Raw genomic sequence first — 104,946 nt, forward strand, 5'->3', positions numbered from 1 at the left:
ATAATATGGCCATAAAAGCATGTAAGACAGGCCTCTAAAGACTTAGTGGTCATCAGGTGATCCTTGTAAAGCCACTAACGTTCCAAGGTACGTATCCAAGTGACTCCAAAAAGAGACCATTTATTATTAAAGTCCAAAAATTCTTGCCACATATTGATAAAAGGAAAATGCTTGGTGCACATAATTGTGTATAAAAACATATACATAATGATATGTGGTGAGTTTTAATTGAAATGGGACCCCTACGTTTACATTAACAACCCCAATTAAAACCCACCACATTACTTGCCACATCATTATGTACAAAAAATTATGTACACAATTATGTGCATCTAGCACTACTCTGGATAAAAACCACAAAATTACTGTCCTTGTGAATACCAACCCTAAAACATGGTAGGTAAACACAATATGGCAGCTAAACACAATAAAAGAATTCCATGACACTAGGGGCATCAAACATTAGTAATTCAGCCCGTAACAAAGGAGAAACAAGTTTGTACTAGTCTAGATGACCTGTGAACTCAGCACAAGCTATAAAATCATGTAAGTATCAACAAAAATATGCTTAATATCATAAATCTGGCGAACAATCCTTCCGAGAAAAACCATAATGGCAATCTAATATGCATTGCCACATGATTGAACAAAAATATGTCATCACCTGCCAATATTGTCTTAAACACCAAGCCAATATTTATTATATATGTTGTAGTTCATTAAATTAAAAGTAGATAAAAAAATTACAAATTAAATAAAGAGATCATGTAAAAATAAATTTAATACACATTTCTTTTTTTCTATAATTTTAAAAACTAAAAAAATCTTAAAATAATATATTATATTTATAATAAATAATCTTTTTGTCTTGTCCCTTTCCGGGGTTATGCGGACATGTTAGTTGATTCCTGGTGACCATAGAATTTTCCTACGGCCTTTAAAACGCGGATTTCCCCGCATGTTCCAAAAATGAAAACCGACCAGTTTTGTGTAGTCATTAGTCAATTTATATCGACCAAAAAGAGGAAAATTAATAATTTCATTTGCATGTGCACGTAGTTTATACCCTTTCTGATTTGTTGTCTATAAGAGGAGCAATGAGCTTGTTGCATGAGCATCAACAGCCCTAAATATTATCTTCACACACAGAAAAACATGGGCAGCCTCTCGACCCAAAAATTTAACCCCTTGAACCTAGACTTTTTTTCCAGTGAATCAAACAAAGTGATCGAGTTCATCACAGCTTACTACAAGAATGTCGAGAAATACCCGGTTCGAAGCCAAGTTGAACCTGGTTTTCTTCTCAATATGTATCCGAAAAAAGCTCCCTCTCAGCCAGTTTCACTTGATACTATTCTCCAGGAGCTTGAAGCTGACATTATTCCAGGCATGACCCATTGGCAAAGCCCCAACTTTTACGCGTATTTCCGCACAACTACAAGTAATGCTGCTTTTCAGGGAGAGATGCTCTGCAATGCTCTCAACGTCGCCGGATTCAACTGGATATGTTCTCCGGCAGCCACTGAGCTTGAAATGATTGTCATGGATTGGCTAGGCAAAATGCTTAGCCTCCCTCAGTCATTTCTTTTCGCGGGGAATGGTGGTGGAGTTTTACAAGGAAGTACTTCTGAAGCACTAATATGTGTACTTTCTGCTGCAAGAGACAGAGCTTTGAAACAATATGGTGAAGATAGTATCACAAAGCTAGTTGTTTATGCCTCTGATCAAACACATTTTGTTGTCAAGAAGGCAGCTAAATTAGTAGGGATTCCTACTAAGAATTTTCGTGTCATACCAACATCTATAGCTACTTGCTTTGCACTAAAACCAAATGATATTAAGATGGCTATTGAACGTGACTTGGAGTCCGGTTTAGTTCCATTGTTTGTTTGTGCAACGGTTGGAGCCACGCCTTCCGGCTCCGTAGACCCTGTGGAGGGACTTGGATTATTGGCCAAAAATTATGGCTTGTGGCTTCATATTGAAGCTGCATATGCTGGAAGTGCTTTCATTTGTCCTGAGCTTACGCATTATCTTAGAGGCATAGAGCATGCTCATTCTATAAGCATAAATCTCCACAAATGGTTATTAACAAACATGGACTGTAGTTGCCTCTGGGTGAAAAGTCCAGATGTTCTGTTGGAGTCTTTGTCCATGACTGACGAGATTCTGAGAAATGAGGCTAGTGAATCCAAGAAGGTTGTGGACTTCATGGACTGGCAGATCGCCACAAGCAAGCGATTCAGGGCTCTGAAGCTGTGGTTTGTGCTGCGTCGATATGGTGTGGATAATCTGATGGCACATATCAGAAGTGACATTGAATTGGCCAAGCATTTTGAGGCATTGGTTAATTCTGACAAGAGGTTTGAGGTGGTGGTGCCTGTCAATTTTTCGCTTGTTTGCTTTCGACTAAAACCGAATGAGGAAGGAGAGGAGAGCTTGAAGGTCTTGATGAACTGGAATCTGATGGAGGCAGTGAATTCAAGTGGAAGAGCTTACATGACTCATGCCGTGTTGGGTGATATATTTGTTATACGCTGTGCTATTGGGACTTCATTAACTGAGGAAAGGCATGTTAATGAATTGTGGAAATTGATTCTCGAAAAAACTGAGGTCATCTTGAAGCGAGACCAGTGATGGGAGATTTTAGCTAGTAGATGTATATTGAGCCACGTAGAAATAACAGCCTGGATGGATTCAAAATAATGACTTATTATTAGAAGGATTTTAATATCATGAGTTGTTGGAATTATGTTTAGATAATTTTATATCAGAATTTATATTCATTAAATTGTAATAATAAAAACAAGATTGATAGTTTTTCTATTTGAATGATAAAAACTTTCTTCATATAAATTTATAAAAAAATGAATAAGCTATTTAAAGATTGATAGTTTTTTTATTTGAACTCTTTTGTACTTTTAGGTTGCTCTCGGAACTACTGAGAAGTAGATATTTTTTGAGTTTAAAGTCTGAATATTATTATGAACCTGGACTTATTTTAAGTTTGCTTTAAGCTCTTTTCAGCATCACAGATGAAAACATCGCTGTACATAGCATCATGAATATCGGTGATATATCTATATATATATATATATGGATCTTTGGGACAATATATGTTTATATTAAATTATGAGCATATTAAGAGTAACGGATAGTGAACTTTATACCTCCACGAAATTAGAGCTCATACCATATTGAGAATCAGTTGATGTAAACCTATGCCATATTTCAACAAACACAAAAGAAAAGAGTTTGTTTGCATACACCAATTGGACTTTTAGCATGAGTCAAAATGAATCAACAGTGTCAATTAACAGTGTAGTTAGTTCATGCATAAAATAATAAAATTAAATAGCTAGAAAAAAAATGAAAATGAAAGAAATGATAAATACATAAATATAACAAAAAAAATGAAAAAAAAATGATCAACTGCGTGTCAGTGTGTCACCCATATCCATCTCGAGGAGTTGGTGGGTGAATCTATACTTTCCCTCCTAATACTTAAAGCGTCGTTTAAAAAATGACTGTAGAGTGTAGCACAAATAACAAACTACAATGTCGGTTAAACAAAGCCGCAGCATAAACATCAACAATAGTGTCCGTTAAACATAATCACGGGCGAACCCAGGATTTAATTTTCACCCGGTCTAGAGTAATTTTTTTTTAACGCAATTCAATATATATATAAGTAGAATATTCTAAAAACATAGAATGACAGTCATGTGTTATTTCATTTTCTGATGTTTGTGTATGTTTTCTCTACCACAATTTTTCTGATGTTTTTTTATTTTGCTTTTTTATACCTTTGCTGCTCCTATTTTTCCTAGAGGTTGAGGCTAGGCTTTTGAAGGTGGGAAGGGAACGGAAATTTTAAGGAAATTGGTGATTCATTTCAATATATCATCCTTATTCTATCAACATTAAGCAGAAAAAATGATCTTTATCAACCAGCAATAGTAGAAGAAACCTGAGCTCTTCTAAATTATCTCATAATTAAATTTAAGCTCAGAAATCATATAATAGAACCATGACACAAGCACCAACTAAGATACAAGAACCAACATATATAACTACTAAACAAAAATTACATACAACACAAAGTAAAGCAAAATTGATTAAGTAAAAAAAAAAAAGAAACTATATGAAGAAGCAGAGAATTGAGTTGAACAAGAAATACCCATTGGTAGAGTAATAAAGCAAACACTCAATCTATAACTGCAACATTAAACACTAAATATAAAACACCGAGATACCAGTGTACAGAGCACACGTAAATCACATCTCGAAGCACATATTAAAATATTAAATAGTTAGATAAGAAGAAAACATACATAATTGACACAAGTTCGTCCAGTAAAAGTATAGAAGAGCTGTGCAGTTTAAATGTAATTTGTTTTAATCCTACGAGCAGAGCGTCATTAATTATGTAAAAGAAACATAATAAAGGCCTAATGGATGAGATAAGCACAAGAATACATACTAATAGACCTACTAAATTTTCATGCGCCCATATTGAGGTACTCCAATGAATATAATCATAACAAAACGGTTAATCTTCTGCGACTCAGTAAATTTTGTTTCACTTAATCCCCTTTCACGGCCATAGTGTTGGTTAAAACAAAACCGTGACATAAATTAAAGATCACTGTACAACGTCAAGTTTTGAAGAATTGAAGCTCTATTATAAGGGGTTAGTGTTCCTGAAACCGATGCAAAAGGGAACTTATAGCATCGGCTATATTTAAAACCGACGCCAAATGTCTTACAGAAATGAATTTAAGCGTCGGCTAATGCTTACAACCGACGCACTTTGAGGCATTAGTTAAATCCGACAACGGGTTTCAGGTGAAAAATTGCTGGAAGCAGTGAATTCAAGTGGAAGAGCTAGCTTACAAGACTCATGCCTTGTTGGGAGTATATTTGCTATACGTTGTGCCATTGGAACTTCATTAACTGAGGAGAGGCATGTTAATGAACTGTGGAATTTGATTCAGAAAAAGCTCAAGCCATTTTGAAAGTGAAATTACTAGTCGAAAATTGACCAGTACAAATAAAGTTGATGGTCATTTGTGCTCCCTAAAGTTTTCAAAGAAGAAAAAGAGAGGTATATATAACTGCAACTTCAAAATTGTGTCTCGAACATATGTCATAAATTATTTAATATCTCGACGCAAACGAGAAGACAAGTGAATGGTATTCTAGTGCAGCATAGAATTAGTACCACAAAATATATGAGTCACCAAAGACAAAGATATAAATGAAATTTTGCTACTCATGCAAATGTTTCTTGGGCTTGAGACAGATGCCTGGAATTAAATGTTAAATCAAAGTGGCCGATAAAAAGTCGCATGAAGTATAAAGAAGCCCCGCTACAAGAAATTAGACCCAGCGACAGTGGTTCTGATAATATGATTTTAGTTTTGTTCATGATTAAAGTATATTTTATCAAACATAATTTTATATATTATTTTGGTTTATAAGATTTTAAATAAGGATCAATCATCTTTTTTCCGAATTTTTTGAAATATTTTCTTTACAAAATTTTGGAAAAATTTTACCAAAAAATTCAAGAAAATTTTCTCCGGAACTTCCTGGAAAAATTTCTTGATAAATTATATCCTGCAATCATAGCTTCGTTTCTTAATTTACTTACTTTTATTTAAAAAATCACTGACTAATTTTTTTTTACCTATTTACTAATTATATTTTAAGTTGACTAAAATATGTTTGTTAATCTGAATTTTAGGAATTAAAAAGCCTACCGAATTAAATAAACGAGTTAAAAATGGTTTATGATATTAATCGGGTAGAATGTAAATTGTTAACATGAAAGGCATTAAGTGAAGGACTTCGTGTCAAAAGTCAAAAGTAATTTAATGACAGTAAGAATTTTAATATGTTTAATATTTTGATGACAGTAAGATTTTCAATATGCTTAGGGGAATAAAAAATTACCCAACCCAATTAGTTCGGTTTATAAAAAATTAACGCATTGACTAAAAGAAATATACATAATTACCCACCCTTGCTAATTATAATTAATTGGGTTGGGTTTGTTCGGTTTGGGTCGGGTTTTCACAAGCAAAATTAAAAATTTGCTCGTATCAATGATGCAATTTGCTCCTGTACTTGCACGTACTTCATAATACATACTAATAAAATATTGTCCAAATACTATTACTTAATATTACAAACATCCATTCCAATTACCAATCAACATAGCTTTCGATTATGTTCAGTTATCAGAAGTTCATAAAACTGCTTCAGAATTATGTCCAAAATAACTAAAAACTGTTGCAATATTGTGCATAAAATGTTGTATAAATATGTTGAAACTGTTATAAAAAACTGCACATAAAAGACACAAGATAACTCAAAACTTCTCAAAAATTGCTCCAGAATTCTGTCCAAAATAAATCAAAGCTGTTGCAAATTTGGGCAGAAAATTCCATGTAAATGTGCTGAAAGCTACAATAAAAAACTGCAAAAAAATGGCCTAAAATTGCTTAATTATGTGTAAATGTGCCGTGTGAATAATATATTTGTTTAATTGTTTGTATAAACGCGTTGGGTTGGGTTCGTTAAGGGTTATAATATGATAAATCCTGACCCAACCAAATTTATTCGGATATTTTGAAAATTAACTTATTTAATTATCAGTTTCGAATGGTTCGATTTAATCGGTTGAAAAGAGGGTTGGTTTGGGTTTTGCGGTTTGGGTTGGTTTGTTCACCCCTTAGCAAAAAGTCTCAAAATTAGGGACAGATATTCGCCGAAAATACCTGTAACCGTATTAGCTACGGAAATAAGTAGCCATTCGGTCATTAATGTTAGCGACAAACAAACAATAACTAATCCGTCGGTCGCTAATAAAAGCGACCATCGGTTAGAAATTTGATCGCTGCCACGTGGAATTCGACCGTCTTGTGCTGACTCAGCCTAAAGACAAGGTCGGTCGTTAAAAGCTGTCACTACGTAGTCGGCCGCAAAAGGCCGTCGGTGGAGTGCATGTCAGCGACCAGATTATATGCGACAGTTTTCGGTCACCGGATTTCGTCGCTGAAGACTATCAGCGACTAACCGCGGTCGTCGATAGTCGGTCGCTAATAAAACTTTTTCTTGTCTCATTTATTATATATGATAACAATAACTAGTGTGTCTATATATATATATATATATATATATATATATATATAGAGAGAGAGAGAGAGAGAGTGTGTGTTAAGTTCTATGAAGATCACCTTTTTTGGAGACCGTGGAGACCACTTATGTTCTGCAAGTAAAATATTGCATAAAAATATTGCAAAACTCATAATTTTGCAATACAGGTTGTACAAAGATCCTTATATCATTTAAAATCTTGAATATCATGTATGTTTTGCATGTAGAATATTACAAAATATTTTATCCTGCGGAATATGTTTAGTTTGCAGAACATTCGTTCAATTTGCAGAACATACACATTCTACTTATTAAACATATATGTTCTTCAATAATTTTGATGAATTCGTGATATTTGTAGTACATACTTCACAAAATAATGTGTTTTGATTTGCAAAATCATGAGTTTTGCAATGTTTTTATGCAATATATTTATTTGCAGAACATAATGGTCTCCACGGTCTCAAAAAAAGTGGTCTGCATATAACTTTTCTTTTGACTGTACGGATTATATATAAAATGAAAATGTTCCATTCACGTCAATGTCCACACAGTTAAGTCCTCTGGTTATTTTATCACCCATCATCCTGTCTCATCATCAGATTTTCATTTAAACTCTAATTTGACACTACTAATCCTACTCCTTAGAAATAGAGTATGTACAATTTTCTCCTAAATTTGGATTTACTAATAATAGCAGAGCATCCCTTTTTGGCTCTATAATGATCTCACATTAATATCCAGTAACCACTAACGACTTTTTTCAAAAAAAAATTGAATGCTCAGCGACTTCCAGTCAGTGCTTATACACATTATATTACATATAGTAGCTAGGTAATTCTAATTCATATAAAATCGTTACACCACAACATTTTAATGTAGGAGTGTAAAGTTGAACTTGTAATCTGTAACATATATAGTTAGCAGGTATTCAGTTGTTGGTGGCTGTCACAGCTGTGCAATGGTGACCGTTCTCATTTAACTGTAGTGCAAGAGATAAGTAGTGTAATTTAATGCATCACCCTATCCGATTCAATCCTTGACTACAAGTGTTATTTATACTAGCAATAATTCTTTATATTTGCAATATTTTTCCATAATTTTCAAACAGCATGTAATGCGGTAGGTGTCACAATTTATGATAGTTATATCCTCAACCTTTAACCGCATCATCACTTCATCAGCCGCCAAATCAGTCAGCATAACCTTGAATCTTGGTTTACGTTAAGGAAAATGCTAGGGACCCCAAATATTTATCCCAAAAATTTTTCCCAAATGATGTGGCGAAATCTCATTGATTGCATTCATTCCCATAAGAATGAGGCCCCCCTGCAGATTCATCAATCACCCAATCAAATTTCGCCACTTGTTAGCCACGTCATTTGGTAACAATTTTTGGGAAAAAAATTTGGGGTCTCTAGCATTATACAATGTGATAGTACTTTTTGAGTTATTTATGAAATAATGATCGTTTGATTATATCAAGTTACTCGTTTGCATCACTTATTTAAAATAAAATTATGTTTTATTGATTATAAAATTTTAATAATGCAAAAAAAATTAATTATCGTAATTTTTCTTAAATAAGTATATTTCCATTTTTCAAATACATCAATTTTTCTAATTAAACATACAGTGATCCTCGTCATTCAATGAATTTAACATCTATTTTTGTAAATTCTTTAGTTTAACTATTAATTTTTATTATCCTATTATTTTATCTGTTTTGTACAAGTTAAAGTCACGTACCAATCAAGTTCATTTCATATAATTTCACAAAAAATGTTTATTTTTACACAACTTCACAAAAATTTACCGATATATAACTTAATTTGAAATAAGACCAAAATTTTTGAGAACAATTTGATACCTGAGAGCAAGTCCAATGTTGATGTTAAAATAGATGTAGTTATTTTCATAATTTAAAATCAAAAAATGATTTTTGATGCTAAAATAGAACTTATGATCCAATGGTAAATGTAAAATAGAACCAAACATATCTAAATAAAGCTATATTCACATAATCTTAAAAGTACATAACTATATTTGTCACTATTACTTTATTAATGTATTTTGTCACTTGCATGCTTATGTGGCAATTATAGCACCATCTATACTTGCTTCTATATTTAGAACCAAGTATAGCATTTTGCTATTTTACATTCAAGTTTAGCATCCCATTGAAGTTGAGTTTTGTGCTTGAGTGCTATATTATAGCAATAGCACCTATTTTAACATCTCCGTTGGACTTGCTCTAAGAATGAAATAAGTGATATAATTGATAATTAATTTGATATTTTGTTTTCCATTCGGATAGTAGCAACAATGATGGTTCATCAAGTTTATCAATTTTTCTATGAAAATGTAATAATAATAACTTTTTAGTTAGACACATATTTTTATTGATTTCGATCTAATTAATAATAAATTTTTTATATAGAAATATATATATAAAAAATTGTTATTAATTATTATGTGATCACTGACACAAGCTAGATAGATACGAAAGGACGGATAAATTAAGATTGCCTTTTTTTTTTACTTATTTCTTGACAAGTATGAAAAAAAAAGCCTTGATTAGCTTGCTTCATATTTTCCCGACGCCCTAATAATGGAGAGAGTGGGCGGACAGTCGAGGTTGAAGGCAATTATACATGTCGAACACAAGAAAGAGTCGTCGTTTATATAATAGAGATGCTGATGTGGTTCAAGTTGATGAAGATCTCAACATATTTGAGTCATATTAAGCTGGATTTTGATCATGGGGATGGCTGATGATTTGGCTAGCTAGGGGACGGGTAGTTAATATAGATCTATGGAACAGTGTTATTTAGGTGTATAACATTTAATTCGTGACCCTAAAATATTTAACGAGGCAAATAGCCATACATTTTGTTTCGGTGAGGTGGGGCGTCGTGGAGTCTTTGATAGTTTGATGTTTGTACCAGCATTCTAGGCCGCCGGCTGCTTATTGTCTACTATATGCTGAGAAAATTTTAGTACTCCGTTTTAAAATTATGTGTTTTAAAAGAAAATTATTTTAAGAAAATTGTCCATATTTTATGTATTGCAGTTTCTTATTTATATTTTCAAGATTAATTTTCTAACAAATATTGATCATTTACATTTTTAAGTTTAATTATATTTTACATTTTATATTTGGTCAATATATTAATATGATTATCAATCGATTAAATTCTTTTGAAATTATTATATTTTTTTAATATACAATTTTTTAAATATAGACATTTAAATTTAAACAGAGTTAAACAAATTATCTTAAGCATCTGGATTCTGGTACTCTTCATATGTTGCATCATGGATATATTTTATTGATGATGTACTATTATATTTATATTATTAAAACAATTTAAAGAAAAAAAGGTTACTGTATCTTGAACATCCATTAGTTTTAGGTTTTCTTATTATTAAAAATAATTGAAGATTTCCTGGTAGAAATTAATTTTATTACAGATTTTTGATGTCCTAAAGACCATACTAAGGGGTCGTTTGAATGAGTTTAAAATAAGTTTTTCTTGCTTAAAATAAATAAGTAAAATAGAAGTTAAAAGTAAGATAAGATTTATAAGTGGTTAAAGTGTTTGGGAAATAAGTAGAAACTCTGAAAACAAAAGCTAGCATTCCTAGCTTTTTATGTGGGTGTTTGGCTGAACAGCTTATGGGCTTAAAAGCTCTGAAAGTCCAATTCTGCTTAATACTGTCCGTTTGGCTACGTTTTAGAAGCGCTCAATTCAACATCCAGAAGTTAAAAAAAAAAAGCTATAGAAGCTAGCTTTTCTTGAGTGGTTCAACTTTGTATAATTATCACTCAGCTACCTTTATTCATGACAATATATATCCTGCATTTTTATTGATTTATTCATAACTAGTATTAAATAAATGATATAACTTTTACTTGTTTTATCTATTTTTATTAATTTTTTCTTTTAATGTAGAGTTTCTAAAATTTAGAATCTGTACAATATTTCTTGTATTAATAACAAAAGGTCTTGTGTTATTATATCATTTATATTTAAATAAAACAAATTATGTTACAAAATTACAAAATTATACTAACTTATAAGTTAGTTATCCAAACACTTAAATAACTTATAAATCACGATTTCCAAACACTTATAACAGCTTATAAGTCCAAACTAATTTTTCACTTCTCATCCACTTCTTTACTTTAAGCAATAGGTCACTTCTTTTAAGCTCAGTCAAACGGCCCCTATAAGTGCTTCTTGACTTTTTACACAAATAGTACGAATAAGTGCTTCTAACTTATAAATCGAGAAGCTCGATTTAAAAGTGGCTGCCAAACACCCACTAAGTTTCCGCGTCTATAAAAATTTTTGGAAGCTTTCTTGTAGAAATTAGTTTTCTTATAAATTTAATGTTTACATTGCACACTTTTCCTTACAGGGGTTAATTAATACTCCCTCCGTCCCTATTTATCCGTTCATTTTGGAAGTAAAAACTTGTCCCTATTTATCTGTCCATTTATATAATCAAAGCAAAATTTTTCATTTAATAACCTGAAAAGTCTTTGACTTTATTCTTCAAGCTATAAATATCATGACTATTATTCACTGATTCATCATATTTGTATTGGATAATGGAGTAATCCCACTAGTATTTTCCTACAATTAAGGCATTAAATAAGGGTAATGATAGAAGTTTCCTATCAAACTTAAATTTTCTTAATATGCGTGAAAATGTTAAAAGTGGACAGATAAATAGAGACGGAGGTAGTAGATTGTTTCATTAGACCCCACAAAATCTGTTAGCTGAGACTTCCAGAACTAATTAGGTGTCCCTTTGAACAAACGAAACTAGGTTATTTTTTCTGATAATATTTTTTAGCACAATATTAATATTATCCTCCGACTTCCGGTAAGTTTATATATCCAGATCCTCGCATTCATTTTCGTACCTTTTCAGGTTTCCTTCGTTTCCTCACGCATATTTCTCGATTTGTCGTTACCTTAATATATGTGTTAAAAGATCAAATATCAGTTAAAAAGTAAAATAGGATAGAGGAATATTATTTTCCTTGCTCCTCATTTTCCTCTATGCACTCTAAGAGCATCTCCAACGGTATTGGCTAAAGTGGTTGACCAAATTGGACTTGTAAGACATTATCAAGAATTTGTTGAACATGTAAGACATTTTGCTTCGATGGTATTAGTTATATTGATTTGCTATATTTTAAAATTAGTATGTTATTAATATTTTACTTCGATGGTATTGCTAATATTGATTTGCTATATTTTAAAATTAGTATGTTTTTTTTTTGATAAAAAAATTAGTATGTTTTTTTTTTGATAAAAAAATTAGTATGTTATTAATATTTTGATTGTTATAAATATAATATATCACTTGAATATGATAATAAATGATGTAGAATATTCTTATAGATTGTCTGCTGGTCTTTAGAGGTTCGACAAATATAATATCAGGAGGGAATGAATGCCCCATTGGAGTTGATGCTTTTTTTACACAAATTCTATATTTTTTATTTATTGTATGTATTTGTGATTTTTAACTAATGGTTTTAGATGGTCTAACCGAACGCTCCTATCACATATGTGATGGAATGATAGAACTTCTTACAATTTCTTTTATAAGACATCGAAATTCTTTGTTAAGAATTTCAAAGGAGATGCTCAAAATAAATTTACTCATTAATATTACTAACGGGCATCTACTAGTAAAATTTAGCTGAACATTAAATTTAGGCATCCATAATATTTCTTCTTTCTGCCTATAATCTGTCAAACTACTTACAAAGTCCGATCTAAACAGTAACAAAATTTTGTGTCGGGTGTTACACATCCAAAATTAATAAAATTGTCCACCTCATGCTCCAACACTTAAAATTATTGAATTTACTCGGCCGTAGACTAGAAAAGTATTGATAGTGAATGTGATGTCCAGATAGCTAGATACCTGCAGGTACGCACCCATAACTATATGTTTGTTATATTATACATAGTAATATAATGTGTTAGAGTTAGATTTCATGAATTTCATATTTTAAATATAAGTATTGAAGTATCACTATAATTTGAGAAATTCTATCTAGTATCATCGTCTTGACTTTTCCATTTGATATTACATGACATTTTGGACTTTCATGCGACAGCACTAAACTGTTAAATTATTATACTGTTAATGTCCTCCCGTCAGACAAACGTTACTAAGCCGTTTAATTTTTTTAAAAAAAAATACTAAAATAACACGTAATACATATTTAAACATATAAACAAAAACAAAATAAGTTTAAAAAACATAAAACCCAGCGTTGAGTTGAAGGCCTCCTCCAACTGAACTAGGGTTTAAGCATGAGAATTTGGAAATCTGTTGAATCTACTGCAATTTATTGGAATCATCTCGTCTTCCAATCTCGACATTCAACTGTGTAAAAGGTATATATGTTTTTTAATCCATTCCCAATAGTCCAATAACGTATGTAGACAAATGCATATATGCTAACTATTTGATATAAAAATGTGATGATCGGTGTGTTTGTATGCATTGAAACTTCTAAATATCAATATATGTGTTATGTTTGTGTATATATCGGTGTGTCTGTGATATGTTTGTCGTGTATTTGTGTTTGTGTGATTCAATGTATGTGCGTGTGTGTGTATTTACAGATGGGCGTTGTTGAGTAAGTGTTGAGGTAATTTCATTGGAGGGGTACAAACATTGACATTAGGGTTGATCCAGATAAGGCATCAATGTTGGATGTTGTATTAGATTATGAGGAAGATTGCAAGAAACAAGGTATCAAAATGCATTAGGATGGAAAGATGATGAGCTCTGTCCTAAAATAATGAAAGCACTTAAAGATATCAGCAGGGACACCATCAGTTGCAAGGCCTATATGTCAAAGCCTGGAGAATATGAAATTCATGAGGAAAAATCTCATTTTCTCTTATCTTTCAATAATAAGATATGCTCATGTGGTGCTTGACAGATTTCAGGTATACCTTGTAGGCATGCCATAAGAGCTATGGTGCATGCAAAAATTGACCCTCACACTGTGGTTTCAGCTTGGTATTTTATGAGGACATACAAACAGTCCTATAGCTTTCACGGTAACCCTATACCAGACAAGGAGCAGTGGCATGCATATACTGACTTGTTTACCATCATGCCACCAACACTAAAGAGGGGAGTAGGAAGACCTTCTAGAAGCAGGAGAAGGGAAGAAGGGGAAGAAAAAAAGAGCAAAAGGACTCAAACGGTGAAATGCAAAAAATGTGAATGTCTTGGCCACAATTCAAGGACTTGCAAGGGGGGTCTTACTGAAAAAGAAAAGAGAGCTGTAGGAGGTGAGTCAGTGCTGGTTAGACATCCTAGGGTCAGGGATCAATCCATTGCTGCCAAAGCAGCTAAGGCAGCAGCTACGACATCTCAGCCAACTAAATTCAATGATTCCCAATTTTCGATGTCTAAATCACAATCTCAAGTCTAAGTTTCTATGTTACTGAATTATTTTGTAGATTTGTTTTGGTTGAATTGTTTTGAAACATGTTTGCTGGTGAAATGTATGACGACACTACTTAGAATGCCCTGTTGGTGATTTTTTGGAGGGAGATGTTTTTTTTTTAAAGTTTAACTGTGCAACTAACGTTTGTTTGACTGAGTGCTATGTTAACATTGTTGTCAATAGTTCATTGATGCCGCATGGAAGTCAAAAATGTCATGTGGTATCAAATGGAAAAGCGAAGAGTACAATGATACTAAATGGAATTTCCCTATAATTTTTCATTTTAACTATAAATAATATTTTTGACCATCAAATTTTATATATAATTTATTATCTGTAGATAATCTTAAATATTATTATCAATTAATCATCAACATCCTTCAACAATAGAAATTACTACAAATTTTGGATGCTTATTCATTATATTGTAAAATATAGCTTATTGTGATTTATAAAAATAATTGAGGTACATGTTGACAGAACATAATCATTATTTTGTTCTATGTTAAATATATTGTAAATCAAAAAAATTAAAATTTTAACCACTAGATTATATTTTATCTAGTTGTGAAAAGTATGAAATACACGGATTATAAATGTGAACTTCAGTAATTGATCAATTTATTATAAACTCCATTTTACGGTATGTATGCCATATTATTATTTATGACGAGTTGTTTGATTTGTAAGATGTAATAAAATTGAGACATTGGTATCATATACTATTTGGTTGTACCGCAATGAAGATCAATTTGTACACTTTGTTAATAAATTCTTTCACAATGTCGTTATTTCATGAACCGGATATGTCTCCCTGTAAAAGTTGGCATTCGTCAATAAAGAGTTTGGCTAACTTAACAATACCAAATTCTGTGTTGGTCTATATAAAGACAAGCCATGCAACAAAGCTAATATCACCCTTATCACTTCAAGATCAAATACCTCCTGCTTCTCGAAAAAAAAATAAAAATCTCTTATAATCATCTCGAGATCTTGGATAACATGGGTAGGCTTCCGGCTCTATCTTTCGATCCTTTGAACATCAAAGATTTCGCCAGTGAATCAAACAAAGTGATAGAGTTTATCACAAACTACTACAAAACTGTTCACAAGTACCCTGTCCGAAGCCAAGTTGAGCCAGGTTATCTGCAGGATTTGTACCCGAAAACAGCTCCGTTTCAACCAACTTCACTTGAAACTATTCTCCAGGAAATCCAAACTGACATTATTCCAGGCATTACTCACTGGCAAAGTCCAAATTTTTTTGCCTACTTCCCTGCTACTATAAGTAATGCTGCATTTCACGGAGAAATGCTCTGCAATGCTCTGAACATCGTCGGATTCAACTGGATCTGCTCACCAGCAGCCACTGAGCTTGAGATGATTGTCATGGATTGGCTTGGCAAGATGTTTAATCTGCCACAGTCATTTCTTTTCGAGGGCAAAGGCGGGGGAGTCTTACAAGGAAGTACTTCTGAGGCTCTAGTTTGTTTACTTGCTGCTGCGAGAGACAGAGCATTGAAACAATATGGTGAAGAGAGTATAACAAAGCTGGTTGTCTATGCCTCTGATCAGACACATTTTGTTGTCAAAAAGGCCGCTAAATTAGTTGGGATTCCTCCTAAGAATTTTCGTGTCATACCAACATCGTTGGCTACGTGCTTTGCACTGAAACCAAATGATGTTAAGATGGCTATAGAGCGCGATTTGGAATCAGGTTTAGTGCCATTGTTTCTTTGTGCAACGGTTGGAGCCACGTCTTCCAGCTCGGTAGACCCTGTTGAGGGACTTGGCTTGTTAGCCCAAAAATATGGCTTGTGGCTTCATGTGGAAGCTGCATATGCTGGAAGTGCCTTTGTTTGTCCTGAGCTCAGGCATTATCTTAAGGGTATAGAGCATGCTGATTCTATAAGCATGAATCTACACAAATGGCTATTAACAAACTTGGATTGTAGTTGCATGTGGCTGAAAAAGCCTAGTGTTTTGTTGGACTCTTTATCTATGACTGCTGATTATATGAGAAATGAGGCTAGTGAGTCCAAGCAGGTTGTGGACTTCATGGACTGGCAAATTGCCTCAGGCAGGCGATTCAGGGCGCTGAAGCTCTGGCTTGTGCTGCGTAGATACGGGGTCAAAAATCTAATGACACATATTAGAAGTGATGTGGACTTGGCCAAGCATTTTGAGGCCCTTGTCAAGTCAGACAAGAGGTTCGAGGTGGTGGTGCCTGTTAATTTTTCGCTTGTGTGCTTTCGACTAAAACCAAATGAGGAAACAGAGGAGAGCTTGAAGATCTTGAACTGGAAATTGATGGAAGCAGTGAATTCAAGTGGAAGAGCTTACATGACTCATGCAGTGTTGGGTGATATATTTGTTATACGTTGTGCCCTTGGAACTTCATCAACTGAGGAAAAGCATGTTAATGAGTTGTGGAATCTGATCCAGGAGAAAACTCGCCATATTTTGAAAGAAAAATGTTGGAATGAGCTCCAATTTCCCATCTAATACATCATCTTGCCATGTCTATATGTAAGTTTGTGATTAAATACGTTTTTCATTTTTTCTTCCGTTCCATTCTTGCTCATTTGAGTTCAAAATCGTCGACTCTGAGAAGGAATGTTCCATTCTTGTTCCTACCGTTTTCCGCAAATCTTATAATAAAGATTTTGCTACCAGTCAATATTCCCACTATAAGTCCTTTTCTCCTTGTCTATTTTTCATTCCATCCATATTCTTCTTCCCCAACCAAACAGGTAACCATTTTCTATATAATTCTAAAGTGTGTAGTACAGTTAAATGTGTGAATTCTCCTCTACATAAACTTGAGCTGTCTTTTCAGTTTTTACTGCATATTCTATATAGTTTTTATTGTTATTTTAAAAATAACAATTTTAACTAAGCGGTCAAAAGACTTAGAAGTATGTGCCAAAAAATTAAGCGACTTATATTTTAAAACGGAGGGAGTAGTTCACTGCCATATATGGTCTGTTTTGCAGCAATAAATCAGAAGAGACACAAGGCGTGCAAGATGTATCTTGGTTGTTGTATAGTTTGATGGGAGCCTGCTCTCATTCAATTTTCAGTTTTAATGTAATTATACACATATTTATATATTGATATTTTAGGAGATGATATGGTTGGCAGATATTTCACATTCAATGTTTCTGTTATTAATGTTTCTATTATACGAGAATAGTATTTTAAATGCAAGTGAGTTGCCCTAATATTTCTCAATATTCTACTTTCTGAAAAGACTAATTAAGTAAATCCAAACATATTGTTTTTGCACTCCTTATGAATTATGATATGAATTTAACACACACAAAAAAAAAGTTTTGATATGAAATTGAACTATCTTTATATAATAAACAAAATAGCGTAGTTCGAAATTAGTTAAAGATACGTGATCCTGTGAATTATCTCTCACACTGATGTTTAGTAATTACAAGATTGAAATTGGAGTTTGGACTAAAAAACTAATTTTAAAAAATTTAATACTTTTTTAATTAAAGTTTTGCCAAATGTCTACCTAAAAAATTGAAAATTGACTAAATAGTTATTTATTAAACAATTTCATAATCAAACAGCTAATTTAATACGTTAAAAATTAACGACTGATCGCTAATTGTTAATACGGTCGGATGGATATCTATAGGAGATAAAATTTCAAGAATTAAGTCAAAACCACTATAAGAAATAAGAGATAGAATCGAATGTTTTGACCATCGAATTAAATTTGTAAAATACAAGAACTATGATATACTTTAAGTCCTTGTAGTTTGTTTTTATCTAAGACCTGGTGATGACTGAGAAGCAAGCAAGAAATGTTCCTAGCTACCTGTCCACTCTCCACACTTGCTAGTTGTTAAAGAATCTCTCATCTGCATATCTTTTCCATATTTGTGCGTAACTTTCCTTTAATTCTCTTGCGAATTCAACAAGGTGTTACTAATTAAGTCAATGTTTAGTAGAATTGATCCGTTCAAAAAATAAATAAATGAAATTATCTGATTCTAATATATATTTGCTAGACTCCTATCATGCAGAACCTTCTGCATTAAGTTTTTCAGAAAAGTCTACAAACTCGAAGTTATTGGATCCATCAATGTCTGATGTTCGCCTGCTGAGAGGTCCATAGACTTAAATGTATTACATTCATATCATTCAGATGTATCAGCATATCAACTGCAGTCATTAGGTTCTGCAGTAACTTCAATATACTCAGAACTATCAGGTATTCAGATTCCAGGAACTTTGTACAATTTACGAGCTGTTTTGATCATTCTATATCTGATGTGCGTTCAGCAGAAAGGTCTATAAAGATTAACCAGTTGCATTTCTTCCATTTTAATCAATCAGCATCACAGCTGCACAATGCAGGTTTAGCAGAAGCTTCTGCAGATTAAGACATTTTTTATTCTGCTTATTTAGCACAAATTGGAAGTTTTGATGTATCAATCTCCGACGTGCGTTCAGCAGAAAGGTCTCTAGAGGCTAGAGCTACAGCAATTTACCTAATCAATTTATTTTCATATAAATCGGTAGCATCAAGCAACCAGCATGTTCATTAGGAAGTTTATTTGCAAGCCTTAGCTTCGAAAACTGCTGCAACCATTATAAAAGCTGTGGTGATTGTTGTAACAGTTTCTTTAGATTTAAGTTATAGCTTTTCATGTTCTGAGAACTACCTTTTTTTTGTATGTGATTTTGTTTCTAAAAGAGAGAACAATATTTGTTGGAAAATTTATTAAGAACATCTTAGGTGATGATTGTACAACCTATAAGAGTGATCAAGAATATATTTAATTACTGAACAAGATCCAGTCATCTATAATAATAAATACCCAGACCGAGTTGTCACCAGACATAGATAGGATCTGAAAAGGTACCCGCGAATAACAATGTCTACACCCTGCTGTTCATGTCAACGCCTAACTAACTTCAAGGTTGTTTATCATTTGTTTGACAGCCGGCCTCTCTCAATTTATAATCACTAATCTGTATATTTCTAATTCTGCAACTGCTTTTCTGTCGTTGGTTATCAATTTTCTTTAAAGGTTGCAAGTATACCATCTCAGATTGTCACAGGACTTCAGATAACTGTAGTGACTGTGGAATTTAGCAGATTTCTGTTAAAAATCTATAGTTTTCAGCACATGGTATTTTATAGCAAGTAGATAATCATATTTTTTCCTTTTTTAACTTGAAATCATCAAAAGCAGATGTTTTTAATAAATTACTTCCCCTGTTGCTACTACAAGGAGAGAACATAAGATCCGTCTACAACGGAGCACACTTGCCTAAATACCAATTAGTCAGAATTGCGTTTAATTAGGAATATGATTTTCTTCTTATTGTGATATCTTTAAGTGACAAAATTTTATTACACTCTAATTTTTGCTTCATTATAACTTTTCGTAGTCATCTAAGCTCGATTCAAAACCTAAATCAACTGTTGGCACTGCAAAGTACATTGCTCCAGAGACTCTTTTACATAGAGAATATGATGGGCTGGTAAATCATGAACTACACGTGCTGGAACACATTATTCTACATTTTGCTGAAAATTTAGGACTTAAAAGATGGGATTTGTCATAAAAAATGACAGCCGGATATGTGGATCAAAAATTTTGATCCAGCATTATTTTACTGGCCGAGTTCTATTGTGTTTTTTCCCCACAATCGTATACTGGTTGCTCAACACGAGATCCCTGAGTCTCTTGAAATCTCTGAAGACTGTAGGCATCTGCTTTCTCACATATTTGTTGCTTCCGCAAACATGGTACTTGCACTAGTTGATAGCTAATTGTATGATTTGCCTCTTTAAATACCGACTTTGGGGTTTGTCAGTAGATGGTTTTAATACAATTATTTAGCATACTATGGCATATAATTTCCAGAGACAAAACAGTATCTTCAACTATCTGCCTGACTGCCTCACTTAAAAATCCAAGTCACTTTTTCTGCAGAATCTTGTCTTTTTGATATCTTAGCATTCAATTTTTCGTACCACATATTAAATATAATCTATCTTCAGAGGATCACAATCCAGGAAATCAAGAAACACCCCTGGTTTTGGAAGAACTTAATCAGAAGCTGCTCAAAGCATTTACTAAAAAAAAAAAAACACTCCGCATTTTCAACAGAGTTTGGAGAGCATTATGGAATTTGTGGGAGAAGCCAGGCAGCCAGCAATGAATCATCCTCCAGTGGATGATTATAAGAGCGATGATGATGAAGAAGAGAATGTGGATGACACCGAAGAAGAGAATAGGGAAGTCGAGTGGAGGAAGAATGGTAGTATGATAAGCAAGAGTGGAGGTACATGGAGATAGGTAAAAATATATAATTATCATATGGCTATCAAAAAAATTTAATACATGTGTGCATAATTCTTAAGTGTTTAACATGTTTATTTTTGTAGGAAGTGGTTCAGAAGACACATACAAGAAAGCTCTCAGAAGAAAGAACAGAAGGAACACTAGAATTCACGAGTCTGCCTAGTATGGAAATTGCGGTATCATTATTTCATTAGTTTTCTACGCATTATAGTCTTCATTTCATGTAATTGATAGAGAGTGTATTTATTGACATTGAAATTCTGATGTTCAGCCTCGATATGCCGACCTTCTTGACCAATATCGCGACTATTTAACTGAATTTGGTAATCATGAAAAAATGGCAGAGTCAAGAGAATGGTGGCTTCAAGCAACAGTCCTTGTGGGTGATGAGCTGGATAAAAATCGTCGTACTGGTTTTTTTAACTGAATTAAAAATATCTCTGTGTATGTTTATTTGTATTTATGTACTCATTGATCAACATTTTTGCAGTATAAACTTTCTCCTCATTCATAATAAACATACTAATTGTAGAATCTTACATCTCTCATATCCTAAGCACCAACACCAACAACCTTGTAACCAGAAAAATAACGATCCACGGATGCAGAAAACAGATTACAATGTTCATAGTTTAGAATCAAAAAGACTTGAAAAGTTCTAGATCTACTTCACATGATTTTTCATTACAACCTCTGAATAATATCCGCAACCTCTTGACATTACCATGCCCTTATTATTTTGAGATAGTAGGATGATACCTTGAGCTATTTTTATCGATGGACAGTGCCCTCAACCATCTTATAATTTACACGCCGTTGGTATTTGGTAATGTTCACTGTTCAACCCTATATACCAGAAGTTAATCACAAATATTTTATCGGAATTTGAAGGAAAGAAAATTATGATGACATAATGAAAGAACCCTGGCAGAGCAATGTCAAAGTTATGCAGTAGCATCTTTAAATCTTTAAAACAAAGGTGATTGCTTAATTCACAAGATCTGAGTTGCTATAGTCTTGGAGGTTCTAAATACGCAAACAAAACATCAAGAAGACAACACCCCATCATTGCAATTCCAAGAGAGAAATTAAACTAGGTAAAGATCACTACATTCACTGATATTCAAACTCATTTCAGCCTTTTATTCTATTAAAGAGTTAAAGAAACTGATCTCAGCGCGAAAATCTGACAAGAACACAACTCGCCACAATGTCAAAGCCTATGTACCTTCATTGATAATTTGTTATGCAGATTATTCTAACTGTTGTTTCTCCTCATTTCCCTCACTGAAGCACAATTTTATCAGTTGACTTATGACAAAGTCAACGCCTACCTAATTTCATTGTAATTAATATTTTCTGACAGCCGCCTGCATCCATTTATCATTACCTGCACATTCTTTTTTCTTTATTTTATTCATACATGCAACTGGATAACAGTTTTTTTCAGATTTCAAATACTTCATTTCAGATTCAGGATGTGAAGAAGTCAAAGGGCAATGGACAAGTATGAAGTTCTGAAGATTATTGGATTTGGGAGTTATGGTTTGACCAAGCTTATGAGGAACAAGATAACTAAAGAACTGGTTGCTGTGAAATTTATAGAAAGAGACAAGGTTGGTTACTTTCTTATGAGTTGAAACTTGTCAGAGTGATTGAGTTTTCGCTGGTCTAATCTCAGTTATTTGTTCTTTACTTGCAGATAAATGAGGATATTGAGCGAGAGATCATAAATCATAGGTCACTCGCGCACCCAAATATAGTGAATTTAATGGAGGCATGTATCTTTTGTCATAAACATAACTCTCTATGGTACCGTTTGCAGTGACTGCCCTGGCTAATATTAAATAGTCAGCGGAAAATCTATGATGAAATATGTCAGGCGTCAGCCCTGTAATTTTCAGAATTCTGATATCGACATTGCTCATGTTTGTTGGTAGAAAGTTTTACTGTATTCACTCTAGGCTTTGTTTTTTGATTAGAAGGTTCTGAGTACACCCACCCACATTGTGATTGTGATGGAATATGGTGCTGGAGGAGCGCTCTATGACCGCATCATAACTAGAAAGAGATTCAGTGAAGATGAGGTATGTTTAATCTTGTTAATGAAATTTTCAACGTGTCTGCAACTGCCTGAATCTGGCTTGCAATAGTACCATCTTCTACTTTTCAGTGGCTATTGTACTTTTTCAATGAAACTTTCAGGCTCGACACTTCTTCCAGCAATTAATCTCGGGAGTAAGCTATTGTCATTACATGGTAAAGAATATCTTTAAGGAACTGCATTTGTTTATGCATGCTTTCATACCTTCATCTGCTTTTGAATCATGTTGGTCTCTCGTTATATATGGCAGCAATTATGTCATAGGGACTTGAAGCTAGCCAATACTCTCTTGGATGGGAGCTCTGTGCCGATCCTAAAAATTTGTGATTTTGGCTTCTCAAAGGTAAAAACATATTGGTCCATATTCGTTATTGAAATTTTCTTTAAAAGATTACTCACTTTTATATGTCTTCATTTAGTCATCTGTGCTCCATTCAGCACCTGATTTAACTGTGGGCACTCTAATGTACATTCCTCCAGAGCTTATTCATTCTCCTAATACATATGATGGCAAGGTACTTTTTGAACTATGCTTGTATATATTATGCTCATATTGTGGAATCAATAAGAATTAGATTTTTCATACAAGGAAAATTCGGCTAACACAAAAACAGAGTGAATGTGGTCTTTTTAGTTGTCCATTTTTAAAAATGTTCAATATTTCAGAGACATTGATCATGAATTTTGCATAATAGTGCCTCTCACTCCCTTTCCTTATCTAGAATGGAAGACATAATATCTTATATTTCAATCTATTCCGAAATGGAGAAGAAAAATGCATGGATAAAAGGAGATTACAATTTGACATTTTAAGTGCTTTCCAGTTGGTAGATGTTTGGTCATGTGGAGTGACATTATATTTTATGCTAGTTGGAGAATACCCTTTTACTGACCAGAAAGATTCCAAAAACTTGAGTGAGATTATGCAGGTAAAGTTTTCTTTGTGTTCATAAGTACCTTAAATTCATATTAATCACATTTTGTTGTGTCCTAAAATGCACTTTTCATCCCTCACCAGCGTATACTGAATGTTCAATACAAGATCCCTGCCTCTGTTGACATATCTCAAGACTGCAGGCATCTTCTTTCTCGCATATTTGTTGCTCCTGCAAGCAGGGTATACTTTTTCGTGCAATCAAGTATCTTGAATAAGTATCTTCTCCCTGGGTGATGTCAATGTGACAACTTTGTTCAAGCCTCCTTCATTTCGCTTTATGCAATTCTTGTTTATATTTCACTAGTTATGAGCCACTGTACTTTAAATTTGTTGATCTTCACCATTGTCAAGCTAAAAGGTTAAAGTCTTATGGATATACTTAAATAGTTCAAATTATTTTTTCTATATGATATTTCATAGTGTTTCTGTGGTTCATGTACAATTTCAACAACAGTAGCTGAAAAATGATTTTATGTGATCAAATTCTGTTGTTCCTGCAGAGAATCACAATAGAGGAAATCAAGAACCACCCATGGTATTTAAAGAACTTGCCATGGAAGGAATCTGAAGCTGCTCAAAGTATCTACCACAGAAAAGAAAACACAGTATTTTCTCCCCAGAGTGTCGAGAGCATCATGGAAACTGTGGTAGACGCCAGGCACCAAGCGATGAATCCTCCTTTAGTTTTCAGTTCAATTACAGGGTTTAAAAGCGAAAAACAGAACAATGATGACAAAGAACAGAATCTGAAAGATTCTCAAGACAGGGAAGCCAAAGAGGTATATAATTACAAAAGAAAACACATAAACATGGTTAATTAAGAGATTAATACAGGTCTGCATGATTGTAATGTGCTTCAAATGATGCAGAAGATGGTCAGCGATGAGCTTTACATGACACATCCAAGAAAACGCACAAGATACAGTTCAAACAGAACACCGATATGCACAAATCCGGCTAGTATGGAAATTGCGGTATCATCAGATAAATTAGTATATTTTGCTAATGGCAGTTATATTTTGTTTAGCTGACATCGATAATTACTAATAAGACTCAGATATATATATGTGCAGGTTCGATATGCCAACATTCTTGACCAGAATTATAATTATTTAACTCAAGTTGGTTATTATGAGGATATGACAAAATTGATGGAGTGGTGGATCCACGCAATGGTTCCTGAGGATTATAGAACGAAGAAGAGCCCACGCATTGGTTTGTCTCGCGTTCCAGAAACTCAGCTCCTTACTGATCTAGCAGCTCGATATCACTCTGAGAGCAGGGACAGCTCTTGGAATACAAATACTGGACTTGCCAAGCCATCTGCTATTCCAGACATAGTTTTTGTGCAAGTGGTTTGCCTAGTTCTCCAAAACGCCCAAGCTAACCTGGCCATGTACACTAGGCCACCGTCATACGAGCAAGTCACAACCCTGGCTCGGACTGCTCTGGAGATTGCGGACCCAAATAGTCAGAGTACATCCACATTTTCAGGTGATATAGTTGGAGAGGTTATAAAATTGGTAGGTAACATACTCACTGACATCTACGAGAAGTATGAGAAGTATGAAGCCCGTGCACAAGAGGTAAAAGATGAGATTCAATTAATAAAATCTTGCTACATGGAGTTCTATTCATTTTTGCTAATATACTTTTAGTGTGATTTTTTTGTAGCTGCAGGGGAGTGCTGGAGCCAATAAAGAGTCCGAAGATGATAGAACCGAGATGGACGAGGATACAGATGATAGCGGCAATGCAACAAGGATGTCGCCCAGGAGCATCTACAATGGCAATGGCTGCGAGGACAGGTAATTTTAATCCATCGACATCATTCTGTGAAAAAAAATTATGTATCAGGTGGTACCTTAATGGTTTTGTGGTCATTTTTTTATACATTTTCCCTGTTTTTTTGTCGGTTTGGCTTTACTACTGCCCTGCCCAGGTGGATACATGATTTTGGAGATGAATTCTAACACAAACAAAATGCGAAAACCAGAATTAGAAGGTTGGTCGGATCCTCTTGGCTCATGTTATCTGTCTGGCATCTATTACACTGTATTTGCTGACAATAATTAGAAGTTGATTAGATATTATTTTGATTTATTTTCAACTTATCAGTATTGCTACACCATGGTTGTTAGAATAATTAGAAACGTATTAGAACGATAGATAAGTTTTAAATTAGTCATTTGGAATGTATATAAGCTTCGTCGTCAGACTTGTAATGCTTGATACAGAACAAGTCTGCAAAACTTTTATATAAGCATACACTTTTGTTCTTCATTTTATTCAATTCTATAAATCTAATAAATGATATCAGAGTCACTTTCGGTCCCCCACAAATATGATGATGAGCTATGTGCGCAGAACCTTCGTCCCCATTTCAATCCCAACACCGATTCACCAAGTCAAGGCCTCAAAAGTCTGCCATGATTAGGCCATTTCAAATCTAGTAGAATAAAACGTTTCAAGTAATATATGCTGGCTGTCATGAAGTTTACTGGAAAGCCTACTTTGCTATTCATTTCTTGAAGAATGTTTAGAAAAAAGGTCGCCAGAACAAGATCAAATTATCTGAAAAATAGAGCAGATGAGGTTGGATTAGTTGCAGGATTAAAACCTATAGCCAACGCCACTCATCCCTCATCGACGTTGTCTCCTCAGTTGATGTTACAACGAAAATGCTCTGTGAATGTAAACCACTTGCATTCTGGGCCTAGTCAGGAACATACTTCTTCAAATTTGGAGCAATTTAAATCGTATTTTCCAGTACATACTGCAAATCTTGACCAAAAGTTGTGTCCGGTAAGATTTTCAGGAAAGCCTACTGATTCAAAGCTACTGGATACGTCAATGTCTGGTGTGCGTTCTGCTGAGAGGTCTATGGAGTTCAATCTATTACATTCCTATCATTCCGATCCATCAGTATCTCAGTCGATGTCTGTGCGTTCAGCTGAGAGGTCTATAGAGCTGAACGTGCTGCATTCCTGTTATTCAGACTCACCCGCATGTCAGTCGATGTCTGTGCGTTCACCCGAAAGGTCTATAGAGCCAAACGAATTACAAAACTTGGAACTATCAATTATTAAAACCTCGAAACAGGTTACAAATTTTAGTCCATCGATGTCTGATGTGCGTCCAACAGAAAGGTCTATCGAGCTTAACCAACTGTTTATTTATCATTGTCATCCATCAGCTTCTAATCTGCACCCTGCGGGTCTCTTCCAAGGTTCTACAGATTTGAAACAAAACGGAAATTTTGATTTATCCATATCTGACGTGCGTTCAGCAGAAAGGTCCCTAGTCCTCGTACCAAACTAATTACTACAAGAATTAGTTCACTTGAATGGAATAAAATGATGGAATTAGTACAAATTGTCAGCATCTAACCACGAATTTGTTCGACAGAAAGGTTTGTGCAATAACAAACTGGCTAAACTCTACGGCTTATATCTATGCCTTCCAAGGCTAAAGAGTTTAACAATGTAATATACATTCTTTGTAATTGACTTGGGTATTTTTACCTTTAAAAAAAGTTAGGTATTGTTTTTGGATGCATTACTTTTCTCACAAAAATTTTTTTCTTGCGATTTACTCCCTCTGTCCCTTTTATTTTTTTACGTTATTTTTTGGCACGTTTTTCCACGCTTATTTAAAGTATAGTTATATAAGTTTTTTTCAAATTTTTTTTCTCTGAATAAAAGTTTGATATTTAAACTTTTATTGAAAAAAATTGTGAAACTATACTTTACAAAATCTCAAAATGCGTGCAAACAGTGAACGTAAACAACCACAGGGGACGACGGAGAGAGTAATATTTTATTTGGACAAAATTTGTTATAAAAAATCGAATGCGTAATCAAATTAATTCTAGTTGTGTGTTCTTATAAAAAATTTCGAGTTAGCTTTTTTAAAGCGAAGAAATGAAACTAGAATTATCAAAAGAGTTAAATTCAAAGTGGTGGCCAAACTTTACACCAATTTTCAAAAAGGTGGCCAGACTTCCAAATTTTTAAAAAAGTGGCCAAACTTTGACTCCGCTTTTTAAAAGAGTGGCTGCCGTTAAAAGCCACTAACGGGACTAACGGAAACAGGGGTAAAAATGGGTTTTGTTTCCACCATCAGCCTCATCTCCCTCTCCCTCCGTCCCTCCCTCAACATAACTGCACAATGGACCAGATGATGACGAATTAGGGGCTGATGAGGTAGCCTCCACCCTCTTCCGGCTCTGAGTTTCCATACAAAACCCCCTCGAAATCACTAATTCAATCGTCGTTACTCACTCGGCGATCAAACACTACTCACTCCAAAACTCCTTTTCATCCAAAACCCCAAAATTTCCAAACTCAAAACGCCAAAGATCAAAACTTTAACCCTAAAACCTGCACGAAACAAAACCAAAACAAATCGAACAACCAAACCCTGATCACCCACATCAGAATCACAATCACAATCCATCCACTAACTTCAATTAAACCCGATAGCCCTGCTATCTGCGATCGTCGCAGCGCCCAACACCGTCACAGCGCCGTCGCCGGTCGCCCCGATTCCAAACCCCATCTGCGATCGTCACTAACCGGTGGTGACACCCGCTGCTCCCCTCCACTCGACCTTCTTTCAGAAACACCCAACTCAAGCACCACAATAAACACCCACTTTCTTTAACACAACAGTTCAAAACCCACTGGAAATCAACCCCAATCTCAGCTTTACACTTGCATCTTCATATTTGTGCATCTCTTCTTAACTGGGGTTTAGAATGATAAAGTATGTCGATTGTTACATTTTATAAGGATTAGACTAATATACCCCTTAAAAAAACCGTTCAAATTAGTTAACGTTAAGTTTTTAACGTCTCTTTAACGACAGCCACTCTTTTAAAAAGCGGAGTCAAAGTTGGGTCACGTTTTTGAAAATTTGGAAGTCTGGCCACCGTTTTGAAAATTAGTGTAAAGTTTGGCCACAACTTTGAATTTAATTCTTATCAAAATGACTATCACTTCCGGAGCACGTGCCGAAAGAAAGTGCGATTATTGTTTTTCTGGCGGTGGTGGAACTTCTGTACGACGATTTGTGGTCGGTTCAGTGGCCGGTGGACTTTGCTGACCGTTGGCAAAAGAAGTATACCAAGATATTAGACTTTTGCTTGTGGAAATTTTGTAGCCTAATATTTAGAAATGTATTTTATTTTTTATCAAAAAAATTAAATTTCATTAATTTTTCAAACGTTCTTCAATAAAAGAAGGACCTCTGAGTGATAAATTTTCTTGAATAATGCTTTCCAAATTGTTTTGAATTTTTCACATCAAAATTTAATTTACCATCAGCCTGTATTGTCTTTTATTTTTGCCCCCATAATTAAAAAGGATACGTCATTATTATTTTTTGAACAAATATGACTTCGATTCCTATATAAGTTTGTGAAGTCAATACTAATAGCATTTTTCAGCGTTGCATTTTTGGCAACTATGAAAGTCTTTGCATTTCGTGTTGTCTCTAAACTCTATCGTGAAGTAAATATCCAGTCATTTGTGAACTGCAGATAAATTTGTATTTATTTGCATTCAGCATGCACTGATGTTGAAATTTGATGGTAGATATTTTGATAATGTTGCTTTAAACCTATACTCGCTGATTCCAAAATTTTGTGGGTTTGAGTTTTGAAGTGTAAAGAAATGGACAAGTACGAGTTTGTGAAGGACATTGGCGTCGGGAGTTTTGGCTCAGCGAAGCTTATGAGGAACAAGGCAACTCAAGAACTTGTTGCAATGAAATTTATTGAAAGAGGAAGCAAGGTAGGGAATCATTTTTAGCTTAAATTTGTTATATGGTAGAGACAGAATTAGCAAATAATTTGTTCTTTTGTTTCAGATAAATACGAATGTTGAGCGAGAGATCATTAATCATAGGTCACTCATTCACCCAAATATAGTAAGATTCAAGCAGGTAAGTTTTTGCTAATCAGTTACTGCTAGTGTAATTGTTAATGTTTCGTGGTTTCTTGTGTGATGGCAATGAGGTATCTGCTCAACTGATGCTGGCGAATTGTATTATTTCAGGTGCTTCTTACGCCTACACACCTCGTGATTGAGATGGAATATGCTGCTGGTGGGGAGCTCTTTGATCGCATTGTAATGGCAGGGAGATTCAGTGAAAATGAGGTGTGTTTAATTTGGTAACCAAGTTTTCAAAATTCAGTCAGTTGCCTCAATCAGGCTTGCAGTATCTTCAAACTTGGTCGGCTATTTGGTTTTTTTATAAAACTTTCAGGCGCGTTACTTCTTCCAGCAGTTAATCTCAGGAGTAAGCTACTGTCATTTCAGGGTAAAGAGGCTTTTTAATGCTTAGTGTTCAGTAACTAGGTCATATGTGGATTCTTCACGAGATCCACAGCTTAGAAAATGTAGGTGTTGTTCCAGAAAAAAAAAATTGTAATTTTGGCTTTTATATTTGGCAGAATGTATGCCATAGGGACTTGAAGCTGGCTAATACTCTTTTGGATGGGAGCCCTGTGCCAATCCTGAAAATTTGTGATTTCGGCTTCTCAAAGGTACAAAAATGGCTAATAATTATAGATCGACTATTACCTTTTAAGCTTTGACATGCGTTAATGCGTTCCTAATTATATCTTTGCATAGTCATCTATGCTCCATTCAAGGCCTAAGTCGATTGCTGGCACTCTGCGGTACATTGCTCCAGAGATTCTTTCTGGTTCAGAATATAGTGGCAAGGTAAACTCTAAACTCTGCTGGTAGGAACATTATCTTGAAACTCTTCTGGTTTATGTATATGTCAAAACACTGAACAAACACAGAACATGGATACGAAGGAACTTAAAATCCATCCTTGTCTTTCTTGAAAGAAGAAGATGAATGCATATAGATTATAGACAAGAAGGCTTTTATTCAACTTAGTGAATACTATTTTCAGATGGCAGATGTTTGGTCATGTGGAGTGACCTTATATATTATGTTAGTTGGAGCATACCCTTTTGAAGACCAAAAGGAGCCCAGGAATTATAGGAAGACGGTGCAGGTGAAATTTCCTTTAGGCTTCTTTGAGTTTTGTAATCTATGAGATCTTTCTTTGCATTGTAATAGCACTTCTCATCCTCTTCAGCGTATACTGGGTGCTCAATACAAGATTCCTGACGTAGTTTACATATCTCAAGATTGTAGGCATCTCCTTTCGCGCATACTTGTTGCTCCTGCAAGTAGGGTACGTTTTATTTTGCAATCAAGTAAATTAAATTAGTAAGGATATTGGGTAGACTTCATTTTAATCATAACATTTTAATAGTTCTTGTTCAATTTCTAAAGGAGCTGAGAATTATTTACATCACTTTTAAAGTTCCAAGTTTCCTGCAGAGGATCACAATTGAAGAAATCAAGAACCACCCATGGTTCTTAAAGAACCTGCCCTGGAAGGAATCAGAAGCTGCTCAAGGCATTTACTACTGGAACGATAACTCGACATATTCTTCCCAAAGTTTGGAGAGCATCATGGAAATTGTTCGAGAGGCCAGGAAGCCAGCGATGAATCCTCCTTCAGTTATTATTAGTTCAGAGATCAAGAGCCAACCATCAGGAAAAGAACCAGAAGCTGCTAAAGGCATTTACAACAGTAATGAAAAGTTAGCCTCTTCTTCCAAGCGCTTAGAGAGCACAAAGGAGGTTAATGAGCAAGAAGAGAATGTGGAACATTTGGTGGAAGAAGAAGAAGAAGAGTACGATAAGAAAGTAAAAGAGGTCTATGAAGATAAACAAGTTAAGGAGGTTGATGAAGATAAGCAGATGAATAAGGAACATGAAGATAATCAAGTTAAGGAGGCATACAAATGCAGTATTTGCCGCAACAAAATGATCAAGATGTTGTGCAGAACATCTTTATTTCTCACATACGCATTTCTGCAAATTTCGTGGTACCAATAGTTCTGTAAAATTTTATTGATTTGATAATCTAAAAGATATTATATTATGGAAGATGTGTTGAATAAGAATACTGCTAAGTACAGATGAATTGGTCAAAAAATGACGCGACTCTGCTATATAAAGTAATTGTTAAAGTTGTTGGCCACTATACTTTAGTTTCGCTTGATCATATCTTTAATACTTCTATTACTTAATGTTTTCCATTTTATAGTAAGTAATAGAAGTATTAAAGATAAAATTAATACAAAGTAAGTAAAGTCCGGTGTCAAGTGGCCGACAAGTTTAATAATCAGTATGTACTATGTAGCCAGGGGCGCAGTTGGCGGAGCCATGACTATGCCATTCCATTATTCTTCTATTAAATTGATTTAACAAAATAAAAGGTGCTTATATTGTACTCTATTGAACTCAATGTCAATCTCCTAAACAATCATTATGATATTAAACTGGGTCGGATCTTATTATTAGCAATGTCAATCCAAATACAATCTTCATAATATTAAATTGTGTCGGATCTTATTATTAGCAATGTCAATCCAAATGTATCTCCACTATTGCATAGTATAAGCCAGTTTGACAATAAATTAGTTTAGTTTTGAGGACAAAATGAAAAGAATCAAATACGCAAGTTTAAGGGGGACGAAGTGAATATTAATTTCGGACAGCTGCCTTTCTTCATTTTGCATGTATTCATAAATCTCCTGACTTCTGAGGACTAATGTGAGACTTTCTGCTGCGTTTTATTTACTGTAACAAGATCAAGGATCTGGGATTGAGGTTTATAGAAAATGGAGAATTATGAGTTTGTGAAGGACATTGGTGCCAGGAGTTTTGGGCTTGCAAAGCTTATGAGGAACATAACAACTAAAGAACTGGTTGCCATGAAATTTATGGAAAGAGGTCCCAAGGTAAGAAATTAAATGTTAGCTCAACTGCACTTGCTTTGAACTCTGTTTTCTTATAAACTTTCTGGCTAGACACTTCTTCCAGCAGTTACTCTCGAGAGTAAGCTATTGTCCTGCCAAGATTGTTATAAGGATGCAAGAAAGATTATAATAAAGGTGTTAATGGGAGAAAGTGGTTAACAACATGAGAATTTGCTTGAATATAGAAAAAACGTTGCTTGAGTATAGAAAGAAAGTTGTGAAGAACACAGGATGGAGAGTATGAATATTATAGTTGATCTTATGTTTGATTCTGGATCAAACGTGAAAAAGGGTTCTCAAAGTGTTCTAGAACCATGTTATGAGCCACAAGAGGTCTCTTACTAAATATATTAAATCAAATATATTTATTAATTATTTGAAAATACTTTAATTATTTGAAAATATTTTAATTGAAAAACACATATTATTTTATATTTATATGTCTTTATATATAAAAAATATTAAAATATATATAACAAACAAAAAATTTATACATCACGCGAATTATGAACACTAGTTACAAGCCAGTACTAATTATATAATGGTATGTTCGTTAAAAATTGTTCTGTTGTTCAAAATTATTGTTAAAAAAGTAATGTCATAAAAATCATATATTTGTTTGATATTTTTTTTAATATTTACTTATTTGAGTTGAAATATTACGTGTAAAGAATATGTTAGTGGCCGAACTTTATTCATTTTGTCATTTTAGTGGTAGGAAATTCAAAGTTGCAATACTGTGACCATATATTGTCTTAATTCATCACAAAGATGGCTCAGAGCCGCTTTTTGAGGAAAAAAGATCAGAAAAATGGCCTTTAGCCAATTTCGGTCATCATTTTACATTTTACTCAAATTTTTTTTTATCAGCTTTGATATTAAAATCTATGACACTTAGCAGTTTTTTCAAAAAGTTTAGGGGTCTGCTTTTCCTAAAAGCATAGGAGGTATATTTTTCCTAAAAACATTTTAAAGCTAAAAGTTATTATTCAGAAAAGTTAGAATTTAGATTCATTAAATAAATTTTTATCTTGATTTTTAGGGGAAAAAAACTCGGTAACATCTATGCCAAACAGAGTAAAAGTCTTATCAACAAAAAGAAAGCAAATTACTAATATATTTAATTATTAATTTTTTAGTCAACTATTTTAAATAGATTATTAAATATATGAATTCGAGTAAAAAAAAGTGCTGCGTGATAGTTTTTAATTCTTTTTTTTTTTCCAATTTTTAACGGATATTATGATAAATGACCTAAATGAAAATTTTTGAAGTTTGATGACCCGATTGCAAATTTGTAGTCAGTTAAGTGACCAAAAGGTCGATTCAGCTAACTGTACATGCCACGATGAATTTATTTAAGCTAAGTCACGAAACTTAGTCAGCTTTCCGTCAAATTTTTAACGGAGTGTAACGATTAGTGACCTAAATTAAAAATTTTAAGAGTACAATATATGACTGAAAGTTTCGGGTCAATTGAGACCAAAACGCCATTTAACCGTATATTTTACTACCTCCGTCCCACCAGATTATTTACCGTTTCCTTTTTGGGTGTCTTATCCAATTTTTTACATTTCAAAACTTACTAACAGTTAATGGGTCCCATTTCTTTCCAACATTTCCTTCCTTTTCACACTACTTTTACTCTCTTTTCACACTAATTTTACTCTGCTATCTTTTTTTTATACATTAAAATTAGTAACCACTTTTCTTTCTTTTTCATGACTTTATATATATTTTTTAATCTCGGTGCGCAGACCAAAAATAATGAATCGCTGTGACGGAGAGAGTAGCTGAGTAGTACATTTTGTCATCATCAATGTTCACGCAGTGTCAGAAATCTCATTCCCAACTCTCAATTATTTGTAGAACCGGTCAGATCTTACCATTCACAATATCAACCCTTTCACACTGCATAGTTGCATTATTCTAAGCCCCTTTGATCAAAATCTAAGCATGGTAGTTGAGTGGAAAGGAGAATATCATTTTGGACAGCTGCCTTTCCCCAGATTGCATGTTTACAAACTCAAACGTGAGACTCTTTGCGCACTTGTTTTTTCTTCACGACAAAAAGATTGAGGATCCGGGTTTGTAGTGTAAAGAAAATGGAAGATTATGAGTTTGTCAAGGATATCGGGGCTGGGAGTTTCGGTTTCGCAAGGCTTATGAGGAACAAGGAAACTCAAGAACTGGTTGCCATGAAGTTCATTGAAAGAGGACACAATGTACGTTATAACTTTCTTTTTCCTTTTTTACATGATAGTTCTGTTTACTTGCTTTGTAATATGTATAAAAATTGATATATATACTTTTTGTAGACAAGGTTGTTAATATTTCACACTTTCAAATTGATCAGATTTCTTCACTGGATGACTTCTATTGTGTGCTCTAAAATTTCAGATAAATGAGGATGTTGCCCAAGAGATCATTAATCATAGATCACTCTGGCATCCAAGTATAATAAAATTCCAGGAGGCAATTTTTTTTATTATTTTTTTTATCATTTTCCATTGCGAAAACAATTTATGACTTATTGTTCTGTAATACGTTATGTACTCAACTCACTCTAGGTGTGGGCTTCTCATTTACAGGTGATACTTACACTTACCCACCTTGTGATTGTGATGGAATATGCTGCCGGAGGAGAACTCTTCCAACGCACCATAGATGAAGGGAGATTCACCGAAGATGAGGTATTTTTAAGCTTAATACTATTTCAACATTTAGTCAACTGTCAGAATCCGTTTAATTTGCAATATTACCATCATTAACTTTTAATCAGCTGTTGTTTTTGCACGAAACTTTTAGGCTCGATACTTCTTCCAGCAGTTAATATCAGCCGTAAGATATTGCCATCACATGGTAAAGAAAATCTCTTAGGAACTACCTCTGTTTCTGCACCTGTTCATCTCATATGCATGTAGTATAAGTTTCAGGTCAGAAGACAAATAAAGTCAAGAATCAACTGAGAAATGATTTTGTCTGGTAGCCTTGTGTAGTTATGTCTAGCAACTAGGTCAGTATGTACTTTCATTACATCTACACCATTCAGAGCTTAGAAAAGGTAAAATAGCTTCAAGTTGAGCACCTAAACAGTAAAACCTACAACCTCGTTGTTTCATCAAGGTTGTGCCATCAAGCCGGCAAGATGCCATTTAATGAATTACTCCTTCCATCCCCTTTTGTAAATTTTACGTATTTACAAAAAATGTTAGTTGAGTTTTTTATTTTCTTGTCTACCCAAATAATTGCACTGAATTGAATTAAGTTGTGTGTATATGTATATGAGTCAAATATTAGAAATTGTGTTTCAAGGGTATTCTAAGGAAAAACATTCAAAACTATATTTTGAAAAGAGAAAGGGACAATTTTATTTTCTCCCAAAAGGGACATGGAAAAAAGGACGAAGGGAGTATTACTTTGTGAGACTTGTCTCTTATTTGAGGGAGATTGGGAAAATGTTTATAAGTTTGTAAGTGAACTTTTATTCTATCCAAACTTAAAGGTTGTGTCCACTTGGATGGAATAAAATGAGATGAGAATGAAATAAATTTGTGTTCTTATTTGAGGGAGATTGGTGGAAATGTTTAAAACTTGTATTCCTTCCTTCATTCCATTCGAAACTAATTAAACTAAACTTCTACTCCACATGTTTTGGAAAGAATGCTCCATTCTTCTTCTTCATTTCCCTACTTCTGCATTCCATTCTCACCAAGTGTACGACACCTATTATTGAGGAAATATCATTAATTTGTAACAGATCATCATGCTGATTACTTTTTAAATCTGCAGGAAATATGCCATGGGGACTTGAAGCTGACCAATTCTCTGTTGGATGGAAGCTATGCACCAAGACTGAAAATATGTGATTTTGGCTTCTCGAAGGTATAAGTTTCACTAAAAATTGTTTGAGCAGTTTTTTAGAAATTATGGACACTTACTTTGTTATATCTTGTACAGACATATCTGCTTCATTCAAAACCTAAATCAATTGATGGCACTCTGCGATACATTTCTCCAGAGATTCTTTCTGGTACAGAGTATGACGGCAAGGTAAACCTTAATCTATCCGGTAGCTAGGAACATATGCTTAGATTGTATAATCGATAAGAACAGGTTATGCATCTTTTTTTTTTGACAGAACAGGTTATGCATCTTAATTCAGTGTTTATCTAATATAAGCACAATGACCAATATGTAGAGTTAATTTATTGTGTTTCTAGATTTCCATTCTTTAATGTTGTGTTTGGTTGGGGTGAATGGAATGGAATGGAATGAGTATAAATAAAATAAAATAATAGAGTGTATGAGGGAAGACTTTGAAAAAAAAATTAGTGAGTACAAATTTTGTATGATAAGATTTAGGTAGAAAATAGGTATGATAAGGAATGGAGCATTCCTTCCCAAAATGGAGGCTTTGAGCTCTAGTTAAGGGTGATGCTAATGGAATGGTGGAAGGAATGAAATTATTATGAATTCAACTAAATTATAAATCAAATCTCATTCCATTTCCTCCATTTTCATTCATCCCAACCAAATACAACATAAGAGTTTGCAAAATTGCGTAGACATCAAACAAGAATCTAGACATCATTGGTTCCTTCCCTTTACCTGAATTTCCATTTTTCTCAATATTGTCTTCAATTACAAGTATTAGTTTTTCTTTTACATTTCCACTCTACCAAATACAGCAGAAAAAGTAGTTAAGTAGGTTCTAATTGGCTAAGAAAATCAAATCAAATCAGATTTAGAATTTGGATAATTTGATTCTATGCTGAGTTGCTGCAGAGTTGTGTAGATTGACACAGAGTTGCAATTATCCCCCAAATCCATCATATTAAGGGTTTTCTACTTTCGTTTTATGAAATGATCCATTTTGATGGATTCTGGGTTTTAACTATAATTTACAAAAATCCAATATAAATTTATAAAAATTTTGAGGATTTAAGACATTTATGAAGTCTCGACATGCAGACTAGACATAACATTGGACATAAAATTTGGATATCGTATCTTAGCATATGAAGTTATTGAAATATGTCAGAGTTATAATTAATACACTCTTATGTTATTTATGTTGGTGTTGTAATAGTTTGAAATATATTATGAGATCCAAAAAAATCCACCAATTTATAAGAATCCTTAGTCGCCAAGTTTCTTTTAATATCACCCAATATTATTATTATTGTTATTATTATTATTATTATTATTATTATTATTATTATTATTATTATTATTATTATCATTATTATCATTATTATTATTATTTCAATTTGATTGAATATTACCAGTTTCAAAGACCCTGAAGTCTTTGACTGAATGACCCTGGAATTATAGAATCTTGGTTGTATACAATTTTAAAAAAATTTAATAAAATCCTCGTTAAACATCCCTATATTTTACGGATTTGTCAAAATCCTATTTGAGTGGTAGAACTACTTAAGTGGAATATTGGAATCTCTCGTCTCATGTTAAGTTACAAGATTTTTGAAGGTATTCGAAGAAATGCTTAATTGGAATTTTGAATTGTATATTATTAAGTTTTTAATATTAGTCGGCAGATGTTTGGTCATGTGGAGTGACATTATATGTCATGCTATTTGGTGCATACCCATTTGAAGATGAAAAGGAGCCTGAAAATTTTGAGAAAACTACACAGGTAAAATTTTCATTAGATCTTTATGCATCATGAATGCATAAAATATCGTATTTTGCTGTCTTAAAGTGCTGTTTTTTCTTCCCTCGCTAGCATATACTGGGTGCCCAGTACAAGATCCCTGCTAACATTCCCATATCTGAAGAATGCAAGCATATCCTTTCTCGCATCTTCACTTCTCCAGCGAGTAGGGTACGTTTTCATTTTTCAGTGAATTATTCTCTATCTTGCCTCTTAAGTTAAAATTGTTAATATTTGAGAAGTGAGAACAAATATGTTGCTATAAGAGACTCTTGTTGTGTGTTTATATTACTATACAAGTCTCACCTTTTCGAACATTATATAATATACTCATGAAGATACATCTTTCACTCTTCACTTTCTTTTGTAATTTTATGAATTCAAATTGTTCATGACAAAAAAGAATATTTAAAAAAAGTGGATATTAAGAGTATTGTTGGAGATGAACACACCAAATTAGTAATAGTCAACCTTTATATTATATTCAGAAAGTGAACTAGCAGTACTTTGGAGGAGATGCTCTGATGAGTATGTTCACTGTCATTGAGAAAAGAATTTTGGTACATATGTTTAAGATTGGAGATCATTGACAACCGAGAGTTCATTACAATTTACATATCAGATGCTAATTTCTTCTTCATGCTTCCTTCTTTCCCCTTTCATAGACTATTGTGTCACCAGTATCCAATTGGTTATCTTATACTGTAAATGTTTTCATACGTTGCCCATAGGGAATTTCGAACACATATAAAATCCCGCTAGACTAGAAACTAGAAACTTCTCATGATTCATCAAATTTTGATGAGTTATGTAAACAGAAAGGTAATTACGAGTGTAACTCAAGCAAAAATTACTGAACAGAGCACATAAATATGAGGTATGAAACATACTATTTTTCAGGGAAATTAATCTCTTTTGAGTGTCATCCTAATATTTAATACTTATATACTCAACATGCTACTCCCGTCCTATTTTTGGATGTCTTTTATAAGATCAAACATTTAAAAAATTGTCAGTGGGATATTAACTCCCTCTTAAAATAATAGTTCTGTTTCGACTTAACTTAGTCAAGCTAATCAGAATTTGATTGTTAATTAACCAACCGGGTCACGTTCCACATAGAACCATTATTAGACATATAACCCTTAGAACCCTTACCTTATTTTAAGTATTAGTTAGGGTTCTGCAGCAGAACTTCACATGGAAAAAATGTCTTATTTATGTATTAAATATTCAAATTACTTTTGGACACACAACGATGCAAACAAAATATGTATTTAGATTTAGATCCTGAAAATCTATGTAAAATACAGGGTTCTGCAGCAGAACCTTAGTGGTTTAATGGTTCTATTTTAAGGATTGGTTCTCTAGCGCGACCCCAACCGACAATTACATATATTATATAACGACGAAACTTTTAGTTATATATTATTCGAACGAATATTTTATCTATGTGTATTTTTCAGATAAAGTTGTATGGTCAAAGTTCGATCACCTTGACTATTATAAAGTAACAAGGCTTTATTTTGAGATAGAGGAAATAAATTTATTTCTTTAATTGCCTATTAAATTTTATTAAATGGAGTTGAGTCATTATTATGTTCAAATTAGTCAAAAATTGGAAATTAATGATATAAAAATAATCTTTAAAAATATATTTGGCAAAGCGAAACTCAAATAGGGATTTTTTTTATATATATAAAAAAGACATTTATAATGAGACTAAAGAAGTAAATAAAATTTAAATTACACATTGACCCGTATTATCTTGCATATAAATATAAAGAAAAATATTCTATTACTCAAGTTAAACTCCTCTTTAAAGACTTTATATGATGTATAAATTTATTTAGTTTAACTTATTAAATTTTGCATCATTATCATAGGTTTATGATTATTTTAGGTGAATTTTGTCAATAACTATCATCAAAGTTGAGAATTTTTAATAAGTTAAGTAGTAAATCTTGACATCATATATTTGAAAATTCTTACTTTTTATATTTAATATTAAAAGTAAATAATTTATTATATGGATATCCGAATTCCGATCCGATTATCTGAGAATATAAATGGATCAAATATGGATTAACCTTTTAAAAATCTGAAGCTGATCCAATCCGATCCAAATCCAATAAAATTAAATGGATTTATAGGTGATCTGATCCAAATCCAATCCGTGTAAATGGCCTCATATCTCATAAATTCTGGAAGTAATGCCCAGAATAACTGAGTTGGACAAAATTGCCCCCAATACCAGTTAGTAACGCCTGATAATCTAGCGTTTTCAATTTGGGAAGAAAACGGTAGATCGTGTAGCATTTTGGTGTTTTAACCCCGTCAAAACGCTACACGATGTTGCGTTCTGCTAGGGTTAACCTACATAAACTAGCGTTATGTTAGGTTATGTAGCGTTTTGTATATATATACAAAATGCTACACGATGTAGCATTAGTAAATGTTATTTGGGGCCATTTTTCCGGATCCTAATATATAGGACATTAATCATGAATATATTGATAGTGAGGACCAACACCTGTTGATCTAATAGGATCTATCTAACTCGTTCAATTTAAGATCATATCCAAATAACATGTCTCCATTATAACAAACATAATTTGGTAGTGCAACTAATTACATTCATACTCAAGGAAATAGATATCATCTTCCACCTACTCAAGGAAATAGATATCATCTTCCACCAATTTGTGAGTTTATGTAGTTAGACATGGCTTAAACAAGGATTTAGAGGTGCCTATTGAAAAGTTCAGAGATTTCGGGGGCTGATTCCGAAGATTCTGTATTTGCAGGGGCAGATTTATGATTTCTAGAAACTCAAGGAACTGTTTTGAGAGTTTCTTAAGCTTCTAGGACTACTTTATAACTCTTTGGACACTTCAGGGGCTGGTTTTATATATTCTGAAAAGTCAGGCTGATTGCAGATTTGCAGTTCTATGAATAATATGTATAGGCTCAAGCATACCATTTACTGTACATGAGATTAGACCAAACAGACAAACAAACAATTTAATTAAACATATGTGGTTGGGAGGACTAGGACTGAGATTCCTTGTATACCATGTTAAGTAGTCAACTCATCTACAACATTGATGGAGTCCTTAAATAGATCATATTATTTAACAGTCATTTTTTATTAGCCTTACTAAAGAATTAAACTAATTCCTGCAAAACTATTTTTTTTGTTTGGTTTCTGCATCATTAAAATTGTTCCTTGGAGCTGAAAAGATGATTAATCCTATCACTTTCCAAAATTTGTTATTCCTGCAGAGGATCACGATACAAGAAATCCATAACCACCCATGGTTTTTAATTAACTTGGCCCGGGAGCTAACTGTTAAAAACCAAGCCATATACTACAGTAGAGACGACCCAGTTTTCCTCCAGAGTGTAGAGAGCATCATGGAGATCGTGGAACAAGCCAGGAAGCCTGCAGTGCAATCTCCTCCAGTTTCCAGTTCGATTGAAAGGTTTGGATGGGCAGAAAAAGAAAACAATGAAGACCAAAAAGGAAATGTGAAACTCGAGGTGGAGGAAGAAGATGAGTATGAGGTGGCGGAAGAAAAGGAGTATGATGAGAAAGTGAAGGAGGTATACAGATCGAAGAGTTTGTCAGTATCCGGTGTGGTGAGATTAGCAGAAAGGTCCCTAGTACCAAACAAGTTCCACTCTGATCATACAGATCCATCACCACTTGCAGCTACAACTGTTGATCAATCAATTTATGGTTTGCGTATGCCTGAAAGGTCTATAGTCACAAACCAAATACATTCCTCTCATTCAGAATCAGCAGTCTCCCAGTCAGAAACTTATGCAGAAAAGGGTAAAAATTCAATACAAGGGGATTCAACAATGTATGTGCGTTCGGCCGAAAAGTCTATTGAGTCGAACGTATCACATTTTTATCAGTCACATCCATCAGCATCTCAGTCCACAAGATTTGCAGGAAATCCTAGGAATTCAAATATAAAAAATTCATCTATTTCTAGTGTGCGTCCGTCTGAAAAGTCTATAAAGTCAAATGTATCACATCCCACAGAAGCATCAGAGTATCTAATGCAATCACTAGATTTTGCCTCCCAACTATCAGATAATCCATCAATATCTGATGTGCGCAGCGCAGAGAAGTCTGTAGTACTTGAGCAATTGCATTCCTATCAAAATTTATCAACTTCTAAGCTGCATGCTCCAGGTCATGCAGAAGATCCCATAGATTCAAAAGTTCTATCTTCTGTTGACTCTGCACAAATTGGGAATTTAGATTTATCCATCTATAACGTACATTCAGCAGAAAAGCCTCTACCCTCCTGTTTCCACTTTGATTGGAGGGGTTGGATGGGAAAAGGAAGAGCAAAATGATTACCGAGAAGAGAATTTGGAACTTGAGGTGGTGTACAAAGATGACTACGGATTTTAAGATTCAGAAGTTTATGAAAATAAGAAAGTCAAGTAGGCAAACAAATTGAAGACTTATCTGATACATGATGTTCTAGTTGTTGTACAGAACATGTTTATTTCTTGCATACAAATTATGTGGTATCAATAGGCAAGTAAAATTCTTTTGTGTTGTGGACACGAAATGTACTTCTCTATGATTATGCCTCTCAAAGTGTTGAGTATCTCAGTTACAGGTTTCATTTCAAAGTGGCCCGTGGAGGTAGGCTGTTAATATTGGACTTCTGAGCATCGATTCTCTCCTGGTAAAGAGAAGCAAAGTTGCTGGACTCAAACAATGATGCCACGGATCATGAACTAAACACAGAAATTACTGACAAATAATAAGTAATCGAACCAGAAATAGAAACAGTTGCAGAAGAATTTGCCCAGTAGCCTTTACACTGGAAGATGGCGTTTGTAGAGTTTGGTTGAGATGTTAATATGAAATTTGTGTTCTCTGTTGAGATGCTTCCGGAAAGAATATTTGTACCATCATTGTCTAGTGTGCTGAGATCACAGTTCGATTCTGATCATACAGATCCATCAACCATCTCATCGGCTTGGCGCTAATTTTTTATTTATCAATCCATGTTTAGTATATGCGTTTTTACTCAAACTGATCCATCCACATCAGAGTCAATAAGTCTCTAAGTTCTTATTTATTTGTATTACAAGTTTACAACTACTCGCGTATATCTTCATACAATCTATAACCACAATTATTGATGAAAGAAAATTCTTAGTGCTAACACAGAGCTAAGACTAGTGTGTATAGGTCTATAGGACTTGTATATGTTACAAAACATGAAGCCTGAAGGTCCCGTATCATCACCAGTGTCGGGTGTGCTGAGATCACCAGAAAGGTCTCTAACGCAACCAAACCAGTTACATAACGATCATGCAGATTTATCACAGTTTCTTGAACCAGATTTTGATCAAAATAATTCTCGGATTTAGAGAAATCAGATTTAATCATCCAGCACATGCTACAAGTTTTGATCAGTCCATATCTGGTTTGTGTTTTCCCGAAAGGTCCATAGAATCTTGCCGGTCACATCTCAATCATCTGGAGCTATCACCATATCAGTCAGTAATTAGGCGTCCAAAAAGGCGTAAAATACCAAAATAATTGAAGTCCTATAGTTTTGATCTAACACCTGATGAGCCGTGAAGTTATGAGGGAATACCTACACATCCAGAGGTGTTGGATTCATTTCTTCTTGCTGTGCGTGAGGCCAAAATGCCTAAGGAGTCAGACGTATTACATTTTAATCATTCAGATCTATCAGTCTCTCAGCCAGTAACATTTGCAGGAATTGCTACAAGTTCAAAGCTATTGGAATCACAAAACTCCCAACCGTTGGATTTCAACAGCTCAGCACAAATTACAAGTTTTGATCCATCAGTGTCTGATGTGCATCCGCCAGAAAGGTACATGGAACTTGACCTATTGCATTTTCAAACTCAACAGCTTCTAAGCTGCACGTTGAAGGTCTCCCGGAAGGTTCTGGATTCAAAAGCTTTAGACTCCGATTACTCAAAACAAATAGGAAACTTCAGTTTATCCATAATTGATGTGCGTGCAGCAGAAAAGACTCTAGTCCAGGAACATCTAAATTAATCACATTCATTTGATCTAAGTGATCAGCATCTGGAACCAGTATGTTTTGTTGAAAGGTCTATGAATTGATAAAATAATTGGAGCGTAGATGCAGATCAACACTAGGAATTAAAACATTGAATAGCTAAGACTATATAGATTGCTCCAAGTAAACTTACTTTTTCGGTTTATGAGGAAGAAATATTTAGGTTGAACCACAGTTTTTCCCTCGGCATATGAAGAGCTACCCCTGATACGATATGAATAGGGATGACAACGGGTTGGATCGGTTCGGATATTTGAGATATCCAAATCCAAATCCAAATTATTTTTAAAATCCAAATCCAAATCCAAATCCAATCGGGTTTCAAATATCAAATCCAAATCCAAATCCACGGGTTTCGGATCGGGTTCGGGTTTGTTCGGGTTTATCCAAAACTTAAATTCTGAAATTTATAAAGTATTGTAAAAATATTATTTTTGATTTTTTCGCCCTTAAATTTCATTATATTTAAAACTAAACTACTTTAATAATAAAGTATTACACATTAATAAAATCTTGAACCGTATTTAATAATTTCTGAACACAAATCTTCACTATATGGAGTATGAAATATTAAAGAAACTCATTAGTTAAACAAAAAAAGCCACTATAACCCAAGAATATATACATTCACACTCTATATATAAACAAAATTTAGTAGATTTAAAATTGAAAAAAAGTATATTAGTATACATATACACATACATACATACATACATACATACATACATACATATATATATATATATATATATATATATATATATATATATATATATTTGGATTTTTTTCGGGTTTCGGGTTTGGATCGGGTTTGGATCGGATTTGGATTTCGGGTCGGGTTTCGATACGGAATACCTAGTATCCAAATCCAAATCCAAACTCGTTCGGGTCTAAAAATCAAATCCAAATCCAAAATATCGGGTTCGGTAAGATCCATTCGGGTCGAAACGGTCGGGTATCCATTCGGATCGGTTTTTTTTGCCATCTCTTGATATGAAGTCCACTTTGTTCTGGCTTCATTGCTAAGTGTAGTCTATTGTTGTCATTTATACATTAAAACCCACATTGAACCAGCCGTTTTGATATATATATAATCAATTTATATCAGTTACATGTCCAGATTCAGTGTATCTTGATAGAGACACTAACCCAGCCCAACTGATTAAATAATTTAATTAAATTAAATCAAAACCGAAATAAAATCCCCGCCCAGGTCGCCTCGCGTACGCGAGACGCCGAGACATTCGCCCAAATCGCCCTTCAACCCGACCCGACCCGACCCGACCCGACCCGAGTCGTGACGAGCCGAGGCGTGGCGGGGCGGGGCGGCGGCGGCGGCGCGCGCGTGGGCTCGTGAGAACACCACGCACCATAGCACACCTTAGTAGTTATGCACTACCCATGTGTGTTATACTATATAAAGCCAACACCCCCTTTATTTCTTTCTATGTGGGACAAACAATACATTCTCAAAACAAGCTCTTTCAAGCTACTAACTTCAACTTCATTTCTCTTATGGATTTCATTAAGAAAATTCTTAAACCCATACATGAAAGTTTAAGTCCCGATATCTAGAAACAACTTCCAATCATTAGATTATGGAATTAACAACAAGAACATAATAAAATTATGAACTTAATAACTCCATTTTCTAACAATCCCCCACAAATCCATACAGAAATGCGTTTCAGGTTTCTCATCATGACTTGTTTTTCAGAGTCGGTACCCTTCCGGGTTTGAACCCTCCTAAGTTCTCTACTTCAATGGCTACCGGATTCAGATGGAATATTGCACCTTGAATCTTAATCCGTTGGGTGTAACCACTTTCCATAGACAACGACAAATCAACGGCTATGGAGCCAATCTACGGCTTTGAGACATTAATGGTCATGTCTCGATCCTGTTCGTCGAATGCTTCAAGGAATAACCCTTTCCTCTAATTGCGACCACACAATTACATTCGCTTAGCTGGGCATCTCCAGAGATATACTGCTAATATCTCGTCTAACGACTTGATCCCATTCAGAGTTGTAACACTCTTACTATCTTAGCAGTCACAGTACCTTCTAGGTTTACAGGGGATAGACTCAGATACATGAGTATCATCTATGTAGCAAAGGTACTACCAATTCACCCTTACAGCTTGTTATTACCACATTGAATACACTTCGAGGGATCTCCTCTCATGTGTATTGGGTTCCCACTGTTGATGAATTATGATGGGTTGACAGTCCCATCCCCAACCTTGACTTAAGGACTACTGCAGGTTCCAGTCCTTTAGTCAAAGGATCAGCTATATTATTCTGAGTTCCTATGAACTCTATAGCTATAATCCTGTCAGACACTAACCCCCTTATAGACTTAAGTCTAACTTGGATGTGTCTCTTTGTTTTAGCATTATGCTTTTTACTGCTAACCTTGTCAATAGTTGTTCGACTATCACAATGAATAGCAATCGCAGGAAGCGGTCTGCTTACTACAGGTAACGTGGACATAAGCCCATGCAGCCATTCAGCCTCCGTCCCAGTGGCATCAAGTGCACACAACTCAGCCTCAAATGTCGACCGAGTCACAATAGTCTGTCTAGTCGACTTCCAGGATACTGCTCCACCTGCAAGGGTAAACACATATCCAGTCACTCCATTGGAACCAGACTTCTTAGCTATCCAACTTGCATCACTGTACCCTTCAAGTACACCAGGAAATCTCCTATAGTGTAAACTAAGGTACATTGTGCCTTTCAGATATCTAAGTACTCTATCAAGAGCATCCCAATGAGTTCTGTTTGGACAGCTTGTATATCTAGCCAACTTAGACACAGAATATGAGATGTCTGGTCTAGTACAGTTAGCAAGATACTGCAAGCTTCCAATAATCTGAGAATATCTTAACTGAGACACAGGAACTCCAGAAGTATTCTTGACAAGGGCAACTTTAGAATCATAAGGTGTACTAGCGATTCTACACTGTGAATAACCATATTTCTCAAGTATAGATTTCTCTATATAATGAGATTGAGTCAAGGTTATTCCTTCAGTTGACTGAATCAGTTTGATTCCAAGAATCACACTAGCCTCCCCCATATCCTTCATTTCAAAATGCCTTTTTAAGAATGCTTTTGTCTCGTTAATAATCTCAATATTGGTTCCAAACAATAAGATGTCATCCACATATAGGCATAAGATGACATACTCACTGCCTTTAACTTTGATGTAGACACACTTATCGCTTTCATTAACTTTAAAACTGAATGGCAATACAGTATCATCAAACTTTTTATGCCAATCCCTAGGAGCTTGTTTCAAGCCATAGATGGACTTAATTAACTTACATACTTTCCTTTCATTTCCAGATGCAACAAATCCCTCAGGCTGATCCATATAAATCTCCTCTTCAAGATCACCATGAAGAAAAGCCGTCTTTACATCCATCTGATGGATGATAAGACCATGGACCGAAGCCAATGCTATAAGCATACAGATTGTTACCATCCTAGCAACCGGAGAGTATGTGTCAAAGTAATCAATTCCTTCCTTTTGCTTAAACCCTTTTGCCACCAGTCTAGCTTTGTACTTATCTATTGAGCCGTCAGGGTTTAACTTCCTCTTGAAGACCCACTTGCACCCAATAGTAGAGCACCCAGGAGGGAGATCAACCAACTCCCATGTTCCATTAGAAACAATAGAGTCAATTTCACTCTTTACAGCGCCCTTCCACTGCCTAGACTCCGAAGAGTTCATAGCCTGTCGGAAAGTTAAAGGTTCGTCCTCGACATTGTAAGTGATAAAATCACTTCCAAAATCCTTAACTACCTTTGCACGCTTACTTCTCCTTGGTTCCTCTACTTCATTAGGAGTAGAACTACTACCAGGTTCCGCCCCCACATTTGTCATCTTTTCCACATAATCGGGAATAGAACTTGATGTGTGAGTAGGATCATTGGTCTCTTGAGGTATACCAGTCTTCATAGGGTAGACATCCTCAAAGAATGTAGCATCACGAAATTCAACTATCGTGTTAGCCACTATACCATCTATGTCAGATTTTATTACTAAAAATCTCATAGCTGTAGTGGTCTCAGGATAGCCCAGAAAGATACAATCAACAGTCTTTGGACCTAGTTTCTTTCTCTTGTGTTCAGGGACAAGTACCTTAGCAAGGCACCCCCACACACGAAGATACTTAAGACTAGTCATCCTGCCTTTCCATAACTCTAAAGGTGTCTTATCCATGTGTTTCAGAGGAACTCTATTCAAAATATGGCAAGCCGTATTTAGAGCCTCTCCCCACATGTATTTAGGCAACCCAGAGTTAATTAGCATACTATTAATCATATCTTTAAATGTTCTGTTCTTTCGCTCAGCGACCCCATTAGACTCAGGTGTGTATGGTGGAGTAACTTCATGAACTATACCATTGTTTTCACAAAATTTATTAAAGGAGTTACTTGTATACTCACCACCTCTGTCAGATCTCAAACGTTTAAGTACCTTACTAGTTTGTTTTTCAACTTCAGTTTTATATATAATGAATTTACTAAGTGCTTCATCCTTATGTTTAAGTAAATAAACATAACAATATCTACTACTATCATCAATAAAGGTAATGAAGTATCTAAACTGGTCTTTAGTCAACACACCACCAAATTCACAAATATCAGTGTGTACTAAATCTAATAAGTCTGAATCCCTAACAATGTTATGAAAAGGTTTCCTTATTTGTTTAGCTGACACACATACTTGACATTTAGAATTCTTTTCTATGGTATGTTTTGGAATCAACTCTAAGTTCATCATATTCTTAAGAGCACCAAAGTTTAAGTGACCTAGTCTAGTATGCCATAAACTTGAGTATTCAACACAATTCACAGAAGGAAGAATAACATTATTTAATGTACCCAAAACGGGTTCAGCATTAATTACAAATAAACCATTTGACAAGTAACCCTTGCCAAAAAATGTACCAGTGTGAATAAGAACTACTTTATTACATTTGAAGGAAATTTCAAAGCCATTGGAAACTAAACAGCTTCCACTTATTATATTTCTACGCATGTCGGGAACAATGCACTCTCGTTAGGGATAGAATACGTCCAGAAGGGAACTTCAAGTCTACGTTTCCTATTCCATGTACTTGAGCAGCACTAGCATTCCCCATCGTCACTGTCAAGCTATGACTCTGTTGATAAGATACAAATAGACTAATATCAGCACAAATATGCACATTAGCTCCAGTATCTATCAACCATTCATTTGACAGATAGGTAGAAAATAATACAGGGTTGTAGGAAACATACCGGTCTGCGTTGGTTTCAGAAGCCGTGGCCTCACCAACAACCATGTTCACTACGGGCCCACTTGTAGTTGCAAGCACAGCATTCGCTTGTGCTACCACCTCAGCCTTCTTCGCCTTCTTTGTAGGGCAGTCCTTACTCCAGTGCCCAACCTGCCCACAAGACCAACACGGTTTGTTTGCCTTGGGTTTCTTGGCCTTGTCCTTGTCACTTTTAGGTTTATTAGCGCTAACTTTCTTAGCCACACCCTTCCTTTTCTATCCTACAGTTGCTACATTTACCTTCGAGCTCCTGGCCTCAGTTGGCATCACATGTCCTTGTTTGGACTTGTGTTGTCCTTGCTACATTTACTTGTTCTTGAACCGAGATGTCCAGCATAAGGTTGGTCCAGGTGATCTCTCCTTTCTGTCTTTTCAGGGAGAGAGAGAACTCCTCCCAAGACTTCGGAAGCTTTTCAATCACACTCATAACCTTGAACTTTTCAGGGAGGTCCATTCCGGACTCCTTCAAAGCATGCACTATCATCTCGAATTCATGCACTTGCTCAGTCATGGACTTGTTGTCCACCAGCTTGAATTCAAGGAACTTAGCCACAGAATACTTCTCAAGACCCTGAGAGTCAGTATTATGTGTCTGGTCCAGCTTCTCCCATAAGAGTTTTGCAGAGTAGGCATCAGAAGAATACACATCAAACAATGTGTTAGTGAGAGCAGCCAGAATGGCCGCCCTGGCCACACCATCCTTCTCAGCCCACTTCGCAAAACCCTTAACAGTTTCAGCCTTCTCTTGATCCACCACTGGTTTCTCATACTCCACAACAGGCCATAGACCCTTTACAGTCAACCACAATTTCATTCTTTTCTGCCAGCGAGAAAAGCCTACACCACCATTGAACTTCTCTGGCAAGCCAGTTAATTCAACGGCTTGTGGAAAACTGTAAGTGGTCCAATCAATGGCCACAACAGATGCACCAGAACTACTACCACCACCAACAACGGGAACCTCAGTTTCACTCGACATTATGCTAAATATTATATAACAAATATTCTCTTCAAGAATGTTGGAAATACTGATTATTATAGCAACATAGAGGCAGTTATATATCATATTATACAAGCCAAGGCCAAGCAAGTTGAAACAAAACGTGAAGGTAAAACACATGCATATCAGTGACTGTAAGAACAGAGGAAGGAAAGAAGTTGTACCAGTAGCCATAGCTTGAGCCAACAATATGTACAACAAGGAAAAAACACAAGAACAGCTGAGTCGTCAGGCCTTATACGAAGACCTGACTGCTCTTGAAGAGAATATTGCCCCCACCTGCTGCACTGGGGATGCTTGCAACACCTCCTCCAGGATAAAACAGCACAGAGCTTTGGTTAAGCAGCACCTCCAAAGCTCAACGACGACTTGCTCCTCACTCGCCGGGAAACCACGAACTGACTAGTGTATGAGAGAGGGAGAGAGCAGAGAGGCAGTGAAGAAGAGAGAATGTAAGGTGTGTAGTGTGTAACAATCAGCTGCTTAGGCCTCTATTTATAGGAGAGGCTAAGTGTAACTGATACACCTCAATTTAATATCGAATAAAAACCGTCCATTTAATTAAATAAATCAAACCCAGTCCAAGAGAAGCCCAACTGATTAAATAATTTAATTAAATTAAATCAAAACCGAAATAAAATCCCCGCCCAGGTCGCCTCGCGTACGCGAGACGCCGAGACATTCGCCCAAATCGCCCTTCGACCCGACCCAAATCTCAGGCACAACCGCAGAAGCTTGATTAAGACTTTAGTATTTTCCAACACAGAGGCACCAAACATAGGTACGAGATTGTTATCCAGTGATTCTCTCAACATACTTCGCAGAAGAGTGGTTGCGTTTTCTGACTTCATCATCTCTGGAGGTCCTATACTTATGTTCCTTAAATCTTCTGGCTTCTGAGGACTAATGGGAGACATTCTGCTGTGTTTTATATACGGTTACAAGATCAAGGACTGGGATTGAGGTTTATACTATAGAACACGGAGAATTATGAGTTTGTGAAAGATATTGGTGCCAGGAGTTTTGGGCTTGCAAAGCTTATGAGGAACATAACAACTAAAGAACTGGTTGCCATGAAATTTATGGAAAGAGGTCCCAAGTTAAGAAACTTAATGTTAGCTCAACTGCACTTGCTTTGAACTCTGTTATAAGTTATTATTGGTAATATTTTCACACTTGAGATTTCATTAATATGATCGAGTTTTCACTTGATTTGACCTCAATTGTTTGCTCAGATACACGATGATGTTGCAGCACAGATCATTAGTCATAGGCTAGATACTACTTCCAGCAGTTAATCTCACGAGTAAGCTATTGTCATGCCAAGGTAAAAGAAAATCTTGAAGGAAATACCTGCACATCCTCTTATGCATGTAAATCAGTATAAATTTCTGCACAAACACTGAAATATGGTTTTATCTTGTAGCGAATTATAAGATGAAAAGGGAGTTGAGTGTTGGTGTTTTAGATAATTGTGATGGGATGAGTCTGTCGTTTTTTGGCGGGGTTATGGAGGGGTTTCTTACTTAGTTGATGCATCTGTATCAGAGTGTGGAGTTCAGGAAAATGGGGATGTTAATATGGTTATTGAGGGTTCGGGGACTGGCTTTACATTTTCCGAGACAATAAAGAAGCAAATCAATCAGTGATTTTCGAATTATATATAAATTTTGATAATAAAAATATTATTTATGATTAAATCAAATAATTATGACAATTACTCTGATACTCCAACTAAAATGTGGATTCAGTGAAACCTAATAAGCATCTCCAAGGGAACAAAACCCTTAGCTAAAATGTCTATATGGCAATTAGGTGGCATCTAGGTGTCAATTTTTTGATAATATGTAAAAGTTTTGGACTCCAACCATATTCTTCTTAGCAAAAAATTATAGATAATCATATTTTGATTGGCTATATTTGCTGAACCAACAAACCTTTTAGGTATAATTTTAGCTATCATATTATACATAATATCATTGGAGTGTCTACCCTTAACAACTGCTCAAGTTGGTGAGTAGTCATTGTCACTTCATCAGAACTGTTCACAGTGCCTTGTGCGTTGTTAGCCATCTTTGTTACACCTGGCTTGTTTGAGACAAACTTTTGCCCTGGTTTTCGATACTTGTGATGCCACTTGGGGTACCCCGCCACAGTCCAACATCGCTCTCTAGTATGACCTTTAAGACCACAAGCCACACAAATCATCACCTTTTCAGTGCTTCCCTTGCTGTACATAGCAGACACATCAGTTTCGCTCACAAGAGACTGATTTAAGACTTCCCTTTGTGACTCCTCTTGCTGCACAGCAGCGCATGCCATTTCGACAGAAGGCAGAGGAGACATCATGAGTAGCTGACTCCGTTGAGGACCGTATAAATCATCAAGGCCATTAAGAAATTGGAATAACTTTGCTTCCTCTTTCATGGTTTGTATGGCCATTAGTAGCTTAGTTACATTTGGTGTCATGATGTCAACCGTTGGTAACCCATTCATGGAATCAAGCTCTTCCCAGAGAGAGCTCAAACTTGTGAAATACTCATGAACTTTGGCACCATTTTGTTTTAAATTAAATAAATCTCGACTGAGCTTGTATTTGTGAGAGCCATTTGTTAAGGAAAAACGTTTGGCAAGTTGTGACCAGATTTCACTAGCAGTACTGATAAATAAAATGGAGGATTTAATAGTATCAGACACGTTATTATGGATCCAGGAGATTACCATATTGTTAACAGTGTCCCATTGAGCTGCCTCATTGATGTCTGTAGTGCTGCGAGTGACCGAGCCATCCACAAAACCAAGCTTTCTCTTTGGTGAGACTTGAATCTCGAACTGTCTTTTCCATGCTCTATAATCAACAGTTCCCTGTAGCTTTGACACACTAATCGATAGTGGGCCATCAGAGGGGTGCAAGAACAAGGGATTTAGCAAATCTGTGTAGGAGACCCTACTGCTAGACGCCATAGATCTGAGAAAACAACACCTAGAATAAACACCTAGAGTGACAGATCAAGAATAAACAAACGACCAGCGATTTAAAAAACTGTATACTCTCTCTATTTACTTTATTCTACGTACTCTCAAGCTAGCATATACAGCTCTGATACCATGTAAACATTTGATATTTAAGCATATGAAGCTGTGCAGAAAAGAAAGAGAGGATATGGGAAAGCAAACTGATTGATTCAAAATACTGCAATCTCACATATGAGTTTGTTACACTACATGCTCGTTCTTTTAACTACTACAGTCCATACTACCATAACAAACTATTAAATGATTCAGACAAGTACTCTTAGGACCACTACACTTGTCATTCTTAACATACTAAATAAGACAAAAGGGAATAGTTCACTGCAGTAACAATGTGAAAACTATTCCTGCTTTATTCCAGCAAACTTGGTGAAATAACTTGGCTTCAGGGTGCTGCATGGGACTGCATGCCTTTTTCTCCTTCAATACTCCCCCTCAAGATGGGTGTAGGTGCAACTGGAACTCCAATCTTGTGCAAGAGATAGTTATGTTGCTTCGCTGTCAAGGGCTTTGTCATGAGATCTGCAAGTTGCTGATGCGAAGGAACGTGAACAGTAGTAATAGAGCCATCTGCAATTTTATCACGAATGTAGTGGCAATCGAGCTCAATGTGCTTTGTTCGCTCATGTAACACAGGATTCGCAGCAATGGACAACGCAGCTTGATTGTCACTCTTCAGAACAGTGGGAGGTAAGGCTGAAAGACCCAGATCTTTGAGCAAAGCTGTTAACCATGTAATTTCACAGCAGGTTAAGGCCATGGCGCGATATTCCGCTTCAGCCGTGGACCGAGCAACAACAGATTGTTTCTTAGTTTTCCATGAGATAGGAGAAGTACCAAGCAAAACACAGTAGCCAGTAGTGGATTTGCGTGTGGTTGGACAACTAGCCCAATCACTATCGCAAAAAGCCGTTAGTTGAGCTGCAGAACTAGAAGCTAAAAGTATGCCTTGTCCAGGATTAGTGAGTAAATAGCGAAGCACACGCTTTGCAGCTTGCATGTGGACATTAGTGGGACGTTGCATGAATTGGGCAAGGTTGTGCACTGGAAAGCTCAGGTCAGGTCGAGTGAGAGTAAGGTAAATCAATTTACCCAGAAGCTTTTGAAATGGATGAGGATCTGGAAGGACAGTTCCTTTGTCTGGAGTAAGCTTGAAATGAGAATCCATAGGTAACTTCAGAGGAGTAGCATTGAGCATCCCAAATTCTTCTAAGAGATCAAGCACATACTTCTTTTGGGAGATAAAAAATCCATCTGTTGTCCTATCGATTTCGAGACCCAAGAAATATGTGACAGAACCTAAGTCCTTCATATGAAATGTACTACACAACACAGACTTTAAGCTGGCAATAGAAGTATCACAGTTCCCACTTATCGAAAGATCATCAACATATACTAAAACCAGAGTTATAGAAGTAGGTGTGACCTTGGTGTATAGGCTGTAATCCGCCTTGGAGTGAACAAAACCAGCAGCCAAGAGAGTCTCAGACAACTTGTCAAACCATTCACGTGGTGCCTGTCGCAACCCATATAAAGTTTTAATCAGCTGACATACCATCGTAGTTGATGATTGTACATGTATCTCATCCAGATTATGTGAAATTCGACTCCCAAGTCCAGAGTAACCTTGTGGAAACTTTATATATACTATTTCATTCAATGTTCCATGTAAGAACGCATTGGAAACATCCATGTGAATAGCATCCCAATCCATCATAGCTGCAACAGCCAACACAGCTCGCACTGTTGCCATTTTTGCAACGGGAGCGAAAGTTTCCATGTAATCGATTCCATAGGTTTGCTTGTTTCCCAACACAACTAACCGTGCTTTGTATTTGTCCACAGACCCATCAGGTTTGTACTTTGTTTTGAACACCCATTTGCATCCAATAGCTTTTCTATTTGGTGGAAGCTCAGTGATCTCCCATGTGTGATTACGCTCAAGTGCCTCGAGCTCTTCATTCATAGCATCAATCCACTGTGGTTGTGTTATGGCCTGTTTGAAATGTACAGGATCCTTGTGCTCTGCAATTCTTGCCAGGAAGCACCCAAAAGTTCTGGTTACAGGTTGACATATCACTGCAGATGCACTAACTGCAGTATTGGACAGTGGTTGAACAAAGTCTTCTAACCATTGTGGTGGCTTGATATTTCTAGTAGAGCGTCGCAGCACTGGACTTGTTGTAGCTGTTGGAGACCTCTCCTCCTCACTTGATTATGCTGTTGTATCAGCAATATGTGAATCAGGTGGGTCGGTACTTGTCTCATTTTCTTCACTATCAGAAAGTGGAGTTGAGAGAATGCTATCAACATCATCGATATAGGCTGGTGGCTCTGGTTGTTTCAGTGTAACAGGCAATGGCTGGATGAAGGAAGGAGCAGAGCTTTTGTTGAGTGGAAACACTTGTTCATTGAACACAACATGTCTTGTGACATAAATTTGCATTGAGACTAAGTTGAGCAAACGAAATCCCTTCTGCAAGCTAGGATAACCCACAAAAACTGATGGATATCCTCTAGCAGCAAACTTATCATTATGACAACTTGGATCCTTTCCGAAAGCGAGACATCCGAATACCTTCAGGTGCTCATAAGTAGGCACTTCTTCATGCAACTTCTCATAGGGTGTGCAGAAATTCAATGCTGCATTTGGTAAGAGATTGATCAAGTGTGCTGCAGTTAAAACACACTCTCCCCAAAAAGACAGGGGCAGACCTGATTGAAAACGCAATGCACGAGCTACTTCCAATTGATGTCGGTGCTTCCTTTCCACCCTTGCGTTTTGTTGGGGTGTGTAAGGACACGATTTTTGATGAAGAATGCCTTTCTGATTCATGAACTCAACACATGCTTTGTCAGAAAACTCAAGCACATTATCACTTCTTATAGTACTAATTTCGCCCTTCAAGTGTTTAACCACATATTTTTGAAATGCCATCATAACACCAAGGTAATCTGATTTCTTAGTTAATAAGTAGATCCAAGTCATTCTGCTATAGTCATCTACAATGGTGAGGAAGAATCGAAATTTACCTCGTGTGAGAACTTTGTACGGTCCCCATATGTCGATATGAACAAGAGAAAATGCTGCAGCTGCCCGAGAAGTGCTAACTGGAAAGGGTTGATTTGTCAGCTTTGCCATTGGACAAGTAAGGCACACTTGGGTTTGATTGTTCAGAAAAGGCTTCATCCAGTCAATATGCTTCATCTTGGACTGAGAAGCATGCCCTAGTCTTTGATGCCAAAGACTGAATTTGTTTACAGAGCTAGTGTCTGCAGCTACACTCATGCATACCTCTGAAGCGTCTGTTTTGCACTGCAGATAATACAGACCTTCTTTAAGAACTCCTTTTGCTATCACCTTCTTTGTTTTTGAGTTAATAACCACACATTGACTTGGCTGAAACAACACATCACATTGTGCATCCTTGGCCAATTTGTGAATTGACAACAAATTGTGAGTAAACAAGGGAACATACAGGACATCTAGCAGCTTTAGACCATTTGGAAGAATGACATCCCCTATGTGACTTATAGAGGCTGTAGCTCCAGTGGGTAATTTTATAGTGAAAGTAAAGGGTGCTACCTTCACATTGACTAAATTATCCAGTGAGCATGTCATATGGTCGGATGCACCTGAGTCAACAATCCATTCCCCTTGTTTTGTCACTGTCACCTCCTTTGCTTTGCCTTTCTGTGCATTCACCATTCCAGAAAAAACATACTCGAGCTCCTCATCAGAGTCATTCGTTTGGAGCTATCTTTGGGCAACAATTTTAACAACTGCTCAAGTTGGTGAGTAGTCATTGTCACTTCATCAGAACTGTTCACAGTGCCTTGTGCGTTGTTAGCCATCTTTGTTACACCTGGCTTGTTTGAGACAAACTTTTGCCCTGGTTTTCGATACTTGTGATGCCACTTGGGGTACCCCGCCACAGTCCAACATCGCTCTCTAGTATGACCTTTAAGACCACAAGCCACACAAATCATCACCTTTTCAGTGCTCCCCTTGCTGTACATAGCAGACACATCAGTTTCGCTCACAAGAGACTGATTTAAGACTTCCCTTTGTGACTCATCTTGCTGCACAGCAGCGCATGCCATTTCGACAGAAGGCAGAGGAGACATCATGAGTAGCTGACTCCGTTGAGGACCGTATAAATCATCAAGGCCATTAAGAAATTGGAATAACTTTGCTTCCTCTTTCATGGTTTGTATGGCCATTAGTAGCTTAGTTACATCTGGTGTCATGATGTCAACCGTTGGTAACCCATTCATGGAATCAAGCTCTTCCCAGAGAGAGCTCAAACTTGTGAAATACTCATGAACTTTGGCACCATTTTGTTTTAAATTAAATAAATCTCGACTGAGCTTGTATTTGTGAGAGCCATTTGTTAAGGAAAAACGTTTGGCAAGTTGTGACCAGATTTCACTAGCAGTACTGATAAATAAAATGGAGGATTTAATAGTATCAGACACGTTATTATGGATCCAGGAGATTACCATATTGTTAACAGTGTCCCATTGAGCTGCCTCATTGATGTCTGTAGTGCTGCGAGTGACCGAGCCATCCACAAAACCAAGCTTTCTCTTTGCTGAGACTTGAATCTCGAACTGTCTTTTCCATGCTCTATAATCAACAGCTCCCTGTAGCTTTGACACACTAATCGATAGTGGGCCATCAGAGGGGTGCAAGAACAAGGGATTTAGCAAATCTGTGTAGGAGACCCTACTGCTAGACGCCATAGATCTGAGAAAACAACACCTAGAATAAACACCTAGAGTGACAGATCAAGAATAAACAAACGACCAGCGATTTAAAAAACTGTATACTCTCTCTATTTACTTTATTCTACTCTCAAGCTAGCATATACAGCTCTGATACCATGTAAACATTTGATATTTAAGCATATGAAGCTGTGCAGAAAAGAAAGAGAGGATATGAGAAAGCAAACTGATTGATTCAAAATACTGCAATCTCACATATGAGTTTGTTACACTACATGCTCGTTCTTTTAACTACTACAGTCCATACTACCATAACAAACTATTAAATGATTCAGACAAGTACTCTTAGGACCACTACACTTGTCATTCTTAACATACTAAATAAGACAAAAGGGAATAGTTCACTGCAGTAACAATGTGAAAACTATTCCTGCTTTATTCCAGCAAACTTGGTGAAATAACTTGGCTTCAGGGTGCTGCATGGGACTGCATGCCTTTTTCTCCTTCAATAATATTTTAAAAAAAGATGAATTGAATCCCTGCTGGGTTTCCGTTCCCCATTTGGGGCGGGGATCAAGAAGGAAAAAAATCCCGTGTTGGGAATATTACAGTGAATTGCTTCCCGAGAGTTGTGATTCATGAATCATGATTCGTCCTGGGTAAAGTAAATGAAAATCTGGCATCCGTGTGATGGGTTAATCAAAGTTCAGCTCATGAATGCATGAAGATTTCCCACTCCAAACTCAAAGAGTTTATTGGTATTACTGTTATATCGATAGTATTCAGCAATGTTGTTGGCAGTATTTGCTTTTAATTAATTCATCTGTATATTGACTTGATTAATTACCTGAGGGTGAAACAGACCACTAAGTACATATCTAATGAATAATTTTGAAATTCTTCAAATCTCATGTCTAACATAAGAATTTACGTTATTACGTACAATATATATTCATTTTCAACTTTTTTCACTTTGTGATGGACCAAGACCCTACTATAAATGCAAAGACGGAATCCACCTTATCTTGAGGAATAATTTTAAGCACCTGATTCGTGCTTTTAGCTATGTTATCTCCAGTGCAATAATTCTGATGAGCTGAGAGGATTGGGCTCACCATCTTCTAATGCCTAATTTGAAGTTTTGCCATAATCATTTTTAAAAATCTTATATATCTAGTTACTATAATATTTTGCAGCATTTTTATATATCAAGGACTTTCATTACATGTCTTCTTGTTACTTTTATGGCAAAGTAGGTTTTTATGCAGTTAAGAGGAGTATACAACTCTGAGAACCAAAAGCTCCGGTCCTTGTTCGAGCCAAAACCTGTTAAATTTGCATTATGTTTTTATTAGGAAACAACTGTACTTCAATTCAATATCTTGTTTGGTATGATAACAGATAACTCTGTATATATTGATAAATAGTACTCCCTCTGTCCCATTTTAACTGATGTTTGACTTTCTAGCACGTCTATTAAAATGTAAAAAAACAATATCTACACTCAACAAAATAATTCAATCCTTATATCAAATAAACTTTTATTTGATATAAATTTTATAAAAAATTATTATGTTTAGATGTGATTTTTTTAACATCTTAAAGTACGTGTAAAAAAGTCAAAAGCAGTTAAAATGGGACGGAGGGAGTATCCGTGTATTTTTCGTTATTTAATTATTTCTGCTATAAGTGAAGTAGAAAGAACAGCCTTTTCTTAAAGTTTATGTGAGTGGTGATATGTTGATATTGTTCAAGTAAAATTAATATTTCTCGTTGGAGTTTAACTATATTCTAATTTAAAATTCATATCCGTTATTTTGCCAGAACTGTATTTATGGTCTGATTGGCAAGTACGAACTCTCCTTGAGCGATTTTTGTTGAATAAAGTGTGAAGAGAATGGACAAGTATGAGTTTGTGAGAGACATTGGGTCTGGTAGTTTTGGTTCGACGAAGCTGATGAAGAATAAGGAAACTGAGGAACTGGTTGCCGTGAAATTTATTGAAAGAGGAGACCAGGTTGGCCTTTTTTCACATTTGATTTAATAAAGTTTGATTTTTGTATTTTGTAATCTTTACTGACATATGATTGGAAATACTTTTACGCATAAAATTTGTCACACGGATTAAGTTCGCACTAGATTGAAATCAATAATTTGTTCTTTGTACTCAGATTAATGAGAATGTTGCAAAAGAGATCATTAATCATAGGTCACTCAAGCATCCAAATGTAATAAGATTCAAAGAGGCAAGTTTCACTGATCATTTCCCTTTCCACAACTATTGATATCCCCATGGTTCCATGTTTTCATGGCACTAAGCTATGAGTTATCCATTTACTTGCTCTAGATGCGGGTTTTGAATTTACAGGTGCTACTTACACCCACCCACCTTATGATTGTGATGGAATATGCTTCTGGAGGAGAGCTCCTTGAACGCATTTCACATGCAGGCAGATTTAGTGAAGATGAGGTATTTTTAATGTGTTTAGATTTCAACATTTAGCCTGCTGCCTGAATCTTGAACATTTAATCAGCCACTCTTTTGTATAAAACTTTCAGGCTCGATACTTCTTTCAGCAGCTAATCTCAGGAGTAAGCTACTGTCATGCAATGGTAAAGAAAAACTTATATGAACTGCCTATATAATCTGCATGCTCATCCGCTTATGCATGTATGTGTGATACCCTTGTGTTTAGTAACAAAGTCTGGATGTAATTATATTACAAGATTCAGAGCTTAGAAAAGGTAAGTTCTGCTCCAATTTGAGCACTGGAACCAACAACCTGGAATCCCTGTGTCTGTACAAAGGTTGTGCCCTTTAGTCCACCTACTGGCCAAGGGGTAAACTAATGTATCATTAGTTTGCAAGACTTATTTATAGAGGAAGCATATTCTATATGTGATAGATCATGTAAATTACCTGTTATATTTGGCAGCAAGTATCCCATGGGGACTTGAAGCTGGCTAATATTCTTCTGGATGGAAGCGTTGCAAGAAGACTGAAAATATGTGATTTTGGCTCCTCAACGGTGAATCTTTTGTAAAAAAATTATAGTTCAACCCATCCTCTAAAGCTTTTACGTACTTACATTATTTTATTATATCTTTATGTGGTCATCTGTGCTCGATTCAGCACCTCACTCAATTGCTGGTACACTGCGTTACATTGCGCCAGAGGTTCTTTCTGGTACAGAATATGATGGCAAGGTAAACCTTAATCTTTGCAGTAAAAACACTATGTTTTAAGTTTGAGATTGATAAGAATTGGATATATCAATCTTATAAATTTTCTATCTTTGACCTATCAATTTTCAGATGGCAGATGTTTGGTCATGTGGAGTGACATTGTATGTCATGCTAATTGGTGCATACCCATTTGAAGACGCAAGGGAGCCTGAAAATTTTGAGAAAACTAAGCAGGCAAGTTTTCCATCAGTTTCTTTAAGTGTCATAAATATATAAAATGTTACTATCCTGAATTACAGTTTTTTTTCCTTCCTTCTCCAGCGTGTACTGGGAGCCAAATATAAGATCCCTGCCCATGTTCACTTATCTAAAGAATGTAGGCATCTGCTTACTCGCATATTTGTTGCTCCTGCAAGCAAGGTATGTTAAATTTTGGGGGCAAGTAATTCAGGAAAAGATATTTAATGAATCTAGTTTAGTGGAGGATCCAGAAAACAATTTCACTTATGACTCCGTCAGAAGTCATAATAGGGTTTCTGGTGCTTATGACTCTGTCAGAGGCAGACTACAATTTTATGCTGTGTAACTTCAAAATTTTACAATTTTACAGAGCTACCGTATCATGTCATACACTTACATAGACAAATGAGTATCTTTGAACTATTAGTTTAGCTTCGCTAAAGAAACCAGCCAAGTTTTTCTCCAGAAGTACTCTTACTGATATTTTTACAAATTTAGTCGTTTCTGTTCAATTAATACTGGAGCTAAAAAGATTTATATTCCTATCACTTTCCAAATTAATCCTGCAGAGGATCAGAATAGTAGAGATCAAGAACTCGCCATGGTTTTTGAAGAACTTGCCACAGGAGCCAACTGTTACATCTCAAGACATAGACTACAGCAGCGATGAGTCTGACACATGGGTTTTCCAGAGTATTGACAGTATCGTGAATATTGTGGCAGAAGCGACGATTCCTCCTCAAGCTTCCAGTTTTATTGGAAGGTTCGGATGGGCAGGGGGAAACCAGAATTTGGAAGTGGAAGTGGAAGTGGAGGAAGAAAATGAGTATGGTAAGAGACTAAAGGAGGTATACGAATCGAGGAGTTTATCAGTGTTTGGCATGGTGAGACCCGCAGAAAGGTCTCTAGTTCCAAAGCAATTTCATTATGATCATAGAGATCCATCACCATCTCACATGCTTGCAGCTACACATCTTGATCAATCCATGTCTGATTTGCGCTTGGCTGAAAGGTCTTTAGACTCAAACCACTTACATACCTATCACTCAGATTTAGGAGCATCTCAGGCAGTCAGCTATGCAAAAAATGCTAATAGTTTTAAGCTACTGGATTCATCAGTGTATATACGTTCTCCTGAGAAGTCTATAAAGTCTGCAGGTTTTGCAGGAAATCCTACAAATTCCGGTCTGCCTTATTCTAACAAAGTTACGACACTTCATCCATTGATGTCCGATGTGCGTCCTGCAGAAAAGTCTATTATAGCTGACCAATTGCATCCCCGTTATTTTGATCCATCAGCTTCCGAACTGCAGATTGAAGATCTCACAGAAGGTTCTATAGTGACAGGCTTAGATTTCGGTGAGCCTGCACAAACTGGAAATTTTGATTTGTCTATATCTGATGTGTGTTCAGCAGAGAAGTCTCTGATCATGTAACTGCTAATTCATCGCATTCTCAAACCAAACAAAATGCAAATCACAAGGTACCTGGTAAGACTTGCAGAGCAGGGTCGTCAGATGTATGCAGGATATAAAGTGACTGCATCTAGCAAGCGTTGTGTTTTTAATAGAAAGGTTCATGAATCAGTCAAGAGGCTGTACTCTACAAAGTTATCAGTGTTTCAAATGTGATGAATAATTCTGAAATTTTTTAAATTCCTATGTCTTCTGACATAAGAATTTACAGACAATATATTTTCATATTCATTTTGGATATTGTGTTAAATTTAGGGAATAAAAGCTAAATATGTCATTTTCATTTTCAACATTCTTTCTCTTTGTGATGGACCAACCCAACTATATGGAAAGACAGAGTATATCTTATCCTGAGGAATAATATTAAGCACCTGATTCGTGCTCTCCGGTGCAATAATTCCTATCAGCTGAGCGGACTGTGCTCACCATCTTCTGAGGCATCATTTTTAAAGACCTTACTGGTATGATTATGTTTTTTTTCTGGTCAATATAATATTTTGCAGCATTTTTATATATCAAAGGACTTTCGTTACATGTCTTCTTGTACTTTTATGGCAAAGTAGATTTACGTGCAGCTAAGAGGAGTATACAACTTTGAGAACCAAAAGCTTTGGTTCTCTGGTCCTTGTTCAAACCAAGGCCTTTTAAATTTGTGTTTTGTTTTTTATTAGGAAACAACGGTACTTTAATTCAGTCTCTTAACAGATTTTTGTTTAATAAATTGTGGAGAGAATGGACAAGTATGAGTTTGTGAGGGATATTGGGTCTGGGAGTTTTGGTTTGACGAAGCTTATGAAGAACAAGGAAACTAAGGAACTGGTTGCCGTGAAATGTATTGAAAAAGGACCCCAGGTTGGCCTTTATTCACATTCAGTTAATTTTGATTCTTAGTATTTTTAATCTTTACTGATATATGATTGGTAATACTTTTATTTAGTTCGCACTAGATTGAAATCAATAATTTGTTCTTTGCACTCAGGTTAATGAGAATGTTGCAAAAGAGATCAATAATCATAGGTCAGTCAGGCATCCAAATATAATAAGATTCAAAGAGGCAAGTTTCTTTCATCATTTTCCCATGGTTCCATGGCAATAAGTTATGAGTTGTCCCATGGTTTTTAATTAACAGGTGCTACTTACACCCACCCACCTTATGATTGTGATGGAATATGCTTCTGGAGGAGAGCTCCTTGAACGCATTTCACGCGCAGGCAGATTTAGTGAAGATGAGGTATTTTTAACGAATTTTCTATGGTGTGCCCATGTTTTTAATGTGTTTAGAGCAACTCCAAGAAAAGCCTTTAGCTAAAAAAACCAAAAATAAAAAATATAGTCAGTATCTAGAAAATAATACACTCCAACCATCACAACCCCTTGTATATAAATATAGCCAACCTCCTACAGATGACTATGTTTGTCGAACCTCTACATGACTGTAAGAAATTTATAGTAAGATTACACATCATTTATTATAATATTGTAAATGAACTGATATATTCTATTTATAACACTCTAAAATATTAATAACATACTATTTTTGAATTATAGCCAACCAATATAGCTAATATCGTCGAAGCACAATGTCTTACAGGTTCATCAAATTTTACATAATGACTTATAGGTCCAATTTAGCCAACGATTATAGCCAACGCCATCGGAGATGCTCTTAGATTTCAACATTTAGGCTGCTGCCTGAATATGGAACATTTAATCAGCCACTCTTTTGTATAAAACTTTCAGGCTTGATACTTCTTTCAGCAGCTAATATCAGGAGTAAGCTACTGTCATGCAATGGTAAAGAAAAACTTACATGAACTGCCTCTATAATCCGCATGCTCATCCACTTATGCATGTGTATTTTTTTACAAGATTGTTGAGATATGGATATGTGTGATAAGACCCTTGTGTTTAGTAACAAGACCTGTATGTATTCATATTACAAGATTCAGAGCTTAGAAAAGGTAAGTTCTGCTCCAGTTTGAGCAATGGGACTGACAACCTTGAATCCTTATGCCATTTCTAAAGTATCATTAGTTTGCAAGACTTATTTGTAGAGGAAACGTCTTCTATATGTAATAGATCATGTTGATTACCTGTTATCATTGGCAGCAAGTATCCCATGGGGACTTGAAGCTGGCTAATATTCTGTTGGACGGAAGCCCTGCAGGAAGACTGAAAATATGTGATTTTGGCTTCTCAACGGTGAATATTTTTGTAAAAAGATTACAGTAGAACCCATCCTTTAAAGCTTTACACACTTATATTACTTCAATATATCTTAATGTAGTCAAATCTGCTCCATTCAAGACCTAAATCAATTGCTGGTACACTTCGGTACATTGCTCCAGAGGTTCTTTCTGGTAGAGAATATGATGGCAAGGTAAACGTCAGACTACATCCATCGGAACATTATGCTTTAAATGTTTTATAAGAATCGGATATATCATACAAAAGGATAACAGGTCTATGACTTCAGAGTATACTTCTAATATTTGAGCTTACTGACCAAACAATAGTTCGAATTGTATTGTGTTTTTAGTATTTCAATCTCCAGAGTTTGCAACATTTTAGAGACATTGAGCATGAAACCAGAAATCAAAGCTTCCCTCACTTTTTTTAGAAATCCAGACAATAATTATAATTTTCTCAATATCAGTCTTTTGTTGCCATATTAGTTTTCCTTTACCTCTCCAGGGTACAAAAATTAAGCTAACAACACTAGTGAAATTAATTTATTTATTTTAATTTTGACACCAGTAAATCTAAGGTTCTCAGTAGAACTGTTAAGTGATCAGTTCTCCCAAAACCTCAATAGCCTGAACTCTGATAACATGTTAATTGACCAGTTCTCCCAAAACCTCCAGAGCCTGAGGTCTGATGTCATGTTAAGTGACCAGTTCTCCCAACACCTTGAGGTTTTGGATAGTTGGTCACTGAACAAGAACTTTATAGGCCTCTGTCTACATTGTGCTGATATAATCAATTTTTACGAATGCTGTATATGATGTTCAAGTTGAGCAAAGTTGTGTACTGTTGGACGAGAATGTTTTGTAAGTAAACCTTGCATCCCCTACTGCAAAAACGTTGTTCTGGACATCTTTTCTGGTAAAAAAAGGGGTTGAATATATTGTGTTTTATAATTTCTTGTAATGAACATGGGGAGATTATAATCTTACTTTTAAGCTATCTATTCACAGTTGGCAGATGTTTGGTCATGTGGAGTGACATCGTATGTCATGCTAGTTGGTGCATACCCATTTGAAGACCAAAAGGAGCCCCAAAATCATCAGAAAACTATGCAGGTAAATATTCCTTTAAGTTCTTTAAGTATCATCAATGCATAATATCATATTTTACTGTCTTAAAAGTGAATTTTTCATCCTTCTCCAGCGTATACTGGGTGCCCAATACAAGATCCCTTCCTATGTTCACATATCCGAAGAATGTAGGGATCTTATTTCCCGCATGTTTGTTGCTAATGCACGCAGGGTACGTTGTATTCTGCAGTTATGTAATTTATGTTAGTAAGGATATTAAAAGAAACTAGTATAGATTTGTTTTATCTTTAGCATTAGCGATTTTCAGTTTTTAAGCATAAGTACAACTACCAAGTGCACCAACAAGTCGTGACATTCTGGGAGCCTGTCGGATTATTTCGATTATTTCGCATTCGGAAGCCAGGAAGTGATTCACTCTTCAGATACTGACTTTGGGCCTTGTCCGTAGAAGTTAGAATTATGGAAGTTGGACAGATAACGGCATACAATTAATAGATAAATCATTATTTTTGATGATCTGCCTTGCAAAAGAATCTTCTTACTTTTCCTGTAGAAGTATATCTTATGTAACATTTCAGCCGTCCTGTTAAATTTTTACTGTAGAAGTCTGTTATTTCTGCAGAGAAAAACAATACGAGAAATACAGAATCACCCATGGTTTCTGAAGAACTTGCCGCAGGATCTATCGGCTACAGGTCAAGCCATACACTACAGGAAAAGTGACTCCACATATCCTCTCCAGAGTATCGAGAGCATCAAGAAAATTGTGGAAGAAGCCAGGAAGCCGTTGATGATTTATTCTTCTTCAGTTTCCAGTTCAATTAAAGGCTTTGGATATGCAACACCAATGTTAAACCAGCTTCATGACGATCATACAGATCCATTCCCACTTCCTGCGACAAGTTTTGATCAATCAATGTCTGGTATTCGTTTGCCAGAAAGGTCTATACTTACAGATCAATTGCATTCCTATCATCCGGATCCACCAATTTCTCAGTCAGTAAGTTACACAAAAAAGGCGACAAATCCAAAGCTATTAGATTCATCTATGTATGTCCGTTCAGCCGAAAGGTCCATAAACTTTGCAGGAAACCATACAAATGCTGAGCCTAAAGATTCATCAATGTATAGTGTGCGCTCCGCTGAGAGGTCTTTAGACCCTAACGTATTACATCCCTATCAATCACATCCATCAGTATATCGTACAAATCCAAAGCTCTTTGATCCATCTATTTCTGATGTGCTTTCGTCTGAAAAGTCCATGAAGTCAAATGCATCATATCAATCAGAACCATCAGCGTATCAACTGCAATCACTAGGTTTTCACTCCAAACTATTAGATATCAAGAGCTTGACACAAGTTGCAAGTTCAGATCTGTCAATGTCCGATGTGCATCCGCCAGAAAAGTCTATAATTCCTAACAAAATGCATTATCATATTGATCCATCAGGTTCTAATCTGCATGCTAAAGGCAAAAAGTTCTGTAAATTCTGAAGTTCTAGATACCAGTTATTTGGCACGGTTTGGGAATATTGATATATCTATATCTGATGCGTGAACTCAAGGTAGCTCAAGGTTCAGCTCATCTATGCAAGTTCAAATTTCCTCTCCAATTAGGCCTTTTATTTGAAGTTCTTGTTCATTTATCCTATATTAATGTGTAAGCAACTGTAAATCACAGATAAATAATTATCTAATCGTAATTATTTCTAGTTTTTTGCTTCTTCACTAACAGATCCTCTGGCCTTCTTTTTCTCTCTCTATTTCGGATGGTATACAGATTACGTATTAGGGATTCGAGAAAAGAGTTCATATATATAAAGTTCATAGGAAATTCAATAATTATATTTAAACTAAAGATGTAGTGTTGCTATGTAAGCTTATACATGCTCATTAGCTCCGGATTGTGGACTTGGCTGTGAGATAATCAACCATGTATTCGGAGGTTATGAATAAATCTAGACTGTTTATGTATTCAAGAAAAAAATTCAAATTTCTACCTCTCACATATGAGGTTTTAGGAGTGGAAGTCAATTCTGCAAACACCTCTATGTTGTTACAAACTTGAAAAAGAAACTAGACCACAGTAATTTCGCATTCGGCCGGTTCGGTTCAAAACCGAACCGAAAAAACCGAAAACTGAATTGTGTTTTTTTGCGAAACCGAACTGAATAACCGAATTATTTTGGTTCGGTTTCAGTTGGAAAAAACCAAAATTTTTACCAGGACTTTCAGTTTGGAAACCAAGCATGAGAATCTGAGGAATAACAGTTGAGGTATGTAATCAAATTCTTATAAGCACGGATATCAGAAAACAGGAAACAGGAAACTAAAGTTCAGTATCTCCAGAATAACATTGCTATACAACAATCATCAAAATAACATGCATGATTATTACACTCATGTCTCTATCAATTTGCTTAACAATATATGAAGTTTTTGGAAAAATGAAACCAAACCGAACTGAAATTGTACAGTTAGGTTCGATTTTGCGCACCCCTAGTAATTGCTATAATACACAAAGAGTACATTGGTGCATGTCAAGAGCATATGGTTAAAACAATTTAGACTTTCATTGTTAAAATAAGAGTAAATTAAAAGGCGGTGGCCGTATTTTACACCGAATTTAAAAAATGTGACTAAACTTTCAAATTTATGTGTGCCCAAGGGCACACAATAAGCACCAACTTTCATGCAAATGGCTTGTTTTGATTGGTGGAATTGATGTGAATGCAGGGGGGCCCTTTACATTTATTATCCATCTACCAATCAAAAGCTAGTATTGTCATGGATGTTAGTGACTATTGTGTGCCCTTGGGCACACCATAGAAAATTCGATTATAAATTGGTGGCCAGTTTTAACTTTTGCGTTTTAAAATATTGGCGTTTGTTAATTTTTCATTATTTTTTTATAAAATGGTGGCCATATTTTATTTTCATTTTTCAGAATAATGCCGAATTCTCATGTTACAAATCAACATGAGCCATTCTTTTAGAAGACGAAAGTAAATTCTGGCCACTAATTTGTGATTTTGATAATTCGACCACTTTTTGAAATTTAGTGAAAAATACGGTCACCACCCTGTCATTTACACTAAAAATAACTCAGCAAGTATGAAGTAACCTGACCTGCCCTTTTGTGCTTGGTTTTAGTTAGGCTTTAGTCCAGCATTGACAAGGATCTTTAGCCAATTATTACCCTGGCTCTCTTGCTCTTTCTGAATATCCCTTGCAGACTCTGTTGCAGCATCACTACATCCACTCAACCCAATCCACTCAAGTGTGCATATATTACCAAAGTCATCCGGAAGTTCAAGCAGATATGGGCATCGGTACACCTGTAAGCGCTGAAGCACTGGAAAATGATTACGAGAAGCTGTCCAGATCACAAAATCCATTGTATCAAGTTTCAAAAATTTGAGCCGAGGGAAGGCTTCTGGACTTGTTTCCCAGACTTTACCAGCAAAGGCATGCAATTTCAACTTGAGAACTTCAAGGTTAGGTATCATTTCGAACACCCAAGCTTCCTTCCAATCCAAATAAGTATTTGAAATAGAAAGACTTTTAAGACTTTGGGGGAATATAATTGAGTCGCTTAATCTTCCGGCTTTGCACAAAGTAGTTGTATTTAACAACTTCAATGTTTTAAGGTGCACTAGAAGGCCTAGATCAGGAAATTTTATGTCCCCAATCTTTGTTGTGAAAGGTCCACAAAGACCTAGTTTCTGCAAATTACGAGTTCTAGCTAGGATATGTTGACATTGCCTAGTAGGGCTCACTAGTGACAATGTCTGCAAATTTTCCAATAAATATTGTCCTTCATCAACATTAGAGAAATTCACAAGATTTTCACCTGACTTGATACAAAGATGCCTTAACTTTATCATCTTCCACATGTTTTCTGGAACAACCATATTCATCCTTGATGACATGATAAGTGTTTGGAGTTCTGCCAGGTTGGATATATGTTCTGGAGGGTTGCCAGATCTAAAACGAATTTCCAAGTACCTCAAGTGTACAAGTTGCAATAGTTCACTTGGAAACATGAATAATTCTATGGATGATATATTCAAAGCCCTGATCAGTTTAGAGGTATCCCACATAATTGAAACATCCTTAAAAAATAATTCGGACACTTCAGAAGAATAGCAAGAACAGTTTGATCCCGTAGTATGGACATTCGTGTTGAGCAAAAGTTGGAATTTCTTAGAAGGACTCGTTAAGGAATGAGGACACCTATAAGAATGTTTATTGTGGTAAATATTTGGTAAGAAATTCTCCTCCTCGGCCTTTCTTAAGCTCAAGTCACGCAAGAGGTCATGAATACGACATGTTTTGATTGCACCCATAGACCCTTTCTCACATACAACTAGACTCCTACTTGCAAGATCTGTCAAATAATCCGCCGCGACATCCTCCAATCTCTTCTCTGTGCTATTGTGACATATGAATCCTTCTGCAATCCACAAACAAACCAACTTACTAACTGGAATGTCATAATCTTCTGGGAATGCTCCAAAGTAGAGAAAACAAGGTCTTAAGTATTGCGGCAGGTGGTCATAACTCAATGCTAGTGTATCCATGTACCGATTTTCATCAGTTAAAATGTATGAACTTACTCTTTCCTCCACCTCTGCCCACCATTCTATCTTCAAATTGGATTTGAGTAGTCCAGCAATTACAACAACCGCAAGAGGCAAACCCCGACATTTTTTAGTAATTCTCTTTCCAATTAAAGTCAAATAGTTAAAGAGATCTTCAGTGATGAAAGCTTTCCTTCTGAGCAAAGTAAAACTTTCCTCTTCCGTCAGGAAACGCAAATGAAGTGGATTCCCATCAGATTGTGCATGTAAAGCCACTTCTTCAAGTCGGGTGGTCAACATAATTTTACTCCCATTGTTATCATTTGGAAAACATCTTTTCAAGTCATCCCATGCCTCGCTACTCCAGATATCATCAATTACAATCAGATATCTCCGATCCATTAAAGCACGATACAATTCATGGGCTAACATGTTATCATTCATCCTACAAATTTGATCAGTAATCTCAACAACAGACCTTAAAATGCCAAGCAATAAATCCCTCTGTTGATAATCCTGAGAACAACAGACCCATACACGAACATGAAAGTACGAGACTAAATAGGGATCATTATAAAGTCTTCTAGCTAAAGTCGTCTTACCTAGTCCAGCCATCCCGACAATTGAGATCACTTGAAGCTGCTTCTTCGTGATACTCGCAAGTCTTTTGAGTAGATCACTAGCCTCCTCTTGGAATCCAACAAAAACTTCCTCATCTTGTTCTTGACATTTCTTCTCGTCAAAAATGAAATGAGAAGCGAAATCTGGGCACACGACATTCGAATCTTTTGGCTTGTCAAAAATGTGCATGCAGGCTTCATAAATCCCAGACAGTCGAGCCACTAGTTCGTCTCCAACAATTTTCAGACCCATCTTATTATTAAACTTAATTTTAATATCTATTATATCCGGTTCCTTCCCCATAAGCTTAATTAGCCTAGTAATAGCAGTAAGGTTCATATATTCCTTTGCTTTTACAAATAAGGAAGATAAATATATAGAATTAGGTTGACCTGTGATTGTAAAGCTTGGAAATACTTGCAAGGAGGACCTTAGCTTTTCGGAATAGAATTTAAGTTGACGTTCTTGGGCAGGAGACCAATAAGGATATTCAAGCAGCTCGTCAACTTGTTTTATCCAAGAAGCAAACAGAAGATCTATTCTTGATTTGACTTGGGAAGATAGACAATCATTTAAAGCAGGGGAACTAGGGAGATGAGGAAAGGGAGCTCTTGGAAACTGGACATTCGGCTGCGCACACCACCGTGCCACAAGATTTCCCATCACACAACGGCGGAGAGAGACTTTTTAAGGATATTCAACTTCACAGGTGGGTCAAAGGTGAATGTTAGGTGTATATGTGGTTGAGGAGAGCATGCATACTTTGAAATGTGAAATGTGATAGTTAGCATCCTAAATTTTTAAAACAATTCATGTTTATTTTCTTAAAAATTTTCATTAATGTTGAATATGAAGTATTAATTTAGTGGCATTTTTTTACTTGTATAATATAATTTTTGCTTTGTATCAAAAAAATTATCTATTAATTCGATTGATGTCTAATTTTTTATTTTACTTTAATAATAATACTCCCAACTATCATTAATTAAAAGAAATTAAATAAAAGATTAACTCTTTTTATAATTTAAGAAATTAATATTCGAGAAAAAGACATTTTAGGTATTTTAATTGTATTGAAATTCTTATATTTAATTTCTTTCAAGTAATGATAGTTGGGAGTATTAGTTTTAAAGTTAAAAAAAAAATTTAGATATACAATCAAATTATTAGATAATCTATTTTTATGAAAGTCAAAAATTGTATTATGCAAGTACGAAAATGTCCCTTAACTAACACCTCATGTTTAATTTTAACGAAAGGACTACAAACTAGGACGCATTATGAATTTTGGAGTGTAAACTGTCACCTTTCAAAATATGGGTACTCATATGCCAATGAGCCAAAGTTAAGGGTTACAAACTGTAATAATTTCAAAAAAAATAGAACTAACGGTTCAGTGTTCAATCTAAAATATATGAACTCATACATTTCAATATATGAAGAAGGACCAAAGTACATTTTGAGTAATAGGCACAACATATACAAGAAAACCAACAAATATACAATATGGAGTTCGTCAGTAAAGCATGTGTTTTTTAGGCTTGAAAAGAAATCTAGAACTCAATGTTGTACGGACCACATCGAAAAATAGACGATATTGAAGTCTGGCAAATAAAAGAACTGGTCCTCCAGCTAAACCAGTGATTAGATAAGGTACCCATTTCATGCCTTTTGTATACACCAGGAAGAAGCTCGCACTGAAAGCGATCATCATTGTAGTAATTGAGATGAAAAGTGTGAAGAGCCCAATCATCAATTTTATTGGCAACGACACCAAAAAATCTCTTTCTGCATAACGTGCTGTAAGAATGGCCAGGAACATGAGTATTGAAGCTGCAGAGCTGAACAATGAAATGGCGTCTGTTATTACAAACACGATGAATGCCCCTTTATGTTTAAATATTGGATGCCCGCTATCCTGATTGTTACCACCTGGTAAAGTAAAGGCTGCTGCAAACATAATCGTAGCTATAAGGGCAGCAACAACCATGCATTGAGATGCTGTTTCCTTCATCCAGCTTTCCCCTTTCTCCATCAGGTCTGAATGCTGATGAGTAAATAATTCATGGGGAGTTTTCCCTTGTCTATTCTTTTTTTCTCTTAGAGAAGGATGCACCATAGTTTCTACTTCCTGATTAGATTACGATAAGAATAAATTAATATATAGAGGCATAGTATACTTTGGGGTGTGTGAAGGGTGATCTAACTTAAGATTTGAGTGAATCAATTGTAATAGAAAGTTAACTTTGATAATGTAGATCAAGACCAGGAAACAATATAATGAATAACTAAACTTACATAGAATCTTTGGAGTAAATGTATTTTATTAATTTATTTTTGATGAAGGAATATTCACCTTGAACCACAGTATTTCTCTTTGCATTTGAAGAGCTACTCCTGACACGATATGAAGACGACTTTGTTCTGGCTTCATGGCGGCTAAGTGTAGTATATTGTTGTCATTAGTGTCCTTAAAAGAAGTTACGAGGTCCTTAATTGATCCTATCTCATATAGAAGATTGTAGACACTCTCCTGACGATGCAATACTGCAACATGGAAAATTGTTCGATCATTGTCATCTATCTTCCATATTAGCTCAGGACACAATCGCAGAAGCTCGATCAAAAATTTAGTATTTCCCAATGCAGCAGCAACAAATAGAAGTCGAGATTGATATCCAGTGATTCTCTCAACATACTTCGCACCAGGGTGGTTGCCTTCTCTGACTTTTATCACCTCTGGAGGTCCTCTAATTATGTTCCATATTTCTTCATCCTTCAATTTAACAATCTCTCTCCAAATTATCTGGACTATTTCAATTGCTTGACACTTTTCCTCACCAGGCCCTCTTCTTGGTCCAGGAAGAACTGTAAAAAAAATGTAAACAATATCAAATACAATTTATAAATTTTGCATATACCATCTACGACATAGACTAGGTTAAGCTTCTTCAAGTTTAGATAAGTATTTTGCCTCCTGAATCTTTAAATTTTGTTTCTATTTTAAGATACTATTTAGTAATAAAAATAAAATATATATATTACATGCTTCATCAGGCCAAACGATCATGGATTCACCACGGATAACTTACTTGTATTAAGTAGTCTCCAAAAAATGGGCTGCCTTGTTCCATCAAATACTGACGGATTTTTAGCCAAAACATGGAGTGCATTTTTGTCAGTTGCCAGAGCTAGTTCTTTCTTGTGATGGTGCAATAATTTCAATGAAACATCTACAAAATTCGATGAACTGTTATAACAACATAATTGAAGCTACTGCGCAAAATAAACCAATCATAAAGATCTAGCAATACAGTACAAGACGTCAGTGAATATTCTTAGGCTGAAGTTATGATTTAGCAAATGAGTGGTAGTAGGATCAAGCCCTTAACCATATCCAGTTTGAAGCAACATAATAATTTCACGGATCCCTAAAATCCTAAGTGATGCATCAAGATATTTGAACATTCCTTAATGTCAAGTACAACGTCTTCAATTACTGAAAAAAGTACTGGAACATGTATTCATCTGTTACTATATATAGCCTCTGGGGAATTGTAGCACCCTGAATCTAAAGTAGCAGTTACCATATTATACTTAAATGTACTTGCAGAACCCATTAATCCTATGCAGATTTATCTTGGAAGAACCAATTGGAGAAAGTACAAATTTCTAATATTCACATAATGAGAAAGACAAGGGTTCTGTTGTGCGCCATATTAGAATGTTGACCAACAATTTTAGCAATAACACAACTTAACAGGCAAGAAAAAAATGGCTTTCTGAAGGCGCTGGCATCACATAAGAAGCTATATTTTGCAATCATGTATGTATGCATTCTTCTGCTCGTTTAACTTGTCTACTAATATAAGAAGAGAAATGGAAAAGATCATATGGCTTTTAATTATATTCAGAATGGCATAGAAAGCTTATAAGATGGACATGATGACTTGAATTTTTTTCCTATTAAATTAGTTCCAAGAGAAAGTTTACCATATAGATTTGCGCTGATGCAGGCATGCAGTAGCATAATTCTATCCGTATTAATCCAATCATCATCTGTCATGTTTTTCGTCTTATTATAAAGATATGACACCATGTCTTTGTGTCCAAATAAAGCAGCCATCAGGAGTGGTGACATTTTATTGTTTCCACGTATCTTAAGAAGGTTAGGTCTCTTCCGAACCATAATATCAGCAATCTTAACTGTTCCAGCTGCTGCTGCTAAACAGAGAGCTGTGTTCGAGTTTTTGTTTTGAAGTTCCAAGTCCTCAGGTTCCATCAATTGCACCAGCTCTTCCACAAAGTGAGTGTGTTTTGTTGACGATGCGATGTGAAGAGCAGTCTCAGAATTTTTTGTAATGCTCATATTTATCACCTTTCGACATTTTCCTATGATTCCTTGAGCAGCTTGCCAGTCACCTTTGAGTGCAGCTTCATAAAGCGGCAAACAGATATCCAGGTAATTTTCTCTTTGTTCCTCTGTTTGGAGTTCAAGCGTAAAAGTTTAGTACTCAATCCATAATTTGTTTACAAAGAAGCTATGATTAAAGTACCCTATTCTTTGTTGACTATTTTTTATATATATTCAATTAGGAAAACAAGTGATAAACACAAACATCAATTTGATGCCTTGACACTTACCTTTAAATCAAATAAAACCAATCAACCTCAGTCATACCTTTTATTTCTTAATATTAATATTGATTTATTGGCTGGCTTGTAATTATCCACAGGTTGCAATAAGAGACACAAAAACCTAACTCTAATGCAGGCAAAACACTTTCAACGTCATTGTTCATGCTGGAATTACACGCTCAGATGGCAATTTCCCCACTAGCAGCTTCATTTCAGGCGTGTTCTTTAGGTGCACAAGAACAGGTAACATAGCTTATACATCACACCGTAGTTGTGAATTCGGGTTGACTATCAGGCCTTATTTCAAACACATTATGTTAAATGGCCGACTCTCTCCCAGAACTCGTAGTACATGCTGTAATATAACCTATTAAATGAGAAATTAAAATTTACTTCACAAGATATTTTCACTTATCATCATAGGCTTTAACAAAAAAAAAATGTAAATATAACAAAGTCATTCTATCTGTCTCGAGTTCTAGGAGGAAACTATGCCTGTTTGCAACATTGCATAAAGCCAACGCCTAATTACTGCAAAACCAATAACTTCCACACTCCCTCCTTAGATATCGAGTCTTAATTAGGCAAATGCACTTAATCTAAAAATGCCCAACTGCAGCAATCGAGAAACCACAAGCATCTAACACAAACAACATAGTCATGGATAAATAAAATGAGAATCAAAATGAAAAAGGGCTAACCAGAAAGATACTCAGCAGAAGGCAAACTAGGACTAGCAGGCCGCACCTGAGAAGTAGAGACAGGGTGAGGAGGATGAGGTACACTATTAATATTAATAGAATGATAAGGCTGTAGCTCCATCTGATCAGCAGCTGAGTTTGAACTACTTGCTCCTGTCATTTCTAGCTCCTCCTAGTTCATTACATAAACATAAACATTAGTCAATGATTGACACAACATGTAATGAACTGAAGTTAAGAATCAAGATTTGAGTATTCAACAGTTGGAGAACTTACCTTAACTTGAAATTGCTTCGGACAAGTTTCTTCAACTCAAGCCCATGTGCTTTGATTATGTTAAGTAGATGAATCTACTTAGTTGGACATGTAGCAGAGACTTCCATGACTTTAGTTTTTGCAAGTCAACTAAATAATGTAACTGTTAAACTACAAGAGCAAGACAGGTTACTCTCAAGGCGGAACAAAACTTAGTTGGGTTCTGTTTTTTCTTCTTTTCTTTTGGAAAAGTGATACTCCCACCATCCACTTATAATAATTTATTCTTTTTGACTTTATTTACATATTTCAATTTTTTTTAAAAGAAAAACACAGTCTCCTACTTATTTTCTAAGATCGTTTTTTGAATTATATTTTTTTTATTAATCTTGGATTATGGGTAAAATTAAAATAAATATTTTCTGCGTTCAAAGAAATATGGTCATATTTGGTTTGTACATGAAATATGTGCAATGATGAGGGATAAAAAAAATAGACTAGTTAGGCGTTATTTGTTAATTTATTAATACATATTTTTATACATAGACCAATAAAAAATAATAATATCAAAAGGAAAGATATAATTTTTATATTCATATGAAATATTTAAATGATACTCCCACTATCCCATTTAATTGTATACGTTTCTTTTCAACTGCTCGACACGCATTTCAATGCTCTTATAAAATATAATTCCGTAACTTATTTTTGAGTTTTTTTTTCTTGAATAAAAGTTTAACATCCAAACTTTCAGAAAAAAAAAATTTTAAAAAAATTGCACAACTACACTTTACAGGAGTATTAAAGTCTGTGCCGCGTCCTCGTCTCCCAATGTATACAATTCAGGGAGACAGAGGGAGTAATATTTTATAAATTAAGAGATTTTAATTATATTATATAGATAATATTCATTATAAAATTATATATTTGACTAGAATTATTAATTTTATCATTTTACTTAAATTTTTGTTTGATATGCAACTCTATCAAATAAGTTAATATAATTATAAAAGAAAAGCAAGATAAAAATTAATATATTAAATGGCATTTTGGTTGGAGCTGGGTATAAAATTGGAATTAGGAATGGTACATGTGTGCTTAGTTGATTGACGAAATGAATATAGTTATTAATTATAACTAATTAAAATATTCTTTAATTATCATTTCTATATATTTTACCCATTAATTCATTTGTATTAATTATTTATATGTAATGGTATAAATAAAGATGAAAATAAATGAAAATTTTTTGATTACTCAAATCCACGTTTTATGCCAACCTTGAACTTCTTTATTGGATAGAAAAAACTCATATCATGTAAGATTGAGGTATGGATTTTAGGGGGGGCATTAACCAAACACCGTACATATAACTCGACTTTAATCCGATATGATCCGTTTTTCATTCCGAATCGGAGATTTTGAGACACCTTAATCCGATATCGATCCGTGTTCTCCGATCCTAATGGAGTAATGGGGGATTTTTTCGGACATGATGAAAGATGAAGAGTAATTTTACACAAAAAAAATCGGGAATAAATCCTACAACCATCTAATCAAGTAATGAATCCTAGAAATTAAATTGTTCCGTTGTATCAAAAATATCATTTTAGTCGAATCTTAAATTTGTACACTTTCTTTTATATAAAAAAAAATCCCATCGAATATAAATATATAAATTTTGGAGTACTTTGACATCATATATATTTTCCTATGGTATTACTGGATAGAAAGAGTAAAAGATAATATATTTTTTGTTTAAAAAGAAGATAATATATTTTTTAAGGTGATGTGTACATTTCCAATCTTTTAAAACAATCTGAAATAACTGATGCACCATCACTATCTGATATGAGATCTTCATATCCTATGAAATGTTCCAGGCTTTTAACACAACCCAACAGTTCTGATGTTGATGCTGTTTAGGACGCCTACATAGGACCTCTAATTAAGAAACTAAAAGTTTATATTAGCTTTGGGCAAGAACATCTGTTTTTTAAGTTTGATGTTTGGTGATGTATTTCAGATGGATCATATATCTCGGCCAGATAGTTGTATGAGCATTCTGGCCTTCATGAATTGAGTAAATATTACTCTCTCCGTTTTGAAATATAAGTGGCTTGACTTTTTTGCACGCAATTCTAAGTGCTTTGACCGCATTCTAAAAATCATTATTTTTAAAATTTTCTTTTTTTGAATAAAAATATGTGATATATATTTTTATTCAGAAAAAGAAAATTTCAAAATTAATGATTTTTAACATGCGGTCAAAACACATAAAAATACGTGTAAAAAAGTCAAGCGAATGATATTTCAAAACAGAACAGTGGTAGTTCATGGAGTAGTTAAGAAACAAATCTGACAAAGGACATCCTGAGTGTCACACCTTCGAAACTTACATATTGTAATCAACAATACCGAAACAAAATGCATTGATTTTGAAGTTGAATTCGATGAATTTAAACACTTACTCACCAGGCATTACTTGCCAAGACTTGAACATTTAACCATTATGCTGTGAAGAACTATAGGATCACAGCACGGAAATCCTCACAGAGTTCTTCAGTAAAGCATGCCTCTCTCAGGTTTGAACAGAGACCTGGAACTATAAGTTGTACCAACCACGTCGAAAAATAGACGAGACTGAAGTCCAGCAAATAAAATCACAGGTGTTCCAGCTAATCCACTGACTAGATACGGTACCCATTTTATATCTTTCGTATAAACTAGGTAGAAGCTGGCCGCGAAGGCAATCATCATTGTAGTTATTGAGATGAAAAGTGTCAGGAGCCCGACCATCAATTTTAAAGGTAAAGACACCAAGAAATCTCTTTCTGCATAACGTGACGTGAGAATGGCTAAGAACATGAGTATGGAAGCTGAAGAGCTGAACAAGGATACAGCGTCGGCTATTACAAACACCATGAAGGCAGGTCTATGTTTGAATATTGGATGCCCGCTATCCTGATTGCTACCACCAGGTAAAGTAAAAGCCGCTGCAAACGTTATTGTAGCTATAAGGGCAGCAACAATCATGCACTGAGATGCTGTTTGTTTCATCCAGCTTTCCCCTTTTTCCATCAACTCTGCGTGCTCATCAATGAATAAGTTTTGAGGAGTTTTCCCTTGTTTGTTTTCATTTTCTCGCAAAGAAGGATGCACCATAGTTTCTACTTCCTAATAGAGACCAGGGAATTATATAATGAACAGCTGACAAAATATATTTTCAAGTAAAACCATTGTTTTTAGGCTTAAGTTCTTGATAAGGAATATTTACCTTGAACCACAATATTTCCCTTTGCATTTGAAGAGCTGCTCCTGACACAGTCTGAAGTCGACTTTGTTCTGGCTTCATGGCAGCCAAGTGTAGAATGTTGTTATCATCCGTGTCCTTCATACTAGTTATGAGGTCCTTTATTGAGCCTATCTCGTATATCAGGTTGTAGACACTTTCCTGACGATGCAAGACTGCGACGTGAAAAATTGTGCGATCATTGTCATCTACCTTCCATACCAGCTCAGGACACAATTGGAGAAGCTCGATCAAAAATTTAAAGTTGCCCAATGAAGCAGCAACAGATAATAGTCGAGACTGATATCCCATGAATTTATCAACATACTTAGCATCAGGGTGATTACTTTCTTTTTCTTTTATCATCTTGGGCGGGCCTCTGATTATGTCCCATATCTCGTTATCCTTCAGTTGAACAACCTCTTCCCAAATTATCTGGACAATTTTAAGGGCTTGAGACTTCTTTTCACCTGGTCCTCTATTTCGTCCAGGAAGCACTGTGGAAAATGATGTTAGTTTTTACAGAGATAATAGTATATATTTCATTTTTAGTCAAGGGTATATGTTGCATTTGAATTTAGCAAAATAATGTTTCAAATGCTATATTATGCCAACGAGATAGAAATAAGAAAAAGGCCCAATTTCTTCTCTTTTAGACAAGAAAAGCGTTTCCTTTCCTCAGCTTATATTTTTTTAACATAATATTATACACATACATATGAGGGAGCCCCATGGAGACCAGGGTATGCCATGGCTCACCATGAGATTTTATAAATTTTCTATATTCTATGCTTTGAAATTTCAATTAGGTGAGTTGTCCAAGACCATATAGCAGCAACAGATGTATGTTTTTTTTTCATTCAAATCCTAACAATAGCAATGCTTTTTCTCAGTTACTGTAATTTTTTAGTTGAGTAGCATCATGTTTTATCGGCACACCCTAAATTTTGTGGCTCACTCCACCACCGTATATATAATATATTACATGCATACCGGGTCATAAAGAATAATAAGTTCACTCGCAGACAACTTGCCTGTATTAAGCAGTCTCCAACATACAGGCTGCCCTGTTCCAGCAAATACAGAGGGATTTTTAGCCAAAACAAGAAGTGCATTCTTGTCAGTTGTCAGAGCTAATTCTTTCTTGTAATGTTCCACTTCCAGTAATTGTAATGCAACATCTACACAAAGGTTGAAGCTGTTATAACAAGTTGAATGAACCTAATATTAAAAGCAACAGTCATAAAGATCCAGCATTGCAGTCAAGATAAATGTAAAGCACAATATTTATATATATATGAAGAGAAGAAACAAATGCAGAGAAGATATAATTAGCTGTTAGTACAATATTTTTCTAATGAGGAAGTATTCTTTGCAGGAAAGTCCGTGTGCATATTTTTTGTGCCACTTAATATGTATACGGAAAAAAATATTACATTCAATTTGATAGTTAGATTCAGAATGGTGTAAAAGCATATAAAATGGATAAAACAACTTGATTTTGAATTTACCCAGTATGCTGCTAAGCAAGAGAAAGCTTACCGTATAAATTTGCACTGACGCAAGCCTCCAGTAACGTTATTCTATCCCTTCCAGTCCAATCATTATCTGACATACTCATAGTCTTAGAATACAGAAATGACACCATATCTTTGTGTCCAAACAAAGCCGCCATCAGAAGTGGTGACATATTATGGTTTCCGTGTATTTTGAGAAGGCGGGATTCGCTTCCCACCATAATCTCAGCAGATTTAACTGTTCCAGCTGCTGCAGCTAAACACAGAGCTGTATTCCAGTTTCTGTTTTGAAGAAACAAATCCTTAGGATTCATCAAGTCCACCAGCTTTTCCACAAAGTCACTATGCTTTGTTGACGATGCAATGTGCAGAGCAGTTTCATAATTCTTGGTAATGCTCACATTCACTATATCCGGACACTCGTCAATGATCGCTTGGGCAACTTTCCAGTTACCTCTGAGTGCAGCTTTATGGAGTGGCAAACAAAAAGCTAGGTAATTTTTTCTTTCATTCTCTGCGTCATGTCCAAGTGTAAAAGCTTAGTATAGCAATTCAGAATCTTGTCAAGAAAATTAGTTATGGCTAAATTTCTCTTTTTTTGTTACTCAGTTCTATATTGCAATATCAAAAATAATAAGCTCGGCACTGAAAATAACTGAAGTTAACAACAGCCAAAATGTAAGCATATCAAGTTGGAGTTAGCCAAAATGCATTAGCCACTTATGACTTGACAATATGTGCATTCCGTTGGAGTTACATATCAAGTTCATTGCTTCAAAAGAAACATTACGAGCATCTATATCAGGCTATCAGCATACATATATAAGGAAAAATGGTAAAGCTAACCAGAAAGATATTTGGATGAAGGTAAATCGGGAATTCGGCGCTGCTGCCTGACAGGAGTATCAGACTCAGGACGAGGCGGAGGAGGTGTAGCGATATTGATAGAGTGATGTGCCTGTAGTTCCACTTCAACAGGTGACTTTGAACTACTTGCTCCTGCTTAATCATTGTACATGCATATACATTCAGACATTACTCAATAAGAGGTACATAGCCATTGGAGTATATAGTTTGAATTAATGGATGACACTAGGCGAAAATTACCCGAATGAGATTCGTTGCTAGCAGGAGACTTTGAAGTACTTGCTCCAGCCATTTTTCCTGCTTCAAATATACAGACATTAGCGAATGAGGGGTAGAAAGTATAATAAACTTGTGGAAAACAGCGGCGGAGCCACACATGGGCCAGTGCAGTACTCCATCTCATTTTACACGGTCTCTTTTGAAAAAATATATCCTCGTTAATTCAACTATTATTTCTTAACTAATATAGCCCAACACACAACTCAATTTAATTCAACCTAATTATCAAGATATATAGGTATATAAAGAACTCAACTAACGTTTTATTAGAACACGTAAAATTTTAAAAGGAACATGTAAAATGGAACGGAGCAAGTATATACGACAACAGAGAATTACGGACGCAAACTACCGGCACTAGAAATGGGCAAGACAACTTTGTTTAACTTAGAGAATGTGTAAGAAAGAATGAGAGGTGTGAGAATGGTGAGACGAAATACCATGAGCTTTATACTCAGCTACTCAAGGTGAAGAGTCCCACAAGCCCACTATATCAATGAACTTTTAGCAGAGACTTCCATGAATTTAGATTCTGCCAACTACCAAGTCAGCTTAACATTTGAGTTGAATTATTAAAGTCCTTGTTCTGAGCAAGAGACAGTGGATCACCAAAAGTTCAAATTTGAGTCTCACTTAAATCTTATTTTCACCTTTTTTTTTGCAACTACAACAAAATATCTTATCCCCAATTTCTATAAAAATATAATTATATTGGTAGTCGCTCATATCTGGATATTACTACTCCTGTTTTTAGATGAACAGTTTCAGACGAAGGATACTTGGCCGTTTGGGTGGTTTGGGTGACTGGTTAGTTAATACTTAATAAAAGTGTTTGGGAAAAAAAAAAAAATTATGAAACAAAAGTCCGAAATCCTATGTTTTTATAAGTGTTTTTCGACTTTTTATACAAACAATGTTCTTAACTTAAAACTACATAAGCGGGGCTTAAAATCCCCACCTAAACACCCACTTAATTTTTAACACACAATTCACATTGAGAACATATGCATAATAATTAGTTTTAAAATTTCAATTTTGTAAATAAAAATATAAGACTTATACTTAATTCATAAAACGAAGGATTTGGAAAATGATAGTTCTCACCGTGAGATCAATATACTTAACAGTGTGTTTTAAAAAGCCAAATATCATTTATTTGAAACAGAATAATAATTTCAATCCCTGCTTTATTTTCGAATTAAAATTTAAATATTAGTTTTTATTTAAAATAAAATTTTTACAATAATTTGTAGAATTATATATTATAAAAATCTAAAAATAAGTGTTGAATTCTCTACCTCAAGGACCGCCACAATGAAATACTTACAATAGATTTTATAAGACATATATGTTTAGTTTGTTAAAAAAATTAGCCCTTCCATCCTCCTCAATTGTTTCCATTGGAGACGGGAGCTCGACACGCATTCTAATACTGTCATAAAATATAGTTTGATAAATTATTTTGAAATTTTTTTTTGAATAAAAATTTAGTATCTAAACTTTTATACAAAAAAAAATTGAAAAAAAAGTTATGAAACTATGTTTCATATGCGCCTTAAAATGCGTGTCGAGCAATGAAAAAAATGTAAAGAAATGAGAGGAACAGAGAGTATAAAACAAGCTTTTTGAAAAATAATGTTATATTTCGATGAATTTAATCATAAGAAGTTAAGATTGTCGTAAATATCATTATAATCATATTAAATAAAAATTATAAATATAAAATTGGTCAGTTTTCCGAGACATCTCGAAAAAATGATTCATATGAAATGATGTGCCTGCTTGGCGAATGTTATTTTTCAAATCACAGTTTATTTTTCTCAAAAAATGTATTTTTTTATAATATTTTTGGATATAAATGATAAATAAGTGTTTCATATTCGTTATTTTAAAAAATAAAAAATTATTTTTTAAAAAAAATAAAATTTTATGTATTTTTTTTCAAAAATAAATCTTTATTTTTCGAAAAATAACTAAATTTAAGGTAAATATATACTAAAATATATCGACGCAGATATGATACCCCGTGGACAACCGTCAACCAGATGCTGGGGCCGCTGGGCGGCAGCCGCAGTGTGAAGCCGAAAACAAATGAAAACCGCCTCCACTGTATACATAATACATACATAGGTAGCACCCATAGCATACCCTCTTATATGAAATTACGTACCACACCAGTATAAATATATACATAATATATATTTTATTATATTTTTTATGAAATATAATTGCAAATTTTGATTATTAAACCGAAAACGAAGTTATACAATTTTTTTATTCCAAAGATCATCTAAAATTATGCAATATCTCAACATGATTCTATAACAGAATAATAATCATCCAAAATTATTCTGTTGTAGAATCAGTTTCGAAAATATACTTTTTTTAATCAAATTTTAAGTGTTAAATTACTTAAAATAGATTTATTTTATAGTACTCTATATTAGAATCACGTTTTATATGTATTCTATAACAGAATTTATAATAAAATTGATGATTTATAGTGGCGCGCTATGTAACTCCATATAAGAAGTCCCTCTTTGGAATGTTGGCCTACATACATATATACGATTTCATGAATTTTTGATCAACAACGATATATTTTATAATATATTCTGTATTTTTTTTGTTTGACAGAATATGTTCTGTATTTCAATATAATCCTATACATACTTTTTTGGTAAATATTTTTGGACGATATTTAGCTAATAATATTTCTGTCTAATATTATTAAATATTATTAAATAATGTATTTAAATACTGAATAATAATATTTTGATCAAATACAACTAAAAATGAATATTTTGGAAAATCCAATTTTTCTGTAGGGCCGTAATTTTTTTTCATGGAATAGTAATTGCACATACAGAAACACACGCAACGTGAGATACTACCATCAATTGATCGATTGGAGCCGCAGCTAGGTTTACTACAATCACTGATCAATTCACCCTCAACTCAATGGCTCTATGGTGCAGATTGAAGCAACCCCAGCTCAAATCCTTATCAAATCACCTCAAAAGATGCTTTTTTTCACCTATTTTACTCACTCAACACCCAAGAATCTCTACTATAACCCAGCAAGATTCAATTTTGAATAATACCCACTTCAAGATTCCTCAAAATTTTCGATCTTTTGCTGTTCCTGCACAGGTGAAATCATTATTTTCACTTGTATTTCTGTGCTTGTGTGTGTGTGTGTGTGTTTGTGATGTTTGTTTAAGGGTGTGTGTATAATGTGTCTGATGATTGATGTCGGTATGTGTTTGTGTGTTTAGTTTAAGCCAAAACAAGAAGAGGAAGAAGACGATGGGCCGCGGTTGAATGAGAAAATTACAGCTCCTTCTGTTAGGCTTGTGTTGGATCAAGGTAATTTTTGTTGTTGTTGTTTTAAGGTTATATATTGCATTTGTTGTTGTTTTAAGGTTATATATTGCATTGCTTAAGTTGAACTTGAAGCATGAACTATTTATAATTAGTAATCATGTTGTTGCTCTTAATTGTTTTAAATTGTCATGCTTTTGTTTTTAGACATATGCTTTCCCTTTGTTTGGAGGATTGGAATTAAGGAAATATAGAATAAGATCTTTGTTTTCATTATTTTTGTGTGCGAGTATTTTTCAGTGCAGCATTAGAGTGTGACAGGAAATCAAGTGATTTACATTTAATGTTGTACTTTAAAGGAGCTTCTATTTTTATCTTTTGCACATTGGAGTATAAATTTTATGCATGTTTACAGGCCATACTATAGTGTCAAGGCGTGAAGCTTTGGAGCGGGCAAAAAGTGTAGATCAAGATTTAGTTGAGGTAACTATTTCCCAACAGAATTAGTCTACAATATAATATAATGTAAGATGTTTGTGGGCAAAAGTTTGTTTGTTTGCTAATTCTTTCTTCCCGTATTACAGGTAGATCGAAATGCTAAGCCTCCTGTTTGCAAAATCATGGACTATCATAGAGAACAATACGTAAAAAAATTAAAGGAGAAAGAGCGTACTAAAAGCAAGGTATTGTTTCCTTTGTAATTAAAAAAAAAATGTAGTGATGTATCTCAACATGTGGTTGATATGTTCTTCTTTGGTAGTTCATATATTTTTTAGTATAAGGTGTTGGGAATATCAGAATCAAACTCCTAGTCCCTACCACCTCTCCGTTTGTAATATCGTTTATGCTATCATTATCTTTTAGAGAAAAACATTAGGGATATGCCCTTAGATGTTAATGGAGTATTTGGATAAGGGGTTGGGAAGAGGTGGGTTAGGCTGGGTTAGGAAGGGAGGGTTGGATTGAACCCTTGGTTTGTTTGGATGTAATGGTTGAGGATGAAGGGTTAGAATGCAAGATTAAAAATGTATATAATAAAAATAAAAATATTAATATGTATTAAAAATTATTATTATCTCATTAATTAGAAAATAAATTATCTATTTTCAATGCTTTAAAATTACAATTAAAATTAATTTATCATAAGATATTTGTATCATTTTTATTTTAATAAAAGATATAGGAAATTCTACATGTATCAATTTGCATGATTTTAGATGGTTAAAACAACTTCAATGAATTTGTTTTTCAAAAAAAAAAAAAAACTTCAATGAATTTAACAATGATTTTCATTTGTTATTTACGTGTGACATCAAACATAGCCACGTAACCCTAATGGTGCCCACATGTATTTTTAAAAGAGCACTCTAACTGAGGAAGGAATGAAGACACGCTTTTAACCAGCCTTGATACCCTCAAATGGGGTTTGGGGAATGTTATATAAATCAGCGCAAAACCAAACCCTGTCTAAGTCTAACCCTCTGAAACCCAACCAGCTTGTTATAATTTGTTTCCAAACATGGTTTCAAATATTATTAACCGTCCCCGGCACAACCCAACCCTTCTCAACCCCTCATCCATATACACCCTAAAGACTCTTAGATGCAAATTTACCTTTTTTATGTAGGAAGTTTTTTCCGTGACAACAAGCTCTCAAATTTCTAGCAGGCTGCAAATTACAAAAAAAAAATGCCAATTTGTATAGTTGCATCTATTGATTTTGTTGTTCCCATGATGTAATCTTTCAGTTCTTGTCATCTTGATGACCCTTAAGAAAGCCCAATGAACATGTGGATCTTGATTTATTAGTGGTCTATCCCTACACTTTTCCACATCACTTCTAATATCCATGAAACCAATATGAATGAGGCATTAATCACTTAATAGGTTTCTTTAGGGACTTCAGTGATTGGATGGTTCTTACAAGCATATTCGCATCCCATTAAGTAGTCCTGTGAGCCAGTCTTTTTTGTGTGTTGCTGTAAATGGAGTGTGATATATCTATTGTAACTATAAGTCGCTACAAAATTTAACTTGCCACCTTGATATTCTAATAGCAAGCTGGCGAATTGTTTACTTCAATGAAGTACAAGCTACTCCAGTTTTTATGCTTTATAGGTAGGTATAATATGTCATTTTGAACTCACGCTCAAAGGAGAGCAATCACCTTTCATTGAAACAACTTCCCTGAATTAGCTTCCATTAGAACCTCCACTGGAAAATGCTGCATCGGACTTGCAGGGACCGGGTCACTTTGTATTTGTTGTCTGGAGAAGTACTTTGAAGTAAACAATAAGAAAAGAAGTTAATTGTAGCTAAGAGTACCGGCGACAGCTGGAAAAACTTCTTGTAGGGATGTAATGCTATGGTGAAACATTGAAAACTGCATGCTATATTTCGACATATCTCCTGTTGCAAGTTATGAGCCATTACCTTATCTGTGCATGAAAATTGATGGGTTGATCTTCATTTGTTGAAATTCATTTCAAGTAATTTCATTTCACTCTGTATGTCTCTTCTAGTTTGTGAGGCATTGTGTTGGTTGTATAAGCAGTTGGATAGAGTTGATAACTTTATTTAGTTGATTTATAGTTACAATTTTTTAGCATAGACATTCCTTCATTTGTCTTTATTGCATGTCTTCTTACTATGATCATTCTAGACTATTTAAATTTTATATATTTTATTGGCAGGCTGAAGTGACTCTCAAGAAAGGATCATCCAAATCAGTTCAGTTTGAGAGTAAAATTGTGAGTGCATCTAATACTTATGCTTATTAATGCACGGCTGAAATGACTGTACCTGATAAAAAAAAAGGATAAGCGAAAGTGTTTTCTAGCCCTAGGGCTCTAAATGAGTCGATTTGTTTGTGAACAAGCTCGGCTCAACTCGATTTGGCCCGTTATCGAGCTCTAATTCGAACAAAAAAATATGCTTGTTAAGGAACTCAAGTCGATTCGAGTATTATTTGTGTTCGACTCGATCTCGACTCTTAATCGACTCGTTAAACTCGAACCCGGCTCTTTAAAATAGAATAGATATGAGATTTCAGCTTTGTCATGTGTTAAAAAATAGAGATAAATAGATAATAGAATACAAATACAATATTAATATTTGATATTTTAACTTCTACTGAATTTTCCATAATTTAATATTTTATAAAAATTTATTTTTAAGTTTTAAATCAGCTCAAAATAAAATAAAATAATTGAAATTTTCACGAGCTACTCGAAATTGATTCGAACTCGATTCGACTTGAATTGTATTGTTCGCGAGCAAATCGAACTCAACTTGGTTCTTAATGAACTCATTTTTGAACAACAACAATTGTTCGATAAGCTTAACGACCAAACATGACAAGAAAAAAATCAAACTTGAACTCAATAAGCAAAAAAGTTGACCTGACTTTTTGTTTACAGCCCTATGTTGGCATATATAGAAGCTTTACTTGATGAAAATAACATATATAATAGCAGAAATATACTTGAAGTATTACTACTCTTATCTAAGCCTGTGGAACCTTCGTTTCATAGAGCATCTCCTATATGGTTACACTGTCATTACAATTTGATCATCAAACCATTTACAATCTGGATTCTAAAATAGCTTGTTGGAATTCTATAGTACCGTTTATATTATTATGACATCTTGAGCTCATTACTGAAGTAGCAAGACTTGATATAGTACTACATTATTTAGTTATTTTCATATTTTCAGTAAATTATTATGTTCCTCCGTAATTCTTCTGTGTATTGCTTGTAAATGTTTTCAAGTTTCACCATCCCACTTTCAATTAGTATATAAAAAGTAAATTTTTGGGACCATGCAGGTAATTTTGAAGTTGCTAACTATTGTAATATTTTCAAGGGGAAAGTTGCTTGAAGTGATGTAGATGAGAGGGAACAACAAATTAATGTCTTAGTGATATGACAATATTTGACACCCTTAATGATTGCCACCATTGGATGTGCTCATGATAGATGGAATTCATTATTTTGTCCATTTTATTCTGGAAAAACTGTCTCTTGAAAATCCATCAGATACAGAACTTTCAGTGGATCTGTGGCAGTAACATATGCTCTGACTTAGTATTTTAGGAAAAAACTGATTAATTAGAGATTTTTCAAATTGATTTCTTGTTGAGACTTTACTAAATTCACTTCTTTTTTTGGCCAACATTTAAGGTGTAAACATTTCCTCTGTTCTTATGTTTATAGGAAGAAAAAGACCTGCAAATGAAGGCAGCAACAGTCAAAAAAATGATGGAAAGTGGTTATCGTGTAAAGGTATATTTTATTTGTTATAGACATGATGTTATTTTAATCTTTGTTTTAAATGTTATTGGTAGTTATAATCGTGATGCCCTTGTACCATAAGTATGTTACACTTACATTTTCTTTCCCAGTGGAATGGATTATTGGATGTTTTTCTGGTATAGCATTTTTGTTGATTTGCTACAGTAGGACTACATATCTTGTGCATATGCTTTACATCATTTGGTGTTGTTTAATGCACACACTCTTTGTCGTTATGAACTATAAATAGTTCCTTGTCTGAAGCATTTTGGTTTTTGAACAGTGTCTCGCCAAGGCGAATGATAAAAAGGCGAATGATAAAACGGAGAATGATGAAACGGATAATGATAAATCAGAGAATGATAGAAAGGGGAATGATAGAAAGGGGAATGATAGAAAAGGGAATGATAAGAAGGTGAATAATAAAAAGGTGAATGATAAAAAGGCAATGCCTAATGAAGATGAGAACCTACCAGGATTGTTAGCCCGTTTCTGCGCTCTGGTAATTTTCTACCTCCCTTTACATGGTGATAATACTTCAGAAAATTTATGCACCAGTAACAATAATCTTTGCTTTGCAGATTGCGGATGTTGCAGTTATAGAAAGTGGGCCTATAATAGAGAGAAAAGGGGCATATGTTGTTGTCCGACATGTGAAGTATGGGCTACCAAAGAAAGGCTCAAAGAAAACTTTCCAACTTCAAGCCACAAGTAACCAAGCTAAAGAGGTTTCCTATTCAGAGGCAGACATGATTCCTGTCAATGAAAGCTCCATGCTTGATGACCTGACCCCCACATCCCACCCACCAGAACCTTCACTTGAAATTGAAAATAGGTACAAAAAGGACCAAGGAAGCAGATCTTTACCTTACACAGAACTGAATGTTGCTAGTCCTCCATGTGAGACTGAGAACAGGTACAAAAAGGACCAAACAACCAGGTCTCCGTCTTCCGCAGAAATAAATGTTGCTGGTCCTTCACTTGAGACTGAGAACAGGTACAGAAAAGATCCGATAAACAGGTCTTCGCCTACACAAACAAATTTCGCAAGTGCTGATACAAAACCTTTACAACCCCAATCTCCATACCAAGGCAGACAACCACAACAATATCCAAACCAAGAGAGGCAAGTGCCACAATATCCAAACCAAGGTAGGCAACCACTACAACATCCAGATCTAGGCAGGCAACCGCAACAATATCCTGACCAAGGCAGGCAACTGCCAAAATATCCATCTCAAGGTAGGTCAACACAGCCATATCCGAACCAAGGGAGGCAAGCACCAGAATATCCGAACCAGGGCAGACCATATCCTGGTGCTTCACCTAATTCATCCGGTGGTTCGGAACCTAACAGTACTACTGAGCCACAACCGGCAGTGGTAAATAGGTATAAGAAAGCTGTTAATCAGCATTCAGGTGTGCCCAACTTTCATGGCAGAGGGCACGGTAGATAATGTTTTTGTCATACAGAAACTCTCTGCAGTCTGGGAAATGCAATATTGGCAGTGTGGCAATTGTAGGGAAGACTTAATGGAGTATTTTTGACAATTGAGTTGGAGAAGATCACGTAGGTGAAATTGCCAAGACACCATTCTTTAACTAACACTGAGGATACAGAACTCGTAAGCATGATTGAATGAATGGTGCTGGTCATTCATAGATCCATTATTTCGATAACTAAAATTCCAATAATTATAAATGGTATTGTGAGATTAAACACCCTGGCTTTAGTTTATTATTATTGAGGAGATCGGTTTTTTGTTCAGCGTGCTTCAGAGACCTATGTTCTCCCAAGTCAAAGTGATGGTTAAAATTATGGAATGTCATAGACAGAAAATGTCAGGTCTTTAGGAGGTATGTATTTTTACTTAGAAGTGAATGTTAAGCCTAGCCGAACGTTTTGTTGGTTTGTAGATGGGTGTTTAGTCGATCAATATGTTGGTTTTGTTGGTGTGCAGGTTTACCTATTCAGTCATTTTCAATACTCTGCATCTGAATTTCAACAAGCTTGTTCCGAATGTAAGAACTGGTATGATAGAGTAAGAAACTAGTAAGCTGGCAATTTATGTGGTGGCAAGATATGTGATTTGCAAGAAATTACTGTCAAAACTTTTGCACCATCCAAGTTACATATTGTTGGGTACTTAAGTTGGTTTTTGGTATGTGACAAAAAAAAAAAAAAAAAAGTTGGTTTTTGGTCCATGACAATCGATTGTCATGGAGGTCTTATCTAACACACAGCTGCATTACCATCATATATGTATTTCAAGGGTTGAGATTTAAACTTGTTTTTTTAAGTATCCGCTTCCGCGGACAGGGACTTTCCCTAATTTTCCGCGTCCCTATCCGCGGAAAATTATAGCGGATACTTAAAAAAACGAAGTTTTAATCTGGATCTTTGAAATAGAGATCCGACGGCCCTGGATGTGTGTTAAATAACGTGTCTCTGACAACCGGTTGTCAGGGACCAGGACCCACTAAAGTTTACCACTGACAATTACAGTACTACTTGCATGCCTGCTATTACAAGCTCAAAGATGGCTAGACTAGGGCCGTTGCCTTTGTTTCTGCGAAGCTTGGTATCTACTACTCCCTCCATCTCATTTTAAGTGTCCTGTTTGACTTTTGAATGGTCAAATTGATTAAATTTTGACTGAGATTTACACATATAATATAAATTTTAAAAATAAAAAAATTATGTCATTATAAAGTACATACAATATACTATAAAATGTAATTTTAGCTTTTTAAAATAATAACAAATTTGTTCTTTATGTTTGGTCAAAAATTGGTCAGTTTGACCGTTGAAAATCAAAACATGACACTTAAAATGGGATGGAGGGAGTATTTATATCCAAGTCCGTACAATGCAATGCCATTTATTTTCTGTTCATTGATGATAAAATATTAAGACATGATTTCAAATACTCCCTCCATCCCAATTTAGATGAGCTCTTCGCTCATTTCACACATATTAAGGAGTATTAAATGATAGTTTTTTTTTTCATCTCTACCCATATTTATTTTGTTGACTTTTGATAGTATTAGCTACTTGGTATATTGGAAATGATAAATAAAAGAGGATAAAGTTGGAAAATTGTTGATAAATGTACATTGAAAAGAAAGAGGCTCAACTATTTTGGGATAATTTTTTTTGTCAAAAAAGTTATCTAATTTGGAATGGAGGGAGTATAAGATATTCATTGGGATGGCTGTGTTTATTTCCATTCCATTTCATTCAAGCGAGGGCATTCATATCGATAAGAATTGTCATCTCATATCAATATTATAATTATGTTCTTGTCGAACGACGTTCCATTTATAAGAATTGTCATCTCATAACGATACAATATTAGTTTTCTAGTCACCACGTTAAAATCATGCATATCTTTTTTATCACGAGTAAGAGCGACATGGTGGCTCATCTCTTGTAGTGTAGTTATCTTCAGACAAAAATACCCATACAAAATCCAAATACAAGTACCTACTACTAGCACCACCAGTCAAAAGGGGCTGCATAGTCATTGTCTCAACCACTCAATTATCAAATATTATTAATGTAATTTCGTAGGAAGCTGGGGCGAAAATGCCTAAAAAGAGGGGTTGCTAGTATTCACTGAAATCACATAGCTCACACACAAATCTCCAATCAGTCTTCAACCCTTGTATTGCATTGTAAATCACATAGCTCACACACAAATCTCCAATCAGTCTCCAATCAGCTACTATCTGTTCAGTGTTCTCACTGCAGGTGCAGTTCATCACTTTGGATGAATCAATATTTCCACAGAAAAACCTGAAAGCCTGAACCAGTTGTTTCCAATAATTTGGCTCAATCCAAACTATCATGTCTCACGGGCGTCCCAACAAAACTCCTTTTCCTAAAAGTTTGAATGAACTACTCTTAAACAGGAGTTCTGCACATTCTGATGCTCTGGAACTATCAACTGAACTGCTTCCGACCAGCAGACATCGTGATCAATCATATTCTGCACAATCCCATTCATCTCCATCATCAACATCTCAACCGCACCCCCAAGACGACAATTATCCTGAAAGTCTAAGGAAATTTCTTAAGATAACTATGTATCCTGAGAGTTTACAGAAATTTCTTTTGAAGCAGCATTCTCAATCATCACAGTCATCATCATCATCTCAAATGCACCCGAAAGAAACTAGTCTTTCTGAGAGTTTACAGGAATTTCTTTTGAAGCAGCATTCTCAATCATCCCAGTCATCATCAACATCTCAAGTGCATTCAAAAGAAACTACTTTCCCTGAATCCCTACAAATATTTTTTCAGAAGCAGCATTCACAGTCATCACACTCATCGTCAACATCTCAAGTGCACCCAAAAGAAACTAGTTTGCCTGAATCTCTACAGAAATTTCTACAAAAGCAGCTTTCTCAGTCATCGCACTCATCATCAACATCTCCAATGCCTTCTGAAGTAATTCCTTTTCCAGAAAGTCTAAATCAATTACTTTCTGAGAAATCTAGTGACTCCTTCGAACAACATCTTAATCCTATTCCATCAATATCTCAAATTCGCCCCTTACCAAGGTCAATACAAAAACATAATGATTCCATATTAGCACAAGCTAAAGAGTTTGCTTTATTTACAATATCTCATATCCGTGATATTCCAAGGTCTCAAATTCGAAATATTACCATATCAGAGCAATCTACAGATTTTGATTCATATACAATATCATGTATTAGCTCTTTTCAAAGGTCTACAGAACTATATCAAAATCAAAATATTTCGATGTCAGATCAATCTAAAGATTTTGGTTTATTTACAATATCTCAAATTCGCCCTTTAGAAAGAACTACAGAATTTCTTCCAAGACGACCCTCAAGTTTTAATGCACCCACGATATCTGATATTCGCCCTTTAGAAAGGACTACAGAACGCCTCTTAGTACGACCCACAAGTTTTGATGTCTAAGCACACCTTCATATCCACTCGGCAGAGGCCAGGAAATCTTCACACTCAAGTCGTCTAGCACAATCTAGAAGTTTATTTGTTTCAACAAAATTGTCTCAGGTCCGCTTATTTGAAAGGTCTGCGGTTAAATTATAGTACAGAGTTAAAAGCGGAAGGCTGGAGACGTCTCAGTATGTTTGGGCGTAGAAATGTTATTAACTCTAAACAAGTCATTTTCTTATCTTTAATCCTCATTGAGGTGACCAGGGACAAATGTGTAATAAAAATAAAGATTTGGCAATATAGTTATTTCTTCTAATTTCGTTTGCTTTTTTTTACTGCGACAATTATATGCCATGATCTTAAAGACACCTCTAATTGCATCACACTCCAAACTCACTAGTGGCACTTAAAAAGTTTTGAGACCCAAATGTACGAGAAGGCCACCTTGAAAGAGTTTTAGTGTGTGAAAATCTATAAAACATATGTACATTACGTTGTAAAAGTATGCCTTAACGATCATGATCCAGTCGTTCGTTTATATCTATTATTCAAGCGCCTGGAGCTTTGTAAATTCAACAGATTACAAGGGACAAAGCAGCTCTTACCTGATACATCGGTCTCCTAAAGATAGACACATGCCCTCTGGAAGCAGCTGAAAGAATTAAGGAACTACTTCCCACACAGACAAAAGGACTAAACTATGACAGCCCTTGGTGCAAGCAAATGATAGAGGGAAGCAAGTTACTCTTACTCTAGTGTAGGTAGGCATTTTATATTGAGCAGCAACAGGCAGCAATCACGGTTCTCACATATCTTACCTGGACCTCTCCGGTATGATCAGCATCATGCATTCCAGAAACTCGGATAAATTACATGTACTAAACACTACATTTGAGCCTAAAAAGCACTGAGATGAAAAGTACTATTGAAATCTCAACTGTAGTCATATAACACAATCTTTCCTCATCACCTTAAAAAAATCACATTAAAAGTAGTCGGGGGGAATATAATCTGTGGGTTAGTAGTTAAAGTGTGCAATACTCATTTAGCAAGAAACAAAACAAGTGCCGTTACAGGAGCATATCTAAGTATATTATTTTACCTATGTTCTCTTTGTATTAATGAAGGAGCAGGTGGCGTCATCAGGTCAGGATTACCATTTGTGCCATCTTCTTCCCTGTCATGTAGCTCCCTGCCTGGGTCAATATATTCCTCTGAAAATCTGGTAGGACTCGGAGATTTGGATTTAGAAATCATGACTGAAGAGCTAGCAGCAGATCTAATATGGAAATCTCCATTTTCACGTGGCAATGGAGAGATAGGTGACTGCATGCTTTTGTCCAGATGTTTTCTGCATAATTTATCCTCCAAAATATCATAAAAATTTCCAGTGCGTACTTCCTGAGCAAGAGTACACCAACAGCAGAAAAGCCAAGATGCACAATCTGCAATAGCTGGCTTGCCACAACAGGAATTATTTGGTGGCAAATTAAATCTCTTCCGCATCTGAATCCTCCAAAAGCCACCGTAAAGCAACCCAAAGATGCAAAGAAAGATTCCAAAAAGCCCTAATGTCTGCCTGACGATTTCGTTGTTAATATTAATGGCAGCCAAGTTAAAAATCCAAAAAGGAGCCAGACAAAACAGGAGAAAAGTTGCAATGTGAACATACATGTTCCCAAATCCAAGTCTCTCCATATTCCATCCAAAAACACAAAAAGAGCAGAACAAAGAGAGATACGCGGAAGATATGTCATTCCAGAAGTCAAATATACCCCCATCCCATTGTGGTCTATTTTCCTCACCTTTTTCCTCATCTCTAGTTGCAAATGAGAATCGTCTTTCCAAAGATTTTGATCTCAGCTGGTTTGTCCTGCTAGCATGAGCAGTGGTAATTTGCATTTGTGCTTCTTCATCTACTTCGGAATCGTAGTCCTTCCCGAGGGGGCTAACGATACAGTATATACCAGCAATTGCAGGAGCACCAATTGCAACTGAAATAGTTACTCCAACCCCAATTGGTGGTCGCTCCGATCTCTTATAACCCACATTCAGACCACACAAGGCATATTGTGCAAAACAGTTAAGATTGAGTAGAATTATAACCACCATCATATGTGCCCACTCATGAGGTTTATAAGTTCCATTCTTGCAGTAAATCTTCCTGAGTCTAGAAATGTCTTCTGGTCTCCATCTTATCAAAAGGACAAGATGGTATAACCGTTGCGGATGTTGGTACAGACACATAAGAGTGAATAATGCATTGAGTATTTGGTTGTTCACTTCAAACCATGCATCTCTCTGGGACTTCCTCGGGAGGGCACTGTTCAACATTCCAGTCATAACAAGAAACAGAATCGCACCAGATACAGCAACACACACTATCCACACTAATAGAACCATATTCATTGGATTCCTTATCCATTCTTTGCATATTTTCTTAAGACAATGCCAATCGATTTTCCGACTAAAAACCCTGTGCAGACGATCCCGAAAATTCTGACTACCAGAAGAAGGCACCTTACGTGAAAGTTCATCCATAACCAATGCATATTTCTGAAATTTAGCAGACGGAGACTCCAAAGAACCAAAGCTAAGAAACCTTGCCCTCTTAGCATTTGCCATTGAGCTACTACCATCAGACTGACCTTGAGGTTCTTCACTGCTGATAACCTCAGTTCCAGCGGTCAATATTGTAAGAGGGACTCGGCCCTTCATTTTAGAACCATTAAAGTCATCACCCCCTCCACTCTCTTCACCACTTCCAGTTAAACCCATCCTCCTAAATCACGACTGTCGACAACCACCAAAATCCCAAGGCTAAAACTTTTTAGGGTCACAATCAATTTTCAATATCTTCTTCTCAGCTAACTAAAACTTCTAGCAGAGAGGTGTAAACACAATGCCCCTCTATCACTAAAGAGAGGTGGACTAACACTCATAATCCTACACCACAAGAAAATTCAAACAGAACATAATTAATAAATAAAAAAATCTCTACTTTCATAATAAAAATCAAATCTTGACATCAACCACAGAAATAAAATCAACAAACAAAGACACCCCATGAACTTATATTCAAAACCCAGTATTGTACTAAAAGAATATAATCAAACATAGTGAAAAACGCATACTAAAATTCAGAATTTCAAGAACAAGAATCATAAATTGGACTGAGAAAAGAACATACATACATATGTTGAAAGTATAGGATCTTAAAGAAAAGATGGTACCTTTGAGATGTAAGAGAATCATGGGAGAGTTGTCTTTGTTGCAGTACAAGAGAAAGCATTGGTTCCTTCTTGTTCTTGTTGTACTCTTCCACCTGCATAAAAGTTGGTTGCACCAAAGCAAAACCCTTTTCAAACGCGTGCAGGGGTGGTTTGGTAAAAATACACTACCGTGTAGTTCTGGCTTTTTATTTCTTTGGTTTTTATAATAATAATAATAAATTTGTAAAAATTATATAAATGTCATATTTTCATAAACTCGTTTTGTATATTTATATTACCGAATATCTCACTGATTAAATATTAAAATAATATTTAGCACATAATTATGATATCTTAATCTATAAATTCACAAAAATATAATATTAATCATAAAACATATAAATATATGATATGTTATATATAAGAAATAATTATGTCTGTTACATGATTCATTCAATTAATCGCCCTGATTAATCTCAGGTAGACATGAAAGGTGTCTCTCTCATTCATTTTTTAAATTCGATCAATCAATATAATTTTTTTTAATTGATACTATATAAAATATTAATATAATATTATAAAATATTTGATTTTTAATCTGATTATCCTTCCAATTAATTCTAGATTACCCATTAATCAACAGTGGAAAAGCAAAAGTAAAAGGCCAATGAAAAGCCAAACATAATATAATGCACTGGTTCACAATTTCTAAAGTAAAGGATCTTTCAAATGTATGTATTCAAATATATGTATGCAAAATCAGACGCCCGAGTGTTACATTCCTTCATGAGGCAAGTTTAACATATAGACACTCAACAGAAAACAAAGGAAGAAAGCCAATGTGTTTCCTTGAGAATGCTTCTACAACTTGCAACTAATGTTCTAGGATCTAAACATAAGACCAATCTGAATAGTGCCATTTGATGTTACAGATACCAAAGTTTTACTACTCTAATCTACAGTTTGAGCATGAGATGAAGTTTCAAGTGATAGCAAAGAAAATAAAGACGGACCAAGTGCAGGTGAGGATCAAGGAGGAATCAGCTGCACTTCAGAAACTGCAACTGATCCATTCAACGTACGAGTTGAGCTCGTGCTATCAAATTCCTTGACAGCATCTATATATTGCATGGTGTGCAGTGTGCACGCAAAGCAATGGACTAGAGATGATAGTTTTAATATTTGCCGCCAATGGGAATCAGGAGACTTCAATTTAAGAATAGCAAACTTCATCTAGCATGTTCGCAGAAAAATAATCAGAATAAAAAAAAATCAATATTAAATAATATACTAAATAACGGAACAGCAGAGGCAGGTACATTTTATCGCCTGCAGATGCCATCAGTCTCATCTTAGGAAGGAACATAAAGTATGTTTATAGAACTTGTCTAGAAACTGCACTTGGTGCGAGATCTTTCTGGGAAGTGCCGCACATCATAATGTGGTAGGGTTAAACAATAACTACTACAATCAGTGACTATGCTGTTACTGTGATTTTATAATGCAGATTTCAAGATGCATATTTCAGAAAGCCATGCCCTAAAAACTTTACAGCATACTGACTGTCCAAGTTTATCAGTGGTTTAAAGAATTTATGCTTGCCTAATTCCCCTTATAATATCTTGCTCACACAAATATCACACTAATATCTGAATAGCAGGGTCTTGCAGCTACATGGCTAAATGTCAACTTAAGCCTAATAAGCAACAAGGTGGAATTCTTCTCACTACTTTCCCACAAGTTCCCACAAACGCTCAAGTGACTTCTGTATTTCTTTTTCAGCAACATCAGATCGCTCTTTGATCCCCTGTTCAGTTGGGCTGTTTGCACTCCTCAATAGCCGGCTCTGTATAAAAGTCAATAACATAGCAAAACAAACATTTCAGCATTTGACTGTTAGCTAAGAACCAGAGCACTCTCTCCAGAAATGAATGCAATATGTAAATGTTACCAAAATTTCCTTAAGTGAAATATTACAACACGCTTGTGTTGTAATACGTATAATTCTTGGTACTGGTATTGTCCTGTAATGAAAGCGAAAGGTTTATCCTGCATATCTTTGTATACGAATCAAATTACAAGAAAGAAAGCATGGCAAACCGGAAACCAAATAGTGAGTGGAAACAAGAAAGAACATAGCATGTAAATTACTAAACCTGAGACCTACCGAGCACAATGAAAGCAATTATATATCCATAGTGCCAAACGTTGCATGTAGAAATGAAGAGCCTGCTCTAAACTTTGCTCTTGCATGGAGATGTCAGAGAGTATAATGATGAAGGGATTAATTGAATACAACTGTCTATGGTAAAAACTGTATCTTGTTCACAAACTAAATTGGAAGGAAGCAAGGATGGCTAAAGCAGGTTAAGAAAAGTGATCAGGAAACTTACTGATGGATGAAAATTGGAAAGAAGACACTGCCAAACAGCCCAGAACACCAAGGAAAGTGCCGGTTTATCTAAGTTGTAAGCTATCCAAGTCCGATAGCAGATGCTGCAGATCATACAAATTCAGTAATTCAAAGTTGCTCGTTCAGAGACAAAAAGAATAAGCCAGAGCTAGACAAAAAGGAGCCAGCATTTTTACAGGTCAACTTCAGGAAAGATTAAGGTAAAAGATTTATGAAACAAAAACATAACGAGGACAGATGCAGCAATGGGAAACCATTCTTATAGAATACTGCATAATACAAGGAAGACAGGAAGGATCGTACCTTAAAAGGTTTTGCAGACATATTGAGCCGTCCGGTTTCCAAACAAATAAATATTAACTGTTAATACTACAAACAAGTCTAGGCCTTTCAAAGATCAAGAAATTTGTAATAAGTTACAAAAGAAGCATATGCTAAAGGATATGTGACAAGAAAGATAAACAAGGCATTTTTACATAATTTAATAAGCGACAAATTTCATAGTTTTCATAGTTCTGGAAGCAATTCACAAAAGCAGCATACCAAAATTTGCATATACCAACCTATCAAGTATCACATGTGATAGAAGAATATGGTAGGAGTCTCGCAGCTACAATGCTAAAAGTCCACTAAGACCTACTAAATAATAAGGCTGAAATTTTTTCCACAACTTTCACACAAGTTCCCAGAGGCGCTCAAGTGACCCCAGGACTTCTTCATATGGCAGTTTAATCCTTACAGCAAGTGAAAAAGCCTCATTACAATGATCCCTCTTGGATGTCAAATTCTCAATTCCATCTCTTTCAGTGGCAGCCTCCACCTCAAGCTTGTGTAATACCGCTTTGAGCTTTTTGATTTTTTCGATTGTGTAATCATAATCAGTTTTAGCATTCATCAAGTTATATTCAGCAGCAGTTAGCTTTTCTCTGGCAGCATTAACATTAGACACACTCTTTTCATAAGCAACTTTCAGCCCCAAATCAGTACATGTGCTCTTCTCCTTATCTCCGCTGAGCTCCAGGGTATGCTTGATCAACTTGTGAACTTCGCCATGAAATGCTTCATAATCAACTTTCAGCAACTTCAATGCTGTGAAACATTTATTAGCACTTCTAAGCATGTCAACAGTGTCCAGTTTATGTGCAGTTTTTTCTAGGTGCGACACCAACTCATCCTTAAGTATAGCCGCTGCATCCATTAGTGTCTTGAGATTCTCCTGTGAAGTGTTAACATAAGAAGGTGGCTTGTATGACTTGAGCATTGATAAATGGTCAACCTGAGGTTTTGATTCTTCACCCGAAGAAATATCAAGAGGCATTATCTCCTCTCCTCCCACATTTTCAGTTTCTGCTTCCTCTGCTCGACCTACAACAGCATCATATATCAGCAATTCAGCCTCGTGAACACGCTACTTCTAAATTGCTACTATTAACTAATACAATTATGTGCAGACCTGAAAAAAAGTCTTAAAATGGATCTATTTACCGAAAACCTCTGTACCTCCATCCATTTTCTCGCAAGTTGTTAGTATGTGCACACAAGCCGAGACAAAAGTTCCAGTGACCCGGATCTAAAATATTATTACTAGATCAATGAAGGTTAATCAGGGCTTTCAATTATTTTTCGAAGACCAGTTAGGGCTTGAATATTTTCCTTCTTATTATTGTTGATATTACAACATCAGTTGAGGTTAGAGCCTGTGCTCAAACCTTCTAATTTTTTTATTATTATTCTACTAAATCTTGATCAGTAAATCTACTCAGAAACATGGAGATCTCTTCCCTAACATATTTCATTCTCTTGCAAGCAGGTAAAAACATATATACCAAAAAACACAAATAAGATCAAAAGTTGCACATATATAAAGTGGCCACAACCGAAACAACTAAGAGTGGAATTAAACTTTTGAACAATACTTATTTCTACCTGTACAAACTAAACAAGACACCAAAAATGAGATCAAAAGCTGCACATATAACATGCATACCTCTACAAGGAGTGACAAGCTCCTTCTTAGATGGTTGCTTGTGCTGCGGCTTCCTGCATTTCAGACCCCTTTTTGTGGTTGGTCTTTTCTTGGGTGATCTAACAACCATCTTCTCTGCAGCATTGTTTCCTGATCTTCTCGTAACCACCATTTTCTTCAGATTTGGACTTTTTTCAAGATTTGAAAATGTGACCAGCTGTATTTGTGTGAGATATATGATGAGGTTTTGTGGGAGTACTCTGCACTTGAAAATCAACAAGATATTTTCCTGAAAAGCTTAGATTTGAACTAAAGTCATGATCAAAGCTACAAATTTATAACTACACTCAACTTAGGTTGCCATGAAAAGAAACATAACATTAAAGTTATTACATAAATCAGTATACTTGCAGTTACCACTCTGGTGGAATAGTCCAACTACTACTGTCACCTCGAAAATCTTACAAACGAGACAGAGAGCATTGAAACTTCAAATAAATTTTAAACCAGGACAATAATCCTCACTCCGTCCCTTAAATGTACATTTTGATTTTCGACAATTCAAATTGACCAATTTTTAACTAAATATTATATATTATTTATTCATTATTTTTAAAATTTGAAAATTGCATATTAAAATAGACTAAATATACTCGTACGTCCCATTGATTAGTAATACATATGGGGAGTGGCACGGAGGTTAAGAAAAATTGTAATTTAGTGAAGAAAAGTAATAAAAGGAGGTGAAGTGGTGGGATCATTAATATTTAATGTGTAAAATGAGTGTAGTGTGAGTAAAGTGGTGGGAACTACTAATATTTAATGGATAAAGTGAGCGTAGTGAGTAAAGTAGTGGCTGTAGTTAAGTTTTTATATTATAAAAACTTACTATTTTTTGTATGTATACAATTGATGGATGAGACATCTCAAAAAAGAAACTGTATACAATTCAATGGGACAGAAGGAGTACATTCTAATGATATAACTTTTATTATTTTCTTGATACACGTAAATTTCAGTCAAAATATAGTTAATTTGACTAGTTAGGTCAAAATGGACATGTAAAAGGGGACGGAGGGAGTATTATATAGAG

At 35.2% G+C, this 104,946-nt stretch overlaps 15 protein-coding genes and 1 pseudogene across 40 annotated transcripts; 8 read left to right on the forward strand and 8 right to left on the reverse strand.

Moving 5' to 3' along the window:
• The first annotated feature begins 1,124 nt into the window (after window positions 1-1,124).
• On the forward strand, window positions 1,125-2,686 carry LOC108213777 (phenylacetaldehyde synthase). The gene has a single exon (XM_017385568.2). The coding sequence runs from the start codon at window positions 1,156-1,158 to the stop codon at window positions 2,635-2,637; it is 1,482 nt and encodes a 493-aa protein (XP_017241057.2). The 5' UTR covers window positions 1,125-1,155; the 3' UTR covers window positions 2,638-2,686.
• A 12,852-nt stretch (window positions 2,687-15,538) lies between these two features.
• On the forward strand, window positions 15,539-17,819 carry LOC108210421 (tyrosine decarboxylase 1). The gene has a single exon (XM_017381697.2). It carries the CDS (start codon window positions 15,668-15,670, stop codon window positions 17,168-17,170), a length of 1,503 nt encoding a protein of 500 aa, XP_017237186.1. The 5' UTR covers window positions 15,539-15,667; the 3' UTR covers window positions 17,171-17,819.
• Window positions 17,820-22,002: 4,183 nt separating this feature from the next.
• LOC108210419 (serine/threonine-protein kinase SRK2G) lies at window positions 22,003-26,330 on the forward strand. 9 transcript variants are annotated; one of them, XM_017381689.2, is made up of 14 exons: window positions 22,003-22,103; window positions 22,457-22,622; window positions 22,709-22,783; window positions 22,989-23,093; window positions 23,212-23,265; window positions 23,361-23,453; window positions 23,530-23,625; window positions 23,833-24,039; window positions 24,129-24,227; window positions 24,548-24,826; window positions 24,917-25,021; window positions 25,121-25,633; window positions 25,722-25,855; window positions 25,990-26,330. In XM_017381689.2, the coding sequence occupies exons 2-14, from the start codon at window positions 22,506-22,508 to the stop codon at window positions 26,018-26,020; spliced, it is 1,908 nt and encodes a 635-aa protein (XP_017237178.1). In that variant the 5' UTR covers window positions 22,003-22,103; window positions 22,457-22,505; the 3' UTR covers window positions 26,021-26,330. The 9 variants fall into 9 exon arrangements, with proteins under 9 accessions (XP_017237178.1, XP_063945569.1, XP_017237181.1 ...); XM_064089499.1 differs by having other exon boundaries at window positions 22,011-22,103; window positions 22,478-22,622; XM_017381692.2 differs by lacking the exon at window positions 22,003-22,103 and having other exon boundaries at window positions 22,386-22,622; window positions 25,728-25,855.
• A 1,635-nt stretch (window positions 26,331-27,965) lies between these two features.
• Window positions 27,966-32,143, forward strand: LOC108211173 (serine/threonine-protein kinase SRK2G-like). Of its 2 annotated transcripts, XM_017382699.2 has the most exons (10): window positions 27,966-28,814; window positions 29,714-29,842; window positions 29,919-29,993; window positions 30,107-30,208; window positions 30,318-30,371; window positions 30,505-30,597; window positions 30,686-30,778; window positions 30,978-31,082; window positions 31,167-31,265; window positions 31,415-32,143. In XM_017382699.2, exons 2-10 carry the CDS (start codon window positions 29,723-29,725, stop codon window positions 31,976-31,978), a joined length of 1,305 nt encoding a protein of 434 aa, XP_017238188.1. In that variant the 5' UTR covers window positions 27,966-28,814; window positions 29,714-29,722; the 3' UTR covers window positions 31,979-32,143. The 2 variants fall into 2 exon arrangements, with proteins under 2 accessions (XP_017238188.1, XP_017238185.1); XM_017382696.2 differs by having other exon boundaries at window positions 27,966-29,842.
• A 2,553-nt stretch (window positions 32,144-34,696) lies between these two features.
• On the forward strand, window positions 34,697-43,788 carry LOC108210464 (serine/threonine-protein kinase SAPK7-like). 7 transcript variants are annotated; one of them, XM_017381756.2, is made up of 9 exons: window positions 34,699-35,129; window positions 35,305-35,379; window positions 35,496-35,597; window positions 35,713-35,766; window positions 36,697-36,789; window positions 36,865-36,957; window positions 38,459-38,563; window positions 38,654-38,752; window positions 41,867-43,788. In XM_017381756.2, exons 1-9 carry the CDS (start codon window positions 35,010-35,012, stop codon window positions 42,953-42,955), a joined length of 1,830 nt encoding a protein of 609 aa, XP_017237245.1. In that variant the 5' UTR covers window positions 34,699-35,009; the 3' UTR covers window positions 42,956-43,788. The 7 variants fall into 7 exon arrangements, with proteins under 7 accessions (XP_017237246.1, XP_063945574.1, XP_063945575.1 ...); XM_017381760.2 differs by having other exon boundaries at window positions 34,700-35,129; window positions 35,305-35,359; XM_017381761.2 differs by having other exon boundaries at window positions 35,055-35,129; window positions 35,261-35,359.
• Window positions 43,789-52,191: 8,403 nt separating this feature from the next.
• On the forward strand, window positions 52,192-63,913 carry LOC108214557 (serine/threonine-protein kinase SRK2B-like). Of its 2 annotated transcripts, XM_064089508.1 has the most exons (10): window positions 52,192-52,340; window positions 60,599-60,791; window positions 60,946-61,020; window positions 61,143-61,244; window positions 61,334-61,387; window positions 61,711-61,802; window positions 61,888-61,981; window positions 62,090-62,194; window positions 62,282-62,380; window positions 62,770-63,913. In XM_064089508.1, exons 2-10 carry the CDS (start codon window positions 60,672-60,674, stop codon window positions 63,634-63,636), a joined length of 1,608 nt encoding a protein of 535 aa, XP_063945578.1. In that variant the 5' UTR covers window positions 52,192-52,340; window positions 60,599-60,671; the 3' UTR covers window positions 63,637-63,913. The 2 variants fall into 2 exon arrangements, with proteins under 2 accessions (XP_063945578.1, XP_063945577.1); XM_064089507.1 differs by lacking the exon at window positions 52,192-52,340 and having other exon boundaries at window positions 60,412-60,791.
• LOC108212721 (uncharacterized) lies at window positions 52,973-53,977 on the reverse strand. The gene has a single exon (XM_017384438.2). The coding sequence runs from the start codon at window positions 53,975-53,977 to the stop codon at window positions 52,973-52,975; it is 1,005 nt and encodes a 334-aa protein (XP_017239927.2).
• Window positions 57,749-58,792, reverse strand: LOC108212722 (uncharacterized). Its single transcript, XM_017384440.1, has one exon. It carries the CDS (start codon window positions 58,790-58,792, stop codon window positions 57,749-57,751), a length of 1,044 nt encoding a protein of 347 aa, XP_017239929.1.
• Window positions 63,914-64,000: 87 nt separating the features above from the next.
• On the forward strand, window positions 64,001-68,688 carry LOC108214558 (serine/threonine-protein kinase SRK2A-like; annotated as a pseudogene).
• Window positions 68,260-72,894, reverse strand: LOC108214556 (putative late blight resistance protein homolog R1A-10). The gene is made up of 2 exons (XM_017386619.2): window positions 70,084-72,894; window positions 68,260-68,371 (listed from the first exon to the last, which is right to left on the reverse strand). Exon 1 carries the CDS (start codon window positions 72,819-72,821, stop codon window positions 70,104-70,106), a length of 2,718 nt encoding a protein of 905 aa, XP_017242108.1. The 5' UTR covers window positions 72,822-72,894; the 3' UTR covers window positions 68,260-68,371; window positions 70,084-70,103.
• A 675-nt stretch (window positions 72,895-73,569) lies between these two features.
• Window positions 73,570-77,997, reverse strand: LOC108210758 (uncharacterized). 3 transcript variants are annotated; one of them, XM_017382157.2, is made up of 6 exons: window positions 77,774-77,997; window positions 77,498-77,669; window positions 76,152-76,640; window positions 75,251-75,391; window positions 74,515-75,026; window positions 73,570-74,289 (listed from the first exon to the last, which is right to left on the reverse strand). In XM_017382157.2, the coding sequence occupies exons 2-6, from the start codon at window positions 77,655-77,657 to the stop codon at window positions 73,675-73,677; spliced, it is 1,917 nt and encodes a 638-aa protein (XP_017237646.1). In that variant the 5' UTR covers window positions 77,658-77,669; window positions 77,774-77,997; the 3' UTR covers window positions 73,570-73,674. The 3 variants fall into 3 exon arrangements, with proteins under 3 accessions (XP_017237646.1, XP_017237647.1, XP_017237648.1); XM_017382158.2 differs by having other exon boundaries at window positions 77,498-77,666; window positions 77,774-77,970; XM_017382159.2 differs by lacking the exon at window positions 77,774-77,997 and having other exon boundaries at window positions 77,544-77,669.
• A 2,106-nt stretch (window positions 77,998-80,103) lies between these two features.
• Window positions 80,104-81,655, reverse strand: LOC135151329 (ankyrin repeat-containing protein ITN1-like). Its single transcript, XM_064089509.1, has 2 exons — window positions 81,030-81,655; window positions 80,104-80,929 (listed from the first exon to the last, which is right to left on the reverse strand). The coding sequence occupies exons 1-2, from the start codon at window positions 81,408-81,410 to the stop codon at window positions 80,315-80,317; spliced, it is 996 nt and encodes a 331-aa protein (XP_063945579.1). The 5' UTR covers window positions 81,411-81,655; the 3' UTR covers window positions 80,104-80,314.
• Window positions 81,656-81,840: 185 nt separating this feature from the next.
• LOC108212723 (ankyrin repeat-containing protein ITN1) lies at window positions 81,841-84,290 on the reverse strand. Of its 2 annotated transcripts, none has more exons than XM_064089510.1 (5): window positions 84,148-84,282; window positions 83,669-83,728; window positions 83,408-83,560; window positions 82,587-83,075; window positions 81,841-82,225 (listed from the first exon to the last, which is right to left on the reverse strand). In XM_064089510.1, exons 2-5 carry the CDS (start codon window positions 83,718-83,720, stop codon window positions 82,026-82,028), a joined length of 894 nt encoding a protein of 297 aa, XP_063945580.1. In that variant the 5' UTR covers window positions 83,721-83,728; window positions 84,148-84,282; the 3' UTR covers window positions 81,841-82,025. The 2 variants fall into 2 exon arrangements, with proteins under 2 accessions (XP_063945580.1, XP_017239930.2); XM_017384441.2 differs by having other exon boundaries at window positions 81,842-82,225; window positions 83,669-83,725; window positions 84,148-84,290.
• A 2,269-nt stretch (window positions 84,291-86,559) lies between these two features.
• On the forward strand, window positions 86,560-93,449 carry LOC108215403 (translation initiation factor IF3-1, mitochondrial). 2 transcript variants are annotated; one of them, XR_010290115.1, is made up of 9 exons: window positions 86,560-86,860; window positions 86,986-87,076; window positions 87,447-87,514; window positions 87,616-87,714; window positions 89,725-89,781; window positions 91,249-91,317; window positions 91,610-91,828; window positions 91,908-93,183; window positions 93,288-93,449. XR_010290115.1 is itself a non-coding variant. In XM_017387904.2 (8 exons), exons 1-8 carry the CDS (start codon window positions 86,669-86,671, stop codon window positions 92,781-92,783), a joined length of 1,671 nt encoding a protein of 556 aa, XP_017243393.1. In that variant the 5' UTR covers window positions 86,560-86,668; the 3' UTR covers window positions 92,784-93,449. The 2 variants fall into 2 exon arrangements, 1 of the variants encoding a protein (XP_017243393.1); XM_017387904.2 differs by having other exon boundaries at window positions 91,908-93,449.
• Window positions 93,450-97,200: 3,751 nt separating this feature from the next.
• LOC108210520 (uncharacterized) lies at window positions 97,201-99,633 on the reverse strand. The gene is made up of 2 exons (XM_017381845.2): window positions 99,496-99,633; window positions 97,201-99,208 (listed from the first exon to the last, which is right to left on the reverse strand). Exon 2 carries the CDS (start codon window positions 99,038-99,040, stop codon window positions 97,361-97,363), a length of 1,680 nt encoding a protein of 559 aa, XP_017237334.1. The 5' UTR covers window positions 99,041-99,208; window positions 99,496-99,633; the 3' UTR covers window positions 97,201-97,360.
• Window positions 99,634-100,179: 546 nt separating this feature from the next.
• LOC108214074 (uncharacterized) lies at window positions 100,180-104,319 on the reverse strand. 6 transcript variants are annotated; one of them, XM_064089515.1, is made up of 7 exons: window positions 103,875-104,319; window positions 102,191-103,252; window positions 101,868-101,970; window positions 101,642-101,713; window positions 101,426-101,498; window positions 100,794-101,320; window positions 100,180-100,707 (listed from the first exon to the last, which is right to left on the reverse strand). In XM_064089515.1, the coding sequence occupies exons 1-2, from the start codon at window positions 104,023-104,025 to the stop codon at window positions 102,561-102,563; spliced, it is 843 nt and encodes a 280-aa protein (XP_063945585.1). In that variant the 5' UTR covers window positions 104,026-104,319; the 3' UTR covers window positions 100,180-100,707; window positions 100,794-101,320; window positions 101,426-101,498; window positions 101,642-101,713; window positions 101,868-101,970; window positions 102,191-102,560. The 6 variants fall into 6 exon arrangements, 5 of the variants coding, with proteins under 5 accessions (XP_063945585.1, XP_063945584.1, XP_063945582.1 ...); XM_064089514.1 differs by having other exon boundaries at window positions 101,642-101,720; XM_064089512.1 differs by having other exon boundaries at window positions 101,642-101,776.
• Window positions 104,320-104,946: the final 627 nt, after the last annotated feature.

This window comes from Daucus carota, chromosome 3, assembly GCF_001625215.2.
Source record: "Daucus carota subsp. sativus chromosome 3, DH1 v3.0, whole genome shotgun sequence".
NCBI lineage: Eukaryota > Viridiplantae > Streptophyta > Magnoliopsida > Apiales > Apiaceae > Daucus > Daucus carota.

Coding starts and splice junctions, on each gene's coding strand:
- LOC108213777 (XM_017385568.2), top strand. CDS start 1,156: ATGGGCAGCCTCTCGACCCAAAAATTTAACCCCTTGAACCTAGACTTT.
- LOC108210421 (XM_017381697.2), top strand. CDS start 15,668: ATGGGTAGGCTTCCGGCTCTATCTTTCGATCCTTTGAACATCAAAGAT.
- LOC108210419 (XM_017381689.2), top strand. CDS start 22,506: ATGGACAAGTATGAAGTTCTGAAGATTATTGGATTTGGGAGTTATGGT. Junction 22,623..22,708: donor AATTTATAGAAAGAGACAAG/GTTGGTTACTTT, acceptor CTTTACTTGCAG/ATAAATGAGGATATTGAGCG. Junction 23,266..23,360: donor TAAGCTATTGTCATTACATG/GTAAAGAATATC, acceptor TATATATGGCAG/CAATTATGTCATAGGGACTT.
- LOC108211173 (XM_017382696.2), top strand. CDS start 29,723: ATGGACAAGTACGAGTTTGTGAAGGACATTGGCGTCGGGAGTTTTGGC. Junction 29,843..29,918: donor TTATTGAAAGAGGAAGCAAG/GTAGGGAATCAT, acceptor CTTTTGTTTCAG/ATAAATACGAATGTTGAGCG. Junction 30,372..30,504: donor TAAGCTACTGTCATTTCAGG/GTAAAGAGGCTT, acceptor TATATTTGGCAG/AATGTATGCCATAGGGACTT.
- LOC108210464 (XM_017381756.2), top strand. CDS start 35,010: ATGGAAGATTATGAGTTTGTCAAGGATATCGGGGCTGGGAGTTTCGGT. Junction 38,564..38,653: donor ATTTTGAGAAAACTACACAG/GTAAAATTTTCA, acceptor TTCCCTCGCTAG/CATATACTGGGTGCCCAGTA. Junction 38,753..41,866: donor TCACTTCTCCAGCGAGTAGG/GTACGTTTTCAT, acceptor TTATTCCTGCAG/AGGATCACGATACAAGAAAT.
- LOC108212721 (XM_017384438.2), bottom strand. CDS start 53,977: ATGGCGTCTAGCAGTAGGGTCTCCTACACAGATTTGCTAAATCCCTTG.
- LOC108212722 (XM_017384440.1), bottom strand. CDS start 58,792: ATGGCGTCTAGCAGTAGGGTCTCCTACACAGATTTGCTAAATCCCTTG.
- LOC108214557 (XM_064089508.1), top strand. CDS start 60,672: ATGGACAAGTATGAGTTTGTGAGAGACATTGGGTCTGGTAGTTTTGGT. Junction 60,792..60,945: donor TTATTGAAAGAGGAGACCAG/GTTGGCCTTTTT, acceptor CTTTGTACTCAG/ATTAATGAGAATGTTGCAAA. Junction 61,388..61,710: donor TAAGCTACTGTCATGCAATG/GTAAAGAAAAAC, acceptor TATATTTGGCAG/CAAGTATCCCATGGGGACTT.
- LOC108214556 (XM_017386619.2), bottom strand. CDS start 72,821: ATGGGAAATCTTGTGGCACGGTGGTGTGCGCAGCCGAATGTCCAGTTT.
- LOC108210758 (XM_017382157.2), bottom strand. CDS start 77,657: ATGACAGGAGCAAGTAGTTCAAACTCAGCTGCTGATCAGATGGAGCTA. Junction 76,641..77,497: donor TTCTGCTGAGTATCTTTCTG/GTTAGCCCTTTT, acceptor AACTCCAAACAG/AGGAACAAAGAGAAAATTAC. Junction 75,027..75,250: donor TTGGAGACTACTTAATACAA/GTAAGTTATCCG, acceptor TTTTTTTTACAG/TTCTTCCTGGACCAAGAAGA.
- LOC135151329 (XM_064089509.1), bottom strand. CDS start 81,410: ATGATAAAAGAAAAAGAAAGTAATCACCCTGATGCTAAGTATGTTGAT. Junction 80,930..81,029: donor GGGAAATATTGTGGTTCAAG/GTAAATATTCCT, acceptor GGTCTCTATTAG/GAAGTAGAAACTATGGTGCA.
- LOC108212723 (XM_064089510.1), bottom strand. CDS start 83,720: ATGGCTGGAGCAAGTACTTCAAAGTCTCCTGCTAGCAACGAATCTCAT. Junction 83,076..83,407: donor TTCATCCAAATATCTTTCTG/GTTAGCTTTACC, acceptor GACATGACGCAG/AGAATGAAAGAAAAAATTAC. Junction 82,226..82,586: donor CGTCAGTGCAAATTTATACG/GTAAGCTTTCTC, acceptor ACCTTTGTGTAG/ATGTTGCATTACAATTACTG.
- LOC108215403 (XM_017387904.2), top strand. CDS start 86,669: ATGGCTCTATGGTGCAGATTGAAGCAACCCCAGCTCAAATCCTTATCA. Junction 87,515..87,615: donor TAGATCAAGATTTAGTTGAG/GTAACTATTTCC, acceptor CCCGTATTACAG/GTAGATCGAAATGCTAAGCC. Junction 89,782..91,248: donor TTCAGTTTGAGAGTAAAATT/GTGAGTGCATCT, acceptor TTATGTTTATAG/GAAGAAAAAGACCTGCAAAT.
- LOC108210520 (XM_017381845.2), bottom strand. CDS start 99,040: ATGGGTTTAACTGGAAGTGGTGAAGAGAGTGGAGGGGGTGATGACTTT.
- LOC108214074 (XM_064089516.1), bottom strand. CDS start 104,025: ATGGTGGTTACGAGAAGATCAGGAAACAATGCTGCAGAGAAGATGGTT. Junction 103,253..103,874: donor GCTTGTCACTCCTTGTAGAG/GTATGCATGTTA, acceptor ATGCTGTTGTAG/GTCGAGCAGAGGAAGCAGAA.